Source organism: Thermobia domestica, chromosome 8, assembly GCF_964235325.1.
Source record: "Thermobia domestica chromosome 8, izTheDome1.hap1.1, whole genome shotgun sequence".
Classification (NCBI taxonomy): Eukaryota; Metazoa; Arthropoda; class Insecta; order Zygentoma; family Lepismatidae; genus Thermobia; species Thermobia domestica.
Genome location: NC_137461.1, coordinates 41,165,453 through 41,309,631, shown reverse-complemented (window position 1 = coordinate 41,309,631; position 144,179 = coordinate 41,165,453). Strand labels below are relative to the sequence as shown.

General features: G+C 36.9%; 2 protein-coding genes across 2 annotated transcripts; both read right to left on the bottom strand.

The window, feature by feature from the left end:
• Window positions 1-78,714: 78,714 nt before the first annotated feature.
• Window positions 78,715-79,884, bottom strand: LOC145692101 (uncharacterized). Its single transcript, XM_081767394.1, has one exon. It carries the CDS (start codon window positions 79,882-79,884, stop codon window positions 78,715-78,717), a length of 1,170 nt encoding a protein of 389 aa, XP_081623520.1.
• A 20,176-nt stretch (window positions 79,885-100,060) lies between these two features.
• Window positions 100,061-132,440, bottom strand: LOC145692100 (uncharacterized). Its single transcript, XM_081767393.1, has 3 exons — window positions 132,340-132,440; window positions 119,973-120,065; window positions 100,061-101,101 (listed from the first exon to the last, which is right to left on the bottom strand). The coding sequence occupies exons 2-3, from the start codon at window positions 120,021-120,023 to the stop codon at window positions 100,061-100,063; spliced, it is 1,092 nt and encodes a 363-aa protein (XP_081623519.1). The 5' UTR covers window positions 120,024-120,065; window positions 132,340-132,440.
• Between the last annotated feature and the right edge of the window lie 11,739 nt (window positions 132,441-144,179).

Sequence of the window (144,179 nt, the reverse complement as noted above, 5' to 3'; positions counted from 1 at the left end):
TAAACACACAAATTCTATTGTATGTTAGCTTGATTTCTACTTAGTAAGCTCTCTAAGTTTCATAAGAATCGCATTTTTCTTTCTAGAGATATAAATATATTTATATAAAAATATGCTATGTGTTTTGTTCATTTTACCATATGCATTAGTGCAGATAAAATCACATATAACTTCCGCGAAAATTACAAGATAAGCACGGTTTATACCTCATTGGACTTCCAATAAAACATATTTTCTATGATGTGTAGACCATGTCGCTATTTTTGTATGAGGGAATTTCTTGACGAATTTTGTGGGAAATTCCCACAAAAAGTAGTTTATAAAATTTTTTGTCTCAACTTGCTATTTGTATATAGTGATACAGAAACAGGAACGGCACTAAAACATAGTTTAATGTCTACTTAATAAATAATGTTAATTTCATGTGAATCGCATTATTCTGTCTAGAGATATAAACAATTGTGTCTATTTATAGGTAATAAAGACTATACTATGCAAGACTTTTACCAAACACAAAAACCTAACTTTGACGTATTATTGTTAGCGCATAGATGCACTTACTCAAATACAAGCACAAAAACACGCATGCTTTCCGTAGAAAAAGTCACTATTTATTATTTTGATCTCGCAACAATGCAGAAAAAAATTGATGACTCACGTACCCTGATGACTGTTAGTAGCGTTAAGTGACGGTCCAAGCTGGACGTGTCTTACAAGGAAGGTGTCCGAAGTGTGAATCTCAGATTTCAAAAATGTTTGTGCAGATCGTTAGGGGGGCTCATGGAATAAAGATCGGCACAATAAATTTCGGCGGAACCCCATATTTGGGTGGCGCAGTGCCCCATTTGAGATTTTCGGCTTTCGTAGCAAAAATCGGCCTTTTGATTTGAAAATTGACTTATTGTTGTCGACAATCGTTATCATTCGTCTTCATTTGCGTAAAGATACTTCAATTGTGGGTCGAGGATCCTTGTGTGGAGGGGTCCCCAGTGGCGGGTCTAGAAGGTAAGAACTGGGTAGCCGACCCCAGGCTATGATACTATATCATGAGTTTACTATAAACTTTCAGAATATATAAATAATAGCTTCAATTATTTTTGGCACTAAAAAAACTGGGAGCTGCCCCCCGGCCCCGGGCTACATCCGCCACTGGGTTCCCCCTCACAAGTGTGATACATATTCCTCCTTCATTTTGACGAGGTGAATTCAAATATGTCAATAAAAATTTTTTTTGAGGAGCACATGTGCGGCACAGATCTCTACCTAGTTTCTGGGATGCCGAATCACAAGTTGAAAGGTAATTGAAGGGCTTGAAATAGAACTGAAGGGCTGAAGTTTGGCAGAATTCGTGCTTACTTTGTGTTTTGTATGTTTTACAGAAACGAAGCTGCTCGAAAAAGTGTTCCGCGCAAAGACTTTTGGAGCACCAACTACATTTCAGGAGTGTTATATCTTCGCACTCATCACATATGATAGTGTCGTTTAAGGAAAATGAAATACTCATTGGATTAACAAATTCTGGCGGCCTCGCATCTACATATCCGGGTTTATACCAACTATATTTGAACACATCATGGTACCTTGGCGATGATAGTTGTTCATAAACTAGCAATTGTAATTTATAATGCTGTTACATTGTGAAGTTGTATATCAATTTGGTGTACAATTACGAAATATCTTATTTTCCGTACAAAATTCTTCCATATTCTAAAGCCCAAAATATCCAATGGTTGTACAGCCCAAGTTGCTCCCGGTGGAATCTGTTTACATAACTTTTTTTTCGTCCGGAGGGAGCGCGGTGGCTAAGTGGTAAAGCGTTCATCTCCGGTGCTTAGGGTCCCTTGTTCGATCCCAGCTCGCGCCGTGTGTACTTTGTGGTGGACAAACACCGTGCTCGTGGGTTTTCTCGGGGTTCTCCCACTTTCTTTATTCCACCATTTCACTCATTTCTCATTATCACCGTCTCCTTTAGCCTAACCGGCATAACCGTGGGACGTTAAACTTAAAGATTTCATTTCATTTTTTTTTCGTCCGGAATGTGTTGTTGCGTCTCTTTCTTGTTAAAAGATGACCATGAATCTACGAGCAAGACACTTTTGTTCCCTATGTTAGGAACCAAAACGTCACGGATTCACTCCTCCAAATGCAGCTTACCCACCTTTCCAGATTTTGATGCAGAAACCTTAACATTTGGGATCTGGAATAAAGTTCGCTTGACCTGTGCTCCAAATTTTCCTGTCGGTTCTGGGAATACAATATATAATGGCTCAACTAATTTTCCACTGCGAGACATAAGGGATATTATCGTATAGCTATGAAATAAGGCATTTTTGGATTGTGCAGAAGCTTCTACTTTTTTCCCCACCTTGTATGCCCAACATACAATTATGGTGCAGTTTCATTGCAAAAATACTTTGATCGGAATTATAAGTATTGTCTATATCGAATTCCCGTAACGTATTTCTGACTTCTAGCTGGAAAGATGTGGCCGAAGTTTCTATTTGTTGTGATGTGTCAACGTCTGCTCGCGACACGAATGTTGTTATTTCTCGCTACACAATATTATGTTTCCGTTTAAAACGGGTGCAGGAACTTTTGGAACCCTTAAAGTTTTCAAGATTAATTTCTTTCGCTTTTTCAATTGCCCATTTCCGAACATCTATGTCATGTACAGGCATAAAATACCTTTTGGCTTCAATCCATACACTAAGCACTGATTCTACCAAACTTCTATTTCAAGCCCTTCAGTTCTCTTTCAACTTGTGATTCAGCATCCCAGAAACTAGGTAGAGACCTGTGCCGCACATGTGTTCCACAAAGAACTTATAATGACATATTTCAATTCAGCTCATCAAAATGAAGGAGGAACATGTATCACACTTGTGAGGCGGACCCCTACACACATAGGGATCCCTGACCCACAATTGAATTATCTTTATGCAAATGAAGACGAATGATAACGATTGTCGACAACAATAAGTCAATTTTCAAATCAAAAGGCCGATTTTTACTGCGAAAGCCGAAAATCTCAAATGGGGCACTGCCCCACCCAAATATGGGGTTCCGCCGAAATTTGTTGCGCTGATCTTTATTCTATGAGCCCCCCTAACGATCTGCACAAACATTTTTGAAATCTGAGATTTACACTTCGGACACCCTCCTTGTTAGATGTGGTCGCGTTTTGTGCATTTGAAGTTGAAGTTTTTGTGCATTGTAGGATTCGAATAGATTGTGTTGTGTGGTTAGTGTGGTTAGATTACGTTTGTGCTGCTCCATGATTGATGGACTGTAGATTCGTGTGTGTATATGTATGTGATACCTTACAGGATATAGAAGATGCCGAGGAAGTGTGTATATCACCCGGACAATTTCTGTTATGTATATAGGGAGCTGACATTTAAATCGCAACTTTGAACTCTCACTCCACTTGTAAGGAAGTGTTATCAGTTATATTTTGGTTGCTGTGTAGGAGACCAAGATAAGAATTGGGCTCCTCACTACATTCGTTGTATTTGCGTGAAACGTCTGACTGGGTGGGCAAATGGGGAACGAAACATGAACTTCGCAGTACCGATGGATGATCTGGAGGGAACCAAAAGATCATTCTTCAGACTTCTACTTTTGTATGACAGAAAAAGGAATAACCAGTAAATCTTAGCACACAGTACAGTACCCTAATTTGCCATCAGCAATTAAGCCACTTCCGCACAGTGCAGAATTACCTGAAGCAGTACTTCCTAGTCATCTTACGGTAAATGAGGATTACGTACTTGAGGCAACTACTGAAGTTCCAAATGAAGATGATCCTACTTATGTAGGAAGCAGATCTACATTGGATCCCCATCTGATAACTCAGGGTGAACTAAATTACCTCGTACGGGATTTAAAACTCTCCAAGATACGGGCAGAACTTCTTGCTTCTAGACTTAAAGGCTGGAATCTGCTCCATCGTGACACTAAAGTGTGTATTTTTCGAGACCGTCATACAGAGTTTCAGAACTACTATTCTCAACAAAATGGTTTAGTGCATTGTAATAATGTCTGTGCTGTGATGGATACACTCGGACATGCACATATAAGTACAGAGTGGTGATTGTTTATTGACTCTTCCAAAACTAGTTTGAAGGCTGTCCTTTTGCACAATGGCAACAAATTTCCATCGGTGCCTTTGGCTTATGCAACTAATATGAAAGGAACCTATGAAAACATCAAAATAGGGTGGAAATAAGAAATACAAGTGGACCGTTTACTGTGACTTAAAAGTTATTTCTTTCTTAATTAGTTTACAACTTGGTTATACGAAATATTGTTGTTTCCTCTGCGAATGGGACAACAGGACAAAGCGGAACGTTACATCAAAAAGGAATAACCAAAGCATGTATTAACTCCTGGACCGAAGAATGTTGTTTATTTCTCACTGATGAACCCTAATAAGATAATTCTACCTCCTCTTTACATAAAGTTGGGGCTCTTCAAAAAAATGTTAAGGTAACGGACAAGAGTAATGCAGGATTTTGTTAGTAAGACTATTGATGGCTTTGGATTGATTATTTTAACAAAAGAGACACTGACCAAAGCTTAAAAGCCACTTTATTTTAAATTATAATGTGTAACTGTTTCGGATATCTAGCATATCCTTCTTCAGACACTATCGAAAATAAATGAAAATACCTCATCAGAAATTTTCATTTATTTTCGATAGTGTCTGAAGAAGGATATGCTAGGTATCCGAAACAGTTACAAATTATAATTTAAAATAAAGTGGGTTTTAAGCTTTGGCCAGTGTCTCTTTTGTTAGGATTTTGTTACCTCAAGGAAAAATTTCCTTGGGTTAGTGACGCTAAAATCAAGGAAGGGATTTTTGTAGAACCCCAAATAAGATGTTTGATTCGTGACCAAAAATTTGAGGATCTCTTAACTTCGGTTCAGAAAGCAGCTTGATGTTCATTTAAATGTTTAACAGAGAAATTTTTAGGAAACCAGAAAGCCCCAAATTACCGTGAAAATGTGAGTGATTTCCTGCAATCATTCAAAGAAATGGGTTGCAACATGTCCCTTAAAGTTCACTTTCTAGACTTCCACCTGGATTTCTTTCCTTAAAACCTTGGTGCTGTTAGTGATTAGCATGGGGAACGTTTTCATCAGGACATTTCATCCATGGAGAAGAGATACCAGGGCGAGTGGAGTTCACAAATGCTAGCTGATTACTGTTGGACAATCAAAGGGATGCTCCAGAAGCCAAACGCAGAAGAACGTCGACAACTAAGACAAGCTAGTTAAGATAAGTAAGTATTCATTTATTAAGAAGATACCACTCACTTCTTTTGTATTATTTATTAAGTAGACATAAAATTATGTTTTAGTGCATTTCCTGTTCCGTGTAACGTGGGTTCCTGTCACTACGGCATGGCGCGTCCTCAGGTTGCGGATCGAGGAGAAGGCCTCTAGATATAGAGGTTAGCTGCGAATATACTGAATAAGCAGTCGCGGACAGACGACTAGGAGTGGTCCTCCAGCTTGGGGGTTTGGGTAAGGCTAAGACCCTCATCCTGTAAAAAAGGTACTTGTTCAGAAACATTCACAAAAGCCTCGGACAAGGACTGATAAATTGGCACGACATCAGCAAAAGAAAATGGACATGAGATTTGGAACATGGAATATTAAAAGTCTTTATAGGGCAGGCGCGTTAAAATCTGTAACGAGTGAGTTAGAGAAATACAGGATGGACATAGTAGGAGTTCAGGAAGTTAGGTGGGAAGGAAATGGATCTGAGAAATCCTAAAATTTTACGTTCTTTTACGGGGAAGGAAATAAAAATCACCAGTTAGGAACAGGGTTTTTCGTTCACAAACGAATATTACCAGCAATTAAACGGGTTGAATTTGTTACTGACAGACTTTCTTTTATTACTCTTAAGGGACGATGGTGTGATATTATTGTTTTAAATGTACATGCTCCAACTGAAGATAAGGGTGACGATATAAAAGACACTTTTTACGAACAAGTGGAACGGATATTTGACCAACTCCCGCGATACCATATGAAGATTCTATTAGGTGATTTCAATGCGAAGGTAGGACGAGAGGATATTTTCAAACCGATTATAGGGAACGAAAGTTTGCACAAGGAAAGTAATGACAACGGTGTTAGACTCGTGAACTTTGCAACATCCAAAACCTAATCGTGAAGAGTACAAAATTCCCACATCACGACGTTCATAAATACACTTGGACATCACCAGACAGAAAAACACATAATCAAATTGATCACGTTTTAGTTGATAGAAGAAGACAATCTAGCATAATTGACGTCCGGTCGTTTAGAGGGGCTGATTGTGACACTGATCACTACCTGGTAGCAGCGATAATACGGGAGAGATTATCGTTGAATAAAGGTAATACTCAATGTAAGAAAACGGAGAGATTTAATTTAAAGAAATTAGAAGAGAGCCAGGTAAGAGAGGAATACCAGATAGAAGTTTCGAATAGATTCTCGGTTTTAGAAGATTCGGAGTGCACTACTGTTGAGGATACTTGGATTGAAATTAGAGATAGCATTAAAAGTTCAGCAATAGAAAAATTGGGACACGCGGAAATACGTAGGAACAAACCATGGTTCGACCAAGAATGCATTAAACTAGCAGAGAAGAGAAAACAGGCAAAATTACGGTGGCTACAAAATCCGAATGAAATAACTACATAAAATTTCGCAGATATCAGGCGGGAAACTTCCAAAACTTTTAGAACAAAGAAACGGGATTTTTTGAAAGCTAAAATTAAGGAACTTGAAGATAATAGTAAAAATAAAAATATTCGGGACATGTATAAGGGGATCAGCGAATTTAAGAAAGGCTATCAACCTCGTGCTTATATTTTAAAAAATCTGACGGAACAGTTCTCACTGATACGGATAGCCTCTTAAATAGATGGAAAGATTTCTTTGACGATTTGCTGAACACGCAGCCAAAAACTAATGTGCGTGGAGAAAAGGAGATACACGCCGCAGAACCGTATATTCCAGAACCCAATCGAATAGAAGTGGAAGCCACTATAAAGAAATTAAAGAAACACACATCTCCGGGTGTAGATGAAATTCCGGCTGAGTTAATTTTAGCTGGAGGCGAAAAATTGTGGAACAAGATACACAAACTCATTCTCCTTATCTAGAACAAGGAAGAATTGCCACAAGAGTGGAAAGAGTCAATCATTGTTCCAATTCACAAGAAAGGCGACAAAACTGACTGTAATAATTATCGAGGCATTTCTCTTCTGTCAACATCCTATAAAATTCTTTCAAATATTCTGTTAGCAAGATTGACTCTATACGCAGATGAAATTAATGGAGATTATCAGTGCGGATTTAGACGGAATCGATCAACTATCGACCAAATATTTACCATTCGCCAAATACTCGAAAAGAAGTGGGAATACAATACCCCGGTACATCAACTATTTATTGATTTTAGAAAGGCTTACGACTCGGTTAAGAGATAAACATTATACAACGTTCTTACAGAACTTGGAATACCGAGAAAGCTAATTAGATTAATTAAGATATGTTTAAGTGAATCCCAAAGTAAAGTCCGGGTAGGAAAATTTTTGTCCACGAGCTTCCACGTCGAAAATGGCCTGAAACAAGGAGATGCGTTGTCGCCATTATTATTTAACTTTGTGCTGGAATACGCCATAAGGAAAATCAAAGATAGCAACCAGGGCCTAGAGTTGAATGGCATTCACCAGGTTATGGCATATGCTGATGATGTAAATTTAATAGCGGATGATAGGAGAACAGTAGAAATAAATGCAGAGATCTTATTAAACGCTTGCAAGGACATGGGTTTAGAAGTAAATGCAGAGAAAACTAAATACATGGAAGTGTGTCGGGACCGTAATACGGCAAATTCTGGAGGCGTTAAGATATTAAATAATACTTTTGATAAAGTGGATACTTTCAAATATTTAGGATCAATATTAACAGACAAAAATCATATTCACGAAGAAATTAAATGTCGACTAAAAGCAGGGAATTCGTGTTACTATTCGGTTCAAAATCTCTTGTTGTCGCGAATTCTGTCGAGGAATTTGAAGCTTAAAATATATAAAACGATAATCATGCCTGTTGTTCTGTATGGTTGCGAAACATGGTCGCTTACTCTGAGGGAAGAACATAGACTGAAAGTATTTGAGAACAGGATCCTGAGAAGAATATTCGGACCCAAGAGGAACGAGAATGGGGAATGGCAGAAGCTTCATAATGAGGAACTACATAGTTTATACGGTTTACCCAACATTGTTAGGGTCGTCAAGTCTAGGAGGCTTAGGTGGGCAGGTCATGTAGCTAGAATGGAAGAAAGTAGAAACGCTTTCAAAGTCTTGAGTGGTAGACCCATAGGAAAACGACCATTAGGAAGACCTAGGCGCAGATGGGAGGATAATATTAAGATGGATCTCACAGAGATAGGAATACAAAATAGAAACTGGATGGAATTAGCTAAGGATAGAAGTCAGTGGAGAGCTTTTGTGAAGGCGGCACTGAACCTCCGGGTTCCATAGGCCATAGAGTTAGTTAGTTAGTTAATTAGCAGTTCCTGTTTCTGTATCACTATATACAAATAGCAAGTTAAGACCAAAAAAATCTTATAAACTACTTTTTGGAGGGAATGTCTCACAAAATCCCTCTAGAATTTCCCTCATACAAAAAATAGTGACACGGTGTATATACATAATTGAAAGTATGTTTTATTTCAAATCCAATGAGGTATAAGCCGTACTTCTATTGTAATTTTCGTGGAAGTTTAATGTGATTTTATCTGCACTAATGAATATAGTAAAATGAAAAGTACACATAGCATATTTTTATATAAATATGTTTATTTCTCTAGAACGAATAACGCGATTCTTATGAAACTTAGAGGGCTTACTAAGTATAAATGAAGCTAACATACAATATTATTTGTGTATTTATATCCCTAAGGGTACTCGATCTACAGGTATGAAAATTGTAAAAAAAAAAAAATAAAATAAAATAAAAATAAAAATAAAGGAAATTTGAGGGGAAATTTTCCGAAAATCCCTCTGTCACGGGACAACTGAGGGTGATGGAGAAACACTGATTGCAGATTCGAATTCTACGTAAAAATTTCTATTAGAATCAAGTATTTGCTTTCGTGTGCCAGGGAAAAAGTATTTTTTGTTGACTATTGATATTGGAAGGAGGTGTGATCTGATTCATGCACGCGCACATGAAAACTCATAACCCATTTCCAATTCATCAAGGTATTTTTCGACTTCATGTTAGTACATTGGATCAATTATGAGTATTACAACTATCAAGAGCTGCTTATGATCAACATAACGGATTTTTCCTTTTTGTTTTGTAGTATTTGATCTAAAAAAAGCTTTGGACAAAGTCTGCTAACCTGGTTTACTGTACAAATTCCATAATTACCTTTAACCATTTTCATATATCTAATTCAACTTATTCTTGGCTTATATATCTGTTAACGTAATACTCTCTTATGCAATCTTTCTGTTATTCGGTACCCCTCTAGGTTCGTCATTGCACATTGTTAACCTTGTTGTTCCAAAAACACACAGCCGAGGACGACACCACCTTTTTCACGACGACCTACATGACAATTCATCAGCAAATACATTAGCAATGGACGCATTCGTTCACTGGTGTATTATATTATATGTCGGATAATTATTAATTCTACCAGAACCCAGGCCATTGTTTTCTTACCCAGTAGACGCGGTTCACGAGTATACACAAACCCGATTCGACTAAACCTTTAAGTTGATCATACATCTATCCTGGCATCAAATAGTCTTACTTATGTTGTGTCATATTTGAGTCTAAAATTACCTGGACTTCAAGCGTCGCCAAAATCATACGCCAAGGACAAAATTGGCTCAAAATACTCAAGTTTGAAGATCTGGAAACTAAAAGCATTAAGTACTTAGCATAAGAACTACCAGAGGGGTAATTTAGATCCAGGGGCGAACTGGAAACCATAGGGCCCACCCTGCTAAACTGAAATGAGGGCCCACTGTATAAAAATGTAAAAAATGTACTTGGCATTCTTCATATGTATTACATATAAAAGTCTATCTTCGAACCCATAAATTGAAGCAATTTTTATTGCGTTTTCATGTAAAATAACATATCTGAAACTTTTTTTTAGTAACTAAACCTGCAACCACCCTACTTGACGAAGATTTGTCATAGCTGATCTGGGTCTCCCCTCCCCCCTTGATACGTAAAAAATACCACTTACTTCAGTCGGGAGTCTGCTCGCGAATGTGCCGCAATCTCTCTCTGTACCTGTCTTTTTGGCGAGAAGAAAATGTTGTAACCCACAATCATAAACTCGTCTAAATATTGCTTATAATCTCGAGGAAGTACACCCCGCTCTTAGCAGACACTACCCCCCCCCCCCATTTCAAGCATGTCAGGTGCGACAGCAGACATGGCGTCAGTGTTGGAAACTTGAAAAAGTTGTAACTTTGTGGCCTCAATGCAAAACAAAGAATGGAGGTAAATTTGCGATAGATTTCGAAACGCAAGATTTTCCTTGACATAAGTAAGTCATAATATCATATCTTCATGTCGCAGAAAGATTAGATATCGTCTATCGTCTAGTGTAGTCCGCCATTCCTCGGCTGGCCCCAACTTCTCTTTTCATATGAATACCTACTTTGCACATCACAAATAATTTTTACATTTTACTACATTTTAAATAACTAAAGGGAAGTTAAAATTTAAACAATATACACACTGATTTGACTGAAAGCATAAGTGTTCAGCACTTTTAGAAGTTACACCAACGCTTACTGAGCCCAGTGCCGGCAGCTAGTGCTCTTAAACGGGTCAGAGCTCGAGTCGAACCTCCTTGGGTCACAGGTCGGGTCAGGACTGCTCTAGTCACAGGTCTGCTCGGGTCACCTTTCTTATGCGTCGTTTCGGCTAAAAGCTATTCGAGTCATAAGTCGGGTCGGGTCGGCGTTCAACTCGACCCAACCTTCTGGATCCGAGAAGGATTTAGCCGAAACGGTGCATAAGAAAGTTGATCCGAGCCGACCCGTGACCAGAGCAGCCCTGACCCTAGCGTAGGTGACCTGACTCAACCCGTGTCTCAAGCAGGCTTGACTCGACCCCTAACCCATGAAAGCCTGATCTGACCCGTTTGAAAGCATTACGCGGCAGCAAACAGTTCAGTTAATTTCGTGTTCGCCTGTTAAAGTTGTGTAATTTCAAGTAAAAATGGCCATAAAAGATAAGCTACAATTGGTTGAAATCATCCAAAGACGTGGTGTATACATTATAATTTATAAACACCTTAGACAGAAAAAAAAAAATACCTGTCAACTGTCCTGCAGTATTTGAATGACACATCACGCTCATTTGTTTCTTGGGGCTTCACAGATTCAAATAGCCTACGTTGTTTTGGGTCAGATGCAGCTTTTTGTAAATCACATCTTCGTTTGTGTTCTCACTTTTTAACACCACTTTTATATTTTTTCTTTACAGTAATCTTACAATCACTCCTACTATCCATACTGTCACAACCACATCTGTCTTCCACGACAAACGACACGTAACTGGTGTTCCAATAATTGAATTGCTGCTATCGGATTTGCTCTTCGATGTAATATATAAATAAAACACGAGCCGAGGGCAGCAACTTCATAGTAATAGTTTGAGGTTTGTATAAAACAATCGTTGATAGTGGCGACTAATTTCTTTTCGCTTTACCGCACTGAATAAAAAACAACAACAACGAAGCCTGATCCGATTTCTTTCTTCGAACCTTGGTCTGAGGACAATGCAGTTCAAAAGCGTTCCGGCTCCACCTCCACTTTCCACAATAACAATATATACGAAACTATTGTTTCTTTAAAACATCGCCACTGGCCGGCTTGTAAAAGGACCGGAGTAGGCAATGGTATCCAAATCCAATAACAGCCTGAAATCTACTGTGTTTCTTATATTTAAAAAAGTAGTAGTTATCTTGCTCGTTTTTAACAGCTGCTGTATCACAAACCTCGCAATGTTTTAGAGCCTGATTGTCTCATAGACGAAACCTTTTCAATTCGATAAAAGTGAAGAAGAATAAGGTCTGTTCATGAAAGTGTAACTTCACGTCTTTTTTATGCAAAACACAAGTTTGCGGGAGTTACCCTGCCATATTTTTGATGCTAGTAGGTTTAATTGGTGGAGGGGGCCCACCTGTTTTGGGGGCCCACCCTGCATTTTCAGGGTAGCAGGGTGGGCCAGTCCGCCCCTGTTTAGAGCCCCCAGCAACATTGAATATTCTTTCATTTCAGCTTAAATTATAATGCATTCATCAGGTGGTGTTAGGCAAGAGGTGAGAAACTGTTTTAGCAAGAGGTGAAAAACTTGACTGTGTAGTAGTCTGTGGTTTTTACTATAGAATAAAGGAAAGAAAAACGCAGCAGGTTTTAGAGGAATAATAAACGGGTAATTTAACTCTGTTCCTAATATTGTGGTGACCTCAACGTGATAGAAACTTGCCAGAAAGTATAAACTATTGTTCCACTTATTTTGTGTGAATACGGGAGAAAGAAAGTGTGAAATCCTTGGTACAAAAACGAAAAGTAGTACAGGCATCTTTCACCCGTGTACACAATGCCTTCTTAGAAGTGCTTAAAGAATAAACTCTTTTAAGAAAAATCTGCAAGGACAAAGTTCGCATCGTTAGAAAGGTTATCCATTCAATTAGAAGAATTAACCGGGAAAGTGACTTTATAGATATTGCCAGATTCTACGAAAACAGAGGACTTTGAACAGGAATTCGGTAAGGTATAAGAGTATAGAGACGTTTCTCAAGTTTCGTTATAATTAGTTGTGTTTCGCAGAGTTGTCATGAAATAGAAGGGCTGAAATATGGACGCACACACACACACTCAAAGGCAAACCGAGTCGAATGTTTGGAAGCTTCGCTTACACTTTCTTCAATAACGAAAAGTTTAGGAATGATCTAAAATAATACTTCAAAAGATTGCGATCCTGGCCAAGAATTAATTTTTGGATTAGGGGCAGCAAAAGTTTTGAACGGCGTCTAAATCAAGTTTTCATTTTTTTTTTTTTTTTGCTAGCCGGAGGCTAGCACCCTATTAGAGGGCTACACCCTCTTTGAGGGGGGAGAGTTATTGAGGATTAATGGATAGAGGGTTAATAGGCTGATGGGCTAAGTGATTTCATTTATTTATTTATTTATTTATTATCATAGAATATATGGACATTATGACCTTTGCGATCATAATCATAAATTTAGGAGAGGTGAAAACTACTTAATTATATAATTATAAATTGACGTTACACATTGTTATAAATACATAGAATGAATAAAAAGTGAAATAACAAGTATAATGAGTGAAAATATAAAGAAAGTGATCATAAACATATAAGGAAATTAATATGGAGAAAAAAGTTCATAAATACTTAAACTCCGAACGCAATTATATATATGAGTTTGTGATTGAGAAATCCTGATAAGTTATATTAAAGAGAATGAAGGTGAATTATGGGATGAGGTGCAATACACGGGACAAACACAAGGGAAATTAGTATGACAAATGAGGTTATCTTCTGCCTAGGGGCTGCTCTAGGCTGATGAAGACGGAGGGAGCCCTGTTAGAGACAGAAGGTCTTACTGTGCAGTAAATGATGGAAATACGTGCGGTAGATGGGCATGAATGTGATAGTCTTCGAGTAAGAGTAAATCCGGGTGATCAGGTGGCAGCGTATAACAGTATAGAGTGAAGAGCAGACTAAGTGGGGAGTAGGCATAGCGGGGACGGACAGGATGAAGAGCATGATAGTGCATGGTATCGAGGAGTAATGGCTGGTGAGAAGTGTATCGGACTGTGATGAACTTCTGTCTAAGAGATTCAAGATGATACGAAATGTCGGGGAAGGTGACGAGATCATACAGCTCACGGGTTGGGCTTGGTAATTGAATACGATGTGCGATGCGGAACGCATGTCGCTCTAGGATGCGTAACTTTTCATAGTAGGTTGGAAGGGCGGAAATCCACGCAGTAAACCCATACGTAAGCACTGGTCGCATGAACGCTTTATATGTATTCAGAACTGTTTTAGGTTGTAGGCCCCAGGTTGTGCCAGTCAGTCGCTTTAGAAGGTTCAGGCGCTGATAAGCTTTGGCAACTACTTTCTTGAGGTGTGGTTTCCATGTGAGGTGAGAATCATAAAGAATGCCCAGGTAAGTAACGGATCGAGTTTGAATGATTGGAGTATCATTAACTGTGAGTGAAAGCAGCGATGGGTTACGGTGTACTCTGGTGCGCTTTCGTGGGGGTAGAAAGGTAATGGCCTGAGTTTTTGCTGCATTGATGGAAAGACTCCACTTCGGGCACCAATGAGTGAACTGGTTGATGGCTTCTTGGAGATCTCGAGTGATCTGACGGATAGTATTTCCTAAGGCTAGGAAACCAGTATCATCAGCATACTGAAATAAGTACACATCAGGAGGAAGTGGAGGGAAATCGGCTACAAAGATGATATATAACAGCGGAGATAGAGCAGAACCTTGTGGTACTCCTGACAGAAGGAAGATGGGATGAGAAAGCTGATTATTGATGCTGACGTAAGACAGACGACATACAAGAAAGTGATAGATAAAGCGAACATATGTAATGGGAAATGCCAGATGGAGAAGCTTATGAAGAAGTGCCAGGTGCCAGACTTTATCAAAGGCTTTTTCGAGGTCGAATAAAAGTAAGCAAGAAGGTTTGACAGAATTATAATGATTTGTGATGAGACTGGTGAGGCGAAGGAGTTGATCATTGATAGAGAATCCAGGGCGAAAACCTGCTTGATGAATAGGAAGGATATTTTTAGATTCTAAGTATGGGTGCAATCGTTTAACGATGATGCGTTCGAGAATTTTGCTAAATGTGGATGTCAGTTGAATAGGTCTATAAGAAGATGTGGCGGTAGGGGGCTTGTTTGGCTTCAGGAACATAAGTGTTTTAGAAGTTTTCCAATCCGTTGGGAAGAATCCGGTACGGAGAATGAAAGTATAGATGAGGGCGAGAAGCGTCAGAAGTAAAGGAGGACTTTCCTTAATGTGCCGATATGTAATACTGTCAAAACCTGGGGCAGAGTTTCGTTTGCGGTTAACAACAGCGATAATTTCGGTTGCAGAAATGGGTGTTGTAAGCGGATGATTTGGAAGCGTATGAGTGGTACTGGGCTGTAAATGCGGAGAGTCAAGAGGTAGGTTGGCAACAGGATGCGGAGCTGTGAGATCGGAAAGCGGTGTGGGTGTGAAAATTTCCTGCAAGTAGTCTGCAAAGACGTTGGCTTTTTCTTGATCACTTTGAAGTGGTGTGTTATTATGGAGTAGAGGATAATGAGGTTTTGTATATTTACCGCAGAGTGCGTTGAAACGTTTCCAGAATTTAGAAGGGTGACCGGTTTCGTTGAGGTTATTACAAGTTTTTACCCAGTTTCTCAGTTTATATGCTTTGAGATAATTACGAACAGTTCGTTGCAGTTGATGATGGTGATGAAGGGTTTCTGGGTTTCTAGTACGAACGTATTCCCGATATAGCTGTCGAGAGCGGCGAATCATGATTAAGTATTGAGGCGGTAGTTGTGGTTTGTATGGAACAGAAGCTGTACAGGGAATATAGAGTTCGGATGCGTTAGAAATGGCAGAGCTGATTGTAGTTATGCTGTTGTATAGCTGCTCTTCCGTAGATGGTGGTGCGTGATTTTGAAGTGAATGGGTAATATGTTCACGATATTTGTTCCAGTCGGCCTTGTCGTAACGAAGGGATGTGCGAGGAGGTGGTGCATTGACAGGGTTGTTGTCGGTATTGTGGTGGTAAGTAAGTTTGAGAGGTGCGTGATCGCTGCCAATGAGATCAAGAACTTCGACTGTGCAGTGGGAAGCTATGGTATTAGAAGTGATAACAACGTCAGGCGTTGTTTGAGAGATAGGACGGGACGGTGTGGGTAAATCATGTATAATTCCTGTTGTATGCGAAGAAATAAATTGAAGGAACGTAATGCGTTCATTATCAGTTCGACTATGGAGATTGATGTCTGCCATGATTAAATAGTGCTTAAAGTTATGTGAAATATGTTGGAAAAAAGCAAGAGGAATCTGATGTCCAGGACGGATATAGATGGTGATGACACTGATTGCGATATTGGGAAAATACAATGTTGTGATAACATGCTCTGGAAGATTGGTAAGTGGACAGGTATGGCGTCGAAATGGTAAAGCGTGGTAGAAGCCAATAGCTGCTCCACCATTAGCTCGGTGAGCAAGAAGCTGGCTGTCACAACGAAGTATATTGTAACGGGGTATGTGTATAGTATCACGAGGTTTTAAGAAGGTTTCGTTCAGAAGGAAGGCGTTCACCTTTTCTTCCAGCAGAAGCGTGTCAAAAAGAAGCCTGTTTTTGAATAAGGATCGAATGTTTAAAAATAGGAACACAATACCCATGATATGAAGTATGCGGAGGTAGTTAGGAGTCGGACGGAAGATTTGTTGTGTGAAAATAGACATCGGTGTTAGAGTACGTAGCATTAAAGGAAGCATGGAAGATGATCCGGGCTGCATGAGTAATTTGTTGTAGGATATGTGGGCGTATAAAAGGATGGATATTTTGTAAGGCGAGAGTTGTGAAAGCCAGAAGTTTATCGATAGTGACTGGTCTGGATTCCACTGGAAAGTCTGTGTTGGTGGATGAATCAAGTGTTCGTAATGGAGCTACTAATTCAGGATGTGAAGTTTCTGGTGGAGGTTTCCCTTTGCACTTATAACTATAAGTGGGATGTTGGTCATTGCAAGTAGCGCATCGAGGTGGTAGGTTTAGATTAGTACAGGAACGAGTAGGATGAGTGCCACTACAGTAGCCACAGACGGCAGTGTTACGACAGTTTGCAGTTGTGTGTTGGTTATAAACTTGGCATTTCTCGCAACGAATCGGTAATGGTGGTGAAGAACGAGAGGGTTCGACTCGATGTCGTTGCTTATAGATGAAAGCACCATTTGCAAGTAGGGTATCGATTGTTTCTTGGGATGAAGTTAATATCCGCACCATAAAGGTCGGTCCTTGATCATTGCGAATTCGAAGTGCTTTCGTGATGGTAAGTCCCTCTGCCCGCAACTCTTCTGAAATTTCCTCGTCTGTATACGACGGTTCAACTCCCCTAATAACCACGGACAAAAGGGGAGGCTTCTTAGGAGGTGGTGGTTGTTTGCGCCGAGATGAACTAAGAGTTTCCATTGTAGCGTTCTTGCCAAAGATTTCAAACGAGGCTTTGTTGCGTACAGTGATGGCAAACTTGGGATCAGTTGATTTCAGAATGATTCCGTTGCGAGTCTTAACAACTCTAGTGACGTTTATGCTTGGAAGATACTTCCGTAGCTGGAGAACTACAAACTTAACATTTTCGAATTTCGGGTCAAAATTCTGGAGTAAAAATGAATGTAGCTGATTTTCGGATGATGGAGTAATCATAGGTGATTGTGAAGATGTGTGAGCAGTTTCCAAATCCATAGCATTAGACGCTGACGATGTTTCTGACAAATGTTGTCTCTTAGCCGGCGGTGAGTTTCTTACACGCTCAGCATAATTCGCAGTACGAAGTGGCGATCTTGACCGACTGGAGGCGTTCGAGATGGTGGAGGCATTGGAGTGCTCTGAGGCTCTACGATGTCTGCTGCCCTCTTTCCGTCTTTCCACCTTCGTGGCTTGAGCCGGTGGAGCGAGAAAGACTGGGGGTAATCCTCCGTGACGACCATCCATCGAAGCCCCAGTGATCTGAGAAGGATCCGCCATGGAGATCAACAGATGGGCCGAAGCCCAAACTTAAGGTACTACAGCACTGTACAATGATGTGATGAGAGATGATGAAGGTGAGGTGACCCGTTTGGATAGCCACCAAGGTAGGAGGAAGTTTCCGGACAGACCCGTAGCACTGCACACCCTTGGCTTGATCAGTCTGGAGTGCAGGGCTCGTAGGAATGACACAGAAAAGTCTCCGGGATATGGAAAAGGAAGGTTTCCAAAAAGCACAATAGCCACGCTATTGCGGTTGTCGCTCGCAGAAAATCGCTTGCGACCGAAAGTATGTATGAAGTTTTCATAATTTTTGCGGAATAAGTACTTTGCCTTTCGAAAACCATACCTCGAATAATGATCTATGTACTGTTATATTCGAAAAATAATTAGGCGGAGATAATGGGATGCGGAAAAGCTTAACTAAATTAACTCACTACCGGTGTCTTTTTGCATTAAAGAAGTAGTACAAAGTTTCGTTACCAGATGACTCGAGTTTGTTTTCTACAACGAGTGATTCTCCCATCTAGCGACTAAGGAACAAGTTGCTTGACATAGAAAAAAATCATGCAAGATGGTAATCATAAACGGCTAAGAACACATAAATTCTGCTACAGTATTATAGTTTAATAAAGAGAAATTTGTCCGCAGATACAGATGTTTACCAAGCGATAAGTCCCATTGGGCTGAACAGAATAATCTGGATGGGTGTAAATTGTCACGTGTAGTTTACGGGAAAATAAAGTGCAATTTTTAAAACCTACCAATTGGGCTATCATAACGTATTAAGATGAAACTTATATTGGTGTTAGTGATGCCGACCCGTGGGGAAAAATCCCATTTTGGGTGATTCTTTTACATTAATTTAGTATACAGAGGGAAATGCAAGAGCAAAATGGGAATTTTTGTCTCTTGAGATGTGATTTTGTAACGTTTCAGGTTGGCATCACTGACAGAAGTATAGATATATTAACAAAGCTTTTCCTTATGACATCACCAAGACACAGCACGAACAGCATGATTAGTAGCATAAAATTTTGATTAATTCTTAGACTTTAATTATCATTTAAGTTTAATATTAAAACCGCTTAATTTCAAAGATTCTACACCAGTCAATAGACGACATTTGCCTGAAGAAAATTACATTCTTGGTGGTGAATACTCATGCGCAGATCTCAAAGGAAACCCCATGTTTATGTCATCTAAATTATGACATTTGTTAACGACAAATTACCATGTTTCACATCCTCGTTTGAATGGATGTAACTTTTACTATTTTTTTTCTTATTTGCTACTTACGCTTTCTGATTAAATAAAATAACACGAATTAAAACATTTTTCTTCTTGTTGCTAACGTAATAATATATCCTTATTAATATTGTCGCAAATCCCGGGGAGCATGAGGGAGAGATGTTCCCCCAATGCTGAAACTGAGGAGACTTCCCGAATAATCCGATTTGAAATACATTTTTTTGGGCGGGGATGGGACAATGTTGAAGACAAATCTGCAGGCCTGTATCCACGGGGAGCTAGGGGACCGGGGGTTTCCCTAAATTTTTAAAATATACAACCATATTTTTCGGGCCTTTTCGAGCCTCACTTTGCAACTGTAGTGTAAAACGATATTTATGGGACCGTTCTTTCTCAAGAAACTTTTAAACACAGCGAAAGTTGTAAGTTGAGAGTCTCACACTAAAAATCTGATTATTATTGTGCAATTGAGTTGAGTTGATTTTGAGTTTAACGTCCCGTTCAGCAGCGAGGCTATATGAGACGTGGACCTACTGATTAACGTGGAATCCGAACCACATGAGCTCCCGCCGGGAATCGAACCCGGGTCTCCTGCGCCAAAGGCGCGTACGCTAACCGCTTAGCCACGGAGGAGCTCTATTGTGCAATTGAGAGTAAAGTTAATTGTGTAGTGGAGAGAAAAACTAAAAGTACGGAAATAAACATGCTTATCTTATCTATGAGTGGAAATTTATGGAGCAAGAGTGTGGATTCCGTTCCTTTCCTTCACATCAATCGACAATGTCTGCTTTGAGGACTATCTGAGTGTGTTCAGTACACATTCATTTGCATAAGAATTTGTACACTTTGATATTTTGTTTTAAATGTTTGTAGTATACATTTCAAGTTGACATTCATGAGAATTTATATAAATGAAATGAAGTATTTCGTTTAACGTCTCACGATTATGCACCGAGGCTAAGAGAAACGGAATTTATATAAATAACAATTTTCTTTCTAGAATTCATATAGTTAGAAAGGTGTAAACGACAACCTTTAATTTTTCATTCTCTCTGAATCATGTAAATTTTTAAAGTGCAAAATTAAATTTATAATTGTAAAAAATAAAAAAAACAATTTTGCGTTAACTAGCAAGTTTCTGTAATTCGGGTTTATTTGATTATCACACGAGCTCGGGCCCGGCTAAAGCCTAAAGGTTAAAACATATTTCGGACTCGAGTCGGGCCTCACATTATAATTTCATTGGGCGGACTTGGCCCGGGCAAAAATTCTGGCCCGTGCAGACCTCTACCGCAAGGGTTGGAAACAATGTCACTATTTGGGAAAAAGACCGTTTGCATAAAATACTTCTGAAAACAATCAGCTTTATGTTTAACATCACCCAAATTTTCTTATCTAATATCATTGGTTGATTTATGGAACAATTCCTTTCTTTTTTATTTTTAATAATATTCCACCATTTTTCTAACGAACTCTTTATGTGATGTATTCTCAAAAGTATTTCTAATTGTTTTCGGCATTCTTTATACAAAATCACGTTTAGTGATATGAGGTGGAAAATTTTCCGCTATATTTTTTCCGGAAAATTTTCCATTCTAGGCAAATAGTGATCAAGTAACAATTCGCCATTAACCATAAACTTGAATGAACTCATGTACAGAAATGAAAAAAAAAAAAAAAAAAAAAAAAAAAGAAAAGAAAAAAAGAAAAAAGAAAAAAGTGAAAGATCTTAAAAAGTCTGAAAATTTTCATGGCTCGGAGAATTTCCAGTACAATGTAGGAACAAGTGAAACAATTTTTCATGAATCGAAATATTTTCTGTCATATTTGGAAAATTTGAAAAACATTTTATGTGATCATTTTGAAAGAAAAAGTAAAAGAAGTTTTTATGAATCGGAATTTTTTATTCCCCTGTAGAAACAAGCGAAAGGAATTTTCATTGATCAGAAAATTTTCATTACGATGTAGAAACAAGTGGAAAAACTTCATAATCCGGTCAATTTTGAATATTATGTACAATGATGTTACATGAAAAACTTTCCACTATATTTAACTGCACATTGACCTATAAAATTTAATTCCTTTAGGGGAAAGTTAGACAGCAACAAGTTATTATTTTCCAATTAGCGTTCGGGAACCAGAAAATTTCCTTCTATTTCCTAGTTGACAAGTAAAAATATACATAGTGTTTCTCTCTCTCTCTCTCTCTCTATCTCTCACATGTCTGTGTGTGTGTGTGTGTGTGTAAAATACAGGTAACATAAACCGAGATCGTACAGTACAAACCGAAATACCATAGTACAGTCCCATTGTTTGAAATGTAACAAGAACGCGAGAAGAAACCTTTGTGAATTTATCAATTATTTCAAAAACAGAAAATACCACTATTTCTTCACATATAGGCCTGCCTATGTAATAAAATAACTACATAAAAGTTCCTTATGAAGATTATTTTTGTAACAGAAAATAAGAAGAGAAGCTTGGATTTTGTTGTGATTAATGCTATGAGAGAACTTCGTCGTACGCATATCAAACTGACGAGACATGATTTTGTGAGATCAAAGTTGAATTCTGAGGAGAATAATACATTGAAGTTTTTGAAACATTTTTTGCGGAAATGAAGAATCGTTAGATTTTTCACTTCATTAACCTTTTTTCAGACAATACAGCTAAACAACGATATAGGAATAAGTGGAGTACATTTTTATGAATCGGAAAATTTTGCAGAAAGTTTTCTGGAAAATTTTCCATTCCTAAATTTTCAAGAAAATTTTCAGAACTGTTGACGTTATATTCCGATTGTAGTTTGTGTTTGCTTCCCATATTTTTTATTTAGCTTAAACATGTTTATTATATATTTATAGAAGCAAAAGGTAGTGTTTTGCTGCTTGAGCTTATTTTCTTTATAGGCACGGCAATGATAACATTTTCTTTATAGGTACGGTAATGATAAAATCTTCTTTATAGGTACGGTAATGATAAAATTTTATTTATAGGTACGGTAATGATAAAATGTTCTTTATACATACAGTAATGATAAAATTTTATTTATAGGCACGGCAATGATAAAATTTTCTTTATAGTTACGGTAATGATAAAATTTTCTTTATAGGTACGGTAATGATAAAATGTTCTTTATAGGTACACTAATGATAAAATTTTCTTTATAGGTACGGCCATGATAACATTTTCTTTATAGGTACGGTAATGATAAAATTTTCTTTATAGGTACGGTAATTATAAACTTTTCTTTATAGGTACGGTAATGATAAAATCTTCTTTATAGGTACGGTAATTATAAAATTTTCTTTATAGGTACGGTAATGATAAAATGTTCTTTATACATACAGTAATGATAAAATTTTATTTATAGGCACGGCAATGATAAAATTTTCTTTATAGTTACGGTAATGATAAAATTTTCTTTATAGGTACGGTAATGATAAAATGTTCTTTATACATACAGTAATGATAAAATTTTATTTATAGGCACGGCAATGATAACATTTTCTTTATAGGTACGGTAATGATAAAATTTTCTTTATAGGTGCGACAATGTTAAAATGTTGTTTTACCACTTTTTGCAGTTTCTGTATAGCTAAATTCACATTACAAATTCCCTAGAGAAATAAGCAATCAGTTTCACGAAATATTCCATACTATTGTTTTCTTTAAAAAAAAAACTCTGCTTTTTTGAAAATTGTATCTGTATGCTGAACTATTTTCCGTGTACCGGTAATCATTATCTTCATAAAGGTTTACTTTGCCCTAGGATAAAGAGGAATGATGCTGTAGCTGCTTGACTGAAATTCTATAATTAGCTTTAAAAAGTCAAAATTTAAAGGGGTTAATGAGGATTATGTTCATCTGGTCGATCTATTGGTGAGTAGTCTTCAGTTAATAAAATAGTATATCCTAGATTAATTAAAACTAAATCCAGTGTTCTTACATTTTTTTCCTAACATTATTATTCGATCTTAAACTATAACAATTCATAAAATTATCAAGTGTTTTATGTATAATTGTTCCTTTAAGCAATAGATCACGTTCAGCGCTCGTAATTAAAGGAAGATTGAAATCACCTGTTCAAGTACTACTACTACTACTACTACTACTACTACTATGAAATGCGTTACCTTCGAATGAGTTAAACCAGGTAATATATTCCTCATTCCTAGATCACGGGGTAAAGCACACATTAAATATAACACAATATTTCTTGAAAATTCATCCGCACACATTGTCATTTAGCATGTGTCTCCAGGTACTACATTTGTCTTTTATTGTAATTAAACACGCATCTTCCTCTCTCTTGAACATTTCCGTTCTTTCTATATACTGAATATATATTATTAAATAATTCATCACAAATACAATTATTTAAAAACGTTTCTGTTATCATTATATTGTAACGTATAATCTGTTATCATCATCATGATTCAAGAACGTATTAGCTAAATATTGTTTGTTTTCACCCGTAATCCTGTTAGTATATATGACTTCATTTGTTTCATATATTTTAATAGACTTTGTCAATACTTTGCTTACAAATACATTAACTAACTAACTAACTCTATGGCCTATGGAACCCGGAGGTTCAATGCCGCGTTAACAAAAGCTCTCCACTGACTTCTATCCTTAGCTAACTGCATCCAGTTTCTACTTTGAATTCCAATCTCTGCGAGATCCATCTTAATATTATCCTCCCATCTGCGCCTAGGTCTTCATCATGCCCCTGTTTTCCTTTACCAATGTCTCCATCATCATCTCTGTCTTTGTTTGTTGTTTTGTTTCATCTTTTCTTCTTTACTTTTTTGAGCTTCCTCCTTTCTTAGGTTTTCTAAGGATGCTTTGTACTTGCTGTAAACAGAATTAGCAGATGTAAGACGTTTCTGAGTAAGTGGAACCAGTTGTAGCCTGTTTCCGAATTTCTTCATCTCAGACATTATATTTAACTTAGCATTGAGAGTTCTTAAAGCCATGAAATATTCAAAACACAAGACTAACATGATGAACCACACAAATACACACAACATTGAGCGGAGCGTTATCTTTTACGAGATAAAACTAAAAGACTATTATGATAGAAGAAAGAATAGACACAGAAGTGTTCTCAACCGCACCTTGAGAGATTAAACATCCACCAACAATCCACTGTGCTTTAGAAAGAATAAAAGATAAAGTGAGAAGAAAGTTGACTGTTTCGCATGTGCCAGCAAGTACAGAAGTTTCAGAAGAGTAATAAGTAATAAGTTTCTGCCTTTTTTCCACTTATTTTTTATATTTTTCTTAGAAAGCTGCCAATGCAATACATAAATAACACGAAAAAGTTACTTTAATTCCGCCAACGGTAACTTTTAGTGAAAAATTTGTAGAAAGTACGGTAATTTTTAGTATCCAACTTGAAAAAGAAAGTAATTTTATTTAAAGGGTGACTCGGTATGAGCCCTGGACTGTAGAAAATAAAGAAAGCAAAAAAAATACTTGCTTATAGACACCCATACACAACTTCACATTTCATGAGAGCGGGGTAGCCATCCAAGTCAGGGTTCATAAAAGGGCAGTCCAGTTTCCAGACCAACTCGGTATTCATCAAGGACCTTAAGCATCAACATCCGGGTGGGCCTTTGTATTCCAAGTTCGCCTCTGTCTCCGGATCTTAGTCAATGATCACAACAACACCAGCCGATGATCCTTTTGCCATTTGAATACTACATTTGTTCCATTGATTATCTCCCACAGTGTTCCTACTACGGACCATGCAAGTTTATCTGAAACAGGCCGCATTTTGGTCGGCATTTTGTAAACGGTTCCCCGTATTGTTATTGGTTTCTTACCTAATTTGTTCCGTTTTTTCAAAATGTATCAAACAATATATCATTCGATCCATGATGGCATTTAATCTTTTCTCCAAGAGAACTTTGATGAGTGTTCTAGGTACATATATTTTAATTTTATTTTGTTACATACCGGTACTTTTATCAGCCGTGTGTAGTGTTGGAAAATTTCATGAAAAGTTAAAACTTGAAAAGTTCGCACGAAAGTTCGCCGAAAGTTCCGCTCATTTTTTAAAAAAAAATTGTCCATTTAAAAAATCCCTGAAAATTACAGACATTTTGGTATATAACATGGCTATATTAAAAATCGAAGTAAATTTATTTTAGTTTTTTTCTCTTTCTAATAGTACATAATTCTCACATTTTTTCAAAAGACGTTACGGAGCGTTACAATCATGTATTTCAAATTTCAACCCTATGTCATAAAACAGTATGTTTTCGGCAGAAAACTTCAATTTTACATGATGCTGACAACCGAAAACTTAAATTTGACTTGCACAAACAAGTTTATATCATAAACTCACGCATTACCAATACAAAATTAATAATTTTATTTAATATTATTTTTCTTTGTGGAAAGCACTGATTCAGTTACAATAATGTGTTTTACGTGTTTATCCATATGTATAATGTCAATATGTGTCAGTTCATCCTGTATCATTATGGTGCAAATAACTATGTTGTATAACACATAGCTAGCTCACAGTCATAACACTATGTTCAGAATAAGTTATTATAAAAATGAGTGTCGCTAATTAGTAAATAAAAGAAAACGAAAGTTCGGGAAAAGTTGCTTATGAAAAGTTCGGAGACGAACTTTCGAAAATGAAAGTTCGCCTGAAAAGTTCGCTCATTTACATCTCTAGCCGTGTGACACTCAAGTTAACTCACACTGCCTCACAAGGATGTCGTATTGACAGATAAAAACGCAACCTATTGCACTATCTCTCTGACTAGAAAGTTAAATCATTTTGTTGCATTATTAATAGTGAAAGAGAAATATATTTCTAGAATTAAAAATGATTTTCTTCGAACTTTTTAAAAACATTTTTAAAGATCTGGAGTGCCATTTCTTTCTTAAAAACAAAAAAAAAGAAAAATCAGGGAAAATATACGTATGACGTATAATGTCCGTTCAAAACGTAAAATTCCTGTGAAAACGTACAATCTGAAAAACTGACGTCACTTGCAAACAGGGAATTCCGATTGTAATGTCATGATCAGCGCAAATATGTCAGACACGTAATGCATGCTTTAAAATTGTTTTCAAAATTGCCTCATAGATAGAACTAAGGTAAATTTAAAGTAATAATTGTTATTTGTTTGTGCTATGGACTAAGAAATGTGTCTTGTTTTGAACAACTTAATTGTCCTAACATTTTATTATTATGTTTACAAAATCTAAAGCTATAACTTCTTCTGAGTATATACTATTTTGGTAAATATGGTTAGAGTTCACAATAGTACTTCCTGCACTACAATTCATCTAAGAGGGGACGGTGGCTTCGACAAAGTAAAAAAAAACTTCTACTGATGGCATCTGCTAAATATTGGAAGGAGTTGTGATCTGACGCATGCACGCCCATATTAAAACTTATAACCTATTTTCAATTCATAAGGCGATTTTCAACTTCATATTAGTACACTGGATCAATTATGAATATTACAACTTTCAAAAGCTTCTTATGATCAACATAACAGATTGTTCCTTTTTGTCTGGTAGTATTTGATGTAGAAAAAGCTTTCGACAAACTCTGGTAACCTGGTTTACTATACAAATCCCATAATTATATTTACCACTTTCATATATCTGATTCATCTATTCTTTTTTATTAGGGGGCTTAGCTTATATATCTGTTAACGGAATACTCTCTTATGCAATCTTTCTGTTATTCGGCATCACTCTAGGCTCGTCATTGCCTCTCTGTTATACATATTGTACATTGCTGACTTTGCTGTTCCAAAACACACAGCTGAGGACGACACCATCTTTTCACGACTACCTGCATTACAATTCATCAGCAAATCCATTAGCAATGGACGCATTAGTTCACTGGTGTATTATAAGGCGGTTAATTATTAATTCTACCAAAACCCAGGCCATTGTTTTCCTACCCCGTAGATGCGGTTCATGAGTATACAGAAACCCGAGTCGACTAATCCTTCAACTTGATCATACATCTATCCAGGTATCGAATAGTCTTACTTATGTTGTGTCATATTTGAGTCCAAAATTACCTGGACTTCAAACATCGCCAAAATCATACGCTAAGGACAAAATTGGTTCAAAATACTCAAGCTCTAAGTTTGAAAATCTGGAAACTAAAAGTACTTAACATAAGAACTAACAGCCAGAGGTGTCATTTTTAACCCTCAGCAACACTGAATATTCTTTCATTTCAGCTTAAATTGTAATGCATTCATCAGGTGGCACTGTATATACCATAAATATTAGTTAATAGATTTTGTTTGTTTCCTTAAAGAAATGAGATTTACTCAGAACTACCAGAGGCGTAATTTTAACCACTTCTAAAATGTCCTTTCTTTATTCTGTGATTAGTAACGAGGGCAAGTTTCTTCTTCAGTTTTGGAAGGTTGTTGAAGTGAATATTAATCATAGTCTTCCTTATAGAATGAGAAATAAACTGCAGTATAAATATCTCCTGTTCTTGAACTGTATTACTTGCGAAACTTTTATACACTCTGAACTACATCTAAAATATGACATCTTGCTAGAGGGAAGCTTCCTGCTGTTTGAGGGGGCCCATTTCAAAACATTTTCTTACTCCATACACGATACGAACACGAAATCATAAATGAAACATCAAAACAGGTTTACTACATTCCATAAACAAATCAGCAGACAAAAGATAAATAAAACAAAAATGAATCGTGGGCCCATTTCGATATTTATTAGTGGCCCTAGAAATAATATTTATTAGTATAGCTTTGAGATTTGTCAATATCATTCCCTTACATAATTTGTTATGCATGGAATGGTCTCAGAAAAGTATGTAACGGCCCCGCACACCTTGCCGTGCAGAAGGGCCCAAAGGCTCCGGGGGGCCCATGAACAGTAAGAGAAAGATGGAAAGAGGGGGCTCAAGAATTAGGAAAAACTTTTTCTAGGGGGAACAAATACTCATATTAATGCTTGTCCCCTCAGAAAAAAATTAAGTTACGGCACTGGTAGATAACTAGAAAATATAACCAAATAAGTATGTTTAGCTACAGAAGGGACAGAAGATACAGAAAGGATATTTCAGCTTCAATACACTTTCATTATAAATATTTGTAAACACCAAATGTATTCCAAACCGCTGGCGACATCACACAGGACATCACTGTGAAAAGAATGAACTGGTATTGAGCCTCCTTGACACCGACGTGCCGAAGTGATAAAATGAAATTACATCTTTTAATTGTACGTCCCACGATTATGCTGTCTAAGCTAAAGGAGACGGTGATCATGAGAAATGAATCAAATAGTGGAATGAAGAAAGTGGGAGGAAATGTCAGAACCCCGAGAAAACACACACACGGAGTTTGTCCATCGCAAATTTCACTTGGCTTAAGTGGGAATCGAACCAGGAACCCCCGCACCAGAACTGAACTCTCTACCATTGAGTCATCGCGGACCCACAGGAACATGCAGAATATGAACGATATCAAAAGAATGAATTTGTGAAAATTTCGTTTTCTCATAAACATAAAGTTGGAATAGATATCGTAGAACACATGGCACATGAACACTATGTCAAGCTTTGACAGAAAATAGACTAAATAGCTCTTTTATATTAAATTTTACCAGCAGAATTACGAACTTGTACAAGAAAGAGAAATGTCAGACCCGGGAAGTGAAAGGTAAACTAAACTTTGGATCAGTGTCTTCGATATAAATTCTTATATGTATCATATATGAAAGTGGTTCAAAAATATATCATATGCTGTATCTGTCCTCTGTGATAAATATGGGATGAAAATAAATGTTAGAACGACAAAAGCCACAAAATAGAACAGATGGCTAGTTTTTCGAGATATTGGTAGTATTACTAATAATTATATGAAATAACGAGAAATAAATGCAAGGGGAGAAATAGCGAAAGAAGCTTTTAGGAGGGAGAAAGTACTATTTTGTGGGATCTTGAACAAAGAGATGAGAAAAAGACTCATAAAATGCTTCGTGTGGAGTATTGTACTGTATGGGTCAGAAATATGGATATTAAGAGAAACTGATGAGAAACGAGTTGAAGCTTTCGAAATATGAGTGGGGAGAAAAATGGAAAGAATTAGCTGGGTCGAGCGAAAAACGAATGGGAGGGTGTTAGAAATGGTAGGGGAAAAAAGAAGAATTTTAGATATTATTAAGAATAGGAAGAGAAACTAGTTGGCGAGGGACGTTTCAGAGGGTATAATCGCAGGAAAGAGAGGGAGGCACCAAAGAAGACTACAATTAGTGGCCGATATTAAAACAGAGAAGTCATACGTGAAGACGTTGATATTAGCGGAAGATCGTGGAGCATGGAAGCTTCTCAGTTGTAGCAATTGGCCTGACAGTAACGACAGAAAACCTAATGATAATGATGATTTATCTGTCTTGAAAAGTCATGAAATCCTATCATTATGATAGCTTCTGGTTTTTCTGTAAAACATCAGAAGTGCAAGCCAATCTTATTATTCTGACATAGAATTCATAATTTCAAAAAAATATTATTTGTACCAGAATACTGCATTATGTTAGTCATATATGCATCGAACTTTTGACCTACATGTGCAATGAACATAGATAGATAATATTAATAATTTAGTTTTGTCCTTTTTCTCCCTTTCTTACACTTATTTGTTGGTTTATATATAACTTTCTTATAAATCTTCGAACTTTCCATTCCAACCCAACATTCTTTAGAACTCCCAACAACAATTCCCAATTCAAACCGTCAAAGCCCTTTCCTTGGTCAATAAATAGATCACACAAGTCTTTTTCTTTTTCTATAAAACTTTTCAACGCTCATTCTTAATAATCCAATTGCATCTCTTGTGCCCTTACCTCTCCTGAACCAGAACTGGTCCTTCTCAACTTTTTCATTTCTTCTTTCATACAACTTTCTGTTTAGGATTCGAAGGAAACTTTTACCTCTGTTAATACGATACTAATAGTTCCATAACTCTAATATATCTCTCGGTTCGGTTTCTTAGGCATCGTCATCATGTACGTCTTCAGAAAATATTTTGACCACTTTCCTGTTTCATATATTCCTGTGTAGAGAAGATCGCTATATTATATATCAAGGTTGCATTTCCATTCTTAACCCGGCTCCGGGCGCGTGGTTACTAGGAACGCAAGTGGGCGCGTGGTGAGATTTTCTCTCACCTATGAAAGTAATGGAAAAATCCCTCTTATTAACAGAGTTTAAGATTTAATTGTGAATTTTATTGTAAATTTACAACTTTAGAATATTTTAGTCATATATGCAGGGTATTTTACATTGTTTATTGATATCACTGCACAATAAAAAAAAATCAATAATTTTCCAACACTGAATAATACAGGAAAGCTACAGAATCACAAGAAACAAACAAATGAACAAAATGGTAAACAGTTTATCCAAACCGAGCAAAATCATTTCTGAATGTGGCAGTTATCACTCACTGTCTTCATGTTGTTCACGCCCTCGGCACCTGCAACAGAGAACAGCTGGTGCGTGCTCCTTGCACACTGGGACAAGACAGTCTGCACAACATGTTTTGGTGTATCGATTTTTCTTCCTGGGACAGAAGCCACATTTCCTTTTATCACTATTCCCTGCTGGTGTCTCGGAGTGCACAGGTGCTGGAGAGTCACCCAGGATCTTTCTTATCTGTGATCGCAAAAGTGTAGGCAAGCATGGTATTGTTGCTCTTCTAGTGAGGTATGGCTTGCAGAGTTCCATTGCTAACTTTTTCTGATAGAGTATCATTGCGTCAGCATTTTCACAGTTAAATCTATATATGATGTAGCTGTTTAGAGCACCAATATCAAGGAGTATGTAGAAGATACGTAACGGCCACCTGTTGGTTTTCCTTGCAACTGTGTAGAGACTCTTCAGCCCATCCACACAGTCTACACCACTCTTCGTCATATTATAAAATGTAATGATTTCCGGTTTAGCCTGCTCCTTTGTTGCTTCATCAATGTGTTCTCCTTCATGCATTGTGGAGAGTAATAGCACATTTCTTCTGTTTGACACATATGAACAAAGTAACATATCTTCTCCATGAGCGAACATGCTTGAAAATGGCGGTCTTCCCCTTGTACTCAGCAACTCAACCGGAATCTAAGGTTTGTTACTTCTTAGACTTCCAACCAGTGTTAAGCCGTGATTCTTTAGAAGATCTAGCGCTAAAGGAACTATGCGAAGAAATTGTCTGTTGTCACATTTCTGCCAGATTTAGTACTGGGTTCGATGAGACGTTTGACAACTGCGTGCGCACTGTTGTCCTGAACATATGGTCCTCGCGGCTGTTTTGTTCCCGGATAAATCTCCATTTTCATTGTGTAGAATAGTAGACATGTGCGTCCACTAAGGAATATATTTTAATGCCATATTTTGCAGGTTTATTTGGCATGTAACATCGAAAAGAGCATCTTCCCCTGAAAGATTCAAACATTTCATCAATAGTTACATGTTCATGTGGTGTCCAGTAGGCCGCACATTTTAATACGAATTCTTAAAATAATGCCCATATTGGAGCTAAATTGTCTTCTTCTTTTCTCCACTGTCTGGTGTTGATGTCATCAAAACGCAGGTCGTAGAAGCATACGAAACCGTTTCTGAGACATGACCAAACGAAACAATTCTGGAGCTGTTCCGTCAGTTGCCCATAAGTCCTCCACATTTAAACGTGAACTCTTCACCATACCCGATAAGTATAGCAAACCTAATAGAGTTAACATTTCTTCATAATCAGTGTTACGAATATCTCTTTCACGTGTTATTCCTATACGAATTTCTGCTAATTTTAGATTCGTATATTCCACAATTTGTTTCATAGTGTATTCAGGGGAAAATAAATGCCATGCTTCCATTGGCGATTTTACATTTCGTGCTTGTCCTCTGACGCCTGGTAAATGTCTCACGTGATTTCTATGCCTAGTTTTATGTGTCGTGTTTCTGGAGTGAACATTCCATGTTCTAACTCCATCTTTCGCTGTATATATAGGTCTATCTCTCACAACTTGGTCAGAATTTACAACATCGGGTTCTGTTTCTATTCCCGAAAACTCACTTTCACTACTTTGTTCAACTTGCTCAACGTTATCCCCTTCATTGTAACTGCAACTGTCCCTTATTTCACTTGCACTTTCATCTGCGTCTTCCCTTATGTTCATCTCCCTTTCCACCTCATTCATCCATTGTAACACTGTTTGTGCAGTTTTGTCATCCATAGTTTAATATATTTACCTACAATCAATGTATTTGTAGTGTTCAACACTGCCAGAAATAGTAACGTAACAGGGCGCAAGGTGAGATAAAATCTCACTGAATTGCAAAGCTTCTAACAATGCACTGCTAACAAAAACAACGATTCTTCATCAACAAGCTGTAGTTGCAGATTGAAGCTAAAAATAGTGAACTTGGAATACATAGAAGGATACACACGTGCGCATAACCATTGCGCAGTAGTACATGGGGAAAGCAAGGAGTGAGGGATTGCCTCACCACGCGCCCTGTGCCGGATCCCTAAAAATGCTAAACCCGTCCTCTCGTACTTCATTTTCTATTTCAGCATCTAATTACACGGTATAACCGTACTTAAACGTCATCAACATTTTCTTTCCATCTCCCTTCTCAATTCTCTCGCCGACAATCTTCCCATTCGTAGTTCAAATTCCTATTGTAATACCTCCTCATTACCCACAAAGTTCCGCGGACCTCATATCCTTCTTCCCTTGAAATGTTTGTTTCCCATCGTAACTTTTGTCTAACTTCCTGTATGTCGTTCTGCTCTCTTCTGTATCAACCTTTTTCCACGTCTTCCTTTTCCTCATTTTCTGGAACATCTCTCTAACCCATAATTTCTTAGCCGTTTTGGGTTCACAGTAACCTACTACTTCTTCTGCAGCCTGCTGTACATAAACTCTCGTATTATCCCATCGTTTGTTACTACCTCCGCCTATTCTCTTCTCTTTTGAGCTTTTTTCTTCGATCTTTTCTACGAAAAGATTTCTTACTTCCTCGTTTTTTCTCAAGGTTCTCAGCGTTAAACATCTTATTGTGTTACCTGCTTTCGTTCTGCCTACATTTTTCAGTTGAATATCCAGTTCGGTCAGCACAAGGTCATGATCAGAGAAAATGTCTTCCCCAGGGAGGGTTATCACGTTCTTCAAGATATTCTGTTACCTGTCCTGAATCGTAACATAGTCTATCTAATACTGTCTTCCGCCTATTGAGGATTTTCAATTACATCTTTTTCTTTTATGCTAATTGAGCAAAGTGTTTCCAATTACTAGTGAATTCTGCTTACAAAGATTGACCAATCCCTTTCACTTTTCATTTCTTTCGCCTAAACTATATTTGGCTATAGCACTACATTCCTGTTTTTCTCCCACAGCTTCATTGAATTCTTATATTAAAATTACGTACGTCCCTCTCTTTTCACTGTTTATAATTTCATCTATTTTCTCATAATTCTTCTCAACTTTTTCTGTTGTATGCAAAGTCGTCGGTTCGTATGTCTATATCACAATTAGATTCGTTATATTTCCTTTAACTCCTAACAATATAATTCTATCAAATAATTCTACTTTTACTACCTTCTCTTTTAAACACTTATCAAAAATGATTCTCATACCATTATGACCGACCCTTTTATTGCCTTAGAACTTATTGGCATACAGAAATCTCGGATTTGTAATGAAACTTAGAAATAAATTCAAGAACACTAATGTTCTTAAAATTCTTTATGATGCATATGTACGTACCTACCAAACTGGAATACACGTCCATAATATGGAATCCTAGTGCACAAAAATATACACACAAATTATAAGCAATTCGATGATTTTTTCCCCCTATTTAATATATCAAGACACGGGAATCTATCCTCAATACAAAAAAGTATCTTGAAATCTTGCCAAGCTATTCAATGTATTCTCTTGGAGCAAGGCGAGATAATTTCCTTCTGTGTTTCCTACATAAACTTATGCATAATGGGATAGATTCCCCAATATTATTGTCCGGAAAGACCTTACATGTTCCGAACAGGAAAATGCGCTCGCGACTACAAACATTTCATGAACCCCCTCGCGTACTAAAGCATTAAATATATTGCCTATTACGAGAATGTGCACAATATATAATGTCCAAGTAAAGTGCCCTACAATAGATATATTTGATATAGGCCTACATGTAAAAAAATACTTTGACTACATAGTTTAGCATGTAGAACAGATATTATGTAATGTAATCATTTATGTATACTACTAAACACTGTCAATGGGTATATACTTTTTTGTGTTCAATATACAATAAATAAATAAACATATATTACCGATATACCTTATTTTTAACTTTTTGAAACTTAAGACACGGATATTTTTTCTTAACCCCTTCCACTACGATTTATTTTCTGAATTCTAATAATTGAAATATAAGTTATAAAAGTGTATTATAGATAGTTTAACATTATATAACTTTCAAAACATCAATATAGTAACCCTACGTGATGCTGCAATAGTTGAAATTTTATGACGAATGTAACTCGTCATTTTCCGATTTGGGACTGGGAGACCATGACGAGCAAGACTCGTTATTTCAGTGCAAGGGATTAAATACAGTTTTTGTACCTATTTTAGAAGCGTCTGTTTCCTTTGCAACAGGCAAAGTTAACTTCTCTGCATATGCAACTTGTCCTGAGAATCGACACTAACCTTCCACATACTGAATGTTTCTTCTCGCTGCGTGCATGATCACTAGCCTTGCCAGCCGATCTCCTGAGTGTCGACATCTCTTTAAATGACCCTACCTTTCTTTCAATAATAGAAAATGGGACATAGATAACCATCCATTAAGAGTCTCCGTTACCCACAAAGATAATAAGAGATTGACTCCATTACAGAACTCCGCTAACATAGTGTATCTAGCTATGTACTGCGAGGAACAGATTTCAATAATTCACTTCCATTTAAAAGGTATCCTGCGGAGTACTGGACTAAGTAGAGCTTAGCTCACGAATCTCTTGCCGCGATTGACTCCAACGAAGAATTTCCTACAAGACACATACTATTGAAGTAACTTAAGTATAATACTTAAGTTACTTCAATAGTATCTGTCTTGTAGGAAATTCTTCGTAGGGAGTCAAACACGGCAAAAGATTCGTGAGTTAAGCTGTACTTAAGTAACTTCAATAGTATCTGTTTTGTAGGAAATTCTTATGTTAGTTGGCGTCAATTGCGGAAGAGATTCGTGAGCTAAGCTCTAAGCTATCATTACTAGTCAAGATATTAACGGATAAACACTACTAACGAGCTAAAATGAGATAATTGTTCTAGTTATCTATTGGTAAAAAGAATAAAAACATTCAAAACTTCTCTTTCGCTCAACAGTTTTCGTGTTGAGTAACAGGCGTACCACGTACTAACCCGTGACTTAGAGATAGATTTTTTTGGTAGGGGAAATGTTGACCGATCTTTATGCTTAAAAAACGATATACCCGACCCGCACGCTTGTTGTTTCATAAATTGTACGTGAGTATACGTTGACGCACCTATAGAATAATTTATTTCGAGATGAGTCTAAAGTCCTTTAAGGGGTTCCAAATTAAATATAAGGATAAATTATGATAAAATTAACCAAATCGCTTCTAAAATTACAGACAAGTCGGTATTTAGTGGAAATCTGGACCCCAAGACTCAATGTCTCGCAGAAAAGTAAAGAAACATGTTAGGTAAGTATACGCCACACACTCATGTATATGGGCCATTTCATCACTAGTGGTAAGATTAGAATGTTACTACACCCAATTCAGTGCTCCCAACAAATGTACACACTATCAGACTTGTAGCCGCGACTGAAACATATGGCTGCAAGACAAGAGAAAGTAAAGTAAAAGAAGATCTACATAGAATTGATGCGCAATCGGTTATGCAGTAGCTACAATCTTACTATAATACTTCATTCCCTGTACGTGAATAATCAATGTAATTTGTATATTATAACAAACCTAATTAAATATTATAATATGATAGAAAGAAATTAAATGATAAAATTAACCGAAATTAGAAAGTCTATTACAGTCATACCTTGCAACTAGCGCACCTACTAACCTGCTAATTAGGATGTATTGTAAGGTCCATCGGATGGGTATAGTAATTCCTGCTATAAATAATCTCTCTCTTTCACTTTGAAACACAATCTCTATCTATTTCATGTCTTCCCTTATTTTTCGGAAATTTCTTTGGCCATTGTAATTTAAAAAGAATGTAAAATTGAAAGGAGATGTGATAGTTTTAATTTACCTTTCTGCATTGACATCTGTGAGAATGTATATTAGAGAACTGTAATCCTACCAAAATGATTAATTGAGGTTTTATGGCAATTAGTCATTAATTTTAGAACATTATAAAATTGTACTACCATACTATATAAGTATATGACTTTCCTTTTTCAAATTCGTCATTCGAAATATAAGAGCTCATCTTGTATTCGCAGATTAAGCTTTGGTAATTAAGATCAATGTTTTTATGTTACGTAATAGCTTATACGAACATTAAAATAGATAGAGTGAAAAAAGAAATAGTTGTAAAAGTAATAATGCATCTACAACAAACTACCGTATTTGTTTTCATTTTCGGTATTGTATATACTGGTATCTCGAAAAAAAAGCATTATCTTTTGTAAAATAAGAATTGAATTGAAATTTTTATAGGACAGTTTACTAATAATTAGTGGTGCTTACTCCGTCACTATTTTCACATTTCAATAACGAACACTAGAGATTAAAAATAGTATCAAACACCTAAATCATATTACACCAAAATCTAAGCATTTGTTTATGAACGCCTTCGTGCATTTTTTTTTTTCGAATTATTGCTGCAAGAGTAAATTTACCTCTCATATTTCAGGTACTTCATCTTCTAAGTTTTGTTATCGTTTGAAAGTCTCAATAAACATATAACAGCTTTATTGACTCAAAATGCAAAAAATATCAGGAAAAATTCTTAGAACACATTTTTAACGCGAGAGCAGGAGGAGCAATGATATAACCTCAAACTATAGTTTTCAATTAATTTTAAATCCAATAGGTGGAAATGATTGCAAATCCCATATATTTAAGCGCCATTTTACATCAAAATGCAAACCTATTTTTACGAAACTGATCCTGTATCATATTCTTTTAAACTAGGAGGAAAGGAAAGAATTTATTCTCCATTAATAAGTCTAAATACACCATTCTTCTGTGACTGCTCTAAATCTCAAGCTCTCATTGCTGCAGAAGAACTTCAAAGAAAATGTCTGAAAGTTTCCATCAAAATCCAATAATTTTTAAAAATTTCATTGTAGGCTTTTTTAAAAGTAAGAGATTAAATATTAATTCCTCCAGACTCAGGTGGTCGAAGTGGCATACACGAGTGTGTTACTTTTTTAAATCCCCTCCTGTGTGGATACTAACAAGTAAACCTTACGTTTGGGTGAATCGAGTTGCTGACTGAGACACATATGAGAAAGTAGTACTAAATGTGGTCAGTATTTCAGTGAAGTTGTAGGTGCGAAGCTCCAGGGGTTTAGGAGATACAGCTACCAGAACATCACATGGAAGTACAGAATAGTCTTCATACAGTTGGAAGTAAAAGCTCTTAAGACCTCTTGTAACGACAAAAGGTGAATAACAAATATATGGGTATATATTTGGACTAGGGGGAAGTCATATAGTAAGGGTATACCTGACGGCGGCCATCTTGAAACCCGCCATTTTGAATTAAGGTTAAGTTTTTAAAATAGGAATAGGGTCAAGTGATACATGATTTAAGGCGCAAATTTAATCAGAAGAACAATGGTCACGTTAATTTTGAGTTACGCACAATTGGTAAAAAGTTACAAGGAAATTAAATATTATTGCAGCATATGTATTAGTCCTTTACCCCACCTTGTAAATTTTGTTTTAATGATAATAATTAAATAAAAAGCAGGTGGATAAATATTAGGTCTATGGTAAGAGTTGCCTTGATGGCGGCCATGTTCAAATCCGCAATTTTGAAGCAGACAAAAGTTTTAAACAAAACGCATAACATTGACACCTTATTAATAGGAAATTTTACCATAAATCCAACGGTATAACCATTTTTGCTTTATCATGAACCAGCATTTGTTATCGCATTCACAAGTTGCTAATTTAAGGAAAAATGACAAAAGAGGAATTGATTCGTAATTGAACTTGGGTCTTTCTTCCAGAAAAATCCTCAATTAGTACAATCAATATGTAGTTCAGAAAAGAGTGCATCACTTGCACGAATGCTCTGCTCACGGTGAGCACACCTGACAAAGGTAATCGAGTTACACTTGACACATCTGTCGTTAACAATTCCGTCAAAGCAGTAGTCGTAAGGAGCGATCCATTTAATTTTGTGCTGGTTAATGATAAAGCAAAAATGGTTATACCGTTGGATTTATGGTAAAATTTCCTATTAATAAGGTATCACTGTTATGCGTTTTGTTTAAAAATTTTGTCTGCTTCAAAATGTCGGATTTGAACATGGCCACCATTAAGGCAACTCTTACCATAGACCTAATATTTATCCACCTGCTTTTTATTTAATTATTATCATTAAAACAAAATTTACAAGGTGGGGTAAAGGACTAATACATATGCTGCAACAATATTTAATTTCCCTGTAACTTTTTACCAATTGTGCGTAACTCAAAATTAACGTGACCATTGTTCTTCTGATTAAATTTGCGCCTTAAACCATGTATCAGTTGACCCTATTCCTATTTTAAAAAATTAACTTTAATTCAAAATGGCGGATTTCAAGATGGCCACCGTCAGGTATACCCATACTATATGACTTCCCCTTAGTCCTAATATATATCCATATATTTGTTATTCACCTTTTGTCGTTATAAGAGGTCTTACAGAGCTTTTACCTCCAACTGTATGAAGACTATTCTGTACTTCCATGTGATGTTCTGGTAGCTGTATCTCCTAAACCCCTGGAGCTTCGCACCTAAAACCTCACTGAAATACTAACCACATTTAGTACTACTTTCTCATATGTGTCTCAGTCAGCAACTCGATTCACCCAAACGTAAGGTTTACTTGTAAGTAAGATATCGGGACATTTTTTTCTAGACAAACATAGTTGGAACATAGTTTATCATATTAGTTTCTTTTTTTCTGAGTGTCGAATTTCTTTCTTAAATTCCAACCCAAAGTTAAAATTCGATAATATTCGAATTTCTATTTTTAAAAATTCTCTTTCTCCCTGTAGCTTCCTTCATTGTAGAGAGATCAATACTTGTCAGGTAGATACCTCGGATGGATACCTAATTGTCGATATTAATTGAACCGGCCCACGTGCAATGTCACCAACTAGGGAAATTAAAATTTAACTAAATTTGGGGGAAAAGTTCGAAATTTTCGAAATATGTGTTTATAAATCTGTACATATACGTCCGAGCCCAAGTCCGAGCAGTCGAACATTGGTCCTTACTGTACAAAAGCGGGTACAGATCGTTACAATGGGATAATTAGGGGGCGCACGAAATATTCGTATTTAGGTTCCAACCCTTGGTTTTTTTTAGCTTTTCCCTAATTTTCTGTTTACGGTAATCTATTTTTTTTTTTTTTTTTTTTTGTAATTAGAAGTTTTGTTTCTTAAATATCCCCATGAAACTTGCAGGATATATTGGTAGTGTAAAAATGTTTATTTTAAGGTAATTTGTGTCTGTCTGGCAATAGTGTTGCCAGCTATAGGAAATTCGAGATTTTAGGGGAAAATTTTGGAAAAAATCTCTTTTGTCTCTATTATTTCCTTCTTGTTGGCTACATTCAAACAAACGTACTACTTCCTATAAGCCTTCTTCCTAGCCTACACAACGCACCATAAAAGGTTTCAGTAAGATAATTAGGGGAAGTACAGTTGAGGTTTATAAAACCATGTTCTGTAAATGGTTAGAAAATGGTGAATTTCTTAGGTGGAATGAGATTTTTTAAAATGTTATGCTTACTTTGTTAGATACCCCCATGATACTTGTAGGATATATTAGCGGGGCACCAAGGTTTATTTTCAGAGAGTTTGCGTCTGTCTGGTGGCAGTGTTTCCAGCCAAAAAATAATTCCAAATTTTAAGTGAAAATCCGGAAAATTTCCTTTTTTTCTCTTTTATTTAGCTCTTGCTGGCTACATTGGAACAAACGTACCACTATCTGAAAGCCTCTTCTCTGCCCTACAGAACGAACTATAAAAGATTTCAATAGGATAATTAGGGAAGCTATAGCCCCAGCATATCTGTAGGTTGTTGCTTGTGAGACGTGAAAAGTGTCAAAATTTTAAAGGTATGATGGCAGAGATTTTTCTTTCTTTCTTTGTATGACAGCCAGCGACTTCAGGATTCCACTGTACCTTGCCAACACACCAAAAAGACATTTAGGTTAGTTGCAGGCATGTGGGAACAGTGGTGCGAAATCCAAAAATCTTGAAATTCAGTTAGATTTTTTTGTAAATTTTCACCTCTATATTTTCCTCAATACTTCTCCTACCTTTGGCAACACTGCAAAGTAACTTAAACCAAAAAAATAGCTTTATCCCTGTTCTGAAAAGCAAGGCGTTAGTCATATCAATTGTGTAAATAGTTTTGGAGCAATACGTCACTAACTGAAAATGAAGGAAAACGCTAAAAGTGACCTGGGACCGAAAGGAGTAAATTAGAAAATATTGGAAATGGTAGGACAAAGAGTGCATAATGAAGACTATTTTGAAAGATTCAAGATAAACTGTGCTAACATACTAAACGAATCACGCGAAAAATTAATTTTGTCCGGTGGATGTCAATTGCTGAATGATGTTTTCTTCATGTAACGGCGCGATGAGTAACTTCTACCATTCTAATATTATAAACCTTTCTTTCAATAACAGAAAATGAGACATACATAGCCATTCATTAGAGTAACCGCTACGCACGAACATATTAATAGTTTGACTTTATTAAAGAACTCGATCAAGTTAATGTGTGAAGCTATCAATTGAAATAAATAGAATTAAAAAAAATGCTTTGATTGAAAAGCTACCGTGTGTGGAGTAAGGTCTACCGTAAGACATCATTATTCATTGAGACATTAATGGATAAACTATTAATGAGCTCAGTTATGATAATTTCTTTAATTATCTATTGGAGAAAAGAAACAAAGAAATCATTTAAAAGTAGTGTTTCTTTCAAGGTATCTTGTGGAGTAGGTAGCGTGCGTGTGTACGTGAAGACCGGTAATATAATGCTAGAAGTTTTGGTAGAAATACACTCGGCCATTTTTTAAAACATAGCATACGCTTTTTTCTGTACATTCACGTTCTTTCATAAATTTCAAGTAAGTATATGCTGAGGCACATACCTAGGAATTTAATTCCTAAGGGGCTCAAACGTTTCGGTGGAGTTCTAAATACAACATGAGAATCAGTTTTATTAAAATTAGTAAGAAGGACTCCTTAAATTAAACTCAATTCACAGAAAAGTCTGTATTTACAGGATTTGGAACCGAGGTCCAACCCTCTGCATACAGGGGAGAGGACAAAAAAAAAAATTAAATGTTTGCAAAATTGTGCAATTGTGTGAGTATGGTGTGGGGCCTCCTTTTGCTTTGAAAACAGCTTGGATCCGACGTGGAATTGACGTATGCAGCTCCTGAATCGTGGTGTGTGGAATTTTGTACCAAAGTGCCTCCGAAACATGCTCAAGTTCTTTAAGGGATGCTGGTGGAGGGTAATGAGGCCGAACACGCCTTTCTCACTCAGACCACATTGGCTCAATGATGTTCAGATCTGGTGATTGTGGGTCCCAGGGGAGGTGTGATAGCTCCTGGTCATGCTCCTCAAACCATGATTTCACCGTTTTTGCACCCTGACAGGGTGCCAAATCATCTTGGTAGATGCCGTCACCATCAGGAAACAATACTTGTGCCATGGGTAGAACCTGGACCCCCAAAATGGCATCATACGCCTTAGCATTCATCATTTCATGCAGGGCTATGATGGGACCGGCGGAAAACAACGATATCATTGTCTATACTGTAAAAGAACCACCCCTATGCTTTACAGTCGGGAGCAGACAGTCTGTATCATAGGCCTGCGACGGTGTTCTCCATATGTAAACACCACCGGTTGTAGGAAACAAGGTGAATGTCGATTCATCTGACCAAATTACGTGTTTTCACTGCTCATGAGTCCACACCTTATGGTCCTTGCACCACTGGATACGCCTCTTCGCATTTACTGCTGTGACCAGGGCAATAGCGGCCCTGCCATGAATTTTCATTTTATGAAGTTCCCGTCGCAATGTTTTCGATGAAACCGGGTTCTGTAGGCCGGAACTGAGTTCAGAGGTAATTTGCATTGCAGTGGTCTTCTTTTTAGCTTCTACAATCCGTTTTAATGTCCGTCTGTCCCTATCTGACAGGATTGTATTTCAACCACTGTTGTGCTTTGCAGACGTCGTTTGCCCATGAATTGTGTATGCCCTCGTGACATAGAACACAGTGCCTTTCGAAACTTCACAATGTTCGCCAGTGTTGCCATTGAAGCTCCATTCAGACGGGCACCAACGATCATGCCTCTTTGGAAGTCTGTCAGGTCGCCTATTTTACCGCACCACTTTCACACCACGACACTCACAGGTGAAGTGGTTACTGCTGACGGAAGAGGAAGGTCCACATGACATATTGAAAACAAAAAAAACGAACGGCAACCGCAACAAGCGTTGTACAGTGGAGGGCCAAACTTACGTGTCCTGTATGAAGTGTTTTTAGATTTTTTTTGGCTGTCCCCTGAATGTCTCTGCCTAAACTATAAATATATTAGGTAGGTATATTCTGAGTACTCCTGTGTACAATCCATTACATCTCTTATATTAACATCAGTATCTTATATACACCATTTCAATTATCCTAAAAATGGAACAGTTTATGAAACATTAATGAATCATACTATTAGTCGGTTAGGGAGGGCAGGGAATGGCAAAAGGAAATGTAAAGGTAAGTCGCGATTAAAATATATCGACCAATTAATAAGCGATTGAAGGGAAGAAAAAGAGGTCTATATAAAAATGAAAAACTGAACTTACAACAGGGAATGATGAAAAGTTGCGAGATCAGAAAGTTGTTGGCATGGGCAGTATTTCGCAGGCGGTAATGTAATAACGATTTAAAATTCATGCTTTTCTGTAGTTCAATGGTGTGGATATTTTTATAATATAGGACAGCAAGTTATGCTTCAGACAACTAATTTTCGATTAACATATTTATTAGTCTGTTAATTTAAATGTACTACACGTATTATTACATGAGTATTGTATTTTCAAGTATAAATAATGTAATTTACTTTCCATTATGAAAAAATGTTACATCTTTTTCATTTGCTTTTTTTTCTACAAATAATTTGTATTGCTCTAAGGAATTAATTTATGAAACTGAAAGATGATACCATTATTTGAATTTCCTTTCGTGGAGTGACCTCTTTCGGTGACATTAAGAAGTATAGTGGAATAGTATATGCCAACCAAAATGATAATTATGTTCATATCAGTGACGACGCCAGCTTTAAGTTCTTAGGGGGGCAAAGGAGGGGCAGATACATTTTCGGGGGGGGGGGCGTCTATTTTTCACACCAAAAATGACATTTATTATGTTTACTTACTTTAGATTGCATTGTGTAGGGGAAGGGAGGGTAAGTTGACGATAGTAAGCTTCTATGCAGGTTTTGTCAGCCTTGTGTTGATGAAATGTTTCGATTTTATGTTCACGGCAATTATTAGACTTTCGTTTTACTTTGTTAATTGTTTGATGGTTTTAAATTCAAAAGTTACGATGATATTTCACTTTTATTGACCCCATATCATTTTCGTCATCTTACCCTCCTATGCGGGTAAGATGACTTCCATAGGTGGGTAAGATGACGAGACATAAAGCGAGAACAGAACTGGACTGATTATTGTATTTCAAACGCAGTATTTTGCAGAATACACAAATAATAACATGAATAGAAGAATATGAACACAAGCGCAATGTGATTTCAACCACAAAAGTCACAGATGTATGCTTTGAATTTTGCTTCTGTTACAGACAATTCAGTACAAGCAACATGGGCCCAATTCTGACACACATTACAAGCGAACCACGTTTCACTTTTACCATATTCATTACATACTACACACACTTCTTCCCCCAAAACATCGGAGTCGTCGTCTTCGTCCATGTAAGTCACTGATATAGAAGAGTCAGAGGAGTCGACTGAATACATGTCTTCTTTGTATACTACGGAGATGTGTCTTTTCGTTTCCGTGTTCCTTTTTTCTGGTTACGCATATCTTCTTTTTGGCTTATTTCCCGGCTTTCCTTTCTTCGAGAGTTCTTTTGACAGGACTGCTGGTGATAAGCAACGAAGGCAGCTTCTTTCGCTGTTTCCTTCCTTTGTTAACTGCTTTATGAAGAAGGATAGACCTTGTATGATTTCGCATTTGAGGGTCCAGGGTCTGCATGAGATGGTCCGGGTTCAAAAATGGAAGAATCGGGTTCTGCAAGTGTTGATGCAGGTTCAGAGTGTATTTGGTTAGATTCCGCAAAGGAAGGAGACAATTTTGGAATAGAAGGTTTCGGTACTGATACAGATGATGCAGATGCTGAGTTAGACATTGTAGTTGTTGAATGTTCCGTGGCTTTTATTTCAGTTGCTGCGGTCGCTGTAACTTCAGGAACATATTGGTTTTCGGTTGATAATGATGGCTCGAAATCAGTATAATTGAAAATCTGAAAATTTAATGGCACTAACCCTGTAGCACGGAAACCCTTTACTGCGTGACTGATCGTGGCCACCCTACTATATGCCACATTGAATGGCAGTAACATTCTTTATGCTGATTCTCTCACCTTGAGGAGCCATCAAGTAGTCATCACAAGCACGGCTATATGCAGTTTTCAATGGACCATACAGAGCAACATCCGAAGGCTGCATCCGGTGGCTTGTGTGCGGAGGAAATCCTAAGAGGCTAATATGATTTCCTCTGCACACGTTAACTGCCTGTAAGGTAATATGGGATGGGACTCATTCCAGATACCCGCAGAGCCAGGAGGAGCATTGTTCAAAAAGTGTTCCTGCATACGCACCTTGGAGAAAATAAAGAATGGTGAGACGTAGTTGCCAACAGCACTAAAACGACAACCCACAATTCACACCTCTTTCAGCAGAAGAAACTTTAATTGCTCTTCGATTTCCTTTTGAACTTAATACGTTTGGGGTTTTCGTGGGTACAGTTGAACAGCCCGTTTCATCCATGTTAAAAATCTGATGAGATTCAAAGTGTTTCTCATTTAAAACATCTTTATAGACATTAAAGAATGATTCAACATTTGTTTTGTTGAAAGCAGCTAGCCTCCCTGCAGATGTAGTTCCGCTTTTTGCAGAGAGTAATGAAATTTATTTATAAAGGTCTTGCTGAAGTCCTTGCTGGCCTTCTTCTTTTCTTGGTTGAATCGGTGAGGAATCTTCATAGTCTCAACCTAGTCATAAACTATTCTTCCAAATTGCTCCCTTGTTAGGCTTACGCAGCTCGGGCAAGATGACGAATTCGCCATCTTGTCCGCCTATTTGATTCGTCATCTTACGCGAAACAGCCATTTTTTATTGCAAAAGAGACAAATCTGTCATCAAGTTATTTCTGAGTTACATTGAGCTATTGATGTAATTAATATACTACATTGTTTCGAAAAAACAGAAATCATGTCCTGGGGACTTACCACAATAGCTTCAGACGTTATTTTCTGACACCGGAATCTTACAACGAACCGACGTGCAAACAGTCAAACCACTCCTGGTCAACTGGAACACGGCCGATTGGAATAGTTTCTATCTCCCAACACGTGTGGCACTAGTGCCTTCCGAAGCGCATGAAGGCTGTGTTGCCATATCACTTCAGGATTCTGAAATTGACAATTCGTCATCTTAAACTCCTCGTCAACTTACCCTCCTTTCCCCTATTTCGTTGTTGTTTTTATATTAGACCTATATGATAAACTTATTTCAAGTTAAATTTTTAACTAACAAATAAGTAACGTCTGCAAATGAAATATTTTTCAATGCAACTTTTGAAACCTAAACATAAATTAAATTACTTAAGCGTATGCTACGAGTAACACATTTGTCTAGTACTATATGCTATGTATATATAATTTACGAGGGGCTGCTGCTGAAAATCTCGTTGCCCAACCCAGAAGGAATGTAGGTACTAAGTACAAAGATGAAACTGTAGTTTTGAAAAACATATCTATGTATGTACAAATACAAATTTTCATATTAATAGTGCAATTCTTATTGCTTTCTCAGGCCTCTGAAGTGACTATATGTGTGCCCTAAAAAGCGAATTTCACGAACATCCAGTTCACAACTGTTTTAACTTTTTTGTTGAAAAAGTGTAAAACGCTTTTTCAGGCCAGACACCCTGAATGAAATTTTCCTGGGTTTTCCTCATTGCCACTAGGCAAATGCCGGGGTGGTGCCTAACTTAAAGGTTTCAGACTGCTTCCTTCCTTCTCCAATCCTTCCTTCCTTCTCCAATCCTTCCTTCCTTCCCTTTCCCCGGATAGTGTGCTCACCGAGGGAGTGATCCCTCAAAACGTGACGGGCTAAATGGCCTTAGATGCCGAAAGCCCTGAAATCTAAATCCTAAATCCTCACTTTGTTATACCAAGGATAGTCACCGAAGTAAATTAATGAGGAAATTACTGAAACACTACGATACTCTCCTCCGTTAAATACAGTGGTGAAGGAGTGAGTGGCTTAGTTTAAACGTGACGGTTTGTCAACAAATTATGCTTTACATCCAGGATGAGTAGAAGCAGTGACTGTTCCCGAAATCATGGATGAAATTTGTGACATTATTCTTTAAAATTGCAGCATTTCAACCAGTGGTGGATATAGCCAGGGGTCGGGGGGCCTAGGACACCCCAGTAAGTGACAAAAATAATTTAAGCTATTGTTTATATACTTTTTGAAGTGTATAGTAAACTCACGATATACTTATTACAGTCTGAGGTCTGGTTGCAAGCCCCTTCTATAGTTTTTACCATCTGAGCAAAACTTGTGTCAGAGATTGTGGTCATTTCTTTCGAACGCGTCGGTAGCATAGTTCAGAATGGCTTGGGTATGTGCAAGTTCTCGACATAATGGGTTCCCCAAAAAATGTGTCAGGAGAATAAAAGAATGACGACATTAAGAGAAATCTTCCTCCAATTTGACTGTAATTCTGATCGTTTCGCTCACGAATAGTATCCATGGACGAAATATGGTTGTACCACTATGATCCTGAAACGAAACAACAGTCAATGGAGTAGTTGCACTTAATTCTCCCTCGCCCCACGAAGTTCAAGACACAGAAGTAGGTTGAGAAACTGTTTGCAACATTCTTCTGGGATAAGTATGGAGTCGTACTCATCGACTACCTCCGCAACGGTCAGATATTTAATCCAGAATCTCTACATTACTCACATAACTGAAAAAAAATTCAAAGTTCAACACCACGGAAAATGAAAAGAAAGAAATTCTGTTCCTTCAGGAGAATACACCTGTTCATCAAGCCCCTGCGAACACAATTGGCATTGCATAATATAGGATTTCAATGTCTAGATCATCATCCTTGTTCTCCAGATTTAGCTCCGTTTAACTATTGCCTGTACTTATTTTTCCACTTAAATAACACTTGAAAGCACGCAATTTTAGATCTGATAAGTAGTGCAAGGAAGTCTCCAGATTTTCTTAACTTTTCTGCAAAAACTGGAGCACTGTATAAGGTAGTATATTGACTCTCGGGGGAAGTGTAGAAGAAGTAAAACTTCACCATTCCACGTGCACTCCTTCTGGGTTGAGCTACTCCTCGTACATTTCTAGTCAATATGGTAAACGTCACGTCAGTACTTTGAAACAAAATAAGTAAGGGAGCAGTAATGTATACCAATTACTAACTAAAGATCAGCACTCTGACAATACCTTTTTTGGGGGGGGGGGGGGAGCTAAATAAATAATCAATTTAATTCCACACATTTATTATTATTATCATTTGCAGCAAGGAAAAACACAGCTCTTTTTATCCAATTCAAAAAATTAAGCCCTGGTAGTTGCAAACTAAGCTGTTATAAGCACATTCTCTGAATATTGAAAGCCGAGAATTATGTTTCAGGAAATAGGAGTATAGAACCTTTAAATAAAACAAAATATGAAACTGAAAATTTCAAATCTTGATAAATACAAACAAGTTATTACATATTTCTTTTTACCCTTCTTTTGTTTCTAACCGAAGTTGATCCAACGAGAAGAAAACAAGTGGACCAAATCTGCTATTATTCGCTAGGCACAATAATTAAAATTCATAAGAACTATAAAATTTACCGGAAAAGGCGCTAAATTAGAAAAGAGAAATATGCGTGCATACCCAGACGCTCAAAGAAGAAAGCTTGAAGACTAATCTGCTACATAGTAAATGCATAGATAGTACGATCTGACAATGAGATTGATTATGATACTGATATAAAATACTATATTAGAATGTTTCATGATTGTAGGAGTCTGGAGGGGGGCAGTCTGGATGCCAGTCAGGGGGGCAGGAATAGCCACCAGGGGGGCGCTCGCCCCCCTTGCCCCCCCCTCTGGCGTCGTCACTGGTTCATATGGTAATTAGTCATTATGAAATTGTACTATAACACTTGCCGACTATAAGACGATTTCTCTTTCATTTGAAAAATACAGAATCATCTTTTATTTGCAGATTAAGATTTCGAAGTTGACGTTTTGTACCTATTATAGGGAATAAACCCCAACTACAATAGGCGTACAAACAGCAAAGTATAAAACTTTCATAAATAGAACAAAAATACTTAGATTCAAACTAAGTAAATAAAAGTTACAATAAGAGAAAAAGAAAGAGAGTGAATTACATACTTTCTTTATAAATTATCTCCGTTAATATGAAATTTCATAATCCAAAACAGTAATATACATACATACATACACCTATACACTCACACACACACACACACACACATTCACATATACAGTATGGCGCTAAATTCGTTGTACAAAATTAGAGGAGTGATTCCTGAGGGTAAAACAAACAAAAAAGTTCCAATAAACATAGGGCGAAATCCCCATCGTTTACGTGTTATAGGCTGCTGAAATCATGAAAAAATGAATTTTAAAGGTACATAGCTCCAAAACTATGGGACCTACCTTGATCGGGTTAAGACTTCACTTAGGAACTAGTATGTACCCTATCCAAAAATGCATGTTTCAGAATCCTGAGGTGCTTCCACAACAATTTTTATAGAAGGAGTCTGACTACGGGACTATGATATAAAGTACTCTCCAACTACCTCCATAAAAAATGTTTCGTGGGTACCGTACCTCAGGATTCTAAACCATGTATTTTTGGATAGAGCACATACTAGTTCCTAAGTGAAGTCTTGACCCAACTACAGTAGATCCCATAGTTTTGGAGCTATGGACCTTTCAAATTCGTTTTTTCATGTTTTTGGCAGCCTATAACACGTAAACGATGGGGTTTTCGCCCTATTTTGTTTGTTTTACTCTCGGGAATCACTCCTCTGCTTTTGTACAACGAATTTAGCGCCATACTGTATATTGTGGATTTATTGGATTGAATTGATTTTGACTGTAACGTCACTTTCAGCAACGACGCTATATGAGATGTGGACCTACTGATTAAATTGGAATCTAAGCCACATGAGCTCCCACCGGGAATCAAACCCGTATCTCCTACGCCAAAGGCGTGTATGCTAACATATATAGATTCATATACATACATACATACATATATATTCACAAATACAAATGCACAGAGTATTTCTAAGTAGACCAGAGAACGTGTTAAGCTATACTAAAACTAAATGATATCATAATAACTAGGTGACGAACGCTGGAACAATGAACGCAAAAATTCATATAAATTTAAAGCCTAAATACAAAATAGTTATCATATTGTTTATTTCCCTGGGAATAACCAGAAATTCTCCATTAGGACATTTTGTTATAGAACAATAACATTAGCCATTCAAAGATAACAGAGTCAATATTCTACATATATGTTTCATTAAACTCGACCAAATTTAATAATTTTCTTTACTGCGTTCACATACATGAGAAAAGGCATCAAAAATCTACATCTGTATTCATTTTTATAATATTATTATATCTTGTACATAATCTCATTGCAGGAGAATTTGAATTAGCTTCTGAATGTGATCTTTTACAGCAAAACGAAGGTCTCATTCGTAGAAATTTGTTGTTGATATTAAAATTCAACATTTTTGGGGAAACTCTTGATTATCGATTACTCCATTTACAGACTTATAGAGGAAAACAAGTTCCATAAATTGCCTTCTATCCTACAAAGATAGGAAATCAAAAATTTTTAGCAACGTTGAATAGGATACATTTTCTTTGTATGATGATCTTTTATATGTTTTATAGTAGTATAACTATCTCAAAAATTTATTTTGTATTCTTTCAATTTTCCTATTGATATAAAATGCTGTCCAAATTATAGATGCATATTCCAATTTACTATTAAATAAAATCTTTTTTTTTTTTTTTTTTTTTTTACATGTCTTTCATTCCCATCCGGAGATGGGCGGGCCGCAGAAGGTTATGTCTCCTCTATTGCCAAAGATATATAACGACTATTGATAATAAGAAAGGTAGAAAGTTGCAGGCTGTTATCAAATGATGTGAAATAGAAAGAGTCATCTGAATGTGAGTTGAAGTTGAACGTCAGCTATTGATTAGTAAGGATTGAGATATTAAGCTATGTAGGAGGCCAGGTGGTGATCACGGACGGTGGATATGTTCATGGTGGTTGTTTACCTCTTGCATATTAGTACCGTCATTAATTATTTTTAAGATGTGAGTTTTAAAACAATTTATTGTCTAATGTTATTCACAGATCATTTACTTCTTTAACTCTGAATAGCTTCTTTGTTCAGCGTATACTCAAAACGAATTGAATTATGTTTTCTAGAGAAAGATATAAGTAACCACTTCATCACATTAAAGTGTAGTTTATTTAGAAAGCTCCATCTATAACACTCACCCTAATCTTACTGCAATTCTAAAGCATCATTGCGTTCACCTCTGGTGCTTGGGGTCCCGGGTTCGATCCCAGCCCCCGCCAAGTGAACTTTGTGGTGGACAAACACCGTGTGCGTGGGTTTTCTCGGGGTTCTCTCGTTTCCTCCCACTTTCTTCATTCCACCATTTCATTCATTACTCATCATCACCGTCTCCTTTAGCCTAACCGGCATAACTGTGGGACGTAAAACTCAAAGATTTCATTTTCTTTTCTAAAGCATCATTGTGGGTCTTTATTTCCTTATACAATTTCATATTGTCCGCAAACATCAAACAATTAGAATGTTTTATTACTGTCGGCAGGTCATTAATAAACAACAAAAAGAACAGAAGTCCAAGGTTCAATCCTTGAGGTATGCCAGAATTAATTTCGTACAACTGGGAACTGACTTGATTAAATATCACAAATTGCTTACGGCCTTTTACGTACGACGAAATTAATATTAAAAGCTTATCCGATAAACCAAAACCCGATATCTTTTATGCAATATGTCATGATCTAATTTATCAAAGGCTTTAGCGAAATCTGTATAGGTGGCATCTACAATATTCTTGCTATCAAGTGAATCAGAGAGGTACTGAGTAAAGTTAGTTACTGTGGATCTTCTGGGATATAATCCATGCTAATATATATATATATATATATATATATATATATATATATATATATACATAACATTTGACATGATTATATATTTTAGCATAAAGAATCTGTTCAAATATACTAGACGGGACAGAAATTAAAGATATTGTTCTATAGTTTTCAACATCAGATGGATCACCTTTTTTGTGAATTGGGCGGATTTTGCTAATTTTCCAAGTTTCAGGGAGAACTTGTGTTCTTAATATAAGGTTATAAATATAACATAATGGTTTCATCAACTCGTACTTCACCACATATTACTCGTTTTCAATTGTTTTTTTAAAATGTTTCCATGTTATTCTTATGTTGATTTTGCACCCCTATATCTCAGCTAAGATGCGTCATAGGGACCAGGTCATTTTGATCATTTCTCTGAAAGCTTTAAAACATATTAGAATTTCATGTTTCAATCTATTATGGTTCTCGAGTTGAAAAGCGCTACAGACAGACAGCTTAAAAATTAATTAAATAGGTTTTCTCAGTAAATTAAAACCTACAAGGACAAATGCAAGTATTGAGAGAATGTGTCCCCAATGGATGAGTGGCTACGCTCGTTGGCTTGTAATCAAAGGGTTTCGGGTTCGATTACCGGTGGAGACACAAGTGTTTCGGATCCCAAGTTAAACTGTAGTTCCCGTCCTTAGTACATCATCATCATTCCATGGAAGGCAATGGCAAACTACCATGGGTTCACCTTGCCCAGGGACCTGCGGTCAGCCGCCTACCTTCGGGCAGAACACCACATCATAATTATCATTGAGAGAATTAGGCCATTTAAAATTTCGTTGTAACTTTAGTAACTTGTCATAACTAAAGTGCTACTCAACAAGAGCTGGTATGTTTACAAAATCACGGCTTGTTTCCTTGTTTGAGACATAAATTTATTATGTAGAACGCAGGGGCGCACAATATATAAATAGGGGTTTGTCTACACCTGTCAATCGGGCACAAGTAATGGATTTGCTACATCGACTGGTGGCACCCACACCTTTGGTCGGAAACTAGGAGCAGCTTAACTACTGAATTGCCATTTTATTCGTAGGCTGCTATTAACACCATAAGAGATGTTGTTGTGTTTGGAGTAGAGTAAAACCTGGAAAGTATGGGTTGTTGACCAATAGTGTCACATTTTCACGCATGGATCTCAGTTCGGCTTTATCTCGTATAACCATCGTCTCCGAGTATGTCTGCAACAAGGAAATAGGATACAGCGATATTACGCCTGGCATCATGATGTGAGGAGGCATGACGTATGACTTCAGGTCATCTCTGGTAGTGATTCAGGGAACTCTGAGGGTACCGGGACGTCACGGCCATCATGTATCATATTACCTTAAATGAGGCAGATCCTGGTACCATATTTAAACAGGACAATACGAGTCCATTCCAGCAAGTGTTACTATGAACTTCGCGCATGATGTTGAGATAGCTAATTCATCGGCCAGCAAGATTCCTGGATCTCCGTCTGACAGAATATGTGTGAGAACAGCTAGGATTTAAAATCTGTCCCGGGGTAAATACCTGGAATATTGATTGTCAGTTACACAGTTGTCGTCCAAGTTGACTCACGAGAATATATAGCAGTTATGCCATATAACACTCTTTCCAACTCAATTTGTGAGGCATTCAAACCAGAAAAGGTGATGAAAATAAATATTATAAGCAGTGATAACAGCATTACTGCACTATGGCGGACATTCTACTGGCCATAGATCATTGGAACTCTAATCATTTCATATTTACGCATGGTATTGACGTGCGTAATTACGTCGGCATCTGGCCATTCCATCCAGGCACTTAAACTTAGTGTTAATCAATGTCATGATAATAATAACTCTAAGTTCTGTGTGTTTCCAGGAAATACTTCTGCATACCTTTGTAGTGTAATATTATTTTGGCCACTTTTGTTCATAATGAAACCACAATTCTTACTCAATACTTATTTTATGTTTCTACGTTATTTACAGGAATTTAAATTCCCTAATTTTACAACATTCGTAAAGCAGTATATGTTAAATGACCATAAGAAACAGCGCAATTAGGTATACATTGTTGGCATCCTGCAAACCAGTTACACTGAGGAAAATATGTACGTGGCGTACTGAAAAAGATAGGTTACATGCTTAATTCCTGTAGTTTTTGAACTTAACGTACAGCAGACGTATAACTGAAAACGCATGTTTTATAATACTTTCTCTATAAGTGTTTCATCTATACGTACTTTCCGTATAAAACAACGTAGGCGGTCAGGATCTCACATACAAATGGGCGTATATAACATATAGCTGACGAAGGTAACATAAGTATATGCATGTGATATACGGGAAACTGTTAGATGTCAAACACCCTGCAATGGCATGATGTAAGGGCTAAGGGCAGTGCCTATGTAGCATACGGATAACGTATGCTCCGTACTGATTTCTATAGTAAGCAAGAGGATACCGTATATTTGTACAATATAGGGCTGTCCGGAGAACTGATTTTTCTCTGTGTAGAAATTTACTAAATGTGGTGTTTACATTTATTTTAATATTTTCATTAACATCGATAATCCGTGCGAAACTAGGTGCCGAGGTGGTTCAGTGGTGCATGGGGTGCCGGGTTCAAGCCATGCTCCCACCAAGTGAACTTTGTGGTGGACAAACACCGTGTGCATGGGTTTCCTCGGGGTTCTCCCTTTTCCTCTCACTTTCTTCATTCCACCATTTCATTAATTTCTCATAATCACCGTCTCCTTTAGCCTAACCGGCTTATTCGTGGAACGTAACACTCAAAAGATTTAGTTTTCATTTTCTCCTTGCGAAAGTAGGGAAAGAAGCAATGCCGTTGTTATCCGAAGTCTAAAAACGAAGAGTTACTGGCAACGAAGAAAGACCACTGTAATATTTAGTAGTCAAACATTTATGCAAAGCTTCCTAAGATTAAATTGGAAATGGCCATTACAAGTGGTATTTATTTTTCTTAATTTTACGGATAATTTTTATCAGTGACTCACGCCAAATTGTTCGCTTTTCACGCCCCCCCAACCCGATTTGGGAACCACTGAGCCAAAGAGAAGTGATTTTCTACAATCGATTGTGCATCTCAAGACTTATATCATCTGCATCCACTCGCTAAAATCCCGGGGGGATGAGGATGACATGTCCCCTCTAATCTTGAATCTGGAGGACTGTCCCCCCTATAATCCGATTTGATCTTTTTTGTTTGTTTTCTTATAGAAATGTGATTATTTGTGTCCGATTGCTACAAAGGAAAGTGAGATGAAATTGATGTTCCCTCAGAATAAGCCTCAAATTTGCCCGGCTCCCAATGTTGACAACTCTTCTCTCCCTTTCCTCATGGCATTGTTTTTCAACGTCATTGTTTTTGAACATCGTTTAAAAATTTTATGGGAACGGTCTCCTCCGCCCCCCTCAATGTTGAAGACAGATTTGCTCCGCTGTCTGCATCCTTAACATTTCACTACAAGTTCTGATTTCAATATTAGTCCACATATTATCAAAAACTATAACAGATAGAGAGAAGTAGTTTTCTTGAATCGATTTAGTGTTCTAAGAACAGGTACTATCTTCTCTATTCGTTCCGCATTCAAGACGAAATTGACAGAACTAAAAGCACTCCGATCTACGTTGATATGAATTGTTGAAATGCCTCGTAGAAAAGTGACATACCGGTAACTAAAAATCAACTTTTAGATGAGTGAGTATTAGATTGGAACTGCTTCAGATTAGAATGAACTGACAAATGACGTCATTGTTTGTATAATATGGTAGAGGGAGTGGGTATCTTCATCTGGGAAATTTTTATGTTACATGTAATTAGATTTATTACAGGAGCTGCAGTAGATATTTCAATAAGAAATTTGCATATAGCTTTAGGCTTACTAAATAGGCCTAACTACACATAAGCATTATTATATATAAATTATAAAACAATTCTGCAAAAGAATCATTAACCAAAATGTACCACTGGACCCGTACGTTAATACCACATATGATTTTCAATAAAAATGACCAATAAAAACCCATATATTTAATTTAGTAATATAAACGGATACTTAATATACTCCTGCAAAAGACATATAAACGAACATAAAAAAAGCACAGTGAATACAATTCTTTCTTCTTTTAGTATGTTTACATATTGTCATTACTAACGCACTTAACCCATCTTGCCAATCTCCCAAGGAAGGTTTTGTACCTCTTCCCTTCGTTCTTCCTTGGACCTTCCTTTTTGATTGATCACCTTTCTATACCAATTGTGAGTACTAAGTTTCCTGAGCACACAGCTCCATTTAAACTTTAGAGCACATAGCTCCTGTTAAGCACTAAGCTCCCTGAGCGCAAAGCTCCATATAAACCTCTAAGCACTAAGCTCCCTGAACACACAGCTTCCTTTGAGCTTCTGGGCACTAAGCTCCTTGAGCACACAGCTCCATATAAAGTTCTGAGCACCAAGCTCCCTGAGCGCAAAGCTCCATAAAAACCTCTGAGCACTAAGCTCCATGAACATTTTAATCAAAAGTCTCGTGGATAAGTATGAAAAATAAAATTATTGGCTGCAAAATCGTCTTCTCATTTCAGACCCATAGATGCACAAAGTACCAAATTAAACAAAAGATACCATTGCACAACACTTGCTCATTTCAATTTCTTAAACTAAATCATATTATGATGCAAATATTAATGAAATATTTACTAGTGAGATACAAAGATAATTTTAAGACGTTTTTGGAAAACTCATCCCCAAAAGTAAACTACCCTTTATGACTTTTATCATGAGTAACAACATACCATCCATTACGATCATTAAGGAAATATTTGTTGGTATAATAATGAATGTGTGTGTGTTTACTTTTTTCGTTCTCCGGTATTCAAGTCCATACTTGCAAACTTCAGAGTAATTTTATCAAAGAGAACGTAGTCTGGATGAGACCATGGGTTGTACAGATCCCTTTGGTTCATATCCAAAGCTAGGAGAAGGGGATTCAAATGGGATGATGTCGTTTAAAATTTAAATAAAAAATGAGTATCTTCCAAATTCCCCATGTTAGGAAAATGAAACTCGTTTTGTACTGAAAGGGGTGGACAAAATATCACAAGGTTGCTTTTGATCTATCTATCCTATATAACGCAACATTGTAATCACACTATCTTCCTTAACTGGGACTGGATTTCAATGACACTTTGCTGATACATTGAGTGTCTTAATACCGCGATCCAGTAAGACGATGGGTGTCGTGGGTGCAAGGGGGAGCTAACCCCTCTTCCATATAGACGTAGCAATGATCACAGAGCTAGAAAGACTGAAGAAACGCCACTCGTAAGCTTTTGCACAATTCAACGAAAACGAAAGCGGGCCTAATTGCTGAACTATACGTAGTTTGTGAGATCTAGCAGGAAAAATATACAAACATTTAAATTTCTCCGGGCTACGACCATCGTCAGACATGTGCTTTCTTCGCGTTTTTAGCATGTTCTCACTTTTTTCTTCATGCAATATCAGTCCTTTTTTTTCAATAGTTTATTCACATACAAAATTTCTTTGTGGCATAAGTAGTAATTTTCAGCACTTTGCCCTGAGATAGCACGTTCTTAAAATGGGATCAAAATCACAAACTGCTACATTCGGACCCCCATAAATCTACGGTAACAGTAGTATCATAGCCGTGGATACTTCTGCAGACTCTTTACATGCGATAGTATTTAGCACAAAACTTTTGAACCCCAAACTTTATACATTCCAACATACAGCCCATTTAAAAGTGTAATTTTCTGTACTTTTTTCGGTAAATTCGGGTATTCGTTTGCAACCCTGCATATTTATTTAGAAGCAAGAGTATATATTCTGTGTGTACCTCAGTCTCTCCATTAAAGATTTGTTTTTGTTTGGTGTTCGTCCGATTCGCACGTTCTCAGCAACTGTAGTTTTCGTAAAATCTTGTAAATGCTAAAATTGGCAGTCCACCGACAACAAAGTTGGCAGCCATTCAGGAACACTTGTATACACATACGACAACATGAATAGTGTTATTGACCTTTTCATACACAAAGTTCATCACACTCCAATTTTTATAATTTTCGGAGATGGTCCAGCAACCTGCTCTGGACCATTTCATATGGATTGACCCAACTGCATGTCAGCTGGCTTGGTTATTGACATGATCAAGCCGTTGCTCCAGTTTTTGTATATTGCTCAATTATTTACGTATAAGAGGAACAACAGTGAAAGCGGTTCTCTTCATTACATACTCTACTTGTTTCGTTATTCTCTGACATGGGCGACGCCGAATCACAGTAAGTTTTAATCACTGATGACAACCCAAGGGAAATATCCCATTTTGTCCGAGAAGTCCTTCCCTGATTACAGAAATTGATAACTCAGGCTAGAAATAAGATAGAAATGTGAAACTGGTGTTGAATTGTTTACAAACTATAAAAGTTTTGGTCACATCAGTACACTTCCACATGAGCACCCTTGGTAGCACGTAGCACATCTAGGCGATATTCAATTTCCATCCACACATTAGCCAACATCACTGGAGGGATCGATGCAACGACTGTGGTTATTCGTTGCTGCAGGGTTTCAAGGTCTGGTACACGTGTTCGGTAGACCTCATCCTTGACATAACTGACAAAGAATGTCGCTTCGTCGGAAAAGGCAATTCGTCTGAGATAACCATTATCGTCCTCAATATGTGATAGCATTTCGACCGCAACGTCATATCGACGTGTACCGTCGTCGGGCAACAAGGCCTGAACGAGTTGCACTTTGTAAGCACGAAACAATAAACGTTTGTGTAAAATGTCATGGATAAAGCTTTTTGGTATCTGTAATTCACGTGAGGCCCTGCGCACCGATTTCTTAGGACCTCTCAGAAAAGACTGCCGCACAGCCTCCACCGTGTCTGCTGAGGTTCTTGGTCGACCAGACCTCGGAAGGTCAGCAACCGACCCTGTGTTCTTGACTTCTCATACTAGGCTTTAATGCTCTTGACATCAGGTGGAGTCCTCCCAAATGTTGTCTGGAACTGTCTCTGCACCGTGGTTGGTGATCGTGTCTCATGGTACCACAGGACACACTGTGCCTTCTCCTGGTTGGTTGGCATGGTTTCTTGGGCTTCTTACTTACGTACTACAAACCTAAAACAAAAAAAAATTGAGACTTGGTAAAACAGAACAAACCTAACACAGACAAAAACTTTTATAGTTTGTAAACAATTCAACACCAGTTTCATATTTCTATCTTATTTCTAGCCTGAGTTATCAATTTCTGTAATCAGGGAAGGACTTCTCGGACACCCTGTACATTAATTTTTCGAATAGGGATAAAAAGAATTTTCGTCAAATTTGGCAGCATATATGAGATTTATCATATGTTCATCAACGCCACCAAAATTCTCTATGGCAGGGAAGTAGGCTAATAACGCTTGAATAACCATGACATTAGTGTTAATTGTCACTTTGTTAATTCAAAGTGCATGTTAGTGTGAAAGCGATTGATACACGAACTCTTGAATCTCAAAAACCAAACAACAAGAAACGTAAATTGTACTCTGGAATTTAAAAAAAAAAGTCATGAAGTGAAGAAAGCAAATTGCCACACGAAAAACAGTCAATTTCTGAAATGTGTCACATGGCATAACTGAATAATAAAGTTTGTCTAGCTTCATTACCTTCAACAGAACATTATGGCACAAAAGCGTGATGAAGATACTAAATTCTGGTAACAAAATAGATATGTTTGTTGTCATTAACAATTTAAATAATTTCTTTTAATTAAGGAAAATTCTAATTAAAAATGTAGAAGATCAGAATTTACGAATAATTCAGTGGAATATCGAAAAACGTAAGTAAGGTACAATAGTTTAAATTTTCATATTTTATAAATTTTGTAATAAGTTCAGTGCCTGGGAAATTTAAGAGCAAGATGGGAATTTTTCGCTTTCGAGATGGGATTTTATAAGGTTCCAGATTAGCATCACTGGTTTTAATATAATTAGTTATTTTTAATTGCTTATAGCGATGGTCAATTCCGGAATTTTTACTTTCCGGATAAAACTACTGAATTCGAAAAAATCCCGAATTTTTCTGAAATCCGGGTTTTTCTGAATTACGGAATTTTTCGGAAATCCGGAAAGTGAAATTTCCGATTGGAAACAATAAATTTACCGGAATCCGGATTCCGGAAAATTTTGGCCATTCTTATATTGGTAAATCGTCTTGCATGTGTATGTGCAAACTTGCAACATAAGGTAGATTTAACTGCACTCGCACTAGGTGGATTTCAAGCCGAAAGAAGAACAAGATTAATTCTGCATTTCTAAGTAAAACATGTTCCAACCTTCGTTTAAATGGGGTGAGTTTTACGAAAGTTAGCGTCCAATAGAAGGGCGGATAGGTTGATACAGACATACAAATGCCAATCGAGTTGAATGTTTAAGAGCTTCGCTAGCACTTTATCAATAAAAACCAAATAAAAGATTCAACAACCAAACTGGAATTTGCTTTGGTCAACTATACTGAAGTGTTACATGTTTGCGTATTTCAGGTAGGCCTATTCCAGTGCCTTTCGAAAAGCACTCCTTGAAGAATGATCGGAGTACTGTTATATTTCTATAAAGTAACCAATCAGAGAAAGGAACAATCGAGAATGCTGAAAGAGCATTGCCGGAACGAACTTTAAAATAATCATGTTTTATTATTAACTTCTACAGGCTTTGTTCCAATTGTTCTACGTACTTTATTATTATTCACATTAAACAATTATAATTTCCTTCAGTACTGAATTTTTTCCTCATGTTTTGTTTAAGAATTCTGTTAAAACCATCTTCGATATGCCTATGTTGTTTTACAAAGACACATTCTCAAAATCGAAAAATTAGGAAAACATGATTTATCTATAACTTACGCTTCCCAAGGTATGGCTACTTAAGCTCCTGAAATCCCAACTTTGGCCAATATCCGGGGAATGGTGACCAGCTTTCTAATGGCCACCGGTTACTATTTGGTACCAAAATGTTCACCATTCTCTTAGGTATTGATCATTACCAACCTGATCTCTATATGGCTCACGGTTTCTGAGATATGGCTCCTATAATTTCTCGAGATGAGAACTAATTTTGGCCAATATCTCGGGAACGCTAAGATTGACGCGAAAAAATCCTTCACTTCTTTGAGATGGTTTTTAATACTCTATCGTATAGAGGGCTTAAAATTTTAAAAAAATGACAAACAACTGACACACACACACACACTTACCGAAAGATATAAAGAATTCAGTAAGGAACATTTTAAGTTAGTTGGAATGAGCTGTAGAAAAGTTTATCATAAACTATCTCATTGTCAGTATCGACGTCTTTGTGCAGAAACAGTACAAAGGTTTGCCACCAGATGACTCGAGCTACTACAACGAAGTATTACTTCTGACTCTGCCATCTAGTAGCTAAGGAACAAGTTACTTGTCATGGAAGAAAGAAGAAAGAGATTGCCTTCCGTATAATGCTGTAGCACTCCATTGCGAACAATAATGATATTGATATATATTGTAGCGCGATCAATTCTGCGTACGTTAATACCAAATGTAAGTACAATGACCTTGATCATACCTTAAAATCTGTTTGAATTAATATGGCGGTCTATGGGAGGAGCGAAAAAAAGTAGGATTTTTACGATATTAGGTACGTGAACATCGGAAATGTTTAACAAAAAACTAAAAATAAGAAACTATGGACAAAGAGCGTTCTGAAAATGTATATCTTATTTTTATGTTTTTTTTTTTAATTTTCGTAGTTTATTACTTTTGTGTGGATTGTCTTATTTTTTGTCGTTTTTTGGTTTGTTTTTCTTTATCTACACTATTTACATCCTAGGTTCATCGTCAGGTTCGTATGGTGGCATTACACTTCCGTCGAAGTGCCTATTTAGAAAGTCTGAAGGAGCGTGTATCGTTTCGTCAGTGTGTCTATAGTACCCGAGATACCATATTACTGCCATTACATGTGCGCAGCAACCTGCAGTTCTTGCACCGTTGTTGCAAGTACAGTGGTGTGCTTTGATGGCTTTGTGTCCATCTAAGTCCAAGTCACACAGAATGTACAGCATGTACTGCTTACTGCTTGAATGACGCGATTGGATTTTGCCTCCTACAAGCATTGGAATTGCTGGCATATGTTCGGCATAGTCACGATGATGATTATCTTTTACTATCGAGAACTCATATTCTCCATTGAACGCGTGGTCGAAGTAGTATGACTTGGCTAGACTTTTGACGTATGTCGAGCCTAGTTCGTTGATGTCTCGTTCACTCAACTTTAGGAATTATGGTATTTCATCAGCTGCCATCTTTTGCAAAACTGCTCTCACTTTGTTCATCGGAGCTAGCCAGTTGCGTTCATTGATCAAGCTGAGTAGCTTCTGAGCCGCCTGAGCTTCGTTCTTTCTGTATCTTCTCTTACCGTACACGTTGTGCATGGCGGCTACAACTGTCGTGTCTCTAAGTAGACTTCGAATCATTCTACTCCTTAACTGTTTAGCCAAGTACTTATTGCATTTTGATTGTCTAACTAAGTCATCAAACTGAGCTTTAGTGCTACCTGTAGTTACTGACATTTCCACATCTGACATTTTTGAGAAGGGATCATTTGCCTTCTCATGTACTGACCTACCGATTCTTAGCCCTGTGATAAGGTTTACCCATTCATTTACTGGCAGCTCTGAGTCCTCACTGATCTTGTATTGAACCACTTTTCCAAGTGCTTCTTGCTTGAAGTTGTCATCGTTTTCGAAATGATCACGACAGAACCTTGTGCCGATAGGAACGACTATGGCCTTGTCAACCATCACTTGGGTTATTGCCTCTTTTGTCACGTTTCGTAGCGGTTTTCCCTTACACCCTAGTAAGCACTTCGATTTCGTCTTTGATGTTCTAGAGAATGGTAGCTTTACAGTTTTCTCTTCTTCCTTTTCATCCGCACTAAGCACATCGTCACTATTCCAATCTGTGTCCGATCCAGTGCCTGACTCCGAACTGGGTTCTATTTCCGAACCTGCACTTGAACCTGATTTGGAAGCTGATCTCGTTCGCTTCGTACATTGTCTCTTCTATACATTTTCATAGCACATGAATTACTGAACCACTGTTCATTCAAAATTCGCTTTTGTGCACGTTTTAGCTTATCAATACGGTTATTACAATTAGCACAATGATGATGTTTGAGGATGTTGGCACGATCGTTGACCGCGAAGCTTCGTCGGTGCCTTCCGGATGTGCGGGGTTTGACCTCTGTCGATGATAGCGACTCATGGTCGCGCGCCGTCGGAACTGCCCCGAGCGGTCACGCCCATGCTCCATGTTCTGCACGTGTGCCACGGCAGGAAGTTAGTCCCGTTAAAGGCTCAATCGTTACTCATCGATGCATTATGGCCCCGCCTGTGAGCTAGTAGTTACTCGTACATTTTTTTGGACCAGATACTTCGTATCCGATCCGTGTTGACCTCGGTCCGCAGATCTCGGTCGGGTGGGGGGAGGTGAGACCATTTTTACGTGTCTACAACACAGCCAACTGAGCCAACCTCGCTCACCAAATATTCGTATATTCTCTATAGACCTTATATTGCCTCAGTGTACAAGTTCTATAGCAAATATACATTGGGATGCTGCCTATGGCAAGTGAGGCAATCTCTTATATTCTGGTACAATATTATAGTTTAACGGAGACAAATGTGTTCGGAGATAAATATATTTACTAAGCGATAAACCCCATTGAGCTGAACAGAATGATATACGGGGGTGTAAGTTATCATGTGTATTCTACGAGAAAATAAAGTACAATTTTTAAACGCCAGAAATAGGGGGAGCATGATTTATTAAGATAAAATTTACACTAAAGTGTAATATGTGTAAAGCGTTTTCTTACGACACGATAGTACACAACACGGTTAATTACCACAAAATTATGATTAATTCGTAAATTTTAATTATAATTTAACTTTAATATTATCACCGCCAGGGGTAAAAGTTAGGGGAACCCGGGAGTACGTCGTTCCCCCAGTTCCAAAAAAATATCTGTGGCTTTCCTCTATTTCCCAGAAAGTTACAATGGGCAAAGATAGGCACGGGAGATGGCGTTCTCTTACCATTTCGGATCCACTTTTACTGCTGGTCACCGCTCAATTTAAAAGGTGAAATAATTATACATCAATTGATAGATATTAGGCTAAACAAAATTAAATCCTTGGAGGTGAATTCTCATGCGCACATATCAAAGGAAAACCCACGTTTAGGACACTTAATGCATGGTGTTCGTTAACGAAAAATTATTATATTTCACACCCTCCTTCAATGGGTGTAACTTTTACTATTTCCCTTTATTTGTTACATACTTTTTGTGATTAAATAAATTAATATGAGGTAAAGCATTATTCTTCTTGATACTTGAAAGGTCTCTCTACTAATGTAATAATATATTCTTATCAAATAGAGTTGATTGGAAAGAAGCCTATTATGGTTGAATAGTAACTAAAAGAAGGAAGAAAAAGGAAAAACAATGACGATATTTCAAGGATATTGAATAGTGACTTTTGCATGGGTATATACTTATACGACGAGTGATTAGAAATTAAGTTTACAAAGTCTACAGTGAATTTCATACAACCAACACAGCCAACAGATATAACATACATACGTTATCTTTCGACAGAGTTTTCATATCGGTTGAGGCATTTATCGTATCGTGGGATGAGTGTGAAGTTTCCCTCCTATATTCTGGATATTCTATATTTCTCTTTATTCAAGGTAAAGGTACTTGAAGTTTCTGGACCTTAATACCATTTCCATATCCTTTTTCTCGGACGCACTTTTAAAATATATCTTTTTAGTTCAAAGAGCGAGGAGTCTTACCTTCCTTCCTACAGCTGTTCGTCCAACGAATGAATCAAATTCTCGCTCCTTTGTGGCTTGTGGTGACCGCCTCAGGAAAATAGGGACACAAGTATTAACATTTCAAATATGTCTGTATTAAGTACTATTAAGCACCACACATTTTGATTAGACTCTGTTAGGCTTGTCACACAGATTAATCGGTCGGGAAAAGACTATATTTGCATATTCCAACGCTAAATGCTATAAGTAGAAACCAGGCCTTTGGGAAGGGGAAAGTTGCCCCCTCCCACCTTGGACCGGCCATTAATTGCCACTTAATAAATATTTGTGAATTTTGTATAATTAGCTTACAACGTCATATATATCCAATAACGTTTTTTTTTTTTTTTTTTTTTTTGGGTCTTATCAATACGGGTCAATTATAAGATTGAAAGTACTCGTAACTATGTTTGTGACTCTTAATCTCAAGAACCACTCGACCGATCTCGGTCAAGTTTCCAACATTCATGAGGATCGTGGCTGGTAGGATTGTTATCACTTCACTTTGATGCTGTAACTTAGGGGAGGGGAAGGAGATGTAAAAATTAATAAAACTTATTATTATTAACTCTTGAACTAAACGACCAATCTCTTTCAAATTTTCAACATAGATGGGGTTCGTGCCTGGGAGATTTTTATCATATCACTTTGACGGAGCAACGTATGGGAGGAGAAGGTGGGAGAAATATACAAAAATCAATATATATACATAAAACTGACTATGCTTGTAAGTTAATACTCTTGAACCAACTGACCGATCTCAATCAAATTTTCAGCATAGATAAGGTTCAGACCTGGAACGTTCTTGTTATTTCACTTTCACGGTGCAACTTAGAGGAGGGGGTGGAGGAGGTATGTTAAAAACTAAAAATGAAAACAGAAATGACTGACTTTGTAATATCATCACGCTTTAACCATGTGGCCAATCTTAATCAAATTTTCAACGTAGACGAGATTTGGACCTTGTTTTTTATAATGTCACTTTGACGATAAAACTTAGGGAAGGCAGAGAGGATAGATAGGTATAGATATACATATAGATATAGATATAGATATAGATATAGATATAGATATAGATATAGATATAGATATAGATATAGATATAGATATAGATATAGATATAAACTTGATATAAACTTAATAACTGTTCAACTACCTGAGCGATATCGATCTAACTTTCAACAAAGATGACATTCGGGCCTGTGACAATTTTTATAATTTAACCGTGACAGTGTAACGTAAGGGAGGGGGGCAGGAGGAGGAGATACATGTAATGAAGTTCGAATCTAAATGAAGTTCGAACTTGAGATAATTTTTGTCATTTTACTTTGACGGTGTAATCTAAGGGAAGGGGAGGGGGAAAGACATTTAAAGATGATCAAAAATGACCTATATTAGTGTCGAATCTATAGTTTTTTGGAGTCACTGAGATGAACAGTGACACTTCCGATGCTATTACATCAAAATTCTGTCCCATAGCTTGGGAGAGGGGGAGTGGAAGATATATAAAAATGATCAATAATGACCGATATTAGTGCTGAACCTATAGACTCCCAGGTCGCTGACATGAACAGTGACACTTCTGGTGCCCTTTAAATCAAAATTCAGCCCCGTAACTTTATAGGTCCATATATGATCGAAATGGCCAGCATCAATGTCGAATTCATAGTTTTCGGAGTCGCTGAGATGAACAGTGACACTTCCAATGTCGTGCCCTGCAACATGAAGAGAGGAGAAGGATATATAAGAATAATCGAAAATGACCGATATCAAAGAACACTTTAGTAATAGTAAAAAGTGACTGACTAAGGAAACATATTACTATGTTTTTCTTAATTTAACCCAGTGAAGCGTGTAATTGATGGTACTTAACAATAAAAAGCAAATTGTATGTTTAGGTTCAGCATCATGATTTTCAAATAAAGGTATTGACGTAACGGACGTAGCAGAGCGGCGACTGCTTAGCCATTGATATTAACAATTATTCACAGACCGAAAGCCATTGGCTTCCGTAGCCTTTGGGAGGCTTAGAACGAGAGATCTCCGTTGTAACTTTAGCCATTTGCATAGCACAATATCAGAAATAAAAGTGTTGACGAAAGAATATAACTCGTCAAATTTTCGTTAAGTAATAAAGTTATTGTCGAATTCAGTAGTGTCTGTTCGTAAATGGCAGTACTGTATTACAAAGAGCTGTTTAACATATCTAACATTTCAGACACAATCAAGAATAGTGGAGGAATATTTGCTGTCTAACAACTTTTCTTAAAGGTTTTTCTTCTACTTGCCATAGGTTCTGTAAATTCATTTTGAATATATCTCCCGAGATGATTTCTGAATGCGAAGTTGTATAAAGCTAGTAACTAAACATTACCTCACAAAAAGCTTCTTTGATTTTTTTTTTTTATATCCGTGTCCTGCTCCAATCTGAATATAAGATGTGCAAGCGACACTTCTTCCGCGTTTAAGCCCTTTTCACGAGATCAAATTAGCACTCTTTGTGACTCTTGTTGGCACACGTGTGCACCTTTGCTCTTGGATTCGATTCCCGGTGGAAGAGCTGCAAATTTGAACTATTACGGTAGTTCGAATCTCTCTCTTAAACTATAGACCCAGGTTTCGTACAATTTTATTACTGGGAAAGATAACGTTTATTTTTCAGCAAACCAACACACAACTACAATCTAACAAAATCATAGATTCAGTGTATGCATTTTCAGAACGAGCAATGGAATATCTACCGTGCGAGCCACTCAAAAATAAAAGGGATTTATAACATAGATCGAAAAGATGACGAGAGTGATGGACAAGTGCACACCCACGCCGGGATCGACCGGGTCTGGACACCCCAAAGTTAGTAATTCTTATACATGCGTATACTTTCTTAATATATATATATATATATATATATATATATATATATATATATATACACTTGTTTAGCCGAGAAATGATTGGTGTAGCCTAAGAATTTGACCTCACTTCATCTCTAGACTTCCTTTTCTTATAAAAGCAATCTGATTCTATTATATATTTTTTTCTGAGAATATAGGTTAAAGTACTTAACATTTATTTATAGTTTTTTTCGAGTGCAGAATAAGTCTGCTTCAATACTACAAAGAGAGCTCCTTCGTGGCTAAGCGGTTAGCGTACGCGCCTATGGTGTGGGAGACCTGGGTTCGATTCCCGGCGGGAGCTCATATGGTTCGGACTCCACGTTAATCAGTAGGTCCATGTCTGATATAGCCTCTTTGCTGAACCGGACGTTAAACTCTAAAACAAACAAAATCAATACTACAAACACATAGTGTACTGTAGTATTAGATACCCTCCCCCAAACTATGAACCCTTTCTAGTAGGATGCACACCTAGTGGCGGATATGATGAAAATTAAATGCATTGTACTGGTAGTGGGTCAATGACATTGCTAGAAGAAATGATAGGTGGACAAAAGCAATCTTTGATTAGATATTAAGGAACAAAAAGGTACTTCAGAAACATCACCAGGTGGTGTAATGTAATCAAGATGCAAAAAATTAAATGGAATTAAATCTTTAGTTTTACGTCCCACGGTTATGCCAGTTAGGCTAAAGGAGACGGTGATGATGAGAAATGAATGAAATGGTGGAATGAAGAAAGTGGGAGGAAACGGGAGAACCCCGAGAAAACCCACGAGTAATTAAGAAGCACTGGAGCAACGTGGGAAATAATTGCCAAAGATAGATGTTTGTTTCGAAAAGTTTGGGAGGCGTTCATCCAGTAGTGGGTTGATAAAGGTTCATCATGCTAAGTTTAATTTGTTTCCAGAAAATAATTAAGTGGTTTAAGTAACTCTATTTCTCATTTCATCTTTGACAAAATCAGTTTATTCCGAATATTGTAATTTTGATTACTTAATTCATTACTAGAATTAATATTGCAATTTATAGGCTAAATATAATAATTAATTGGTTTAAAGTTTTGCATTTCTTTCAGCACCCAGCCAATGTGAAAGTAGAGCTACAACTTATGGGATCCGAACCATATTAACTCTCAGCGGGAATCGAACTGAGTGTCCAGTGCAAACCATAAATTCCCCGCTTCCTAACAAGCAGAGCTAGTGCGAATATTTTCATTCACGGTCAATGACGTAACTAAGGAGAAGGGGGAAAAGGGGACTTTTGTTGGGGGAAAAGGGGACGGATTGGCGCTGCAAAACTGGGAAAATATTTATTTTCACTATAAGACAATGAAAGGAGTTTTAGCAAACTAAAGATCACAAAAAAGATTACTTCACAAACATTTAATAGATCAACGACTCACGAATCTTCAGATTATATACATGGGGCATAAGTTAGCTTCTAAGCTATCTTTTGAGAATACTGTAAAAAACTTTACAGTCAAAAGAGCCCGCAAACTTAAATTTTAGTTCCTGCTTTTTGTGTTTTTATTTAACCTACATCGATTCAAGAGATTGCAATATGCCCGAGTATAATACCCGAGACAGCAGTTGGACTGTTTCTTATAATTAAATATTCTATTCTAAAGGAACATACTGTCGATTCACTCTACACATAAGCAGTGTTCCTATCAGACATGTTTCTGGAAGGGGGCACTGCCCCCCCGGAGCTCTGAGAGTGCCCCCTGGAAGGAGCGTCATTTCGCATTTTGCTTGGGGAGGCAATACCCCTTGATATTAGTAAAATTACGCGTTTCTCACTGATTTACTACTATTCTATTGATAAAATCTATATACATCTCAAACTCAGAGGGGGGTAAATGCCCCTCCCTGCCCTCCATAAATGATGCCCCTGCCCCCTGGAGGAGACCAAAATAATACGTCTATGATATAATACATAGAATAGTACCAGCAGTGCCCTCCAGGAGCAATAAGTGTACCGCCCCGGAACATTGTTTGTTAAAGAAACACTACACACATGCAAATCCTAATATAATTTCGGGGAAGACTCTAAGAATATGTGAAGTATGCTATTCTCGGATTATTTAGTAATCAAATACTAATCAGTTTGGCGTTTTATCTTCTACCAAAAAATAAATTATATACTGCAATTTTGAAATCAAGCTTTACCACTTGAAGAAAAAATGGAATATAAGACTTACTGTGTGATGGCAATATTAGGTGAAGTCGGGGGAGAGTTTTGGGTTTGTTGGTCATGGGAGGTGGTGTTAACTCGAATTCTTGCCCCGCGCAACTAGCCTAATTGCGTCACTGTTCATGGTGAACGTGTTATTGCCCTGCAGATGAACAATTTATAGAGGTATAGAAGTATAATTGACTTGTCTATTCGGGATTTTATAAGATTCAGAATTTCGTTGAATATCACACAATCTTTTGTATAAAAATGTTCCTGAAAAATAAATATATTACAGGTGTACTCTGAAGCACGGAAGCTCATTCGGTTGCTCAAGTAGCCCTACATAAAGGCAACCACTGCTGAAACTTTTAATACTATTAATACCCTGGCGATGTCGGTAGGGACGCGTATTTGGGTGGTTTTAGTATTGGAAACTACAGATGAGAAAAAAATAGCTAGAAATACCTAGAAAGAGAGCAAAAAATAGCTTTTGCAAAATAGACAGAGCAAAGTAACAAACTCGATTCCTATAATAATGTAAAATAATAACAAAAGTCACCCTAACAGAAATAAACATCATCGTAGTCATCTTCATATAAGTTATAGTAATCAGTGGGAAATTCCTATTTATTACGACTATTTTAAACTTTAATTTATCATAAATCGGAATGGGAATTTTATTCGTAATTGACAACATATGAGAGGATTCTCCAACAACTTCAACAAAATTATTATCTGTGGTAGGGAAGTAAATTGAGTCTTCAATAAGCTTGAAACCGCTCTTAATTGTCAAATTTGTCTCCGAAATACTGCATGCTAGTACATAAGTGATTTTGTGCAGTTACCTGGTATCTTCTAAAAAACAGTCACCGAGAAACATACTGAAAGAAAGTAAAGTATGGTATTAAAAGGAAGAAATATGAAAATAATTAACTGAAGAAAATTAAAAAAAAACCGACGAGAAGTAACCAACTTTGGAGATGTCTCACATGAAATGACTGGAGATTCCTCAGTATAGAATAAAGTGTTTCGATTATCATTACGCTGAATGTCAGATGATGGCACGAAGGCGTGGTGGCAACAAAATGTACTTCTTCTTGTCAATACTTATTACATTTTTTTCTTACAAGTAAACGAAAAAATATTCTTCCTAACCTACTTCTATATGTAGAAAATTGAAACTTAAGGATAAATCATTCATATATAGAAGAAAATTAAGGTCATAGAGTAGTTTCATTTTTCGTATTTTTTATTTTTTTTTTTTAAATATATTTGTAATTAGTCTAACGTGAGAAATTCAAGAACAAAGTGAAAACTTCTGCCTCTGAAGATGGAATTTTGTAAAATTTGAGGTTGGCACCGCTGTTTCAGATTGAGGGGAACTCCTTATGCCTTGGTTGTTTGTGCCGGGCTGACTTTGTTCCAAGCCGTTGTAAAACTGTTGCTGAAATTTGAATGGAAAATAGCACTTATGCACAAAACAGAGACATCATTGTTAAGATCATCAAATTTAGGAGGCTCAAGTGGGCAGGCCATGTGGCCAAAATGGAAGAAAGAATTAACGCTTTCAAAATCTTCACTGGGAAACCAGCCGGAAAACGACCATTAGGAAAACCTTGGCTCAGATGGGAGGACAATATTAAGACGGATCGCAGAAATAGGAATACAAAGTAGAAATTGGATCCAGTTGGCTAAAGATAGAAGTCAGTGAAGAGCTTTAATGAACCTGACATTGAACCACCTTGTTCTATAGATAATAAAGTTAGTTAGCAAAAAGGGACATCCACTGATATTTCTTCTTGGGGGCGAAGACCGACATACAACCACAATCGCGAATGCATAAATTTTTCGATGCACGTGTGCACATATCCTTATTATATAAACTCTTTAATCACATATCCTTATTAATTACCGTATTAATTACCGTAATTACCGTTAATTACCGTCCTTATTAAGTACCGTTATAGCTACACGGTGTTTCAAAGAGAATGCGCTGATTTTGGATCGTAATAATTACGGAAAACATGGGAACTGTCTCCAAGGAAATGACTGTTGTATGAGTGGGTGTGGCCTAGAGTTTCAGAAAATCACTGATAGATGTCAGTCAATGCATCTTTTCAGTTTACAGTCAGTGAGAAATAAGATGGAGTCTGCTGAACAGAAAGAGTTTTGTGTGTTGCAGTTTGAGAAGACTGAGTCAGTGATTTCGGTCCAGTGTGCTTTTTGACAGCGTTTTGGCATTAACCTGCCTGCACCTAAAATCATTTTCGTTGTATCTCCAATTTGAAGAGACGGGGTGCTTGTTCAAAAGTAAGAGTTCAGTTTTACCTCCCACTAATGGTTGGAATGGTGGAATTTAGCTATCGTTTGGATGTTGTTCCTGTTGCTTCTGGTGAACACATAGAGCATTTGTAATAGTGTAGCTATAACTTGAAGATTTTGTGAGTATTTTGCAATCCAACCCATTTTTTAAAATATGTTTTTATCAATACATATGACATTTTAAAATCAGGTAATTCTTTTTGAAACATCTTGTCTAATGATATGGTAGTTAAAACAAATATATTAATCTGTAATATGTGAGACAAAAGTGATATGTTTTCTCACATATTTCCCAGAAATGAATACACTTTGAAAAACCAATGGAATTGGGAATTATCATCTGCCCCTCTCTGAGAGCAGCCATGCGGGCAAACCAAATTTTATTCTCAAAATTGAAGGAAGCATTTTTGTTTTCAAACTGTTCCTCAGTATTTTTATGACTATATTCACTGGTACAACACACGTTTCACTTTCCCATTCGAATCTAGAAGTGTAAGTATGAAAAAAAGAACTAATGAAACAAATTTTGAAAATGGATTCTCTCCTCCAGCATCTTTGTAGCTACGAATGTACTTCTTGCCAAAATTCTTCGGTTCAAGACTAATAAATTCATGTCCCATTAATGATTTTCAATTTTATCACTATTATTCTCTAAATTTCGAAGCTAAAGAAAGTCAGAAATACACTGATCACTGATTTCAAATATTTGTTGACACTGAGAATTCTGATGATTGTCTATGTATTCAAGAAGCCTATTCTGAATTTCTTTAATTTTTCTTTCTTTTTAAAACTAAAACTTATATATTTTCTACGAAACATTGTTCTTAACAGCAAAAGGACGCATACAGTATAGCAAACACTAGCTAAACTCAGAAAATGTCTAAAAGCAAAAAGCATTTTGCTACAAATGCCAGTAGTGTTTTTTAGAAAATTAGTGGGTAGCTAATTCTCAAAATGGCCAGATCTATACTGTGTCAATACTACTATTATTATTGGGCATATATATATATATATATATATATATATATATATATATATATATATATATATATATATATATATATATATATGTGTGTGTGTGTGTGTGTGTGTGTGTCGTGTGCCGCCGTCAAGTTTCCATTTGGGGCTTAAAAGAAAGCGGAGTTTGCAAAAGCAACATTTTAAGTAGATTTTCTGAAGGTTGAAGGAAAACGATTCACCAGGCAAAATAATATACCTCATTCACACCACTGATGTCTAAAGATATGTTAAAAAATTTAAATTTAAATCAAATTTAGTAACAGTGATTGGTGCACCTCTGTCAGATAATCCTGGATCCAGCCCTATATATATATATATATATATATATATATATATATATATATATATGTGTGTGTGTGTGTGTGTGTGTGTGTGTGCGTGTGTGTGTGTGCTTGTGTGAAAATAAGATTTCTTTTAATCCCTGGCGTAGCTTAAATAGCTAGAGAATAATAATAATTAGCAGTAGTCAGTGGCGAATTTAGGATTTTGTTTCGAGGGGCTGTTGATAACACGGGGATACAAGGGTCAATTGTCCACCTGAGTTTAAGAATTTAATATATTTTATTTATGCATAAATTAAAGTTTAAACGGCAAGAATTGCAGACTGGTGAATCTTATGTGCTATGATACACATAAAAATTTAGAAGTGAATCTAACCTTTTATTCTATTCATAGAAGAGAAACAAAGCATCCTTTTGGCCTGCTTGTGGTGGACAAACACCGTGTGCGTGGGTTTTCTCGAGGTTCTCCCGTTTCCTCCCACTTTCTTCATTCCACCTTTTCATTCATTTCTCATAATCCCTGTCTCCTTTAGTCTATCCGGCATAGGCGTGGGACTTAAAACTCAAAGATTTTCATTTAGCCTGCCTTATTTCCCAGGCTATTTATTCCCTCCTCTTGGTTTTATTCAATTGAAACATTCACCTTTCTTTATACCCAAACGATGTAAATATTCCTTTGCTATAATAACTAAAGTTCTGTTATGTTGATATCCGTGCAAGTTGGTGTGGAACACCAGTTTTGCTTATTAGGCCGTCTTGGTTTCGGTTTTACTGACGACAGTCAACTTGAATCACAACTAACAACGGTCGAAATTATGACAGGAGAAACGAAAGAAAGTAACAACTAAGATAACGACACAAAATAGTAGAATGAACAAAACAAAGAGAAAAATAACGGAGATTTTACACGGAATGAAATTTCACAAATACAGTATTATATCTGAACAAAGAGCGCAAGAAAATGGAAATGGATTTCAGTTGACGAAGTGAAAATCCCTCATCTGTCAGAAGCATTGGAATTATGGAAAGGCATCTATAACAATACCATTCCGGAGGTCAAGGAATCACAAAGAAAATGGGATGAAATCCTACTAAACGAGATAGCTGGGAAGGAGGTAATTTCACAAAATAGTTTTGACGTTGCTCGCCTAAAAGCACTTCAGAAAAAAGAGTCTGGCGCCTGGTTAGAAGCTACACCTTCAAAAAACATCGGAACTTTTTTAGACGATAATATTTTCAAAATATGTGTAGCATTACGCTTGGGACTAAATGTTTGCCACCCATTCACATGTGCGTGTCCAGATCGAGTGGACGAGAAAGGTTTACATGCTTTGAGCTGCATTAGAAGTTGTGGTAGAATTACACGACACACGGAATTAAACCAAATAATCAAACGAGTACTCGCCAGCATCGATGTTCCTAGCATCATTGAGCCACAAGGATTGTATCGAAATGATGGTAAAAGACCGGGCGGAGTAACTTTAATCCCTTGGAAAATGGGCCAGAGTCTTGTATGGGATGTAACATGTGTTGATACTTTCGCTCCTTCATACATAACACTAACATGTGAGGAAGCAGGAAATGCAGCAGAAGCAGCGGTTAAACGTAAACATACAAAGTACTCCAGACTGAAAGATCATCATCTTTTTGTTGCCTTTGCTACAGAAACGATGGGGGTTTTTAGCAAAGAAGCCAGTGAATTTTTGAATGAGTTAGGATCAACTTTAATTAAGAAGTCAGGTGACCCAAGAAGCAAACACTATTTACTACAACGAATAAGCCTAGCAATACAAAGAGGAAATGCAGTCAGCATTTTAAAATCCTTCCCATCAGCACAAGAGCTGGATGAAATTTTTTACTTAAAATAAGTAGTATAAACATGGTGATGGACAGCGATTTGCTTTCTAAGTTTATTTAGTAAATCCGTTCTATTTCCCTTTATATTTCTTCGCTGGGACGATATTCTTATTTCAATTTTTTATGACTAATTCCGAAAAGATTTGCCTAAGATATTGAACTTAGACGGACTTTTTTCTTTTTTAAAAAATTATAGTGCTAAACTGTGGTCTCCAGTTCCTGTTCTGTGTTCTGGTAACATTGAATGTGTTTGTCATTGTCGAAAATGGAGTGCTAGGTGTAGAAGTGTGTGATGAAATAGGTTTTTTTACGTTTAAAAATAAAAAAAAAATTAGTTTAGAAAATGGAAAGTCAATGAAATTCTTAGAGATAGTAAGGCGGATTATTGTTGTACGTGGAATGCGAAAAATTAACAAATTTATTTCGGTAGCCGAAGCCCGATAGCCTCCCTAAATACGCCACTGGCAGATGCATTTACATATTAGATTTAACGTGCCGATGCTTTTTTTCAGTTCTATATTGCCGTCCGGTATTTATATAGGCCATTTATGAAATTACGGATAGAAGTTAGATATACTTGAAGTTAGTTTGTTTAGAGTTTAGTGTTCCGTTCAGCAACGAGGCTATGTAAGATGTTGACCTACAGCTTAACATAAGATTCGAAATACAGAGTTCCCACTGTGAATCGAACCCGTGTTCCCCTCGATAAAGTTCTCAAGTAAATGTCATGTATGGGTTTGTAGATAAATAGTACAATTCACTGCAGGTGAAAACAAAGCCAAACTTGTTGAGTACGATTTAGGTTTTTTATTTTTATTTTTTGGTACCTTTAGATGATTGTTCCATCATTAACATAGGTGCACATAGAATCCAAATTATTTTTAAAAAGATCAAAGTTAGGCTATCAGTACAGTTGTTTAACAGTTCGGTTGCTGAGTTCTCACACGTTCCGATTGAGCCGACAATTCCGGATTTACTTTCTCTTCCCCCCGAAAAAATTAGAAATGAATGAAATGCTTTAGTTTACCGGCTATGATTACACCCTTTAGGCTAAAGGAAACGAATAATAATTGTGCTTTCCCAATCTCGTGTACCAAAAGAGCATAATCCAGTCTTTAGATCAGCAGAGAGCATTATCTCTTAAAAAAATCAGAAACTGCAATTGTCCCATGTTTTCTCCTGAACGTAAGTTAAACACATATATGCAAAATCTATCTTTTTTTAAAAAAAAAATCCTCCATTCGTTAATCATAGATATTTCAAAAATAGGAATAATCTAGCCTTTGCTACTGACTTCCAGTGAGTTTTGACCTTAACGAGTAATATTGATTCTAATATTTGAGCAAGGAACATATCCATAAGTAACAAAACTGATTAAAATTTGTATCGTGAACTTCGTGAAAGTGGATTCGAACAGAGAGAGCGAATTTAAATGTTTATTCGTATATTATATTTGATTAAATGCATTGCAAACTATCATTTGTGACCCTTCCAAGAATTAAGTAACGTATTACTTTGAAAAACGTATATATATAAGGGAACGTGGGGCATAATGGGGGAAAGCTAAGATATTTGCTTTTATAAATTGGTACCCAATATCTCAATTGCAGTAATTTTTTTTGCGGTACACACGTTGAACATTTATTGCAATATTTCAACCAGCAAATTCTTTCAAAAATATTGTTTTGGGCCTTTTTGTTTAACTTATTCCAAAAATGGCTCTTATTCTCATTATGCTCCCTACGTGGGGCTTAATGGAACATTGGATTTCAGTCAACCTCATTATGCCCCTACCCCATACTGCCCCGTACACTATTACATCTATAATATCCAGCTTTAATATAGACTTATCATTATAAAACAACAATATATGATTACTAGAGACCGGATGTTTAGGCACTAAAAACCTGGAAAATAGGCAGGCAAATAGGCACTTAAAATTTAAAAAAATAGGCAGTAAAATAGGCACTAAAATGTAACTCGAAATAATGAAGATAAATACTCAATACCATTAAAAAATAGATTCAAGTCATAGATAATGTTCAAAGAATATAGAAACATACTTGTTTGTTAAATAATATCCTCTTTTACTGTATATACAAAAACGAGGCATGTTATGCATTGCACATACTGGGTGAATCTGAAAGATGTGCACATACTTCGGAAGGTGATTCGTGACATGAAAAGAAGACAAAAAGTGCTGTTGCATGTTGTCGAATTCTGCGTCGTGTTCGAGTGACAGGGGTGCCAAATTGGAATCGAAATCGAATCCTGACAATTGGAACGGGACATAAAGGTGCGCACATACTTCAGGAGATGATTCGTGAAATTCAAGAGGACTTTTAGGCCTATCTTCTTTTCATGTTACGAATCACCTCCCGAAGTATGTGAACATCTTTGAAGTTCATCCTGTATATATATTGTAACGTACCACGAGCTTGTGTTTACAAACACATAATATAAGTAAATATGTGTATATTATGTTACGTAAATTATATATTTTCCCAATGAAGGCTTATTTTGAAGAAAATGCATAGGATAGGCAATGTTAGGCACTAAAGCAATTATTTAGGCAGTAAAGGTCGAAATAGGCAAAATAGGCAAAATAAAATTGGCTTAAATCGAAACTATAACCCTCCATATAAACTTTAAAACGTTATTTTTGATCATATCTTTAATATTAAAAAATAGGCATTTTGCCTAACATCCGGTCTCTAATGATTACTATTATACAACACAACTTGAATAGGCTATAACAAAAGATGAGTACTCTTTACAAAAATGCTCATAATTACTTCAAAAAGTATAAGGTACATTCTGAATTCGGCATTATTAACAAAAATTAAAAATGTGATCATTGTGAATTGTACTACAGAGTTTATGCAGATTACATCGAATTATTGTCAGTTGAATCTTAATATTTGCTGACATCAAATCAACATAAACAAATTTTGAAATTGAGCATTAAAAACTTAAACAAAACTGCGTATTCGAACCTTATATAAATTTATAGGAGGAAATCAAAAATAGACAAGTATACAGTACAACTATTAAGTCTGAAGTACATGTGAAACATTGCTAGAATCATGCTTTTTCTAACAGAATTTACAATAGTATTCAATTTAATCGTCATAGCTAACAACCCCGGCACACGAATTGTGGGCCCACTGACGGCGTCTCGAACATCAAATCCAGCCCTCATTAGATTTGGACCAAAGGTTGCCACAATGAAGACAAGCTGCGTCATCATCTTTTTCATTGGACGAGCTTCATGATTCTTTAACTAGTTTATTTTTTCGACCATTCTTTGGTAGGCCTTTGTTTGAGGTTGGTTGCGCTATAGTACGTTTTTTTTTCTATACATCTTTGTTTGGAATTTGCTTGAGCTAATTGAAGTTCCTTTTTGTACGGAGATACAGTTAATATGGATGTTTTACCCCTTTTACGTTTTTTTCCCCTTTTTGTCCCTTGCTTAATTTTTGGAATACCTATTATGTTTTGAGGCGAAGAAGAAGGAAAACTTAATGGAGTTTGTTCTTTGTAAGAGCATCCGAGAATTTCTGCGTCAATCGAAGATTCAGATGTATTCGACTGTACGCCTTGTGCGTGTGGTTTGAAAAGGGATTTGCTAGGTGCAGTTAGTGTAGGGTTTTCATTTCCTACTGACTCAGTGACGTTTATGCCTATGTCTGTTGCATCTGCAGGTAGAAAGTCTTCATCTGTAAACACGTTCATGTCCAAAGGCCAAATCCCAGTTTTCTTGAAGGCGTTAATTGTATTAAGCATTGATGCTGCTCGCGAAAATACAGGGCCAAAGAGTTGAGAGATGACTTGGAGCGTAACAACTTTTGGGTAATTGGTTCTAATACATTTCCTAACCTCATCTTCATAGAACTTGCTGAGTGGCCTCATAAAGCCGACGTCAAGGGGTTGAAGTCGGTGAGAGCAATGAGCAGGCAGACAAAGCAAAAGTACTCCATTTTCTCTTGCCATGTCAATTAAGTCCAAGTTTTTAGTGTGGGCGTTATGACCATCCAGAAGAAGAACTGGTTTACTTGTACACGCTCCTGAAAACATTAGAAATTTCTTGAACCATTTGAGAAAGTGTTCTTTTGTAATCCATCCAGTAGCACTAACTTCTGCCCATGATCCAGGTGAAAGGCCCATCTCAAATTCCTGCTGCATCCTTGCTCTAGGATAAATCATCGTAGGTGGCATGCAAGCTCCAGCAGCTGAACAACAAATTGCTGCAGTATCCGATTCTCTTCTCTCTGTTGAAGTTACAGCTCCAACTTGACGTTTGCCTTTTTCTGCGACAATCCTTCTATGTCCTTTAGGATTCACGGTTATTCCAGTTTCATCTACATTATAAATATTTTCTGCAGAGAGATGATGTTCCTCAATGACTCCAGCCAAAAGCTCAAAAAACTTAGAAAAAGCTACCTTTTTGAACCCCATCGCGCGAGTTCCCGATGTAGATTCTGGTTTGCGAAGTGTTATTTCAGGGTGACGCTTAATAAATCCTCTTAACCAGTCAATTCCAGCATTTTCTCTTCTTTGTTGAAAGGGAATTTTTGAATTTCGTTTCTTTCTTCCAATTGAAACGCTAATTCCCTCAGTTCATTGCCAGTTAGACCAAAAAGTCGCCTCTCCATTTTCACTAAATAACCTACTAACTCGCACTCCTGTTCATGGGTAAACACAGGCTTAAAATGTCCCATTTGTTTCTGGAAAGATCCAGGGTTTTCTCGTTCCTTGTTACAACACCGCTCCAGCGTAGTCTGGGGAACCTTGAACTGCCGAGAAGCTTTATAATATCCCATTTCAGCACGTATTTCACTCTCGATGGCCGCCTTCATCTTTTCTTCCTCCCAACTTTGCCTCGTTGATTTCCTTTTATATGTGCGAACTATCCTAAAATGACAGCAAACAAGAGCTTATACAATTCTAGCATTAACAAGAAATGTTTCGAGCTGGATAGTAACTACACAATCGATACTCTTACGGGGCATAATGGGGTAATGGGGCAAAATGGGGTGATTCCAATACCTTTCTTCCCCCTCCCCCCCGTTTTGCCCCAGATGAGTTGTAGTCTTAAATCAGCGATTATCTCTGCTATAACCTACAATTCGTAAACCTCAAAAATACACAACAAAAACAGAAGAAATATTCTTTCAGCATATCAATAGTTTAAAAGTGTGCAAAAAAGAACTTGCCTTGCCTTGACAAAAGAGAAATCCCAATGATTATATAGCACAGCACGAAATAAAGAACTGACACACAGCACTGTTCCTTTTCAACTGATAAGAACGCTACTCAAGCACGACAGCCCTTTGTCCTTGAGAATCTTGTTTAGGTACTTATCGCTTGATCGCAGTAAATTACAGTTCGAAAAATACCAATATCCCGCTATGCCTCACATTCCCCTATATACACAAGGTGGTAGGAAACTCAACCGACAAAATTTGGGAGGTGATTCCTGACCAAGAAGAAAAAAGTCCTTTTACATTTTTCTCTAGGACATAGTTTCGGAGCTAGACGATGCCGAAAATGTGACAAAATACACTTTAGACCTCTATATATTCTCTATTTCGAATGATAGACGCAAGGCGGCATGGCCATCTCAAAGAAACGAAACCTGCTCTATTCAAAGATGGGTATGTCGCAATCGTGAAATCAGTGCACAAGGGATTCCACAAAGGAGCGTAAGGACTCCGGGATAAACTGTCACGTAAAGATACGTCAAAATAGGAGTGAATGGATAGGTTTCCCACCTGATAACCATAATTAGTTGCACCATGCCGAGCTCTCAAATAGAGACGAAATGGTTGACACGTCATATTCGCTATGTACGGTTGCATAAGGGTCTTCACCACAGCGAAAATTAAACTACAGCTAATTTTATAGATTTTCTGTAATATATTCAAAATAAATCTAAATATTGGGAAAACAAAAACATATGCGCTAGACATTATGATTCTTCATGTGATACCGTCATCACAACTCACTTATCTGCTTCCCATTTGCAACTGCCGAAAGCATTTTTTGCGGGATGCATTTGTATTTTTTTGCGGGTTGTGTAAATAGTGGCACACTTAAGGAAGTTAGGTGAGTTGTGATAATGGCATCACATGCAGAATATCATCTAGTGCACTATGTTTTTGTTTTTCCAATAATGTTATTTTTTCATGATATTATTAAAAAAACTTTAAAATTAGCGGCAGTTTCATTTCGCTGCGGTGAAGATCCATAACCACCAGGTACTGATGATTACCAACCATGCAGTTGTATTAATTATTCCTGCCAGGGATACTTATTTTCATGATATGACCCGGGGATAAGCTTTTACATGAGGGTGATTTCCCCTGCACACCCTCGTTTATTCGAACACTGCTGACAGCAAAACGTTGACTATTTTTAGGAACAATGCACGGTCATTAACACACGGCCATAGCTACCATACAGCTAAACCATACTACATACATACTTCGTTGATTTGCCTCGAGAGGACCCCAAAGTTGCCAGTCCAGGTCATTCCGATGCACAAGGAGTTAGCACGGAAGAAACACTGAGTGCACAACCAAAAAACAATACATCACCATTAAGCAGACCTATCTTGTCTGTCATAGTCATCCGTGAAGTTGAAGTGGGCAACAACTACGTTATGTGTTGTGAATCATGTTCATAGTGTAGTGTGTTGTGACAATGGCCCATTACACCAATCAGGAAAATGCTGAGCTTATTTTTGTGTATGGAGAAGCACATGGAAATGGTAGGCGGGCAGCCCAATTATACAACGATCGATATCCAAATAGACGCCAACCGCATCATACAACATTTGCAACTCTGTTTCGTCGTTTGTGTGAGACCGGAAAGTTTCACCCTGCCATGTATGACACGGGAAGACCACGTGAGGGACGCACTGTGCATACCGAAGAACGTATTTAACGACATGTGCTCGATGATCCGAGTGTAAGTTCCAGGGAGCTTGCCCGTCAGCATAATGTCAGTCATGACAAGATGCTGTCGTTCCTTCATGCCAACAATTTTTACCCCTATCGTTTGCAACGGGTACAGGGTCTATCGCCCGGGAATTTTCCTCCCAGGCTGGAATTTTGTAATCAGGTTCTCCGTTTGGTGGCAACAATTGTCGGTTTTCTCTCCTCCATTTTGTTCACAGATGAAGCCCAATTTGGAAGAGATAGTATCCAGAATTTCCATAATAGCCATCTGTGGTCTGTGGATAGTCCACATGGAAAGGCCCGCCACCAACACCAGTTTTGTATCAACGTTTGGGCAGGGATTCTGTGTGACCATCTCATTGGAACAGTCGTTCTTCCACCAAGACTCACTGGGCCTATCTATTTGAACTTCTTGCGCCAGATACTTCCTACACTTCTGGAGGATGTGCCGTTGGTCTTACGACAACGTATGTGATATATGCACGATGGTACACCGGCGCATTTCTGTCGCCCCGTGCGTGATTATTTGAACACTGTTTTCCTGGGCAAGTGGATCGGCCGTGGCGGTCCTAGGTCATGGCCTGCCCGGCCGCCGGATTTAAACCCTCTGGATTTCTATTTTAGGGACCTGATATCCAAACGTTCGAACATCGCGTCTACAACGACTCTATGGAAAGGAGTCGTAAACCTGGTTCACTGGTTAAAATATAAGTTACGATGCGATAATACCTTTTCTTCGTGCAAAAATTAACTCACACCTTTAAATATATTTAATCTCACCTTTATTACTGGACATAACTTAAATATCTTTTCCTTTATACCATTAAGTACATAAATTCACTGGCTAGACGAACAACAAAACATGTACATAGTCACAACTATCCCATAATAATCACTTACATATCATAAAGATATTCTTCTTTTTTGTTAATTTAAAAACGAACATTCTACTAAGTATATTGCATATGTACGAGCACTTTCTGCCCGAGGTACAGGGAAATGTCCGAGGTACAGGTAAATATTATACAAACTAAAATATTTCGTTATAGAAAATGTCGCCCGACAGATGGACTGAATATAAAAGTCATGAGTAGGCTTGGCTTTTATATTCAAGAACCACTGGTCCGGTTACATTAATGTTCATACATTACATATGTTCTTGATATTTTGATCATATCTCGTATATATCTTCATTACATTTTGATTAACCCTCATATATATATATTATTTATAATCATTCACATAGATACATTTATAATAAATCTTTCATTTCATTATCATTTATTTCTTATTACATTAATATTTATTCTTTATTATTAAAAACATCGTCGCTTATAAATATAATTAACGAGGGTGAAATACAAATTATGAAGATTAATAATTTCGAACATTATTACAAACGGTGATGTTACAAATAATATTTTTTTTCCTTTCGGGCGCATTGAATAACTAATAGGTTAGATGTTACATTTTAATGTATACCTCGTAGTTCTAAGCTGTCATAAATAAAGAAGAATTTTATTCAAGGTAGTCAGTGAATAATTGATTTTATAGAATGGATCTTATTCTTAACATAATCTTTGACAATTAAGTTTTCAACACAAGTCAATCGAATATAAATAATCTTTGCCTTTGATTAATTATAAATTGAATTATGATTCTTCACATTAACAAGAAAGAATAAAAATCATTTGAAAATTAATTTTCCAGTCTACTTAAAACTCTATTTAAGCATTTCAAGTAATTTTAAGAATCGTTTTCATTATTGATATTAACACATAAACTTTAAAAATGAAATTTACAAGAATCTATAACTAACATGAATTTAACCTAATTTCAGTAACGGTAATCATGTTACATTCGAACTTGCATACGGTTCTAATAACGTACACTGTATTGCGCTATCATGATTATGTCCTGTATTATTGTTCTGTACAGAAATTACTTCAATACCTGGATCTTGATGTGAATTGCCATCTCTTGCCCTTCCATTATTTCTATCCCCATAGTTCGTTGTGTTTCTGGAATTTCTCCATACATTTCTTCTATTTTTAAACCTATTTTGACTATATGGTCTAACATAAGAATTACTGCGATTAATTAGGTTAGGTGGATTCCCTGCATAACTCTGCCTATTTTGCTCATTTTGATTGCTAGAGTATACTCGTCTTAGATTCGTTTCGGTATTATTCATATTTCGGATATTTAAATTCCGAACAGGGACCAAATGATCTGAATTGTTCTTATTTTTACCCATTCCTGATTGTGTTAGATTCATAGCATGGTATTGGGTTTCGTAACATTGAACGAGCATTAATAAATGACTAAAACTCATACACTGTGTGGAAAATAAGATCTGTTGTAATTTAAATGGAAGCAAATTGCGAATCGATGCTATTATTCTTGACTCTGATTGCAATGGATTGACAACTTTTAATTCGTTATAGACATTTACAACAAACTCTACAATAGATTTGTGCAATCGAGGATTGAAGTGTTGATTTCTAAGAGTGGCATCTCTATTTGCCAGCAAAAAGTCGTTTTCATAATTTGCGATCAATGCCGCTTTAAACTCCTCATATGTACTAATGTGATCACGTATTGCCTTAAACCATAAGGAGCAAGGTGGGAGTAATACATGGGGTATTAATTTCATATACTGTGACCGGTCAATAGACATTATATTGCATTCGTCTTGGAATTTCTCTAAGAAAGAAGTAGCATTTTCATTACACTTGCCACTAAATTTACTCATGGCTTTAATTTCGCTCATTTTAACACCTAATTTTACCTTCCTTTTCTCATTCCTTGATCTTGTTGTGTGGTAATTCCGGTCCGTGACGTGCTGTGTCATGATGCCATCCATATTTCGTTCATCAGTGTTCTTCGGACAATTTTCTTCCAATATAATATCCTCCTCAGATCTCGACGAAGGCGGATTCCTCTCCGGTGAGTGGGGAAACTCAAAGTGTTCACTACCTGGGTTATTATGGTAAACGTTGTCTCCAGCCTGTAACGTTTTAATTTCTTCTTGGAGAGCAGCTAACAACTGTGCATTGACACTTATGTTATTGGTGTTGTTGCTGACCTGGGTCTTTTGCTGTTTAACGGAAGATTCTATTATTGCTAAATCTTTCTTTACGTTACAGATTTCTTGATCTTGGTGGTTGTGCTTTTTTTGACACTCATCAGATATCCTTTGTAACTTTTCTTCAAACTGTGAGGATATGTCGTTCATCACCTGGACGATGGTTTGTTTCGTATCGTCTGATTTTAGTTCTATCCGTCGGCTCAACTCTTCATATAGCTTGTTAGCTTCGTTAAATTTTAGTTCCATCTTCTGTTCCATGGTCTGGTTAGCTTCATTAAATTTCTGTTCCATCTTCTGTTCCATGGTCTGATTAGCTTCATTAAATTTCTGTTCCATCTTCTGTTCCATGGTCTGATTAGCTTCATTAAATTTCTGTTCCATCTTCTGTTCCATGGTCTGATTAGCTTCATAGAACTTCTGTTCCATGGTTGTGTTAAATTGATTGAGCTTCTGTTCCATGGTTTGTTTCATGTCGGTAGTCATCTGCTGTAGAACTAACAAAAGTCGGTCCTCTGATGATACACTTGGTGTTGCACTATTTTCACCTTGATTACTTGTATCTGATTCCTGCTGCGCTAATACGCTATCCATTTTTCTGATGATTATCCTACCGCTTCGTAATACGGTTAAGTTCGTATTCATAAAGTACAGTATCCAAGTAAATTCACCCCTACTTTCCTTTCTTCGGGAACTGAATTTACGAAATTCCCGGCGTGAAAGGCACCAAAAAGTTTTACAACGACTCTATGGAAAGGAGTCGTAAACCTGGTTCACTGGTTAAAATATAAGTTACGATGCGATAATACCTTTTCTTCGTGCAAAAATTAACTCACACCTTTAAATATATTTAATCTCACCTTTATTACTGGACATAACTTAAATATCTTTTCCTTTATACCATTAAGTACATAAATTCACTGGCTAGACGAACAACAAAACATGTACATAGTCACAACTATCCCATAATAATCACTTACATATCATAAAGATATTCTTCTTTTTTGTTAATTTAAAAACGAACATTCTACTAAGTATATTGCATATGTACGAGCACTTTCTGCCCGAGGTACAGGGAAATGTCCGAGGTACAGGTAAATATTATACAAACTAAAATATTTCGTTATACGTCCGAGCCGCTTGTGACGCTTTGCGGGAAGAACCAGACACGTTTCGACATGTGCGCCGGTCTGTGCGATAACGTCTGAATGCCTGTCTTTAGAGTGATCGACGGCATTTTGAGCATCCTCTTTAGTGTTGGCACAGGTAAGACTGTTGTAAGACTTCTGAAATCTTTAATGTCATTCTTTGTGATACTTATTCATCACGGACACCAGTACGAGCTGTAGTTTATCATCCTTGAAAATACAGTCCCTGTTTGCCTGTACGCATGTTTACTTTTGCCCACGTCTTCCATGCCTCAGTTGCCAACTCGGTAGGGCCTACAGCGATTCTCGGCCCTGCAATGTCTGCGTATTCTGCTTGTTGCGGAACCGCTGCACCAACACCCATGTCCGGCGGTGTTCCCTTGAATTGGTTCCCGACACTGCAATGGGGAATCCCCACTTTTCCAGCTCTCACTCCACAGTTCGTACGTAAGCCATACGTAACATGTCATAGTACATACGTCTGTTTCACTTCTCACTGCCCCAACCATGTCTGCTTTGCGGAATCCCCTTCTTCCTGTATGGACTCACATAGCGCAGTTCCATTGCTCCATTCAGTTTGCACCATCAGTTCCCTTGAGTATGATTTTCTTTCTCATTTTGTGGACCAACGTCACTATCTCAACTCGTTCAGGAGATATTCTACTTTACCCACGGTGTGTGGGCGACCTTTTGCTCGGTTCCTGCTGGAACACGCCGCCTCTTTCGACTTCTGTTCATGACTTGTTTCCTTGTTTCCAGTTGTGGAGTCACCTCCCGAAGTGTATTCACCCACACTTCATATCCACTTCATTGTTGGTCACCATCAGTACCTGGTGGTTATGCAACCGCACAAACCTAATATGACGCGTCATCAATTCGTCTCTGTTTTAAATCTCAACATGGTTACAACTAATTATGATTACCAGGTGGGAAACCTATCCATTCACGTCTATTTTGACGTACCTTTAGCTGACAGTTTATCCGGGAGTCCCTACACTCCTTTGGGGAATCCCTTGTGCACTCATTTCACGATTGCGACATACCCATCTTTGAATAGAGCAGGTTTCGTTCCTTTGAGATGGTCATGCCACCTTGCCTCTATCATTCGAAATAGAGAATATATAGCGCTCTAAAGTGTATTTGCCATGTTTTCGACGACATGTAGCTTGAAATTATGTGTCCTAGAGAAAAGTGCAAAAGCATTTTTTTCTTGTTTCGGTGTCGAGAATCACCTCCCGAATTTTGTCTGTGGAGTTTCCTACCACCCTGTATATATATGTACATGTACATTCTTACTGTAAAATATAACAAGGCTCCTGATTAAAGATTTAACCCGGTGCTCAATTGCGGTATGAACAGTGGTGGATCTAAACCGGGGCCAGTATGGCCTAGGCCCCTCAGTTTTTTTGAGTGAGGAATTAATTTAAGCTATTATTTATATATTTTTAAAAGTTTATAGTAAACTCATGATATACTTCCCATAGTCTGGGTTCTGGCTGGCGCTCTAAAAGTGTTTTCCTTCTAGATTTGCCACTCAGTATGAATTGTGACTACTATCGTTCATTGGTCGACTTCTTCCAGTTACTTTTTTCAATGTACTCCTCCTTGGCTTTTTACGAAGTAATCGAATATGTTCAAACCGTAATAGAACAAAATCTAAATTCCAGTTACGTATTTTGTGGAAATTGCACTAAGATAACTTACGAACTTGCAGTGTTCTTGAAATTTTAGTTGTGTAAGAAACATTTGTTAAAATACTTAATGATATTAACATTTCATCATATCAAATATCACTTTATATTTGAAGCCCAGCAAATTATCAGAGAAATGACGTAAAGATTGTCCACAAAGTCGAGTAGAAAATTAATGTTCTATATCGATAAAATATTGAACCATAGCGAATATATATCGCTGTATTTAAGGTATACTCGCATTCTTCACATCACTGCTGTTGCCTCAAACTTGACGCAGAAATGTTGCCACCGTATTGAATGAGACCTATCGGCAATTTGTAGAAGTAACAACAAAAAAGTAAGATACGTCAAATAGGGTAAAGAATAAACTCTGAATTTGAAGAGAAAAGCAAATGACAAGAGACAGCACTATGAACTACAGGGAAACATGCGATTTTTAGAGAGAGAAAAGAGAAAAAATTGAGAAGAGGAATCGGCACCGTGAATAGAATGGAATCCAAGTCGAAAGGTCCCGAACCATAAGTTGCATACAAGAGAGAGTAGAACTGGGAACGATAGAGTAGAGAGGACATGAAAAAAACAAATGATTACCTGTACCAAGGTCCACTCCACAGTCTTAGCGGGGAGAGGGACGTTGACGGAGGCGATAGAGGCGAACGGGAGTAAGGTGCGACATGAAGACGGAGTTGGAGTAAGATACGGATTTAAATGATGGAGAGGCAGGGGAAACAAACCCAGATAGGGAGGTTACAGGGCAATTGTGATACCAGTAGCAATTAGCTGTAGGACTTTGGGAGTTATAATGTTTCCAACGCTGTAGATGACGAGAAAGGGAATGGGAGCGGTAAGAGGAGGGTGAGATTTTGAGAGAAATCGGATGACCAAACAAACTTCCAACACGAGCAGCGCGGTCTGCTGATTCATTGCCTACGACACCCACGTGACTTTTCTCTAATAAAAAGAAAGTAGAAAGGCCATGAGTGGTACGTAGAGCTACGAACGATTTGATCTCTAAAACAATACGGTCAGTTGTAGAAGTCCAAGGGTATGATTGTAATGTGAAAAAAAGGGATTTGGAATCAGTAACAAGACATACTATAGCATAAGAATGTTGAAGAGAGTGACGAAGGGCAGCAGCTACAGAGTAAGCTTCTGCTTGAAAGATAGTAGTAGAGGAGGGCAATTTGTAACTGAAATGTGGATTGAGAAAAGAATCGTAGAAACCCGAACCGACACAGTCACTCGATTTAAATAGTGGGTGTTGGAGGGAAAGTGAGAAAGCCAGGAATGGAGAAGCGAAACATAAATGCTGGGATATTGGAGACCAATCGAAGAGGGAGAGTAAGGGGGAAGTTCGATATTGAGATCTAAGGGTGAAAGAAAATAATCATACAAATAAGGCAAAGGAGTCCGAGATCGAGAAAGTAGGGGAGGGAGAGGGGAAAGAGTGGTATAACTGTAATAAATAAAGGGAAGGGAGGAATGATAGGGACGATGATGAGATTATGTATGTAGGTATGATAATAATTGGAGTTTGGGTAGGAAAACAGTGGAGGTACTGGGGAAGCGAGAAAGATAGAAGGTATCACTGAGGAATTTAACATATATTGTTAGGGGAGGAAAACGTGCTTCCGTAAATAGAACTGGGGCGGCAGTAGTGGGAGGGAGTAAGAGGGAACGACAGAGTGTGCGATATTGAAGGGATTGGATGCTTTTACTACGTTTGACAGGTTTCGAGGAAAGGAGGAAAAGGCCATAGGTAATCATAGGGAGGTAAACTTGACGGAATAGGGTAAGGAGGTGACGAATGTCAACACTCCAACGGGGGTTACTGATTACTCGGAAAAGATGAATATAACGGTCTGTTTTAGTTTGTAGGTATCGAGATTGACGAGCCCAAGGCAAAGAGGAATCCAAGTACATGCCCAAATATTTAACAGATGAGACTTGATGTATTGAAACTCCATGGATGACTATTTGGAGAGGGGAAGTCGAACGTTTCCGGTGAACTCCACAAGATGTGTTTTAGTCCAGTTAACTGAAAAATTATATTGATCACACCAAAGGGCGAAGCATGTGAGAGCCGTAGTAAGGAGATTTTAGGCTAGGGAAGGAGAAGAGGCTGGAGTACACGACAATATCATCTGCAAAGCACAAAACACGAACAGTATTACCAAGATGACGGATTTGACGAGCAATATATAAATTGAATAAAAGGGAAGCTAAAACAGAACCTTGAGGAAGGCCTTGGGAAGTAAGTCTGGAGGAAGTATACTGGTGACCAATGTGGATGTAAACCGTACGATTTATGAGTAAATTATGTATGACACGAATAAATTTAGGAGGAAGACCTAGTTGCCAGAGTTCGTCTAAAAGATAATAGAAAGAAACAGTATCATAGGTTCGTTCAAGATCCAGAAACACTGCGGACAGAGATTTAAGTTGAGTGAAGGCCAACCAGACATAAGAAACCAAAGGAGTGAGACAGTCATAAGTACATCTCCCCACACGAAATCCAAACTGATATTGGGACAGAAGATTATGATGTTCCACAAACCATTGTATTCGATTTTTAAGAAGATGTTGAAAGACTTTTAAAAGACAGGGAAAATGAGCTATAGAACGGTAATGATTAGCTACCCCAGGGGTTTTATTTGGTTTTAAGATAGGAAAAACTACATATTCCTTCCAAAGGGAAGGAATATGTTCAGTGGTCCAGACGGTGTTTTATAGATGTAAAAGCTCGGATAGAAGAGGAGGAGGTAGGTGTTGAAGGTGACTAATCGAGGCGCCATCTTTACCGGGAGCAGTGGATTTAGATTTTAAAAGGGCTATGGTTAATTCACGTAGAGAAAATACGAATCTAGAGGGGTAAGAGTAGGATCTTGAAAGAAAGGAGAAAACCAAATGGGAAGTAACATAGTCGTAGCCGGGGCTAATTGGGCATCAGAATTGGGAAACCCATGAGGAAGAAATATGTCTCCCAGATGTGAGAGAACGAACCGGACGTGAAAGGGAGCAGTAAAAGAACCAAAGTTTAGAAGGTTTAGTACCGGAAGTAAGAGTAGAACAGAAACGTCCCCAGGCTAAACGACGAGAGAGGCGAATATGACGTTTGGCAAGAGCTTGTGCACGTTGGTAAAGAAGAAAATTAGCTGTGGAATGGGTTCGGAGATAGTTTTGCTGAGCATGGAAACGTTGATTTATTCATTTTTGACATTCAGAGGTCTACCACGAGGTAGCGGAACGGCGAGTAGTAGAAGGGGAAACAGGAGGGTGTACGCGTGATTGGCAGGTGCTGATAACAATTTTATGGTGAAAATGAATTGCTTGGTCGTGAGAAGAGGTGGAAGGCGGTGCTGATGGTAAATGTTCGAGGATAGTTTGATAGTGAGCCCAGTCTAAAGAGGTGGATAGGTGGAAATGAGGGAGAAGAGGGAGGTAAAGCCGAAGACAAAGACGGAGAAGGAGGGTGGGGGAGGAGTCATGGATAAAAAGTGGGAAACGATCACTGCCGAAAGCGTCAGCGAAGACTTTCCAGCGGAGGAGTCGACTGAGAGAAGGAGAGCAGAGAGGCAGATCAGGTGCGGAAGGAGATTCGGAAGGACGGGGAATACGAGTGGGGGTGCCATCATTTAGAGGATAACAAAAGGAATGAAAATAAGCATTCATTAATAAAATTCATTACCGGCCGTATTGTTGAATGTAGCCTCCCCAGAGGGGATGATTACAATTAAGGTCACCACCAAGATAGCACGGAGAGGGTAAAGATTGAAAGAGAGAAATCTAGTCAGGGGCTAGCAGATGAAGATGAGGAGGTACGTACATATTAATGAAGGTAACAGAGCCAAGTCGAACAGTCTGACAATGTATCTTGGAGTGTTGAAAGGAGTTGGGAAGGAGAAAATACGTATGGGATTTACGGATTCCGATGGAACTGCCACTGTAGCTATCAGCACGAAGTTCATGAAGCCAATCATAATGAGAAGGGAGACGGGGAGAAGGTGTTTTAAGCCATGTTTCGTGTAAGAACATAATATCAGGGTGAAAGTAGGTACAGAGATTTTGGAGAGCATAAATCTTGTGAGTGCAACTACACAAGTTCCATTGGAGTATGGAGGGAAGGGATACAGTTAAGAGTTGCATAATAAAAGTGAAGGTAGGGATTTCAGTACTTGTAAACACGTATTCAATTCTTGGGACATAAACTGTGTCGGACGTGTTTCCAGAACTTGAAGGATAGTCTTAAGAGCACTGGAGAAATGGGGTTGAATAAGACTCAGTTTGGTAGGAGAAGTGGAAGAGAAAGAGGATACACGAAAAGGTGAAAGTAAAGTAAAATCTGATTTAAGTGAAGTGTGCGTGGGCGACGAAGGCCTTGAAACAGGTTGAACCCGATCCTTAGAAGGATTAGGAGGGATGTGGGCAAAAGATCGTTTCTTTCGGGGTGTGTCAGGAGAAGTAGAACCAACAGTAAAAACGAGAGGAGGAAGTTTTGCAGTGTCTGCAAAGGATAACGTGCGGCGAGAAGGAGGAGGAGAAGAAGTAGAGGAATGCGTAGAGAATTGAGGCGAAGGAACATAAGAGGGTGTATTATTATGCACGCGGTGTTTCGCTTCTTGAAAGGAGAGGTTTGTCAGGGCCATAAGCTGATTGATTTGGGTTTGGAAGGTCCGTTCGGGACAGGTACGAGATGTGGCAACATGAGCACCGGAACAATGGAGACAGTGATGGCAGAATATTGGTTACAGATAGATGAAGTATGCCCTTCTAAGCCACAAGTGGCACAATGGGGGCACTCTTTATAATTTGAGAATAATGACCAAAATGGAAGCATTCATAACATTGTTTCAGTTGAGGTGTATAAGTGGCCACTGGGAAGCGCATGTAAAAAAGGGTACAATAGTCGGGCAGAATATTGGTATTGAAGGAGAAAACAACTGTACTAGTAGGTGTTTTCGGATAGGAAGAAAAGGATGTAGACGGGGGTCGGGGAGGGAGCTCGGGGGATGAAGACCCCTCGACCGCTGCAGAGGAAGGGTGAGAACTCGGAACAGGAGAAGAATTGGTACGAAATATGCGTCTCACCTGCGTTATTTTAGCGGAACTCTTTATATGCGACAGAAGATCGGCTTCACTGAGAGACGGGTCCACATTACGGATAACACCCTTGCGGGAAACTTGATAGTTAGGCACATAGGCTTTCCACCTTTGCCTGTAATAACTGATTTGTAAGGAATTGGTTCGCTGCAGAACCAGTACGAAAATAAACTTTAAGTAAGCTATCCTACTTGTTTCAAATCCAATACGTCTGCAACACTATGTGTATGTAATAAACGATCCAATTTCATAGGATGTCTACCGATACTGGCGGAATCCGTGACATGGACAATATAAGGGCCCAAATGATGAGCAGCATAAACATTGTTAGGAACAGTAAGTGCAGTAGTTGAATGATTATCTGTAGAATCGATCACCATGGCAGTAGAAGAAGTAGAAGTAGTCGTCTTCAAAGTGGCCTGGTTAGGCACAGAACCGTCGCAAGTTGCCGACATCAAGGCGGAAAACAAGAATATAGAGAGTAGATAGAAACACTACAGAAAAAACTGAGAAGTGAACACAAGTCACAGATACAAAGGACAACCATGTATAGAAAACACGAGGTCAAAAATTCAGCACTCGCAGTATCACTATCACGAAAGAGAAAATCTAACCGCACAAGAGCAAACACCAACACCCCTACTCACAGTCTTCTTCGTCATTTCATTCGGAACTAACTACGCCAGCACCAACACGCGGTGGAAATAGAAACTTGAGGATCTTCAGCAGTTAGAGACTTCTTCAGGGTCTGACGAGTGATTAGCGGCATACTAAAGAGTTCAACTGGAATGTTTCCTACAGTAGTCACCTCTTTAGTATGACGCTAATCATACGTCAAAATGACTCTGCATAAGGCCTTTAATAGTTAAAAGGTTATGTTAATACTTAGTCAACTTAATAGAAGCGATTGTCAACTCAATCACAGAAGCGATTGCCAAATTCGGGTAGATTTAACACCACGAGGGGAGGCAGTTGGTACCAGGCTGACTTTTAAGAAAATTCAGATTTCATGTAATCACCTCCCAATATTCGTTGCTTCGGCCCTAATTGGTCAAAACACATGAAACAAACCTTGCGCCCCATGTGGGTGCTCCGGCACCTACACAAATAATATTGTGAGTTCGGCACACCCACAAGATCTTTAGTTTGGACCTGGGTTTGAACCCGTTTCTCTTTTGTTTAAATTAGCCTGCTATAACTAAGCTAGGGCTGGTCCAACATATCCTTATAGTACCAATATATTTTATTATATCGCAGCATAGGCCTTTATGAGAGTGTTCATAAAATATTTTAACTAAAAATAAATCAAACATTGAGACCTCCCTGAAAACATATAGGCTAACACGATATGCACCCATATAAATTTTGGAAAATCGGCCCCTTTGAAACAAATAATATATCCATTATATAAACAAGATTCATAAAATGTACGACTTGACCTCTATACTTTCTGGTTTGAAATACGAAATTGTCACTATAAACATTGTAGTATAACAGAAGTAACTTAAATTTTTTTTTAAAAAAATAGACACCTTCAAAATGGGCCGAATGTTCATGTTGTATTTAATTTGTTAGACAACAAATTATATGTAAGACTTTTAAGAATATTTATATCTTGCAAATTTGCTTCTTCTTTCTTGAAAATCTCAATGATAAATCTTAGTTACTCAACTAAGGAATTTTTGTGAAATCAATAAATGTAACACTTTTAAGGATCTTTTCGTAAACAGTTCATTAGTAATTTAATGAAAACTACTGGCATATGCAGAGCCCTAATTTTTCCGAAAATTAAGTAATCTAATGTATTTTGTAATTTCATGAAAAGGAAAAGGAAAGTACAAAGCTTTACAAAAAAAATGCAATTTTCATTGTGTAATAAACTGCTGCCTTGTATTGTAGAATCGAGCAGCGCTAAACTTGAGCCAATTCGTCCGATTGCTACGAATTAGGGCCCGACGAAATCTGCTAGAATGCGCCTTTAGTATGTGTCACGGACTTGCACAAGTTTGATTTGACGAATACTCCGGGAGACAGCGCTAACAAGGGAACAGAGGGAGATTATATATCGAAGTGGAAGATGGCTTATACAGCAATCGAAAGAACTAGTGACACCTATCATGAAACTTTAATAAACATTTTCCGAATGCATATACTCTGCGAGTTATGTGAATGTACAGGGTGTCCGAAAAATCCGTTTCTACTCCTAGAATCGCAAACGGTGAGACAGATGCCAAAACAAGAAAACACATACCACTCATTCTAGCTTTGGAACTTCCTGTATAAATTAACAGACAAATTCTGACCAAAGCATATATTAACTAATAAATAATAGCATTACAGTTTCGGCAAATTAACTTTGCCTTCATCAGACACATTATGAGACAGACAGATAATGTGTCCGATGAAGGCAAAGTTAATTTGCCGAAACTGTAATGCTATTATTTATTAGTTAATATATGCTTTGGTCAGAATTTGTCTGTTAATTCATAGGAAAACACATATATGATCATTTTAAAAGTACAACCCATCAAAGCAAAAAGTGTTGTCCCAGGGTCACCCGCAGGGTCCCAGACGGGGTCCAACTCAAAAATTGCAAATGGTAAGCGGGTCAGAGTAACACGTCGTTGGGAACGTGTTGAGAAATGAAAGAAGACAGAACAATCTCGACTCTCTATCTCACTGTTCCACATTTATAGGGGTGGTCATAGACTTGACAATGACGTTTTTGCTGACATTTTGACCGGTCGCCATTTTGCACGGGGTAATTTTAGACAGTGGAGACATATTCCGTCTTCTTTAATTTCCCAACACGTTTCTAGCGATATGCTACTTGACTCCCTTATCATTTGCAATTTTTTGAGTTCAACCCCGCCTGGGACAACTCGTTTTGCTTTTTTACGTTGTAGTTTGAAAATGATCAAATACGTGTTTCTTTTTTCTTTTTTTTTTTTTTTTTTGTTGTTGTGGCATCTATCTCGGCGTTTGCGATTCTAGAGGTGGAAACGGATTTTCTGGACACCCTGTATATTCATATAACTCGCAGAGTATATGCATTCTGAAATTTTTTATTACAGTTTCGTAACAGGCGTAATTAGTTCTTGCGATTGGTGTATAAGCCATCTTCCACTTCGATATAAAATCTTCCTCTCTTCCCGTGTAAGACCATCAGGATGTGCAGTGTTGTTTGCTTCGGGAAGGTTCCTTGGAAGAACGTTATTATTTCAATAGAGGTAAGAATCTGTTATTAGTAAAGAGCTAACTCAAAACATTACCGATTGTTTACAGTAATGTACACCTTATTTCGTGTCCGGCTAGGAACACTATGTTTTGTAAGTGTAATTTCAGTATTTGTGATTCCATGGCTACTAAATCATTAACAAACATGGTGCAGCGAAATAGACCAGAATTTGTGCAAGACTGGCTGCAGAAGACAAAGACGTTTTCATTTGTCCCACATGTTCCTTGTAATATCCGTGTAGTTTATTTTTGTCTCAGTACAATGGCACTGTTTATCTTCCAATGGACTAAAACTTTTCAGTTTGGAACTTCATTTCAACTCTGGAGATAATTGTTTCTACATTTTATCTTTTTACCTTCGTCTTGTATCTTAGTTATTTTATTTTTTGCTTTAGCCATGTTGTAATATTTAAGTTCGTACAATACAGACTATGTAAGCAGTTGCAAGATTTATTACAGGTTTCTAGTAGTATTCTAAATTTGGCGTGATTACCTGTTGGTAAATACGCCACTTTGTAACACTTTTTTCTTTTACCTTGTGTTCAAACTAGAAGTGAGTCGCGTCATTGCCACATTTTCTTCTACACACGGAAAATACTACTCTGTAACGCACAGGTCTTGTTCTTTGTGTTTCATGAAAAATATGACCATAAAAAATCAAACACCCTTAACATGGCGTATTTGCCTGCACCTATCTTAGTAGACCTGTACTACTAACTCTAGTTTCATTGTTAATTGAGAAAATAGCAGGTCATGCAAACCAAAGCTCTTCACGTCGCCTCACGTTACACTATTACCTCTTTCAATAAACCTGTTATTTTTGTATACTTTTTATTTCACAATGTAACATTTGTTTTAGGATTGTTCAATTATCCGGATTTCCGCATATTAAAATTGCGTCTAGAAATCAATAATTGGGATAATTGGAGTCCCAATGTATCTCTGACTCAATTGTAATGATCACTGTAAAACACAATTCTCGTTACATTATACATGAAGGTGTCTGCAGAAAGTTTTGTGTCTATCAGTAGGATAGTAGCCGATATTCATTTCTAAATAGTTGGTATATGAGTTTACAAACATTAGCAACATTTAACGCCAATACAACTTCACAACCTCTCTTGAAGCCACTACGGTTATTTTTCATTGTTCAAATAAAAACGGAGAAAATGGTCGAACATTGGGAAACGATTCAAAATGAAGGTGGCCATTATATGTTTATATATGTTGCCAGAGCTGTAAACAGGTTTACAATCACGTTTTAACAACGCAGTTAAGTGGCGCCTTGAACTGGTTTACAAATCGTTAAACAGACCTCGATTGTAGAAACGTCTTTCTGAGATGTATGGAGTTGTTGTTTGTTTCATCTTATTTACTACGTATTACATGTTTCATACATATAGGTTTATTCCTACACCGTAATCAAAGTTTGTGTGCATGTAGTCGTTAAAGTTGTGAAAATACTTACTGAAATGGGTCAAAAGCTGTGTAAATTTGCAATTAAACCGTAATTCGAAACGAAAAATAATTAAGTGGTCGTATATCCCCCCAAAAATATAATTTAACATGCATGCAATTAACGTCAACGTTTTATGATAGACTGTAGACTTTGAACATCAAATAAATCAAATTAAGATTTGTGTAAATGTCCTTCATCTGTTAAGTTTCAATTTCCTTGCAAAGCTAGTGTAAATTTCACTCTTTTTTTCTTTCTTTCAGTTTTTCCTTCAGTGACATTTCGTTCATATGAAAGATCGCGTCAGAATTTCGAAAACTGTAATACGTATGCCATTTAAAGAGTTCAGCGCATAAGGGAATCTAGTCCATTTACTGAAGTTGTAAGAAGAGATATGTAAAAGTTGCACGACATGCTTAAAAATGTCTTTCAAGTTAACGTCTCACGATTAAGGCAAGGCAGACGGATCGTTAAGAGAAGTGAATGATGATGAAATAATTAGTGGGATTAGAATGTGGGAGGGAATGCCAGTACCCTGAGAAAATCACGGACACGAAGTTGTACACCACAAACTTACTTGGCCTGGGATCGAATGAGGGACTGTAATTAAGAGGGTACTAAAATGTGCGGACTTGTATAAATTAAAGGGGCGTAACGAAATGTAGATTTTTTTTTTTACTAAGACAATGAACGCTGCCCACGTTGTTTCAGAGTCTGACCATACTTCTACTGATAAAAAGCGAGTATCTGTAAAAACTCAAATTGGAACAGTAAAAGAAAGTAGCTTGATTCCACAGTTTGAGAAATAATTAGTTATCCATCCACAACTGATTAATAAATACTAAATTTAATATCTTTTTCATTTGTATGTATAGAAAATACATGTGTGTATGTTTATTCATGTGCAGGGTCTTCCAGAAAGACTGGTAGTATTTCGTAGATCTTTGTGTGAGTGATGGCTCAATTTCACATAATTTTATTTCACAACTAAAATAATTCAATAAATATAAAAGCAAATTCGTGACTACCAGAATTCATTACACCGTGAGAAAAACATGTTAAGTTGCCTATGCAAGTCAGTAAGTTTGTATATATATGCATCAATCACAGCACTGCACATTTCATATTGCAGTGAATTTCACACCAGACCATGTCGAGCATGTAGGTAACAAAGGTAATTACTTTGGTGATCTTGTTTCCCAGTGGCTTACAATATCGATTTTAAGATGGTGCAAACTGTTTTTGATGATCCCACAAGACGAATACGCATAGATCGAAAAAATATGCAAAGCAGTGCAGTAAAAATCAATTAATTAGGCGTTACAATCCTCCTATCTTCTTAGGAAACATCTTTTGAAAATTGTACAGTTCCAGGAGCCCCCATTAAAGCTACAGACGTTAAGATTCTAATACGTATTTATCATGTTTCCAAATGTTTTACCCCTTTGAAAGATGAGTACTCGAGGATCGTAAAGGGAGCTCGCAAGTTCCCCTCAGTGTTCTAACAGAACGGATTACTTTCTCACTACGGTCCGTGAGTGTAAATTCTTCTAGCTCTTTCAATTAAATCGTGCAGACTCAAACTGGCGACCATGCAGAGCCAATCATTTCCTTTGTTCGTCGACGTCAATTCAATTCATTTCAGAGATACGATTTTTTGTTTAAAAAAGAAATCTTGTTAAAGATTAAAATTGTATAAAAGAAAACAAGGGTCTAAGCTTGAATAAACAAGGCAATTAAAAAAAATATGCAGCACTTTTCAGGTTGTGATAAGGGAAATTGATGTAGTTATTTGTTAGTTTCATTGGGGAAAATAAGATTTAACGTTACATTAAATACATAATTTATTACTATACAATAATACTAATTTTTACATTATAGCATATTACATGTTTTATTAGTTTGTAAATACATATTTGCATATTAGAGAACATTCTTCTATTATGCTTCTAATATTGCTGATTTGGTGGTAACGCTGGAATTCCTACCAGCAGCTTATAAATCGGGCTGTCGTTGTTGTTGGTTCCTGCCAGAAGAAACTTCAGCTGGGCTCTCAAAGAAGTAGTCAACGGAACATCATGCAGAAGAGCTGCGACAACCTCGCGCACTTGAGACAGAACAGAGTAGTTCTCAGAAGACGGAGGACATGCTAAATAATCGCCTAAAAATAACTTCACGCCCACTTGTGACGCAAAATAATTAATTTGATTAGCAAGATCACGCAGGAATGATTCTACGTTGTGTAAAAGAGCCTTCAATTTATCGCCATTTAAGTGAAGAAGGTTCAGAAAGCCTTCAACTAGTCTACCCACAAGCCCCTTATCTCTGACGTAACTGGTTACTCCACCAATCAAACCCTCTGTGAATCCACACAGAAAAGCCTCCATAATGTCTTCAGTATAAACAGTCTTATCAGTTAGTTGATTACGTTCGATAACCATAAGGTCCATCATAAACTGCAAAATATCACCCAAAAGTCCTTTTGCGGTATTCGGAGCTCCTGATGCAACATCTTCAAGACGTTTACCAAGAAAGAGTTCTATTAAACCGTCCGCTAGGCCCTTGTGACCCATTAGCTGTAAGACAAGGTCATCCAATGACTCGAACAATTCATGAACTAATCCACCGGTCATTTCTTCCGATTCAAATGCTTTATCCAAGATTATCTGCAATCTTTCACTCACACGAACACTTTGACCAACAACGGCTTCCAATTGGTCAATAGTGACGTTGCTGGTTGCAGCAGATGTGGATAACCCAGAAAAGAATCCGCCCAAAAACTTCTGCAGATTGATGTCGACGTCTCCAATATCAACACTTGAGCCTTTGGATGTCTTCGTATTGTTAGCTGCAGCATGTAAAGTCCAGTAATAGGCGTAACCAATTACAGTAACAGCGTCAGATAGGACGAGATCTGCGTAAGCGTCCATTATATTTTGTTGAGGACATTCCTCCGGACGTGGGATTAAAATAGCTTCAGTTTGACTCACCTATTAAGAAACAACAATTAAAATTAATTTAAAAGATCCAAATGCACATTAGTTTAGATGTAATTTATGACATTAATGTTATATTAATAATTTAACAAAATTAACATATATTTTACTCATAGCTTACCTATTTTCCTAAACAAACTTTGTTCACTACATTGTTTTTTTAGTACTTTACAAGGAGTGACCAAACGGAAATGTAAAATGTTTTTTATTATTTCCAGAGGGGCCAACATAAAACTAGGTTAACTTAGTGGGAGAGAATTTCAAGACATTGCTATAGTATTTGCTTAAATTGCTTAAGTCGGTCCTGGATCCGCCCATGAAAACAATATTTTTAATCAATAATGTACCAGGGCTGAGGAAGGGCATTGAGCGACATTGAAAGCAAAAATACTTCTTCAGGTAAAATGTCAAACTAATTTCAGGAGTGAGTTATAGAATAATTGGAATTGGACATTCCGTTCTTTTTAGAACTATTAAAATTAAATCTCTTAGAGAAATCATATTTTTATTAATTTAAAACACCACAAAGTTATGCAAATACGGTTTCGGACTTCCCAGTAGCAGTCATTCTAAACATGATTCTCTATGTTGCGACAGAATGTTTTACCCATCCTCTGAAAAAAAACGAAAGAAAACAGAATTCCAGTGTGAACCATAAAGAGCATCTTGCATGTTGTTCAAACGAAATGAAAAGAAATCTTTAACGTCCCACGTTTATGCCGCTTAGGCTAAAGGAGACGTTGATAATGAGAAATGAGTGAAAATGGTGGATGAAGAAAGTGGGAAAACCCCGAGAAAACCCACTAGCACGGTGTTTGTCCACCACAAGGTCCACACGGCGCGAGTTGGGATCGAACCAGGGACCCCAAGCACCGAAGGTGAACGCTCTACCACTGAGCCACCGCGCCCCCACTTGCATGTTGTTGAAGTGGTGTTGTTAACCATACCTGAATTTTAATAGTACAGTCGATGGACTTTAAGATATACACAACTTATGAATTAAGGGAGCTGAAAAAAAATTGTGCAACTTTTTCACTTTCGATAGACAAAAGGAAAGAAGAAAGTACGGTGATCATGTAAAAATGAAATTAGAGATTTCAATAGATGTACACGTTTCATGGCCCATACATACCCAAAAAGTTATTATTATTATTATTATTATTTTATTTATTTATTTATTTTTTTTTACATCTATCCATCTGTCGTCCGTTCGTCTGTTTGTTCGCTTACTCTGATGTACATTTGCCTAGAGACCCCTGCATTGATCAAGTATAACATTCTAGTTTATGGATTTATTTACTTTGACTGTTCCGGGCTTAAGTTATAAGTAAAAAGATGTTAAGAACAAATAATAAAGAAACTAGGTCTAACAATAAGAAATTATATAAAACACAGTGAGCTGATTAGTAAGGAACTGTATACCTACTTTTGGACAAATATTCAACGTATCGGGATCAAATGTTAAGTTTAAGATTTGTATATGATTCTCCCGAGAGGGTTCTGAAATTTTGTTCCTACTCCTAAATTAAAAATATGGTTTATTGATGGATGAAAATCAAAAGTTGCGATTTTCTCAAAAATGGCTCTAACGATTTTGTATACATTTAATAAATCAATTTTTCAATAGCAATCCTATATAACAGCGTTTCCCAACCGGTGTGCCGCGGCACACTGGTGTGCCGCGAATGGGCCGCTGGTGTGCCGCAAGGAAATCGAAACAAATTATTAATTCTATAAGAAAAAAATTGCAAGACATAGGGGAAAATGTATATTTGTATTTCACATTACTATGAACTTCTACTCTACTATAAATCTACAATTTTAAGTTTCATACTGTGTTACTTTTCTGTACATTTTTAATGTTGAAAAACGTGTTTATCATTGTCATGACCACTATTGCTTCTTTATTGTTGCAGACTATTTCGTAACTTGAAATTTTAACATATCCTTCAATAAATTCAACAAAGCAAACATGCATACAAATTACCTACAATTGTGTTTTAAAAGTACAGGAGATTTGTATATTTGTTTGTTATTTAGTGATCTTCCCTTTTAGTGAAAGGTTAGATACAGCTTTCGAAAGAGAAAGTGGATTTTTAAAAACGGGAGTCCTATATTTCATTCCAATAGTTTTCTATTTTAAAATTAGAATGAAAAATAAGCATAATGATTTACCATGGGGGAAAATCAGTGAACCAGCTTTTTTCTCTGTAAGAAGGAGATCAGTAATCGCATAAAAATACCACAGTATTTTATATTTACAAATAATAATAGTATATATTTGGTCTAGGAATTAATTCGTGCGGTTTTTAATAAAAATTGAAGCTTTATTTCAAAAACAAAGTAAATGAATACGTTAACAAAAATATTGTCCATCGCTAGCCACTACTTTCTCCCATCTTTCAGGCAATTTACGGATTCCGTGTCGAAAGAATTCCTCATCTTTTGGCGCAATCTAATCAAAGATCCATTTTTCGATATTTTCTGAAGAAGTGAACCGCTGTCCAATCAAATCGTTATTCATGCAATCGATCAAGTAGTAGTCAGACGGAGCAGTGTCTGGTGAATATCGCGGGTGGAGTAACACTTTCCATCCGACATTTTCCAAATAGGTTTTGACCGGTTTTGCAACATGTGGTCGAGCGTTATCATCTTGATAAATAAGTTTATTATGCCTGTTATTCCATTCTGGTCGTTTTCAGGCCAGAGCTTGCTTCAAACGCATTAATTGTTGTCGATAGCGGTGTCCATTAATAGTTTCACCAAGTTTCAGAAGTTCATAGTACACCACACGTTTCAAATCCCACCATATATACAGCATAACCTTTGCACAATGAATATCTCGTTTCGGTTGTGAAGGACCTGGTTCACCTTGCTTCACCCAGGCCTTTTTTCGTTTAGGATTCTCGTAATGAATCCACTTCTCATCACCAGTTACAATTCGATGCAAAAATCCCTTCCTTTTCTGTCTTTGAAGCAGCAATTCGCAAACGGTTTTTCTTCTTTCAACGTCTTTCTTTTCAATTCATGTGAAACCCAATAATACATCTTTTGAATCATTCCTATGGCTTTGAGACGTTTGGAAACTGTTGTTTGCTCAACTCCAAATGCTTCTGCAAGTTCGTCCTGCGTTTGACACGAATCCTGATCAAGCAATGCTCTCAATTCTTCATCTTCAAATTCTTTTGGCTGTCCAAATTGCTTTTGGTCTTCCAAGCTGAAATCACCACCTTTAAACCGTGCAAACCACTTCTGACACGTTCGCTCAGCTAGAGCATGGTCACCAAACACTTCCACTAAAATATGATGACTTGCGGTAGCACTTTTCTTCATGTTAAAGCAATGAAGAATAACTCCCCGCAAAAACACTTTATCAGGCACAAAATGCGCCATTTTCAGTTGAAGAAAAAATGTTGTTGTTTCCGCTTCAAGCAACTGACATATACTAAACAAGATGCTCAATGACAGTAGTTTTCAACGCATGTTTGGATCAACGAAACTATGGGACAATAAGCTAGTTACGCCATCTTTTGTAAAACCGCACGAATTAATTCCTAGACCAATATATATATATATATATATATATATATATATATATATATATATATATATATATATATATATATATATATATATATATATATATATATATATATATATATATATGGGTGTGCCGCGAGAATTCAAGTTACACCTGTAGTGTGCCGCAACATGAAAAAGGTTGGGAAACGCTGCTATACAGTGCTATAAGCCATTTCTGTGGGGAAAAAAATAGTTTGTCAGAACATTTGTGATTATGTTATTTAGTTCATATTTCATACGGTATAAGGAAAATCAAAGATAGCAACCAGGGCCTAGAATTGAACGGTATTCACCAGGTTATGGCATATGCTGATGACGTAAATTTAATAGGTGATGATAGGAGAACAATAGAAAGAAATGCAGAGATCTTATTAAACGCTTGCAGGGACATGGGTTTAGAAGTAAATGCAGATAAAACTAAATACATGGAAGTGCGTCGGGACCAGAATACAGCAAACTATGGATGCGTTAAAATATTAAATAATACTTTTGATAAAGTGGATAGTTACAAATTTCTAGGATCAATATTAACAGAGGAAAATCATATTCACGGAGAAATTAAATGTCGACTAAAAGCAGGGAATTCGTGTTACTATTCGGTTCAAAATCTCTTGTCGTCGCGAATTCTGTCGAGAAATTTGAAGCTTAAAATATACAAAACGGTAATCATGCCTGTTGTTCTGTATGGCTGCGGAACTTACTCTGAGGGAAGAACATAGACTGAAAGTATTTGAGAACAACATCCTGAGACGAATATTCGGAGCCAAGAGAAACGGGAATGGGGAATGGCGGAAACTTCAAAACGAGGAACTACATAATTTGTATGGTTTACCCAACATTGTTAGGTTCGTCAAGTCTAGGAGGCTTAAGTGGGCGGGTCATGTAGTTAGAATGGAAGAAAGTAGAAACGCTTTCAAAGTCTTGACTGGAAGACCAATCGGAAAACGACCATTAGGAAGACCTAGGCGCAGATGGGAGGACAATATTAAGATGGATCTCGCAGAGATTGGAATACAAAGTAGAAACTGGATGCAGTTAGCAAAGGATAGAAGTCAGTGGAGAGCTTTTGTGAACGCGGCATTGAACCTCCGGGTTCCATAGGCCATAGAGTTAGTTAGTTAGTTAGTTAGTTCATATTTCATAAATAATTATTTCATTAATAACCTGACGATATGGCGCAATTCATTTGTCCTGATTCAAATCTACAAGTACTAGTTTATTCCTGCAGTTCAGCTTTCTTAAAACGATTTTCTCAAAAAAACAACTCTGTCGGTTTTATTTATGTTTCATAAATAAATGTTTCATTAATAGCCTGACAATATGGCTTTAATATTTTCTTCCTGAAAAAATGTATTCAAGGGATAAATTGTCCCTGGGAGGAGTTAGTTTCTTCGGATGATTTTCTCAAGAAATATTAAGACAATTCTGTTCGTATTTCATAAGTAGGTATATCATTACTAACTCCATGTAAAAACTTCGTACGGTTAAATTTACTAGATATTGTTTACTGTTGGGGTAAAATTCTCTTATGATTACATTCTCGGAAACAACTCAGGCGGTTTCGATCATATTTATTAAATATTTCATTAATATTCCTGTAATCTTGCATAAATAACTTTCATGAGAATATTCTCAAGAGATAGTTTATTCATGGCATTAGTTTCTTGACAGTTTTTTTTCTAAATATACGACCTCTGAAATTTTATTATCCATGTTTCGTTAAGAGGGTCCAAAACTACACTGGACCCCCTTAAGCTAACCTAACCTCATCTTACCTGGCCTGAACTAACCTAACGTAACCTAACCTAACCTAATAGAACCTAATATAACGTTATATTATGTAATCAAACGAAAATCAATAGAAAGAAGTGGTGTCATAGACACAGGACCCCCTTAACGGAACATTGACCGAATCTACAATGGGCAGATTCCTTTTGTATCTGAGTTTTCTTCCAAAATTTTCCAAAAATGACTAATAATTTTGTTCGTATTTCACGAGCAAATGTTTCATTAATAACTGTAGCATAAGATGATTTAGTTGAAAGAATTTGGAGCGAGAAAGTTTATAGAGTTTTGTCCCCTCGTACTTTTTTTTTTATTTTCTTAAACTGTATTTACTTATATGGAAAAATATTATATATATATTTTTTTCTATATAAGACAAACTACAATGTTACTGATTTGACTTCACTGATTTCGTTTTTAAATCTACCTAAAAATCCCCTTGGTTATACAAAATTATTTACTTTACGTGTTAAATAAATTTACCATTTACTTTAATTAAATTAGTTGTTTTTTTTTAAATATGAAAACAATTCAATATCTTTACATTTAAATCCCACGAAATATAGATCATTTTGCTAAACTTAAGAAAGAAAATAGCGAACTTTATGTAGTGTACATGTGATACTCATATTATGAGTGTCACATGTGCTCTACATGAAGGTATTTAATTTCTTTGGCATGAAATTTGACAAATTAATATTGAAATCAGAATTGGTAGTTAACCTTTATCATTTCAGGTTGAAGTGTAAAGCTTAGAAGGGAAATTCACGAACTGACCGGATGAGATCCGAACGACACAATTGTGTAGAGATGCAAAAAAGCCGGCTTTTTTGAATCGATGGTTTTTTTCACATAAAAAGCCGGCTTTTTTGGAAAAAAAACGAGAATTTTGGAAATTTTGGCTTTTTTCAACTTCATGATTTTTCTATCTAAATAGCTTTCTTATAGTATATTCTATAGTTAGATAAAAATTCCATGACCTGAATGTGATATTTCGCTCTGAAATTCACCATCAAGATGGATGGAGCACATGTTTTACGAATTAAAGCTAACATGAAGAATGTAGTATTTGAGGGTAATTTTAGAGGTTATTTAACTTTATTTTAACTTTTGAGTTATCGACATCTTTTTTCTTCTCTAGTTTGTCATCCGTGTTTCATTTCTAAGAGCTTTTAGTACTCTAGCTTCTAGCGCAAAAGTTAAACTTGCCCGTTTTTCTATTTATCCGTCAAAGCGTACGTTTTTCAATATATCCGTCAAACCGTACTTCCACATTTCTGTTATACTGTAGCTGTGAAGTGATTTAGCAATAATTTTCCGGACACAATCTTGAATACCAATTTATACAAATAATCAGTAGCGGATTTAGAAAAGTACTTTAGGAGGGTTTTTTCTGATTGTTTCGTTTCCTAAAAAGTCCTAATTTTATTTGGGAAGTGCTTGAAGTTTATGAGTACAGGCAAAACTAATATTTCGTTTCGTTTATATATTTAGCAATAATCTTCCGGATACAACTTTAAAAATAATTTTATACTGAGAATCAGTGGCGGATTTAGAAAAGTATTTTGGGAAGGGTTTCTTACTAATGTTTAGTTTTTTTTAAACATTCGTAATTTTTATTTAACGGGAGCTTAAAGTTTATGAGTAAAGGCATAAATAATAGATATTTCGTTTGTTGCAGACATTCCGTAACTTTGGTGACCGGTCTTCAGTCCGAAAGACCGCTCCCCTAACCTTCGCAAAACCGTCACTGCTGGTAATTAGTAATAATAACGATTTAAAAACAATAAAAAAGGAAGTCGCCCAACTCACAGTACACGCACTATTTCTACATTCACAGATGGAATGAAGAAAAGCTTTGTCAGAATGGTCGAATGCTGGTTGAATCCCGGACTTCCCGATAGAAGCGCAAAAGCTAATCACTCAGTCATGTTTGTTGTGCAGTTGTATTTAGCTTAACTTAAATATATTCCGTAATCTTTTTTTTTTTTTGGGGGGGGGGAGTTCCGTAATGATATGTTGAATCCCTCTTGTTAAAAATTCAGAAAACTTGAGGATTCGGTAAACTGTGATGGTGGTTCTATAAAACTTAACTGTAGAATTTCAAGAATATACAGAACCAAAAGCTCTAGATGTGCAGCCTTTAAGTGTATCATATAAATCTAAGTATTTCTCTTATGTTTTATTTTAATTTTATTGTGTTTCAAAAATAGGGTATGGAATATTTTGAAGTAAAAATACTACATACTATTTTGCTAGTTATTTGTGCATTCTTTAAAAAGAAGTGTTTACTTTTAGGGTTGGCTGATTTACACCAACTTTTTTTTTTTATAACTGGTTTAAACAACAAAAATAAAAAGAATGAAAAATGCGAATCGTGTGAACTTCATGGTAACGTTTCCAGATATCAAACCACCTGCAATAGTTTTATTTCCCTTTCACCTTTTAATCAAGGTGTCCCATGTTCAATTCTCGGTCGAACCACAAACCTTCTTTCATGCGTAACCCAAGTAGCGGTTCGGATGTCAGTTTAAGCGAAAGTCTTCTCCTTGATAACCTCGGTATTTCGTAAGGATGTTAAGCCTAAATATACGAAACAAACCAAATTGTATATTTCTACATGCCTAAATGCGTGTTGTTTTATAAAGAAGCCAATATTGCTTAAATATATTGATAGAAATTGGCAAAATTTATCGATTGCCTACGTAGCTTCCAACATTAGCTTGGATTGGACTTTCAATGATATCTACGTACCGGTACTAAATTTGTAATTTAATACCTCAATTTTAGCGTACTGATTATGGTACGTTGACCTTTAAATTTTACATGCAAAGCAATAACAGGATTTTCCCGTTATTGTCTTACATTTCAAGTAATGACGGGATTTTCCCAATGGCTAGGGCGGGAGATTCTCAACTTAAGAAATTTACTGACCGCACTTCTTTAAGCTTATGGGAGTTCTTCCGGCATAACCCCGCTGTTGCATAATAACATCAAGGCGAAACAAACTTAGGCTATTTCTGTGAATATGTAATATAAATACATAAAGCAAAAAATCGAAGTCAAAAAAGCCTGGTTTAAACCAAAAAAGCCTGGTTTAAACATCCCCCAAAAAACGGGTTTTTGGCATATTCAAAAACAACCACGGTTCTTGCCAACTCTGCTTACTTTTGTATATAGGAGTTTAAAAAATTCTTATTATATACATTGGTTAATCCTGTGGAATTCATAATGTAAATATGTTGAAGAAAAATTGTTTGAAATATTTTTTCGAAATTCATAGTTTATTTTCGATGTTTTATATTATTATCAGCATCAACCACTTATTAAATTATTTTTTGTGTTATAGAGAAGCGATACAAAGTCTGTTTTATCAATTTAAAGCAGTATTTTGAAAAAAGCCCAAAATTTCCGAAGCAAAAAAGCAAAGCAGAAAAAACCGAGTTTTTTTCCAAAAAAGCCGGTTTTTTTCCGAGCCCTTGCATCTCTACAATTGTGTTTACATTTGATATAGGCGGCTATAACTAGACGACACCCAAAGTTATACGTGCGACCGGTCGAGATATTGTGAGTTAGAATATATTTTGTAATGTAAAAGCTATTAGCTGGCAGAATAGTTTGAACCGAGTCACTTGTTCGGAAACGATTGGTAAATGGAAAACTCGGACAATACGCATCCCATCATTTTCAAGGACACAGTTTTTCGGATAAAAAGTTTGCCCCAGGGTCCTCGCAGGGTCACAGACAGGGCCTAACTCAAAAGTTTCACATGGCAAAGGGGGTTAAATAGCACATCATTTAAAAGCTGTTGTTAAATGAAAGAAGATGGAGCAACTCTCCACTTTCTACGACAACCATATGCTAAATGACGGAGGGTCGAAATATAGACAACAAGTTAACTGAAAACTCCATGGCCACCTTAAATCCAAGATGACCGCTTAATACTTATATCGAAAATATAGGCACACCAAACTGCTGAAGTCAGGAAAACCAAATTTGGCACGAATATTCATCAGTAAGCGTGGATGATGAAAATATACGAAATGTCCAAAAACGCGACATCGTGAGTTCAAAATGCCGCACTATGCATCACAGCCATATCCAGCTCAAACCACTGGAGCTGGGGAAGTGAAATGTGGTATTTATGTTCATTGTCAATAGTAGATATCCACAAAAAAGACGTATAATCTGAAATCCAATATGGCTGCCAACGTTACAAGTGAATGTGTATATAAATGCTGACAATCATGTTGTATCTGACAATTATGTTCCCATCTTCATTCATTCGACTCGCTGACGTAAAGAAATCTACGACTGATCCGACTGAAATACAGAAGTTGCTCCCACCAAGTGGCAGCTCTAACCGCCGCAGAAGATGATTGGAAACATCATATAATGGAGATTGCTATTGGCATACGAAAATTAAACGAAAAATGGATCGAAACGAAAAAAATATTAGAAAACAAATTTTTATTTTAACACATTCTATGGACTAGCTCGATACTCCATAGAAAAATCCCAAAAAATTCCATTTGGGCAAGTGCCTGAAATGACGTCAGCAATATGACGGCCACGCAAATACAACTACTTATGCTCGTACGGTAATATCTCATCAGAGAACTGAGATACAAACTTCGTTCTGATGCTAAATTAAAGATAAAGCATTGAATAAGTCATTTCTTCTAATATTGTTCTTACGTGTTGCCGCCGTTTTTAAATATGGCGGTAATTATCTTAAACATTAATTTTCTCCGTTTCATTTTATTTGATTTAAAGTAGAGTACTATGACACGATCAGATATACGAAAAAACAACTCAAAGTAAACGTTATAGAGTGGAGTCTCATCTTTCTGAAGATACTAATATTATTTCTGTATATTAACAATTTAGTGAAGTACTGTAGTCCAAGGTGTTGAATTTTTAGCACTTAGATTACGCTAAATATGTGAGATCATTTTTAAATTAAGGGCGGAAAAACCTTTGGAAAACGAACTTTTAACACATTTTTAAACCACTGAGATTCCTGAGAGAATCGTAAAACAAATAGCACATGAGGAGTCACCTGAAATGACGTAATCAATATGGCGGCCATGCGAATACATTAATTTATGATTAAACGAAATATCACAGAACAGAGATACGAACATCGTTCTTATGCACATGATTCAAATGATTTCTGTTAATATATATTTTTTATGTGTTACCGCCATTTTCAAATATGCCAGGTATTAACTTGAGTACTTAGATTATGCTAAACACATGAAAATACTTTTAAAGCCGAAAAACTTTCGGAGAGCTATTTTGCATTTCAATAATTTTTTGTGTCTGTAACTCCATAAAAACTTGCTAAAAATAGAAATGGCCAGTGGCATAACATGACATCATCAATATGGCGGCCAAGCAACAGCAATAAAATCTTTCTACATAAATTTAAACAGGCATTTTTATATTATAATAGGGTTGAGTGTGCTCTAGAGATATTTTAAGTCGATGAGTAAATAAATATGACTGTAAATTCACATATGTTGAAAGAAATATGCAATCCATTGTTGCCGGTTCATTTTGTACACGCGCCTTCTAAACCCCGCCGTGGCCGGTCCCAACCCGTGGTGAGAAAGGGGGAGATACCCCCTCATTATACACTTGTTATTACCTGACCAGGATAGGAGTGCGGTTTTGGGAGGATGGCGCTGCTGTTTTGTTTACATCAGTTTCAGTGCAAGATGTATTGTGAATAGTGATATATGAATGGAAATTACCAATTTAAGAACAACATAGCACAATTAACAATTCAGTGAGCTTCTACCGTGTATTAAGCAGATTGTATAAAAATTGATTACGTTTTATTCGATGTCGTCATAAAACAGGAACAGCCCGTAAAACGCTGCTCGCTAGTTTGTTCGCAAGTTAATATGGAGGGTGTAATTTTGTTGTAGTTGTTTTTTTGCTTGTTACTTAATATGTTCTGCAAATAACTTCAACAACTTTTGAAACTGTTTGTCTTAACTTGAGCCAGGGGCGGATCCACGCTGAATGTTTGGTTGGCGGTTGTTCGAAGTCAAATCAAAGTAACAGTGTACCGCAAAAAAAAAAAAAAAAAAAAAAAAAAAGTAAAAAAACTTTAGAAAAGGAGAAGTAACTATTGTCTGCAATTTTTAGAACAGAAATGGTCACCTGTGATTTCGAAGGTGGACTTTTTTTTTTTTTTTTTTTTTTAGCAAGAACGCCAATGTAAGTAATTTCTTGCAATTTATTGCTTTATTTGACTTCTGCAACGTAAAACAAAAAAAGTAGGCCTACCTATTTTGTTATATTTTACACTTATAATACAAAGGTGAAAATTTTTAATTTTATTTTTAAAATAAAAAAAAAACTATCCTATTCTGGGGGGAAGGGCAATCGCCCTCCCCTGGATCTGTCCCTGACTTGAGCATATTCGTGAAGTGGTTTATTACGAAGAGGACAAAAATAACTGTGATAGATTGATTACAAGTAATCCGGTTAGAAACACTGCTGCTTGCATTTTAGTTCCAAAACCGGCCGCCCGCACTCGTTCGCTGGTCAGGTAATACCTCATTCCTTGTGTCGGGATGGATGCTTTGAGGGGGAGACAAGTTTAAGTGGTTCTTGGAATCAAGTAACTATTTCGAATGTCTAGCACCCCGAGCAGCTCTTCCTCATAGACTCCAACAAGCTGGAGCTGGACGGTAATTACCGGCGGAGGTGAAGCTTAGTCTATCCTCCGAAATGGCCGACTAACTCGTGACATTGGATCCGGGAGATTACGTGTAACCTCATCACGTTCTCAGTGAGGTAGTTAGTTTCTGCTGCAGCCCCTAACGGCGGAGGTGAGGTTTCACATGTTAATATTTTTTCTGTGTAAAGGGCAGAGTATTAACATATTAACTATTCTTTATAGTTCTCTGCCCTTTACACTTATCGCTATTTACTACGTTTTCGGTATGTTGCTTTAATTTGTGAGTTAATCGCAGCCCAGTAATGACTTTTGAGACAATATTCGTGCCCGCAGGCAAAAAATACCAAACATGTCTTTTGCTTGGTTAGATATTCCAGTGGGACAGTAGAATAACTTATTATTCCAAACTGCGGGCAAATGTAGGGGCGGACCAGGCCAAATTTCCACCCCGGACAAAGTGACTTTTGGGCGCCCTCGCCCCCTAATACTAGCCTATATTTTAGATTTTATCATAGTGTTTTTAATATTTTAAACCCGTTTTTCAAAAAGACATTCATTACCTAGCAAAACTTCACAAAGAATATGGCCCACTATAAACAATACCAACTCCAGTCCCCGCTTTGTCTAGTGGCTAGCATGCCTGCCTTCTGTGGTCCCGGGTCCAATTCCAGGTGGGTTACTGTTGAACGGTAGAAGTGGTTCGGATTCCACTATAATCAGTGTCCACATCTCCTTTGGCCATTAAATTATATCCGTGGAACGCTAAACTCAAGCAAACAAACAAACAATACATACTCCCCTCCACTCTTTATTCTGCATGCCATCTCTCCATTTGTCGATACAGCCCCCTTAGTACTACGAAACTGTCTTCTTCCGCAATGATTATGTAATTGCCGCTACTTTACAATAATATATACTAAAAAGTCAGTAGAAAACACATTATAAAATTTACTTTTCAGGCTCATTTTGGCGCCCCTCTGACTCTGGCGCCCCGGGCAGTCGCGCGGGTTGCCCGTCCCTTGGTTCGCCCCTGGGCAGCTGTCAATCACTTTTGTGTCTAAAATAGGTTGGGTAAGAGTAGAATGCAAGCAAAGGATATGAGGATGTTGTTAAACGGAGGTAAATAATACCTATAAAAGACAAGAAAGACTGTCCGTGTCGGTAGTAGTGAGTGACCGATTTGGAGAGATTTGCCAATATGCTTTTTCCTATTACAGTGTTTGAGGATTACAAAATATGTCCGTTATGGGAGGTTTCCGCTTTATAGAGGTGTCCGTTAGCAGAAGTTTCCCTGTATATTGTTTCTTTTTTTAAAATGTATTTTCCATTTCGAATATTTTTTTTTATTTTTGCTTATTTTTCACTTTCATTTTCCATCTTGTTTGTATCATACATAATTAGTCCGTCATTGTCAACTGAAGATGTCGCGTTTTTGAACATTTCGTATCTTTTCGTCACCTACGCTTACTGATCAACACTCATCCCAAATTTGGTTTTCCTAGCTTTAGCAGTTTGGAGTGCCTATACTTTCGACATAGGTTTTAAGCGGCCATCTTGGATTCAAGGTGATCATAGACTTTTAAATTAAGTTTGTGTTTCCATTTTGAACCACCGCAATTTTTATTTTAAATCGTTGTACTTTGAAAATAATGCCACACGTTGTTTCCTGTTTTCACATTTGTCTCATCATTTCCGATTTATAGGTGTGGCCATGGACTTTTCAAATAAGTTTTTATTTACATTTTGACCCGCTGCCATTTTGTATAAGGTTGTCATAGAAAGTCAGGACTTGTTCCATCTTCTATCATTTCACAGCAGCTTTCAAATTATGTGCTACTTAACCCCCTTGCCATTTGATAAATTTGTGTTAGACCCGTTTGGGTCCCTGCGGGGGACTCCGGGGCAGGGGCGGATCCAGCGTGGGGCAATCAGGGCGATAACCCCTTCCCCAAGAAAAGGAAACTTCCTTATTTTATATATAAATAAAACCCGTCCCAGAATTTGGAGATCTTAAAAGTAGCAGTATTACAACGAACTGCCCTCCCCCAGATGTCCGTCTGGATCCGCCCCTGCCCTGAGGCAAACATTTTGACCCCAGAAAGTGTGAGCTTGAAAATAATGGGATACGTCTTCGTCGAGTTTACCATCCACCTAACCGTTACCGAACAAACCACTCGATTCAAACTACTCTTTCAGCTAATAACTTTTACATTACAAAATATTTTATAACTCTCAATATCCCTACCGGTGTCATGTATAACTTTGAGATTCGTCTAGTTATAGCATGTCAAATGCAAAGACGATTTGTCTCGTTCGGATCTCAGCCGAGCCCGTTCGTGATCTTCCTAGTGGAAGTGGAATATATCATATTCATAGAACGCTTAATTGATTGCACAATACCACTTCTTGCTATCTATTACAGTTCTTACGTTGTAGCGATCAACTTTAAAACTGGAAGTGGTTGACTTCTACCACCATTCTATAGATTTCTACCGCCACTGTGTGGGTTTCTACACTATTCTGTGGATTTCTACCACCATTCTGTGGATTTCTACTACCATTCTGGAAATTTCTACCACCTTTCTGTGGATTTCTACACTATTCTGTGGATTTGGATACTATTCTGTAAATTTCTACCACCATTCTGTGGATTTCTACCATCTTTATCAAAGAATTTGATTTCTAACTTTTAAACCCCTACATTCTATCCAAAACTGTAGATGATCCATAAAGTAGTTCTTCAGATGTTTTTATCTACGAATAGACATATTGTTTTTGTGTACAAGGCGGACGGAAAAACAGGCAAATATATGATCAGCTCGGGCAAACATAATGGTAAGCGCCATTCTGGCGAAATTGAGTCATTACGTGCAACATATTGTAACCAAACCAAAAAAGAGTATACAGGTAGCTTTATTTTGGGATGTACATGCAAACAGCAGGGCAAGCTTGTTTGATCTGTTCATTGGATTGAATTGCATTGCACCTTGTTTTGTTGTTTACTCGAAAGTTAGAAAATGTGATATACCATCATGTTCAGACGAACCTATTATATAAAAGAGTTTACGTAAACTCGTTAAATAATCAAGTTTATTTTAAAGAAAAAAAGGAAAATAATCTCCCTTATAAATCAATGGAACATAACACAAAAATGTCACTAAAAGTCATAATGTTACATACTATGCATATGATTTAAACATTTTTAACTCTTATCAACCGGTACCCGGCTTTTTGGGCTATTTTTTAGACTTTCAGTCAAGCAGCTACTGCATCGTCACTATTTATCCTAGGATCATGGTTCATATCTCATTCTCTTCAAAATGGAGCTGGCTTTCAAATGGTACCACTTGCATGCTCATACCGTATACCAGAAGCGGGAAAAAAGGATGTCAAGTGGAAAATTTCGGAGGGAAATTTTTTTCTCGCATTTTGGGTCCTTCTGGAGCGGCCCTGTGTAAACGTTGCCATCTACAAAAAATTTGATAAATAGTACTTGGTATGATGAATGTGTGTGCGAAATTTCAAGTTTCTATCTTGAATACTAAGGGCGGGAGAAATTTTATCAGGAATTCCCACCATGCCCCAAATTACCGTAAAACACCATGATCTCAGGTAAAAAATTTCCTGAAACATCCCAAATTACCCTAGGGTCATGTTTCGCCCATCATTCTCTTGCTTAGAACTGCCTTTCAGGCGGTATGACTCACGTGTCTTCATCATGTATCTAAGGCGAGAATATCCCGTGAAAGGGATTTTTTGGTAAAAAATTCCCTTTTTCAACGTTTAGTCTCTCTGTACCCCCCTGTTTTAACACAGAAGTACGAAAAAAATCTGGTAAATACTCCTCAGTGGACTGAATGTATGTGCACAATTTCAGTCTTCTAGGTGCAAAAATAAGCCCGCAAAAAAATACCGAAAATGTCCAAAATTCCCCTATACAGAAGTATATTTTGATAAAAATTCCCTGACACTTCCCTAATTACCCTAGTGTCATGTGTCGCACATCATTCTCTTCAGAATAGAACTGCCTTTCAGGCGGTACCATTCACTTGTCTCCATCATGTATCTAAGGCGGGAAAATCGCGAAGAAAGTGATTTTTTGGAAAAATATTCCTTTTTTCAACTTTTTATCCCCTCTGGATCCCCCCTGTTTTAACGCAGAACTCTAAAAAAAATCCGGTAAATACTACTTGGTGGACAGAATGTTTGTGCAAAATTTCAATCTTCTACGTACAAAAATAAGCCCGCCAAAAATGATGAACAGACCGGCCCCGCAATATTAAAAGAAAATATATATTTTAGAATTATGACGTCATCACCTCTTATGTCTCGACGCAGGAAGGTGTTAAACCATACGTAAGGTCTTCTACAATGTCTCTGGACTTGAAAAATAAACAAAAAAACCCGGACGAAAAAGCTCAAATAGGAGAGTAACGCAATGTACCATGAAACACCCCGTATGGTACAAATTGTACCATGGGATCCCCAAAGGGTTACTACTCCGCCATTTTCCGTCCTTGACAATAACGGGTTCTCCTAGTACCTGCCCAGAGCAAAGAGTTACACTCTAGCGCCATATATTAGTTGGAAATAACTATCCTAAGTGGAAAAATGTTCTTGACTGAAGGAGTCTATGAACTACGAGTGATAAATTGAGAAAATGAAATGAAATGAAATCTTTGAGTTTTACGTCCCACGTTTATGCCGGTTAGGCTAAAGGAGACGGTAATTATGAGAAATGAATTAAATGGTGGAATGAAGAAAGTGGGAGGAAACGGGAGAATCCCGAGAAAACTCACCAGCACGGTGTTTGTCCACCACAAACTCCACACGGCGCGAACTGGCGTCGAACCAAGGACCCCAAGTACCGGAGGTGAACGCTCCACTACTGAGCTACCGCGCCCCAGAGCGATAAATTGATACTATTAATCTGTCACGTTATATCGTCACATAAAAGGTATTGAGAGTTTAATACACGAGATGGTGCTAACGTGCAAAATCTCAGGGTAAATGAGTCGCAAAGAATCAGGTCTAACATAATCCGAGAGCAGGTATGCTAAAGAGTAGTGGATTTATGTAAACCCTGAAAAAGAGTGAATTTTCCGCAAAGCACTGCACATTTGACAATTTTATTTCGGTAAAGGCGCAAATGTTCCCCAGGCTTGTGAAGAAATTTGTGTTATTTATGGGCAAGGTAGGCGTACGTTACAAGAAGCAATAGTTAAAAGATGGTTCAACAAATTTCGGTTTTGGAAATATCGGTAACCAAGATGCTTCTCTTTAGTGCATTGATAAATCATAGCAAAACTGGGTCATATGCTTGCGAGGTCGACAAAGACCAGCATGCAAGTTTTATGACATCACTAATGACATAATTATTCATTACCCAACAGTGTCATACGAGTTGGAGGAAGTTGGCTACAAAACTACGCTCGACGTATTGGTGACAAAATCGACGATGTTAAGGCAAAACGTGGTAAGCCTCATTTCCAACTTTTTTCAGGAAAACAAAAAGCAAAAAAAACTAACTTCCATTTACATCCTTGCAAGATACAAGTATAAAAAGTGGTTTATTTGCCTTAACAATACACACAAGCTTACAATATTTTTCTCACCTATGGTCTGACCTATAGTGAGCTGAATAAGATAAATAAAAACACATTTTCAATTTTTTGAGGGTTACGACCGTTTACCTTAACACCGTGATGTGAATTAGAACAATTACTCTATCGAATTTCCATTTGTGTCTTTATTGAAAAGTAACGGACTCGATCCGTTTCTGAAGCTGTTGTTGACGAGTAGTAGAAAGTGGATAACCAACCAAGTGCTAAAAAAATAACTTGGTCTAAACTAAATGTTTCATTTTGTCTGACGCAAAGCCCACACTAACACGCACGAAAGTTATGCTGTTTGTTTGATGGGATTAAAAGGACATCGTGCAATATGAACTGCTAGTGGGATTGGAAAAGCATCATGCAATACGAGCTGCTGTTGGCAATGGGAGGGCATCGTGCAACACGAGCTGCTAGTGGGACTGAAAGTGCACTGTACAACACGAACTACTGGTGGGATTGAAAGTGCACTGTACAACACGAACTACTGGTGGGAATGGAAGTGTATTGTGCAAAACGAGCTGCTGTTTGGATTGGAAGTGCATCGTACAAAACGAGCTACTGGTGGGATTAGATGTGAATCTTGCAATATGAGCTGTTGTTGGGATCGGAAGAGCATCGTGCAACACAAGCTGCTAGTGCGAATGGAAGAGCATCGTGCAACACGAGCTGCTAGTGGGAATGGAAGTGCATCGTGTAACATGTGCACAACAACAAACTCGGACTTGTACACTCGACTATATGCTCGAATATGTCTAAGAATTCAAAATAAACTAGCGGAACCGGTGAACATGTAAACCTACCGTATACCAAGCTGATAACACCAGGTCTTATACATCTTTAACGACACACCAGAACTTTAGAGAACTTGGGTGTGAGGTTTTAATTTACCCTCCGCTTAAGGCGGACTATCTTTTGATTTTGTCTCTGCAGAACTATTTGAATTCTCGCATGTGAAAACCATATGTTATACTCTTCTTTTCACAAGAAACCACTAGAATTTTATATCAACTGGAATAGTCGGGAAAAACTGATAGAGGATCATCGAAAAAATGCAGCATATGTGGCTTTATAGTGTTATTTGCGAATAACAAGAAGTATATATTGAATATTGGCCGCTATAGGATCGACATTTCTCAGATAACTTGGTGTTTACATTACACTCAACAAACCGGCGACTAAAACTTACCCATATAGTAATAGCTACAATGACAGCACATGCCCAGGTACGTTTCTTCATTTTGATGTATAGTCTATTGTTTACAGAGAAGCTTAAAGATTCCTGCAAAACAAAGAAAACTAACTTATTATGATATGAAGGGCCTACAAGGAAAATAAAATTTATTTATGGAGAATAGCATTAACACAATTAGACAAATTTCATTTTTTTTTTTTTACCATAAAGACCATACATCTGTGCTTTACTGAAAATGACCGAGAATTAGTTCAATTTGTTCGAAACTCAATCAATTAGTTCATAAGTAACAGACAAAAGTGCTTGCTCAGTATATATACCTATAAATTGATTAATTTCTTCTTAAATCACAGGCAAAATGGCTTGCAGAGCATGTATACCCAAGAGCCTTAAAAAATCTTTTACCGATCGTATCGGTAAAAGACTGTGCGGAGGATTCATACACACGATGTCATGTTATCAAAAATCGTGTGTCTCATAAGCAGAATGTTATGATTTTTAGGGACAGTTTTTATAGCAAGAAAGAAGCGGGGAAAAGTTGCTGAGTATCTATAAGGCGAAAAAGATGCATAAAATATGCTATTTCCTTCAACTACTTTGACGACTACTCTTGTTCCTAATCGAAAACAAGTTAAGAGAAACAATGAGTCCGAGACAAAAGTTCTTTCCCTTTTGATGAAATTCCTTTAGTAAATAACTTCATAATAGAAGGGCAATTTTAGTACAGTTTTCAGCAAATTAGAAAGAACGTAATTTTCTGTACGCTCCAGAAATACCACTGTTGTACTTTCCAGTCATACCACTCTAATTTCCAAAATACATTTTGCGAAACGAAAAGAACTTTTGTCACAGACTGTACTTATAGTATAATTCTATAGTATAATTATATAGTATCCTATAGTATAATTCTCATGTTATGTATATTAAGCGCTTTAAATAGAAACAAAGGATTTAGTTGCTTAACTAGGAAAAAACATATACAGCGTGTCTATTTGTAACCATCAAGACACCATAATGCGTTAGTTTTCTCCAATTCATACATCTCACATGAGAGAGGAAACACCAAAACGTTCAAAATATATCTATCTAATTGTATCTTTGGTTTCAGATAGTATGATTTTCACGTCGGAGTCCGACATTTTCGTAGCTTTCTTTGTATAGTCTCGTGGCTCAATACAAAGTTTTCTTAAAGTACTATCACTGGTACTGACGTTCTTGTCAATTTGTCGAGAAACTGCTTCATGGTTGAGTGGATTGCTTTATGGTGTGGACACAAAAATCAGGGTTAATTGTCTTCAGAAAATTGGTTGTATCATAACAAAGGTTGTTCAATTGTTTTTGGATCAACTTAGAGGTGGACAAACACTGCGTGTGTGGGTTTTCTCGGGGTCCTTTCGTTTCCCCCCACTTCCTTCATTAAACCATTTCAATCATATCTCATCATCACTGTCTCTTTTAGCCTAGGCTGCATTAGCGTGGGACGTAAAACTGAAAGATCTTCTTTTTGGATTAAAGATCAAATATATTTCAGGCAAAAAATTTATTGTAGCCCTTATTTCTGGATAACTACATATAGTATAGCCAAACTTAAACTATCACTTAACTTAGTATAATGTGCATATTCCATAAAAAAAAAAAAAGCGAAAACCAGATTTAAGGGCCGTTCCAAAATTTGGTGGTCCCTGATTAAAAGAAATGCATCAAATGATCCAATATATTCCAACCAAAAATTTTCTTGTGCGCCTTTTATCTGGAGAACTATAAATAATATACCCAAACTTAAACTATCACTTTAACTCAGTATGTTGTGCATGTTCCGTAAAAAAAAAAAAAAAAAAAAAAAAGTAAAAACCAGATTTAGGGGCCGTTCAAAAATTTGGTGGGCCCTGATAAAAAAAAATCCATCAAATGATCCAATATATTCCAACCAAAAATTTTCTTGTACGCCATATATATCTGGAGAACTACATATAGTGCAGCCAAACCCAAGCTATGACTTAACTCAGTATGATGTCCTCATTCCATAAAAATACGAAAACTCGATAAAAGGCCGTTCAGAACGTTTGCGGCCCCTGATTCGAAAACTAATTATTAGCCAAGATTTCAATCTTTTGATCCATTTTTTTTTGATCATTCCTAAAATTCTTGGCAAAAATCTTTTGATACATTTTTCATCATTTCTAAAATTCTTGTTCTGTAGATATTAGAATTTAGCGGTGAAAAGGACACAAAATGAAATTAGGTGTAAATTAAAGGGAAAAGGGTCCAGAAAGGGGAGAGGGATAAAGGATAGAAAAAGGGGAAATTTGCTGTAATATTGTCTCCATTCCCATCTTGAGGCCACATTTACTACAATGCCTACTTTACGAGAACCTTTTCTTGTTTTAAAAGTAAAAGGTGTAGACCTAAAACTTACACGTTAAAAAAGTAATAGGCTACGACCACGAAACTTCCATCGTTTTAAAAGTGACTAACAAATAAGGGTGACTTTAATGTAAGCCCGTTACTTCATACGATAACCTTGAACAGATGTAAAATTTTTGAATTCCACTTTTTGCAGTAGTGCAGAGTTCGTTGAGGAGGTGAATTCGTTAAACACTAAGGGGCTTATGCAGAGTCGTTTTGACGTATGATTAACGTCATACTAAATGCCTGACTACTGCAGGAAACATATGTTAGTCGAACTCTTTCGTATGGCACTAATAACGCGTCAAAACATCTCTGCATAAGTCCCTAATGGTCGTATTCAAAGACATTCTGACGCGTGACTAGCGCCATACTAAAGAATACGACGAACTCTTCAGTACAGTAGTCAGTATTCCGGCCATTAGTATGAGCTAATCACACACGAAAATGATTCTAAATACGGTCCTTAATATGCAATAGTGACATTAACTTTCCCCTTACTAGACACGATAAATCTTGAACAAAGGTCGAATTTCTGAATTCAGTTTTTGGGGCAATCCGTCTGAAGTTGTCCAAAGATGGCGAAAATGGTTGCTCGACCATCTCCGAAAATGAGATGTGATGAACCTTGTGTATGAGAAGGTCAATAACACTATTCACGTTGACGTATGTACAAGTGTTCCTGAATGACAACATTCTTTGTTGCCGGTGGAGTTCCAGTTTTTGCATTTGCAAGCGTTTACGAAAACTGCCTTTGCTCAGGAGGTACGTATGAGACGAACACCAAACAAACGAATTTTAGAGGAGAGCCTGGGGTACATGGGTAATCTTGCTTCTAAATAAATATGGAGAGTTGCAAACCAATACATGAAATCACTAGAAAGAGTACAGAAAATTACACATTTATAATGGCTGTAATTTGGAATGGCATAAAGTGGGGGGTTCATAAGTTTTGTGCTGAATACTATTGCATGTAAAGAGTATGCAGAAATATCCACACCTATGATACTACTGGCACCATAGATTTATGGGGTCCAAAAGTTGAAGTTTGTGATGTTGATGTCATATTTGGGGCTTAATATCTCAGGAGGACAAAGTGCTAAAAATTGCTTCTTGGTCCACAAAATAATTCTGTATGTGAACAAACTATTGCAAAAAAAAAAAAACAAAAAAAAAACAGACTGATATTACATGGAGAAAACGGTAAGGACATGGTAAAAACAGGTGCATGACAATGGGCATAGCCCGGAAAAATTTAAATGTCTTGATATGTTTCATGCTAGATCTCAAAAACTACGCATGGTTCAGGGATTAGGTCCGGTTTTGTTTGTGTTCAGTTATGCAAAGGCTGGCAATTGGAGTTTGTTCCATCTTTCTAGCTCCATCATCATTGCCACTCCATATGGTAAAGGGTAAGCTCCCCTTGCACCCACGACACCCATCCTCACACTGGACCGCGGTATTAAGACACTTAATGTATCAGCAAAGTATCATTGAAATCCAATCTGAGTTACGGAAGTTAATGTGTTCACAAAGTTACTTTACACCTATCTACCCTATCCTGCTGGAAATGGCGTATTTGTGGAAAACATTTAAAATGATTGTTGTTTCCATTCTCTTCCATATCATTAGAACAATAGCTTCTAGTAGCTGTAGTTACAAGTTCTCGCAATTACACGATTTAAGCAGTATTGCAAATTTCGGCAATGTTTATCATATCTCCGGAACGGTTTGAAATATCGAAGTGTTGTAAACGGCAAAATAATTTACACATCCATTATAAACCATACCAGTAACTAAAAATGATACTTTGTCGGCATTTTCTCGAAATAAAGGCTTTCAAACAAATTCAAATTTTCAAGCCTTGGTAACTTCGTACCTACTCATTTAAAACAAATCATAGCACGACCATGTATCGAACACTAAAGTACTTTCGATGTAAATTATCCTGTACATCTCCATAATGCCGATTTTGCGTTAGAGGCTTCCGAACTTTGGATATTCGTGATACTATAACATCCTTAGTTTGCAACACTGAATAATAAAAGTGGTATTTAAGACACGTTGATTTGAAATATTTAATAATCTGACGTAGTGTCATTTGAAAAATATAACCTTATATTGGAATGGCAACACTGTTTGTTGGGTTTTTCTGTTCAATACATACATAAATGTCTCCTTCCTTATACTTGCTTATGCAAAGTTTCTATTTTCTCTCTCTTTGGTTTGTTGGTTTTAGCGGATGGCCAAAATAAATTGTCCACCCTATAGACGTGGCAATGATCATGTAGCTGGAAAGATTGAAGAAACGCCACTCTCAAGCCTTTGCACAACTGAACACAAACAAAAGCGGACCTAATTGCTGAACTATGCGTAGTTTTTGAGATCTAGCATGAAACATATCAAAACATTTAAATTTTCCCGGGCTACGACCATCATCACGCACCTGCTGTCTTCGCGTTTTACCATGTCCTTACTTTTATCTCCATGTAATATCAGTCAAGATTTTTTTGCAATAGTTTATTCACATACAAAATAACTTTGTGACCTAAGCAGTAATTTTAGCAGCAGTGACCTGAGCAGTTGTTGCCGTCAGCGGCGCCTTTTGTTAGCGTGAGCTCAGAGGACGAATCAAGGTTAGCCAATCGGAGCATAGATGTCTTCTTGAGCTATTAGTAGCTCGGGATCGACGGTTTGGGGATCACTCTACACAGTAACGTTTGAACGAAAGCGATTTTTTAAATTCCATTTTTTTTAAAGTAATTGACAACTAGAGATTTTACATGGATCGAGTTCTTTAATAGAGTCAATCCCTTAACGTCTTAACGGCTGAAGGTGAATTTGACAATAGTTATGTATATTATATGCCGAATACATACACTGTAAAAACTGTATAGTTGGAATAACCCAGAATTCTGGGTTGAAAAAGTGACAACCACGCCGTATTGTCTTAGAAATCAGAAAATATGGTTATAATAACAATACGAGAAGTCAAAACTAGTAAAAAATAAAAACCTCTGGCATGACCTGGATTCGAACTCACGCCGCGTGGCTGTTAAGCGCGTGCGTTATCCACCAGACCAACCGGAATCTTAGTTTAGGCTGTGTGATAACAAGAATTACAGCATACTTTGGAAGCAATTTTTAGTCACTGAATTTAAAACAAGTCAATTAAAAAAACTAAACCAAACCAAACATCACCCGGAATATTGAATCAATGCCATTAAAAGCTAGTTTAGTACAGCAGCTATTTATCAATGTTAACGTATGTTTTGAGAGAAATTGTCTTCACTCTTGGCAAAGTGTACTGAGTGAACTGCAGTGCACTTCGCCAAGAGTGAAGAAAATTTCTCTCAAAACATACGTTAACATTGATAAATAGCTGCTGTACTAAACTAGCTTTTAATGGCATTGATTCAATATTCCGGGTGATGTTTGGTTTGGTTTAGTTTTTTTAATTGACTTGTTTTAAATTCAGTGACTAAAAATTGCTTCCAAAGTATGTTGTAATTCTTGTTATCACACAGCCTAAACTAAGATTCCGGTTGGTCTGGTGGATAACGCACGCGCTTATCAGCCGCGCGGTGTGAGTTCGAATCCAGGTCATGCCAGAGGTTTTTATTTTTTACTAGTTTTGACTTCTCGTATTGTTATTATAACCATATTTTCTGATTTCTACGACAATACAGCGTGGTTGTCACTTTTTCAACCCAGAATTCTGGGTTATTCCAACTATACAGTTTTTACAGTGTAATTTCGCATTTTTTGCTCTAGTCTCATTAGCACAGTTCTTTGTAGAATTAAGTTGTTTTTGATTTTGTGTTTGTTAAAGAATTTCAAGTGTTTGTGTTGATTGTGTAGTTGGTCACAGCATTCAAAATTCAATTGTCAATTAACGTTCCTCTTCAGAGTAAAGAACGCGAATTAGTATTGAAAGTAAATAATATCAAATATTTGTAGAACAAAAATATGGAAGAAAAGAGTAGAATCCTGAACCCCTCCCCATGGTACAAATATGTCCATCACAAACTCTCATTGCATGGTGTTAAATCAGGGATCCCTTACACTTAAGGCTACCAAACGTTGTGGTTTAGCTGGGACAATTCCAATTTAACTCCCGGAAAATTGTTTAAAACTCTACATGTCACTCTTCTTCAAAATATAAGTCCGAGAAAACCCAGGGGGTGCCTCACAGGCACCCTGGTTCACTTTTAATGAAATTATTCTTAATAGATGTTTCGTCGCGTGTCTTCCGCTCTAGAATTCTCCTATCTCTTTGAAGTATGCACCCTGACTGAGTTGTTCATACGTTTTCTTATTTTTGTTCAGAAAGAAATAGTTATTTTTTATATTGACGTAAAATCCCAAGGGGTGCCTCGTAGGTACCCTGGTCAATTTTTAATGCTATTATTCTTAATAGATATTTCGTCCCGTGTCCTGCGCTCTAGAATTCTTCTATCTCTTAGAAATACACCCTCTGATTGCGCTTCCTAAGCATTTTTTTAAAACTTACCTCAGAAAAAATAGCGTTATTTTTCATACTAACGTAAAGGCCCAAGCGGTTTCTCTGAGGCTCCTATTGAAGTATGTGCTTTTCTAATTATTTGAGACTGTTCATTGTTTATTACCATTGACAAATGATTTCATAGCAAAAGTAATGACTAACCTTTCCTATTAATGACGGAAAATACAAATGGTCGCGGTGAGTTCAGGTAGCTTGTATATACAACAGGGAGCCTCAGAGGCATCACCTGGGCCTTTTAAGGGTGAAGTTAGCGTGGGATTTCTCGGATTAATATATTTCGTATGATATTTTTAAAAGACACGGCTTGTATTAGTCATCGATAGGAATAATCTAATCGCTGTCAGTCATTTCCAGTAAGTGTCAAAATACCGCTTAATAATTTCTGATATTTCAGGAAAAAAAATCAATTGTGTAACTGCAATTTTTCATAGTGATTCTCGGTTCTCAGTTTAAAATCTAGAAGCATTAGTAGGCAAATAATAACAGTTAAATACTAAATTGAGTACAGCATCACCACTTTAAGTCATAAAAGGGTTACTATTGTGTTCCAAGGTCGTCACGATTACAGCTTTTCTTACTTCTCGAAAAATGCATAAGAAGCTTTGCAGCAATATTCTGAACTCTTTTTACTAAAATTATATGATAATCACTCATTTTTGTTTTCATAATAGAATGTTAGCGTATGCTGAAAAGGAAAGAACGTTATTTGTAAACACACAGAAGGTATAAAGCGATAATCTACAAATTGTGGTTTATCATTTTATTTTAAATTTGGTCTTTGAAATAAAAGTTAATTTAAAACAGCATTTATCTTTCTATGTACTTCATCCGAAGCATTTGTTTCGCTTCCCCATCTGTATTTCATGAAAAGAAAATGTGTCACATTTTTAAAAGTACACGAAAATGAAACCGTTCGCCAAACATCAAGAGGTTTCAGCCGGACTCTATTGTTACTGTTTTATTTGTACAGTCAGAGACAAACGTCCTTCCCGTTTGGTAAAATTTACTTCACGGATAACGATGGTATATCTGGAAGTTATAGAAAATTACATTATTTTTAATTTACTGAAAATGTTACTTACTATTGTCCTTTCTTTCTGAAGAAACTAATTTAATCAAACAGAAATCACTTTTGTCACTGACTGTACAGTAGTTTACTATTTAATGAAAAAGAAATGTTCACAGCTGAGGCATAATACCATCGAGCTGCATAATATGACATATTTGAGGATGATTTTTCATGGAAAATTGTTTTAAGAAAATGGAGGAAATCAGATAATTATTTCTGGTGTTAGTATAGTGGACTCTGCTGACTGGTCTTCCAAGAAATGAGTCATTTGCGTTATCAGCCGCACTCGATGATCCAGAACAATAGTAAAGATACTTATACACAGAAATAATAGTTTTATAATTCTGTACTGTACTGTATTCAGTGCTGTAGGCTCAACAGTAATTTCCTTGAATCAATACACATACACCTTAAAGAAGTGTTATTTTGTAATGGTTTAGTTATTTTTATTCAGTATACAACGTTTTATGCAACTGAGTGTCACTGGAGTAGCCTGAGATGAAAACTTCTGATTTTGATCAGATATAATCAGTCGCGCAGCGAGAAATGTTTTCTGAGAGGATTTCAAAGTATTTGGTGGTGGTTCTAATTTGTCTATGTAATATTGAATCTGTCTTTTCTGCACCCAAAAAGATAAAAAGTGCTCATTACTGACACCTATACTTTTAGAAAAGATTATAGAACTAGTTTTTTAATAAAAAAGAAAACAAATTCCGATGAGGTATAAAATCAAGTCTTTAGCCTACATCAGTGATTCTCAACCTAATTTCTATCACAACCTCTACCTTATCCCATCCTTTTGCCAGCAATCCCTTTATAATTTCTGGTTTGTAATATGCTTGTGTGGGATTTTTAAATATACCTATTGCGGTGACCTCACGATATCCATTTATTTCTATAATAGTAGAATCCATTTTGTGTATATAGTAGATACAGTAACTTTTGTAAAAGTGAATGGATTAAAACCTATTTTGGTCAGCTCATTCATATTACAAATACCGAATCATATCTGTTATACGAAATGAAAGCCGTTTCAAAATATTAAAACTTCATAACTCCCTTAATTGTGGGTCACATGATAAAAAAATAAAGTGATTTCTATTTTTGGTTTAACAAAACTTGGACAGTTGTTTAAAAGGTGAGAAACGGACATTGTCTCACTACTGAACACCTCTGGTACATGGGGTCCTGGTTCGATCCCAGCTCGCGCCATGTGGTGGACAAACAACGTGTGCGCGGGTTTCCTCAGAGTTCTTCCGTTTTGTCCCACTTTCTTCATTCCACCATTTCATTTATTTCTCACCACCGCCTTCTTTAGTCTACCCGACAAAATCGTGAGACGTAAAACTCAAAGATTGCATTTCATTTTCGTTTTACCTCATTACTGAAATCACATCATGCTCAAGTATATAGTAAAGTCCATAAAACAGGATCGGCTTAAAAAGAGAATCAAGGTAGGAAAAGCCAGATGTATGACCAACAGTTGGCAGTCCTAGCTGTATCGAAGCGTTCAAGGTTATTTGAGTGAAGACCGTTGGAAGTATGAGTTTGGTGGCATCTGTTGCATAGGGAATCAGAAAGAAAATTTCGGCGTCCATTGTTAGAACAAAAGTTGCTTCCGAAAGGGCAGTACAACAAAAACGCAAGGTTCTGCGGTAAGTACTTGTAACTCAAATTGAACCATATTTTTGTTATTCATTATAAGATAACCATTGTGCAACTATTGATGCAATTCAATGACACTTCCTCTTTCTCGTTAGCTGCAAACAACTGAACGTTATGCGTAAGGTTATGACTTATAAACCGGAGCTTGAATTGTCTTGTAAACAGAGTCGTTTATATTAAGGTCCAATAAAGGGGATCGGTAGAAAGCATTTATTTCTCTTGTCAAAAAATATTCTCTCTTTAAAAAATAATTTATTTCTCTTTACTATTTTGATTAGTTGTAGGGATTTGTAATTAAATATGTCAGGAGTTACTGTTATTTTAGTAGAAAAAAACATCCTTTTCCTAATGTAACGTGGATCAATTTTACTACACATAAAACACTTTCCCACTACATGCTGAATGACAAATAAATAACATATTTAATTTCATAATCCCCCCTTTCCTCCACTGATAATTCTGGTTTAGGAAGATCCTATGTTAGAAGTGGTGGCTGATGAAGACTGTGTAGGTGCCCCAGTAAAAAAGACATTCCATTGTGGAAAGTGCTTTGCTTCAGAAAATCTTAAGAAGGAATGATTCAATGCAGCTCGTGTAACAAGTGGTACCATAAAGACCGTGTTGGAGTCAGAGGAAAAAGACATTCCTTTCTGAACAGTGCTATGTTTCAGAAACACTTAAGAAGAAATGATTGTAGATACTAGGAAATGATGTCATTATAGATTAGCCTAGTTATTACACCTTGCTTTCCATTTATTATTAATTTAGATCTTTTTTTTTTTTTTTTTTGTACTGTTAGAAATGGATTATGATCCACTTAGCAGGACATATGATCCACTTTAGAGGACAAATAGCTTAATGTCTAGTCTTAATGTCTACATGTTCCATATTTTGTTTATTATATTTGCCTTTTAATTTTAATTGTTTTTCAATATGCAGGTGTTTGTTACATTTCTATTTCTTTGGTATATCAATATGCAGTTGTCATTAGTACCTCTTTCATTTAAACTCATTTTTAAACAATCTCCACGTGTTGAAAATGTTTAGTATACCTATTTGCTTTTTGCTATTAACACTATGTGTAAGAATAAAATATGCCTACCAGAACAAAATTCAAAATAATATTTAACAATATCTTCCGGTGTTAGATTCTAATTATGTGTATCTCTTCCGCTTATCTTCGCGACACCCATGAAACCCTGTGGCGACCCGCAGGTTTAGAAACCATGGCGTATATCAATCATTTCTCTGTTAAACAAGTATGGTTAAATAAAGTTTACAAATATTAGTCAAGTTACAAAATTTTAGGGGGATTCCGGACCCCGTGGACCTCCTGAAAGTGCGTCCTTATTCACACTTAATGAATTATAATACTATAATCTTTTTACTAACGACTATATGCGTGCTATATATTGAAGGGGCTATGAAATGGCGATTTTCGTTTCAATCAGCTTCATCGTCATCCGATCAGGGCCTCGTTCCGTGATAATTGGTTAACATGAAGTCTCCTGTATGCATATGGTTTGTTGCCATCAATTATTTATAGTTATTCTACTGGAAATAGGTTCCTTATTTATTGTCGCACTGTATGGCTAAGTGATTAAGTCAGAACAAAACACGGGGCCTTTGGTTCGATCACCAGCCAAGGAAGTTTGTGTCGACAACATCGTATCCGTAGGGTTTCTCAGGACTACATTCCTCCTCCATTTTCATACCACTAATTCTAACATCATTCTTTTGTCTTAATCATCCGTCTCTCTTAGCATAAAGGGCATAATTGTGGGAAATTAAACTGAAATATTTCATGTTTAACACATTGCTCTCCATATGCATCACAATTGATACACACTGCGAGTTCCGCCGACACTTCGTATATCATTTCTGATACACCAGGGACATTCTTTCTATCGCCACGTGTATACGATCTTGTACCCACGCTGGTATATTTAACACTTCTTTACCTGAAGTCAGGGCGCTGGAAAATTATATTGCAGCAGTAATTCTGGCGTCAGTTGAATACTTTCCTTTGGTAGGAAATTTCTCTTACGCTTCGTGTATCATTTCTGATGGACATCAACTTGGCGCTGACAGTAAAATTTGCAAAAATTACTCTGGCGATCAATGCGTTAAGGAAACTGTATTAATTGTTTGTCTAATCCTGTCCATATTTGTGCTATTTAAAAGTGACACCTCATTTCTAAAAGGGATGCACAAAATACCTGTAATCTTGGTGTTCAAGGGGTTAAGACAGTGGTCACCAAATTTATGAAGCTTTTGGGCTACGTTAAGTTTTTAAATCCTACTGTGAGTTACCAACACAAAGAACTATCAACTTCTTTTTTAAAAAAAACTTACTTTTGTTTATTGGCTAGTAGGGATGCGCACGAGACGAGTCGAGACAGGCTTTTCCTGACAAAATTCGAGTCGAGACACGACTCTTCCAATAGAAAAATATACAGTTTTCGAGTCTATATATCTCTTTTACAGCACATTTTCGAGACGAGACAGCCACAAATCTTGTCTCGTGCGCATCCCTATTGACTATCAAGAGAAGAAATCAAGGTAAGCCAACCGCAGCGTTAACGCTATCTACCGAAAATGTTCCGGCGAGCTACTAGTAGCTACCGATCGACAGTTTGGCGACATCTGTGTTAGGAAATACTTAACAAACATTACTAAATCTAATGTTTACTCACTTTCCACTTTGTATGTTGAGCATGTAGCTGTAGAATAGCTCTAGTAGTTTGTTCTTATGTCTTCATGTAATGTCTCCACTCAAATGGTTAGCATATTATTGTCAACCAAGACACATAATAGCATAGGAGTGATTATATATAAGATATAAAACAGCTTTAATTTCTTCCGGATCTATTGACAACCTTCCTGCAGCTTCACGTTTAATCCTGTGTTTATTTTCTCTCATATCCGTTCTCTATTATTACTAGTTCACGGACAGAACATAAATCTGTTTTAATTCAGGATTTATTTTATTACTATCCTTCAATATCCGGGACACCAAATAACATTCCGAGTTAAACAGAATTCGTCAATACATACAATACACATATTGCTTTTTTATACTCTATAAGACAATATAATGGTTATATTATACAGGGTGTTTCGAAACAACACCGACAACGTTTGGGAGGTGATTCTTGGCACCAAGATGAGACAAAAGTTATAGACCAACCTAGGTGCACAAATGCTTCCTTTCGGAGTTATAGGCCGCCGAAAACATGAAAATATGAACTTTAATGGTCCATAACTGCAAGATTACGGGACCTACCATAGTCGGGTCAAGATTTCGCTTAGGAATTAGTATATGCCCTATTCAAATATCCATGTTTCAGAATCCTGTGGTACTTCCGCAACAATTTTTGTAGAGATAGTAGGTGAGTGCTTCAAATTATATGCCCGTAGGCGAAACTCCCTGTAAGCGAAAAAGACCCGAAGTAGTGAAGTCTTTACCTATTATGGGTATTGGGATAGAAGCTTGTCCCTTATATCTATTCCGTCATTTTTCGAGATACCTTTGGATTGTGCGCTTTTACCCGGGACACTCCAAAGGGGTTCAAAGTAAATGGGAGGGATTTCTGGAGAGAATTTTCCCAACATTCTTCCAATTTTCCTTGTTCAACTACGTTATGGCCTCCAGGAAGTTACTCCGTTGTCCATGGGACTTTAATTTTTGTCCATGAACATATCTTTGTTGAATGGATTAGGTTTGATTCGGATGTCCGGATGACACGTTCATGTCCATTCCTTGTTAGTATAATAAATGAAAAAAATCACTCATTTCCTGAGTAAAAATAGTTTGTGTCCTAACTTGTATAAAAATCATTAGGAAAGTTATCGACACATATTACTATAGATATAACATTGCATCCTTGCTCAACATTCAGGTTATAAAGAACTAGTCCTACTAACATTAACTCTAAACCCCAACTGAGGCTTGTGATCCAGGCTTGAGACGATTACAAAAGCAAGTGAATGATGATACAAGAATTACTGGAATGAGAAAGTGGGAGGAAAGGGGAATACCCCGAGAAAACCCATATACACAATGTTGTCCACCAAGCTTACTTGGAAGGGGAAAGAACCAAGAACCCCACACACCAGAGGTAAGAGCTCTACCACTGAGCCACCATGCCTCCGTTCTATACACATAGTGGGCTGTTCCCCACCAAAGTATCTCACCTCCAACAGATCTTGCCTACAAGGCTAGGTCACCGAACCAGTGGCACCAACCTGAAAATGGAAATATTTTTTTAAGTCCCACGGTTATGCCGGCTAGGCTAAAGGAGAAGTTGATGATGGGAAATGAATGAAATAGTGGAATGAAGAAAGTGGAAGGAAATGAGAGAGCCACTAAGTTCACTTGGCGCGAACTGGGATCGAACCAAGAACCCCATGCAGCCGAGGTAAACACTCTACCACTGCACCACCGCGGCCTGTAAAGCCATCCATGGAGTTTCGATAATAAATTACCGTACCTCAATGTTGCGATATTCGTTTATACCTTAGATTTGAGATCACTTTTCTATGCATCGCGCGAAAAGAATAGTTAAAAATAGTTTGGTTTCGACTTCTTTAAATTAACATAAAAAAGAGCAATTTGAATTGGATCCAAGTGTGAGCACTTTTTGTGTTCATATTAACATTAGTACTTCAAAGATCATTTTTACTTTCAGGTTATTTTTACATGCAAACCACCTGGACAGATATGTTAAAAGAATAATTTAATTTCATTCAGCATTCTCCGAGTAGTGCACGTGTTTGTGTGTGTGTGTGTGTGTGTATGAATTAGTTACAAACGTGACCAAGAGTCGGCACTATTATCATTGACTAAAATGGTACACAAAAGATAGCGATTTTGAGATTAATTCCTCTTGTAATTCAGCGAACTCATATATGTAAAATACTTTTATTTGATTCAGTATCCTTTAGTTAACCCAAAAACCGGAATTAGAATTGTATTAAAACAAATCTGGAAAAATCGCCAGCAAGTTTATTAGAATAACTATTATAAATTTAAATAAAGTTTAATCTGTATAAAATTCACATTTAATCGGGTCTTCTATATATCAGAAGTAAAACTTTAGTACATTGAATAAGCTTTGGAATCATTAAACTCTAGTAATTAAGGTTAAAACAGTCAAAACGGAATTACAATAAAATGAGAGGAAATGGGGGAATGCATACATATACACAAGGGCGCCGATTTCTCTGTAAATGGGGGGGGGGGCATTCAGATGCAAAAGGTATACATATGAGGATTTTAAGACAAATTGCATTCAAATCATGCCAAATACTGTATATTGATTATACTTCCTCCCTTGAACGTCATAGTTGCCAACCAGCACGGAATTATGTTTTTTTGTATTTTGTGTCGAATTTTAGTTATAAAAGCGTTAAAGGAAAGAGATCTATGCAAGTATATGCAATATTTTTTATTTACTCTTAAAGTCACTTCAAATACTCTATAACCATAGGGAAACTGGTTATTCCGGAAAGCTACAATTGTGACAGCGATATGAGAAATGTTTCTTTCGTAAAATGGAGAAATATATTTCTTGCTAATTTTAATTTTTCACGCAGTACAACAAACGAAAACCAAACAAACTATGATTTTGCAACAGTATCTGCATACTTACATGTTGTTGAAAGGATTAATGTATGTTGTTTGGAGAAAAGAGAAACACAGTAGAAAACTTTAAAAGGATCAATGCCCAGGGAAAGCAGTGGACTCCTCTTCGTCACTCTCTTCTGTTTGTTCTGATCCATTCATATTCTCACTTTGGCAGGTACAGAATGATAATCTTTCAAGGTAACCCCAACCGCGATAGCATACCGTTGTCCATGAGTAGCTAATTCAGTTCACTAGTACATCAGGCGCTATTGGTGTATCTGCGGGCAACATACGAGGTACATATTCTTCTGCAGCATATGGTACAAATTTCCTTGCGAAATCTTTTGGATCTAGATCAGAAGCATTAGTTTGTTCAACTGTCCATATGACTGTCTGAAGATCAGCGTGTTTATGTGTTGAAAACAGATTTAATGAAAAAAGAGGAACCATTAAGATTTTTTTTTACTTATAATGACCTTGTCCTAAGGGACAATTGATATAAAAGTTAATGAGACTTTTTTTGTTTCAAAAAATCATCAAGTCTTTAATGTGAAGTTAAGAGACTGATAAAATTGAAAATATAAGGGGACTCAGGCGGACAGAAAACGGAGGGAAAAAATCACGGATGCAAGCAAGACGTCGAGGGTGATTGGATTTGACCATGTGAAAAGGAAAAAAACACGGACTTTGGATGAGAGGACTCTACCTTTACCTGTAAGTTCGATTACCTCCTCTAATAAAACTCAACTAACAAAAACAATCATAGTTGGTCTCCTAACGTAAATCGTATTGTAAACTGTAACTTAAACATTGTGCAATTAATCTCATTGTGTACGAGGTGGAAATAAAATTGTAACCAAGCATCTTGAAGTAAATTAGGGTTGTTTTACTTACTTCTATAAAAAAATTAAAACCTACCTCTCATGCTCTGATAAAACAGCGGGGAATACGAGTTAGTGTAAATTATCTGCCATACCTAACTCTAAAATTTTGCTTAAGCATTTTTTTTATTAAACACTTATAATGCTCCTGTAGTGCACCAGCAGTTGGAGGAAGCTTAGAAAGAAATGTCAGACTTGAGATTGTCTTGCTAGCCATCTTTTTTTCCCCCATAGTCCAGATCGTAATCATTTGGTAACGGTTTTCCAAGGCTGTATAGCTGAGTAACAAATGTATCACACTGCTCTGCTATTAGACTTTCTTCAGCTTTGGGATTGCCAACTGCTTCAAGGGTGCCTTGAAACTTCGAAATGTAACGTACCGGTTTCCCGGTAACGACACATTGATTATTTTGTTGCCTACTCTATTGTCTGGCGGCCCCCGTATAGTTAAACTCACTCTTGTTTGTTCTATAACATTGGTGGCACTCGTATAGTTAATCTGTGCAGTGTTGATATAGTACATGGATTAGTTTGTTGTTGGTGCTATTGTTTTGGTAGCACCCATATAGTTAATCTGTCACTTTTGATATAGTTAATGTTATAATAATGATATTTTGTTAGGTTGATTCTTCATTAATTTTCCCTTTAACTATGTTTGTTTTATATGCAACTGATAGATTATTTTTGTTTGGGTGAAGCTAAACAAGGTAATTTTGTCACTTTTGTAACTTCCCATATAACATTATTACCTTGAAACTACGGAACATTAGCCAATTATATTAAAGTTAAATATTAGAATAACGTAAATTATTAATCGGGAAAAACAGTATACATTCAAAACAATATTTTGAAATTAAAATGAATTCGTTCCGAGACGAAGTGAGTTGGTACTATCGTCCTTGAGATTAGTGACGTACTTTGTAGAAAAAGAAGAAGAAGCAAAATATACAAACAAGGTTCGTATATACACTACTGGTGGCGGATCCTCCTGTAATTTGAAAGTCAACGTAGAAAATTTTCACTTTTGGACTTTAACCTTATCGAAAAAGTTTTCAGATCAAACCTTGATATTATAGGATTTAGTGTGGAACAGGAGGATCAACAAAAATTTAGTAAAATGCATTTTAGGATGCCACCCGATAAAGATTTGGTGTAATCCTCCATTTTGTGGAACAGGAATAATATAGCGGCTGAAATCCAGTTATAAAGGGAATCGACAGCCGAGCTTGTGAACTTTCGGAGGTGGAAGCCCTTGGTACCTGAAACCTAGTCACTGTTGCTGCCATTCAGGTAACATACTTCAATATCTTTATTCGTCCAAGATTGAAGCTGCCAACTTAAGATGGCGCCTCGTAGGCTACAACCATAACATTACCATAGCAACCCACTAGTATGAACATTAACTGTTATGATAAAACCAGTTCGATTAAATATGGAAAGGTTTTGCATTACGATGTATAGTTAAATCAGTGTTGCGTCACGGATCTTACGCATTTCCTATACATCTCTCCACTAGAATGAAATTTAAGAATACTTGATTATAATAGTAGTCTGTCAACTTCAATCAAAATTTGTTTCGTTGTCCGTATTATCATTAGCTATGATCACTGCGAATAATATTACCGTTACATCTCGGAAACATTCTTCATCACGTTAAAAATCTTGATCAATAGTGGCCTTATGTGTTTATTTAAAGGGGAGTTCAGCTTTGGGTTGCTGCTCTTCATGTATTGAGACTGACTCATTATTTAGATTAGGTCGATTAATGATGCTGATCTGAATATAAATAATTGTTACTGTGAAAAGCAAGTTGCGATAAACATTTGCAAATGCGTTCTCTCGATGTCAGATATTTCATTTATTGGATTTTTTTTTGTAGTTTCATGTCATTTGTAGATAGCTCATAACTCATCATCACGAAGTAGTTGTAGTGTATCTTAGTGTATGGCTGGATTAGTATATGCTCCTGCTCCTGCTTTGAAATGAATTGATAAAGATGGCAAGCAGTTTGTAGCAATGCGTACCGCTAATACACTTTATGCATACCTGGCTAGTGGTTAGGTTTGGTGGGATTCACTCATTGTTTTGAGATGCATATTATAATGATTATAAAGTTATTGAATTGGATCAGCCCATATCAATTTGATGACGTACATGTATATGTAATGTGTTCAGTCAGTCTTAGTAATGTTCCGTAGATGGCTACTTATCATATTATAAGCAACAAAACTCAAATATATGTGATCTAGCTAAAGAAATGAAAGTAAAATATTGTAGCGTTTCTAAATTTATTAAGTCTTTAAAATATAACTGAGGGATACATTCAAAATGTGAACATTCTCAGAATTATCATGAAAATATGATCTTGTATAGATTGAAGTCGGTGATACGATCATAGTTAATTTCTGCTGAAGCTATTATCAGTCCTCGTTGTATTTTTGGTTTGTATCATTGATATTGTCTGGAACAATAAAAGGTAATTTGTTCGAATTAACCTTATTTATCAAGTGAGCGTGTTTTTGCATTAATGCATATATACATATTTTCCTCTTTATACATAACTAATATATATTTGCAAATCGAAAACTATAAACATAAGATAAATAATTTCTTTACAGATCTTACTGCTGGTGTACAATTCTAGAAAGAACCTGTAATTATTTTATAAAGAAATTCCATTCTGGGTTAAATAGTTATCAATATGGATTTTTTTTATATTTTTTTCTTTCATGAACGGAAAGTAAGCGTTATAAAGTGGTTCCTTTATTCCTTCTGATATCGTGATTAATCATAATAAATAAATCGTCTTCTTTCTCCTATCTGTAAGGACGAGAGGTACGTTTCAAAATTGGCGACCTTTCAGCTTCAGGATTAATAAGCTTTTATAACTAGAATATGTATTACTGGTGTAAGATCTTATAGTTAGAACTAGTGGAGATTTCTATGGGAGATGTTGGAGATGCGTGACTCAAATAATATGTCGAGATGAGTGAAGTGGAAATCAGTCAACACGAACTAGAAAAATGTGGGTATTGTGGTGATAGAGATAACTCAAAAGACAGATTATTCATTAGCTGTGAACAATGTCGAAAATGTTTTCATGTAAATTGTATTGGACTAACTTCTAGTGAGTTAGAAATTATGAAACAAACTGAGAAGGATTGGTATTGTGCGGAATGTCAGATCTCACGAGAAAAGGACTTAAGTAATGATGAATGTGCTGGTGATGTGGTTAGTTCCGGTGTGGATCAAAATGCTATTGGTAATAAAAACCCAAAGCCTGCACAATCGGTGCCGAGAATTGAGATAGATGGGGGACCTCTTTTGGAAACAATAAAATCTCTTATTACAGGATTAGAAACAAAAATAGACAATAAAATGTCTTCGTTAAGCACTGAGATTCGGAGTGATATGTCTTCGTTAAGAGCTGAAATTAATAATAACATGGCTCTAAGTATAGCTGATTTAAAATCTGATATGTCTAGGATGAGTAATGACATTGTATTACTAAAAGAATCGTTTTCTTCTATGAAAGTTGAATTGAATAATGAAGTGTCACAACTTAAATTAGAGATTAATGAGACAAAAGCTAAATTTTCGGAGAGTATAGAAAATGTTCAGGATAAAATTTCCAAAGAAATAAGTAATATTGGTGAAAATATGGATAAGGTTAGGTTAGACTTAGATACTTTGAATATCGGCCTACAGCAATCGACTGAAAACATGGACGGTAAATTGAAGGCTGTTAATAAAGAAATATCAGAATTGAAAGTAGAAATTAGTAAAATTAGTATAAATACAGAAACTGAATTAAAGGGTGTAAAAGAGCAGCAAACTGAAGAGAACCGCAAATATCGTGAGTTGAACGAAAAAACGGTAAACATATTAAAAGTGTTGGAAAGGGACGTGATTGACGCGTATAGACATGGAAGGGAACAATGCAAACAGAATACAGAAAACTTAAAACAACTATTGATAAAGCAAATGGATGAGGAGAAGGTTGACTACGAAAATTTGTCTCGCGAACCGTTCGAACAGGTAGGAAATAGACGAAATAATCAGGGAAGTAACGATATTCAAAATCCTGTAGGAATGATGTCAGAAGCAAACGGAATTGAATGTAATATATTCAACGAGAGTAATGAGAATCAAGCATTTGAATTAGGTGAAACTCAAACGAGCCGCGAACGAGAATATGTGCAATTGAACCTTTCTTCGTCAGATACGGATGAAGGAAAGAACATCCCTCAGATTAAACATACGCGTAACAATGTTAAAAAGAGAACTTCGTGTCAAGAAAAAGGTGTCCATCATTGTCGAAAGGTTGGAACAGTAGATGATAGAGTAGGTATAGAAACCTCAGGCCGAAATAAAGAAGATATGAATTGGCAAAACAGTCCATCACATAAAATGTGCGCCGGATCTTATTTGCGTGAATTACACCATTTCCCGCGATTCGATGGACAAATGACTCAAGGTGTTGCCCAGATTTTCCTTGATGATTTAATACATACCATGAACATGTATGTATTAACTGACCAAGATCGTATGTATATAATTGCTCGTTGTTTAGAGAAGTCAGCGAAGATTTGGTACAGAAGTGTGATAGATCGGATTAAAACTTTCCAAGATTTTGTGAACTTGTTCAAACTGCAATACCTATCGGAACGCATGGAGAGGGCACAAAAGCGCCGGCTCTCTTCGTTACGATATGACAAAAACAAATATGCCTCTTTATTAGATTTTGTTCGGTATATTGTTGAAACATACAATTCCATAGCTACATCGTCATCTGACCAAGAGTTGAAAGATTTAGTTTTAGATTGTCTTCCTAGCGAAGAATCAAAAATCCTCAAATTAGGATCTGTTAGCACTGTCCAGGACCTAATACTCAGAATAGCTGAGCTAGAATGCAACCCTAATAGTAATCAAGAAAATTTCAGTGGCGTGAAGTTTCAGAATAGGAAATCACAAATACGAAAAACTTTTATAGACTAATCTAAACAAACCCGGATTGATAATGCCGTTCAAACCGACCCTATGAACAAAGATAGTTCTGGGAAGGAGAATATGTTAAATAGTCAAAAGTTTAGAAATTTTAACGGAAGACAACGTAGAAATTGGAGGAGAAGTAAGAATCAAAAATCTAATTGTGGAGTGAATGAAGATAATAGAATCAGACCTATGATAGAAGCTCAACACTTCCCTATGATGTATGGGAATGGACCAATCCCTTACCTGGTGCCTGGGATGTATAATCTGAAACCATTTGGGCAATATCCTCCAGTACCAGTAGTTAGTTCGCATTTCTCTCCTAACATGCCCGTTGTAACTTCAGTTACATCCACATTGAATCCACCCTATCCTTCAGTCACTGTAGAGTCAACAAATAATAATCGCAATTCTGCGTTTACAGGTAATTCTTCTCTGGCTTCGGAAAACCTGTTGAGCAGTCGTCCTTAAGGGGAGACGATGACTGCTCTAGCGAACTTCTCTCCCCAAAACAAAATTTAGATGGAAATTATGAATTTGAATTTACAAATAAAAGCTTTGATGTTCGGAAAGCTATCGAACCACCTTCTTTAAAATTACTAACTTATTTTGTTCTCAAGGAAGAGGAAGAGGACGTAACGCAGCGAGATTTTGAAATATTTCCATCACCTTCGGTAAGCTGTCGAGTGGGAGAACTGCAAATAAAGTGTATCCTGGACACAGGAGATGAGCTAAATTTGTTAAATTATAATATTTGGTTACAATTACAACATTCTTTCCGTAATGCCAAACTTAAACCTGTGCCCAGTGTTCACTTAAACGCGTTTGCTGGAAAAGATAGTTTCCCAGTAAAGGGATTACTAGAGTTGACCCTGAATATTCAGGATAATCTTTTCGATGTGCCTGTGTTCGTTGTAAAAGATATGAAAGCAGGGCTATTGTTAGGATCACCGTTTTTCGCAAAATTTCACGTAGATTTGGATAGCTCTAATAGAAAATTAATTTTGAAAAACAATAATCAAAAAAAGGTGACTCTAGATATCTCGTATCCAAAAATATTATTAGTTCAGGTAGATAGTCCTCAATTAATTGGCAATCGATATGATGTTTTTTCCTCTTCTGATGAACAGAGTGTAGATTATGGTGAAATTTCAGAATTAGAAATTATAGAATATATTAATAAACGGGAAGATTTAGATATTGATACTAAATTACAATTACAGACATTACTACTCAAATACAAACATCTATTTTGTGAATACCCGAAACCTATCCGTTTTGCTCCTTATAGAATTGAGCTCATTGATCAGGAACCTGTGGTGGGAAAAATCTATCCCATTCCTCAGGCCATGCAACAAGAGTTCGAGAAAGAGTTAAACAAATGGATTAAGTTAGGGATAGCGAAAGAACACCCCAGTAGCTATAGAAACCCTATCCACTGTGTCAGAAAAACATCAGGAGGCGTTAGACCAGTGATCGATCTTCGCTTACTGAACGAAAAGGTAATAAGCCCTAAAATCCAAGTGGAACCTATTAGTGAGATACTGACACGAATTTCAGGTGCCAAAATCTTTAGTTCCATGGATGCTACTATGGGATACTACGGGGTAAACCTACATCCGGATTCATTTCAGTATACAAGTTTCATATACCTTGGTCGTCAATATGTACTATGTGTGTTACCGATGGGACTCAAGTCGAGCCCTAGTATTTTCCAAAATATTATGAATGCATACTTCGGATTAAACACTCGACATTTCGTAGTTGTGTACCTTGACGATTTGTTATGTTATAGCCCAAATTTAGTTGAACATTTTCGTCATTTAGAAGAATTATTCAAAATCTTGACCTTTGGGAATTTTGCTCTAAATTTTAAAAAATGTCAGTTTGTACAGACTGAAATTTTATTTTTAGGACATGTGAGTGGAACAGAATTAAAACCGAATCCGAAGCAGAACGAAGCAATTAAGTATTTTCCAATCCCGAGGACCAAGAAAAAATTGCGATCTTTCTTAGGAATTCTCTCTTGGAGAAGGAAATTCATTCCTCAATTCGCTGCATTAACTGCACCTTTCTTCGAACTTTTAAAAAAGGATCGAAGGTATTGTTTAACCGAGGAATTGTTAGAACGATTCGAACAATTAAGAAGGTTGTTGAGTGAACCTCCAGCCCTCAGTCAACCTGATTTCACTAAGTCTTTTCATTTATTCTCGGACGCGTCTTTGGAAAATTTAGCAGGTTATCTTGGTCAATATGATGAAAATGGAGAGCTGTTTGTTATCGAATACGCTAGTCGTAAACTAAAATTATATGAAGTATCATATTCTGTGTTTCAATTAGAATTATTAGCGGTCCTATTTTTATGTGAACATTTTGCGTATTACATAATAGGTAGACAAGTCACGGTACATTGCGACAATAAGGCAGTGACTTATGCATTTACTCTGCAAAATCTCGACCCCAGAACTACTAAGATTTTATTAAAATTACAACGTTTCGATCTCCGATTCGAGCATATTAAAGGGATTGACAATAAAATAGCGGATATCTTGAGTAGAAATACTCCTGAACTGCCAACCGAATCGGAAGAATATCATATAAATTTCATACATTACGATGCTAACACATGGTTTGAGGTCGACGAGCTAGCATCCTTGCAAACCGTAGATGAGTATTGTTGTGAATTGAAAACGAAGTTAGATACTGGAACTATAAATGATCGCGTTCGAATAGTGAATGATTTAATATATATTCGAAATTCTAAACTAAAGCGTTGGCTGTTAGTAATTCCTGCGAAATTAACTGAACAAGTAATTAGACGTATTCATGAGACCGGACATTTTGGTGTAAATAAATGTATTAAATTAGCTCGAGAGTTATTTTTTTGGAAATATCAGAAAAGAACATTTAGAAAATTTATAAATAATTGTGAAGCGTGTACTCAAACCAAATTCTCGAATCGGATTATTGCTCGTGAAGACCTTCATTTCACTGCAGAGAAGCCCCATCAAAAATTATGTATTGACCTTGTAGG

Coding starts and splice junctions, on each gene's coding strand:
- LOC145692101 (XM_081767394.1), bottom strand. CDS start 79,884: ATGGGGTTCAAAAAGGTAGCTTTTTCTAAGTTTTTTGAGCTTTTGGCT.
- LOC145692100 (XM_081767393.1), bottom strand. CDS start 120,023: ATGAAGAAACGTACCTGGGCATGTGCTGTCATTGTAGCTATTACTATA. Junction 101,102..119,972: donor TTGTAGCTATTACTATATGG/GTAAGTTTTAGT, acceptor GTTTCTTAATAG/GTGAGTCAAACTGAAGCTAT.